This window comes from Chiloscyllium plagiosum, unplaced genomic scaffold, assembly GCF_037043375.1.
Source record: "Chiloscyllium plagiosum isolate Xiang-an unplaced genomic scaffold, Cpla_swu_hap1 HiC_scaffold_23, whole genome shotgun sequence".
Classification (NCBI taxonomy): Eukaryota; Metazoa; Chordata; class Chondrichthyes; order Orectolobiformes; family Hemiscylliidae; genus Chiloscyllium; species Chiloscyllium plagiosum.
This window is the reverse complement of record NW_028270161.1, coordinates 48,346,813-48,490,991: the sequence shown is the minus strand read 5'-3', so window position 1 is coordinate 48,490,991 and position 144,179 is coordinate 48,346,813. Positions and strand designations below refer to the sequence as shown.

Below are 144,179 nucleotides of genomic sequence, written 5' to 3'. Positions count from 1 at the left end.
CAAAGTCAATATTGAATGCTCATATCTCCAATGGTGTTTCTTGGCTGCACGTTCATTCATACTCTAAAGATTTAGTAAGCAAAAAATTAACTTCAAGTCCCTCCTTCCACATTCTTTTCTTTCTTTCCCCATAGTAATTCCCACTCTTCCCATGGAAATGTCAATAGCCCAAAAGTATTCATTCATTAACTAGGAAAATGCCATAGACTTGAATCTTTTAACATGATTTATTTTTCCTCCTACTGAGCTGAGTGCTGTAAAATGAACTGTTGGAATTTTTCTTGTAATTACTTCATGTTCTGCAACTCTGCTTTGGAAAATATTACTTTAGCTATCTCTTCCTCAGACACGCGATGTGAAATATAAAGAAGTCATTTGTTGTTCGTGTGAAACAATAAGCTAGTGAATCTTCCAATTCTCATTCCTCCAGGCAGCAGAGAAGCTCAAAATAAGACCATCCAGAATAGTACCATATTGTTTCTGATCATGACAGATACACTGTGCATTAAAGAAACAAAAAGATTTCCCTTTTGTGAAATGCCTTTCATCATCTCATGATGTCTGAGAGTAGGTTACTGCCAATTATGGACTGTTGAAGTGTAATCACTACTGTAGTGTAGCACATTTGGCAATTAATTGGTGAACAGGACCTGTAAGCAGTGTGATAATGATCAGAAAAATCTGAGGTGTTGATTGAGAGTTAAATACTGTTCAAATGATGGAGGGTAACTCTCCTGTTCCTCTTCAAAGTGCTGCTATGAGATCTTTTACATCCACCTGAGAGGATAGTCAGGACCTCAGTTTAACACTTCATCCAAAGCATGTCCAATTGAGAAGTATTTTCCTGCTTTTCCCATGGTAATTGGTTTTGATCCAAATGTTAATGGCCTAGACTTTGCATTGGTAATAATGACAAAACAATGCTTGCCGTGGTTATTCCTCCAAAACTGATAGAGGAATGTGAAGTACAGCTAAACACAGATATCAAGCTCGTGTTGAACAGTCACTCGAAACGTTAGCTTGCTCTCTCTCCATAGATGACCCACTGTGATTTCCAGGTTTTTTTTGTTTTTTAATACAGATTCCAGCATCTGCAGTAATTTGCTTCTACAGAAATCGAGAAGTTGCTATCAGAGTTTCTAATTGTTTCTCCAATAGATGTATAGTTAAAATCTCCACAGCTTGCATTTAAATTGTGATGGAGAACTCCTATTTTTATGCTGTTAGTCCCACAGTAAACACATTTGTAAGATGTTGCACCATGTGAAATTAGATTCTTAATGTTTACGTTAGAGCACACTGACTCTGAAAAACTAATTTTATATTTGGTCACACGTCAAATTTCTCCATTACAATTTCTATCTTAATAGCATCTGCACATCCCAGTTATTGTTCCACTCTGTCATGGCACATTGTCAGATTATGTTCTATTGTTGCTAATCCTGAGAATGCCCAATGGCACGGACGCAGCTTGAGAATGGGCGATAGCTGGAGAGATGGAACAACAGGTTTAAAAATGGTTGTTAAAAAAATGCATTTAAAGGAAGTGGGAGAACTTGAGATTGGATAAGAACTTATCTTAAGTCAACAGATCGCCCCAACCGTAATGGGCCCTGACTTTTTATTTAGTGCAGCGTTGTAAAATTCTGCTGAAGTGTGGTCATTATGCCAAGATTTTCTGATGCAGCACGATGAATCAGAGTGGCTGTATCATCTACAATTTTCACTTGTATTTCACTAAATACTTTTCATCAAAAAGGTTGCTTGACTTGAGCAGCACATGGATTCTTTTAATGATTTAAATTACAAAATGACTGTGATTCATAACATTGGCATACCTTGCTGTTGTGATCTAGTTTGGTTCTGGTGCACAAGAAACCCTTTCAGTGGAACCCGAGTTTGTGTATGTAAATGTTAAAGCTAATACTTAACATGCTGGTAGCAGAATTTAACAATTACTTGTTATATTTATATAAGTATTTACATTGATGAAAATTGAATAATACATTGTTCTCCATTTTCATGAGGCACATAGCCAATGAAACTGAAGGATAACTTTGTCATCTGCTGTGCCAATGGCTTTTGCATTAAATTTTTATCAACAGAAGCCATACATAACAAAAACAGTAGCATACATTGACACAAAGTTTTATCCTAAACATCTGAAATATATAAATAAACTGACATGCTTTGTTACAATTTTCACTGTTAAGGAAGGGTCACAGTTAAATTTGTTAAGCTAACAGAAATTGTGTTTAGTGAAATTGCTACACAATCTACTATAGGTTGGTGGTCAAATAACTTTGGGTTCTTGCAGTATTTTTTCTGATCAATATCCAAAAATCTCCCTAGGTGATAACCGCCTCTCCTCTGGTACCTTGTTACAGGTGAATGCAGTCTCTGAAATGTTCATAAGAGGTCCTGCTTGTTGCATGGTGAGCTACACTGAAGTGTGTTCAACACCTGAGTTATTAACAGCATATCAGCAGCACTGATGCAAGATCAATGGCTTTAAAAATCTTTTTTATTTTAGTATTTAGTATCACACTTAATTTGATAATTATTTGGAAAGGGAGATCGCATGAGGGAATTCCGGAGAAATAATATTACAGCTGTTTCAAAGAAACAGTTAACGTAGAGACAGACGGAATGGGCCAAATAGCTTTCTGCTGCAATTTCTACCATTCTCTGATGAAAGACTTTTTTTATAGAGTCATAGAGATGTACAGCATAAAAACAGACCCTTCGGTCCAACCCGTCCATGCCGACCAATATCCCAACCCAATCTAGTCCCACCTGCCAGCATCCGGCCCATATCTCTCCAAACCCTTCCTATTCATATACCCATCCAGATGCCTCTTAAATGTTGCAATTGTACCAGCCTTCAAAAACTGACTCCAAGCACCAGAAAACAACAAAGCCAAAGCTTTTTGATCTTGTATTAAGTGAGGCCAGAGCAAATAAAAGATGACCAAGGGACTGATATGTTCCTATTCCAAATGCTAAAGGAGTAACATAAACATCTTGATTAAATGCAAGGCAACTTAAGCACTGCTCCAGCTTGCCATTGCTGTCTTTGGTTGGTTACTAGTCCTGTCCTCCCTTACTCCTTGCGGCTGTTTCTGTTTCTATGCTGCTATTTTGTCTGCAGTCTGTTTGATACAGGTAGTTAGTTCAAAAGTAGGGAATTGGTTGGATAGAATAACTTCTCAAATCTGGTAAATTTGGCTTCAAACACTCTGGTATTTTTAGCAGTCCAGTACTGATCACATTAAAATGTTGTTATCAGATTCCATCATCTCAGAAGCATACTGCTAATTTATTAAATATATTTATCAATTTTTCAATGTATAATTTCGGTTACATCACACTGTAAATTTTTGCTATAAATTCTGTGTTACGATCGAGCCCTCCACAATCACCTGATGAAGGAGTGTCGCTCCGAAAGCTAGTATGCTTCCAATTAAACCTGTTGGACTATAACCTGGTGTTGTGTGATTTTTAACTTTGTACACCCCAGTCCAACACCGGCATCTCCAAATCATGACTATTAAATACACGTAATGGTTAGGGGTTAATGATTAACAAGTGAAGGAGGAATGATGATGAGTCTCCCTGAATAAATTCCAGTTAATTACGGTTTCAACAGCTTCTACACAATGGCTCTGCTGAAGGTAGAGCCTCTTTTTTTTGGGACAGTACTTCCTTTGTGATCACCAGACGGCCTGACACTCATGAACCATACCGGCTAGTTTATTTAATTAAAATAGGTTATTCAATCCTTCTAAACTGAACCATTATAATATACCATTCTGTGCTAAGTAAATGGAACAATTGTCAAGTAAACTGATAATGCCATCTTAGTTATACATTGAATTGTTTTGATTGACAAACCCATGATATTATGAGGCAATGGCAATCGTGGTAAAAGACTAACATGGGATACCTCATGACCAGTCACCATACGAGAGGATATTCAGCAGTCTTTTACTCCCAATCAGATGCTCAAAATGTTGTGTCTTGGTTTCCCACTCTCTCATCCTTCAAACATACCTCCTAGTTACAGTCCAGGATCATTGGTTTTATCCTTTGTTAAAGACTTCCTCAAGCCAGACAACAGCAACAAAAGAGTAACCTTTGTCTTCATTGTACACCCATAAATCAAAGCAAAGCTTCTTATAAACTAGTTGCACAGCTTTGAGTTAGTTAGGAGTGAAAATGTATTAAACTTAATGCTTTTTTAAGCCAGGAAAGTTACCTGATTTCTGACATCATTTTGTCACTTCCATTTCCATCATTTTGTTGAAACAGGAGTTTTAGCTCCCATAGTGTAGCTCTACAGAAGAATTGCTTTTTTTTGGTATAATGAGATTGATGTGAATTGTGGTGATGTAACTGATCACATGACTCTGATATCAGTAAGAAAGAAACCAGTTTATAATGAGTATGTGGAGAGAGGGGTCTTAGACACTACAATAGGGAGCTGTATTTGATAATTTACTGATGTGTATAAAAATGGTACTGTACATAAGGAGTTGAAGAAACTTAATGATAAAGAGCAAGCGGCCTCAGGGGTAGAGCACGTGCAGATTCCCACAATCCAGAAAAACTCCACATTGGTACCTCAATGTGTTGGTAGCAATATTGGCTTAAAGCGCAAGGAAAAGTACATTATATCTGAACATTTCAATGTTCTTCATTCAGAAAAAGAATAGTCACAAAACAAGTAAGCTATCTATTCAAAAAAGGTCAAACAGGACCAAATTTAATCTGTTTACATCTGATGGATGTGAGACTTGCTGCTAATTTCTATCATCCGTGCCGTTCGCATTCTGATAGAAAGGATAGCCTCTTAGTAAATCCTTATAGACCGCTCTAAGATGTTGCTGCCTCCATTCACAATTCCCTTGAATCTCCTGTATGCAATGCTTTCACTGTTTCTGAGCAAACTTTGCATGCAATGTAGGCTTTTACTTTCCTTCAGTGCAGTTCTGCAGGATGCCACCGCGCTCTGCTTTAATGTAACTGACAGCTCCATGCATGTGCCTATAAAACATACTGCTTGCATTCTTGGAAAATTCAGAAACCTTTTTATCATTTTTTTTCCTGTTACTGCATTACAAACAAGAATATAGCTTTCCAAAGTCACAGCATTGTGCAAGACCCCGATGAAAGATAATAGTGGCTAAAGTATTGTCTATTCATATTTCTGCCTTTATGAGACAGCAGTACAGTGGTAGTTTTCTTATTTATGGCTATCCTTCAACTGTATTAAAAATTCATTTTGTGTGCCATTGAAGATAAGGCTTCATCTTTGAAAAATGTACTGTTTTCAAAATGGAGTGATGATGCCGACAAAATAGGTCTTCCACAATCTGATGAGATGGCAAAGTCAAATTAAATTGCTGTCTTTTTAAATGGTTGGCATGCAGAAGAATAAAAGAAAAATATAGTCTGTGTGCATTAGCTACTGCCTGTACACAAAAGAATGTCAAATGGAATAAAAAATACAAAACATATATAAATATGAGATTTCTCTGGTTTGCACTATTAGAGAGATTTGATCAAATTGCTGTCCAGCATCTTGCACTGAACTCCAGGTTTGATACAATTCTATCACAATATCATTTCAAATTTACAGCTACCATTTATTATAAAAGACTCAGTGACTGGTTTAGACAGCTTTGTCATTTTCATATTTATTCAGTCAGTTGATAGAATATGGAATTCACTTCCAAAGTAGATGAGATGAACAGTATTTTTGCATTTAAGGGGAGGTGGATGAACTCATTATGGGGAAAACAATAAAAGATAATGAAAAGAGAGCTAAATGAAGTAGACGTGGGTTCTGTGGGGTAGTAAACTCACATGGAGCACAAGCCAGATAGCCTGAATGGCCCATTCTATGTAGTATATTTCGTAAATGATATGTGGAACTTGTTCAAGGGGCAACTATTGAGTGTCCTTGATAATTATGTACCTGTCAGGCAGGAAGGAAAGGGTCGTGCGAGGGAGCCGTGGTTTAATAAGGAATTGGAATCCCTTGTTAAATGGAAGAGGGCGGCCTATCTCAAGATGAGACGTGAAGGTTCAATTGGGGCGATTGAGAGTTATAGGGTAGCCAGGAAGGACCTGAAGAGAGAGCTAAAAGCAGCAAGGAGGGGACATGAAAGGTCCTTAGTAGATAGGATTAGGGAAAACCCTAAGGCTTTCTATAGGTATGTTAGGAATAAAAGAATGACTAGGGTAGGAATAGGTCCAGTCAAGGATAGTAGGGGGAAGTTGCGTGTGGAGGCGGAAGAGATTGGGGAGACACTGAATGAATACTTTTCTTCAGTATTCACTCAGGAACAGGGCATTGTTGTCGATGAGAATACTGAGGCACAAATAAGTAGAATGGATGGTTTTGAGGTATGTAGAGAAGAGGTGTTGGAAATCCTGGAAAAGGTGAAAATAGATAAGTCCCCTGGGCCTGATGGCATTTATCCTAGGATTCTCTGGGAAGCAAGGGAGGAGATTGCAGAGCCATTGGCCTTGATTTTTATGTCCTCTTTGTCTACAGGAGTAGTCCCAGAAGACTGGAGGATAGCAAATGTGGTTCCCTTGTTCAAAAAGGGGAGTAGGGATAGCCCTAGTAACTATAGGCCGGTGAGTCTCACTTCTGTTGTGGGCAAAGTCTTAGAGAGAATTGTAAGGGATAGGATTTATGCACATCTGGATAGGAATAATGTGATCAAGGATAGTCAGCATGGTTTTGTGAAGGGCAGGTCGTGCCTCACAAACCTTATTGAATTCTTTGAAAAGGTGACTAAGGAGGTTGATGAGGGGAAAGCGGTAGATGTGGTATATATGGATTTTAGTAAGGCGTTTGATAAGGTTCCCCATGGTAGGCTACTGCAGAAAATACGGAGATATGGCATTGAGGGTGAGTTGGAGGTTTGGATTAGGAATTGGCTGGATGGAAGAAGACAGAGGGTAGTAGTTGATGGCAAAGTTTCTTCATGGAGTGCCGTCACTAGCGGTGTTCCGCAAGGATCTGTTTTGGGACCATTGCTGTTTGTCATTTTTATAAATGACCTGGAAGAGGGGTTAGAAGGTTGGGTGAGCAAGTTTGCGGATGATACGAAAGTCGGAGGAGTTGTTGACAGTGAGGAAGCATGTGGCAGGTTACAGCAGGATATAGAGAAGCTGCAGAGCTGGGCAGAAAGGTGGCAGATGGAATTCAATGTAGCTAAGTGCGAGGTGATTCACTTTGGGAAGAATAACAAAAAGATGGGGTACTGGGCTAATGGTCGGATACTTGGTAGTGTGGATGAGCAGAGGGATCTTGGTGTCCATGTACACAGATCTCTGAAAGTTGCCACCCAGGTAAATAGTGTGGTGAGGAAGGCATATGGCGTACTGGCTTTTATTGGTAGAGGAATTGAGTTCCGGAGTCCTGAGGTCATGATGCAGTTGTATAAGACTCTGGTACGGCCGCATCTGGAATATTGTGTGCAGTTTTGGTCGCCATACTATAGGAAGGATGTGGAGGCATTGGAACGGGTGCAGAGGAGGTTTACCAGGATGGTGCCTGGTATGGAAGGAAAATCGTATGAGGAAAGACTGAGGCACTTGGGGCTGTTTTCACTAGAGAAAAGAAGGTTTAGGGGTGACTTGATTGAGGTGTACAAGATGATTAGGGGGTTAGATAGGGTCGACAGTATGAACCTTTTCCCGCGTATTGAGTCGGGTATTACAAGGGGGCATAGCTTTAAATTAAGGGGGGGTAGATATAGGACTGATGTTAGGGGTAGGTTCTTCACTCAGCGAGTCGTTAGTTCATGGAATGCCCTGCCAGTAACAGTGGTGGACTCTCCATCTTTATGGGCATTTAAGAGGGCATTGGATAGGTATATGGAGGATAGTGGGTTAGTGTAGTTTAGGTGGGCTTGGATCGGCGCAACATCGAGGGCCCAAGGGCCTGTACTGCGCTGTATTCTTCTATGTTCTATGTTCTAAAGCTCAACGTAATTGAATGCTGTGTTCTGCCGTAAATACAGTTTAGCTGCATAATAGCAATTCAGTTGTGAGATGTGGGCTTGGCCAGCATTTGTCGCCCCTCTCTGGTTGCCCTTGCGACGGTGGCAGTGAGGCACCTTCTTGAACCATTATGTGCTTTTGGTAAACTTACAATACCATTGAGAGGGGCAGGTGGATTTCCACAATTTTGACCCAGCGACAGTGAAAGCATGGCAATGTATTTCAGGATGGTGAGTGGCTTGGAGGTGAATTTACAGATAGTGATGTTCCCATATCTGTGCTTTCCTTGTCCTTCTAGATTCTGTGTTTCGAAAGGACCTGTCTAAAGAGGTTTTGAAAATGTTTGCCATGCATCTTATAAATAGAACACACTGCTGCAACTGAGCATTTCTAAAGGATGGTGTGGATAAAGTGTCAAGCAAATGGTTTACTTTGTCCAAGATGGAGTCAAGCTTCTCGAGTTTAGTTGGAGCTGAACTCATCCACACCAGTGCGAAGTATTCCATCACATTCCTGATTTGGGCCTTGTAGATGGTGGACAGGCTTTGGGGAGTCAGGAGAGGAGTTACTTGCTCTTGTCACCGCTGTGTTTAAATAACTAGTGCTGCTTAGTTTCTGGTCAATGGTAACCCCCAGAATGTTAACCCCAAGTGAGGGTTAAAATCAATTTGACACTGGTAAGAATAGGGTGAGGCTTCATCCAGTGTGAATTTTGTTTTATATTTTCTCTGAAGAATTAAATTGAAAATTTAATGCAGAGTACTGGAAATGGAAAGTGTAATTTTTCAATTATGCCTCGACATTTATATTTGGTGCCATCATGGGGTAATCATACGTAAACTAATTCACAAAGAAACTATCACAACTGTTATTTAATTAGAAGAAAATGGAGTTCTACACAAATTTGTACACGACCCTTAGTAAATTTGGAGCATCTTACCAACATGATAGAAGACCCAGATTTATTCAACCTCATTCAAGTATTAAAATCACAACATCTGAAATTTAAATATGAATGTAAAAATAATGGCTAGTACTCTTGAAAAGATTGACAACATAAAATATCACAGTGACTGGCTTTAACCCAAACAAAACTAGTCTTCAATTATCAAGGTTACAACATGAAACTGACAGAATTCAAAAATATTAATTCCATGTTGCATACACAAATGTTAAGAATGCATTTGCCTTCACTGACAATAGAGACTAAATGTCAAAAAGTAATCTATTGCTTGTACAGTACCTCAAAACATCCTGAGGATCTTAGAAAGTCCTGTATAAATCCAAATCTTCCAACTAGTTCTGAGATGGTACGATTTTTGTGTCTGTATTTTGTGTTTAACTAAAGATTTCCTCAACAGATTGCTTTGGACTTTGTCTTCTGCAGTCTCTGCAATTTATGTTATTTATGATTTCCAGTTATCTTGATGTATTGTGCAATCCCTGAATGCCTTTGGGAATGTTGGGCCAGTATTGTAGATCTGTATGCTCTGTCTTGTATGGGTGTCAGACTGATAATTCTGTAGCTGCATTTTTTGTAGCATATTTGGTGTCACATCTTCAACGTAATGATTTATTTTCACCTTTTTGAGCATAGTATCATTGCCTATCTTGAAAATAGTATTATTCTTTGATATCAATCAATGTACCTAATTTAGTTTTCGGGCACTCGAGGTTTATCAGTACAATTGCTATGAGCAACATTAACTTGTCTTGTATTTCTGTTATTGTACCATCAGATGGAGTTTTTTCTATGCCACTGCATAGGCTACCAATTGTATTCCATCCTTCTTCGCAACAAAGAGTAATGTGATCCCATTTCCTCTGTCAAATTCTAAAATATTGAGTATTCTGACAGATAGTCCATTTCTTGCCATTGATTCTAAGACTTGCGCCCACACCTCCCCCCTCACCTCCCTCCAAGGCCCCAAAGGAAACTTCCATATCCTCCACAGATTCACCTGCACCTCCACACACATCATCTATTGCATCCTCTGCACCCGATGTGGCCTCCTCTATATTGGGGAGACAGGCCGGCTACTTGCGGAGCGTTTCAGAGAACACCTCTGGGACACCCGGACCAACCAACCCAACCACCCTGTGGCTCAACATTTCAATTTCCCCTCCCACTCCACCAAGGATATGCAGGTCTTTGGACTCCTCCATCGCCAGACCACAACAAAACGACGGTTGGAGGAAGAGCGCCTCATCTTCCGCCTAGGAACCCTCCAACCACAAGGGATGAACTCGGATTTCACCAGTTTCCTCATTTCCCCTCCCCCCACCTTGTCTCAGTCTAATCCATCGAATTCAGCACCGCCTTCCTAACCTGCAATCTTCTTCCCGACGTCTCCGCCCCCACCCCAGTCTGACCTATCACCCTCACCTTGACCTCTTTCCACCTATCACATTTCCGACGCCCCTCCCCCAAGTCCCTCCTCCCTACCTTTTATCTTAGCCTGCTGGACAAACTTTCCTCATTCCTGAAGAAGGGCTTATGCCCGAAACGTCGATTCTCCTGTTCCCTGGATGCTGCCTGACCTGCTGCGCTTTTCCAGCAACACATTTTCAGCTCTATATCATTGCCCAAGCCAGGCTAATAAACAACTTCATTGCTACAAATTTCATACCAATTCTTTATGTGTTCAATATGAAATACTATCAAAATCTTATCTCTGCAAGAATTAGATATTTTTGAGGTTTTATGTTTGCCAAAAATGAACTTACCAATCTTGCATCAGGATAACCAAAACAAAACTGTGTTTATTAAAAGCTACTTCACAGAACTGTTCAACAAACAGATTCAGTAATTATTATTGAAAAAAAACAGCAACAACTCCCTCACCCTAAAAGCTACAAACTTGATCTCACAATAGCCACTAGTCACAGGTTCTACATTCTGGTTAGTTGTTCATTAGCATATTTTCTCTTAAAGTGATGCCACCTGAGATGCTACAATGCTGAGATTCTATAGGATGCAGCTTTGTTCACATGACACTGCATTACAAAATGGTTTCCGCTCCTGTCTATATATTGGTAAAACTATCCAACATCTGTTACAATACTCCCCTGGGCACTGAGGGCTAATTTCTATCAAGTATTGGCTGTTTAATTTCAGGGAGTTGCATGGAGCTTTAGTCAGTTTGGACACAAACAAGTTTACACAGCTCACCTTATTATGCTAGCACCAGATTTCTATGGCACCTAGCTCATACAATTGTAATCTCAACAGTGGTGGACTACTCATTGTGCCTGGGCTTGTCTGACATCGCTGGGACCCATGCCATTTCTAAAGTCCAGCTATGCACCAGATTGAATGATTCCAGCCAAGAGCCACCCTTCACAGTGCAACACAAAAGATCACCTTCTGAGGGCTCAGAGGTGACATGGGCAACACTTCATTGCAAATACAAGCTCACATTCATCGAATCAGTAGTTAGTGTCACTGCAGCTGTAAGAACCAAACTGGGCTTAACAACCCTTCCTTAGTGATCTACTATATAACATGTGCTGCTGTTTTCCGAATGCCCAGGGTGGCATTAAATCTTGCCAATGTTCAATGTGGGACTGTCACATGCTGGAAAGCCTTCATATGGCTAGAAAGGTTAATTTTAATTGAAACTGCAAAGCACAAAAAAACCCACAGTTTCTGGAAACAAACAGGGACTACTTCCCTTTTATGCAATGAGTGATGACCTCACCCAGCTCACATCTACTGGAACTGAGTGTCTAGTCAAGTCTGGTCTGGCTTGTTGCGTTCGAGGTGACACACCTCGATCATGCTGCTGTTGATCTCCCTCCTCTGCAATGTTCACGTCGTCCTCCTCAGAAGACTGCTATCACTCCCTCAGCTCTTCAGCTCCCATCACATTCCTTCTTTGCTTCCTCCAGAGTTCCTCCATTATGCAGCGCATTCTGTTTGTGCCCCCCCCCCCACCCCCTCCATCCCCACCCCCACCTCCAGACTGATCCAAGCATTGAAACCTCACTTCAGGAGGCCTATCGTCTGTTGCACCAAGAATAGACTTCATTGTACCTATGGGGTCGAGAGTGTGGTGCTGGTAAAGCACAGCAGGTCAGGCAGCATCTGAGGAGCAGGAGAATTGACGTTTCAGGCATAAGCCCTTCATCAGGAATTCCAGCACCACACTCTTGACTCTGATCTCTAGCATCTTCAGTCGTCACTTTCTCCTGCATTGTACCTATGCTCTGCTTCAATCCAGGAGCTCCATAATGGGGTCATCAAGAGTAATCCTTGTTTCCTATGAACCATCTTCATGAGCCACGGTTATCAGAGTACCTGCACAGACTTCCAAGATTTCAGTGGAGAGAAGAACAGACTTTATGTCTGGTATGACACTTCTTGGATGAATGTGGGGTAGCAGAGAGAAGATGGTGGCTCTTATCCTTGCTAAACAGAGGTCAATGTCCTTCTTCCTGCATTGCTGAATATTTGTCAGGTCTATGGAAATGGCACAGATCCAGAAAATCACCTTGCTCCATACTGACAAGGTCTGGTACTTTAGTCTCCTCTGGTGGTCCTGAGAAAAGAAGACAGTTCTTTCTTTGCCAGCCGATTGACCGGGGCCCTGGGTGTGCACTGGATATCAACTTGCCTTCAAAGTTTGTGCGAAGATTTGTAGCTCGGGTGCTCGTTGCTGTGGTTCTGTTCGCCGAGCTGGAAGTTTTTGTTGCAAACGTTTCGTCCCCTGGCTAGGTGACATCATCAGTGCTTGGGAGCCTCCTGCGAAGTGCTTCTTTGATGTTTCCTCCGGTGTTTATAGTGGTCTGTCCCTGCCGCTTCCGGTTGTCAGTTTCAGCTGTCCGCTGTAGTGGTTGGTATATTGGGGTCAGTTCATCCACAAACTCCATCAACAAACACATCGACCTGGACCCAATATACCAACCACTACAGCGGACAGCTGAAACTGACAACCGGAAGCGGCAGGGACAGACCACTATAAACACCGGAGGAAACATCAAAGAAGCACTTCGCAGGAGGCTCCCAAGCACTGATGATGTCGCCTAGCCAGGGGACGAAACGTTTGCAACAAAAACTTCCAGCTCGGCGAACAGAACCACAACATCAACTTGCCTCTTTTGGCAATATCCCCTGGAGACCCTTGCACAATGGGACTGTGAAGGATTCATCCTACCTGACAGTGTTTGAAACGGTTTGCATTTGATTTTTAAATATGGCGTCAGTGGCATGAATGCTGGAAGATCCTGATACCAGTGAGCACTTCCACTACTGCGAGTTAAAGATAGGATGAGCGTGTTATGATGAAAGTGCAGTACATGCTTAATAAAGTGGGCACTGTAAAATTCTGCATGAAAACTTATTAGAGCTCATAAAGAGAAACCCTTCATGTTTGTGATATATATATAAAGATGGCTTGGATGGAAATGTAGATAGGTAGTTTAGTAAGTTTGCAGACGATGCAAAGATTGGAGGAGTTGTGGATAGTGTAGTAGATTGTCAAGGATAAAGTCAGATATAGATCAGTTGCAGATCTGGGTGGAGAAATGGCATATGGAGTTTAATCTAGGTAAGAGTGAGGTGCTGCACTTTGGAAGATCAAATGTTAAGGGAAAGTATACAGGTAATAGCAATGCCCTGAACAGTGTTGATGTACAGTGGGCTCTTGAGGTTTAAGTCCATTGCTCCCTGAAAGTGAACACATAAAGAAGGCATATGGCATGCTTGTCTTTATTGGTCAGGGAGTTGAGTACAAGAGTCAGGATGTTATGTAACAGTTTTACAAGACTTTGTTTAGGCCATACTTAGAGTACTTCATTCAATACAGGTTGCCATTTTACAGGAAGGATGTGGAGGCTTTGGAGAGGGTTTAGAAGAGTTTTACCAGGATGCTGCCTCGATCAGAGGGTATGAGCTGTACAGAGAGGCTAGAAAAACTCATGATTTGGAGATGCCGGTGTTGGACTGGGGTGTACAAAGTTAAAAATCACACAACACCAGGTTATAATCCAACAGGTTTAATTGGAAGCACACTAGCTTTAGGAGCGACGATCCTTCATCAGGTGATTGTGGAGGGCTCGATCATAACACAGAATTTATAGCAAAAATTTACAGTGTGATGTAACTGAAATTATACATTGAAAAATTGATTGTCCGTTAAGCCTTTCATCTGTTAGAATACAGTGATAGTTTCACTTCTTTCATGTGTAAATCACAAAACCTTTTTTTTAAAGTTACATCTCAGGTTAGCTGTTAACAATGGTGATAGCTAGACAATATGTTGAAGGTGTTGGCCCCCTGTGTTCTCTGTCTATGCCATGATGTTTAGATTGATTCTAATCTAAAAAGTGAGATAATGGCGTTTTACAGAAATTCACGCAGTTTTTGAGCTCAGAGTTCTACATGAATGCATGCAGTTTTTGAGCAAAGTACAATGTAACTCTACACGTACAAATTCACCCCACAAAATATATGTGTGCATGTGGGTCTTTGTCTGTCTGTGTGTGTGTGTCTGTCTGGTGTGGGGGTTGTGAGTGTGAGAAAGTGTGTGTGTGTGTGTGTAGTGAGTGCAGAGTGTCTTAAGTCTGTGAGGGGGTGCATGTGTGAGTGTGGGAGTGAGTGTCTATAAGGGTGTGTGTGGGTGTCTGTGTGCGCATCTGTTTGTACCTGTGTCCGTGTGTATGTGAGTGTGTGTGTGTGTGTGTAGTGCAATGGTGATCACCTGTAATGTGACATGAACCCAAGGTCCCGGTTGAGGCCCTCCCTACGGGTACCGAACTTAGCTATCAGCCTCTGCTCGGCCACTTTCCTCTGCTGCCTGTCCTGAAGTTTACCTTGGAGGATGGTCACCTGAAGGTCCGAGGTTGAATGTCCTGGACCACTGATGTGTTCCCCAACTGGGAGGGAACACTCCTGTCTGTTGATTGTTTTGCAGTGCCCATTCATCCGTTGTCGTAGCCTTTGCTCGGTTTCCCCAATGTACCATGCCTTCGGGCATCCTCCGGGAGACGCATGTGTCCAAGAATGAGACAGATAGTTGAGAGTAGTCCATGGTGAGTTTGATGGTGGGATGAAACTTGTTGATGTCACTGTGTAGTTTTATCAGTGACTCCTTGCTATGGGTCCAGAGAAAGAAAATGTCATCAATGTACCTGGTGTACAATGTTGGTTGGAGATCCTGCATAGAGAAGAAGTCTTGTTCGAACCTGTGCATAAAAGTGTTGGCATATTGGGGTGCAAATTTGGTCCCCATGGCTGTTCCATGTGTCTGGATTAAGAACTGGTTGTCAAAGGTGAAGACGTTATGATCGAGGATAAAGCGGATGAGTTGTAGGATGGTGTTTGGAGACTGGCAGTTGTTGGTGTTGAGTACTGAGGCTGTTGCCGCGATGCCATCCTTGTGGGGGATGCTGGTGTAGAGTGCGGAAACGTCCATTGTGACGAGGAATGTTCTCGGTTCGACTGGTCCGTGGGGGCTGAGTTTCTGTAAGAAATCCGTAGTGTCGCGACAGAAGCTGGAGATCCCCTGCGGCTCTGGCTATGTGGAAGGCATCTTAAAACCTATTGTACAGGGGATCTCCAGCTTCTGTCACGACACTACGGATATCATGGAAATACTATCTTCAGAATCTCACTCACTATTCACCTTACCTGCGGCTCCTATTTAGTTTGCCGAAGGGACATTGTTGCAAAGTGCAGACCATTTAGTTACTTTGGCTGTTTCCATTCGATGCGGTAGGAGCTGTTCTGTGACATAACTCCGTATCCGTGTTTATCTCACATCTCTTAATACCTTAATAGAAACATCAGAATAAGCAAGAATGATTATTTGATGATTGGTATGAGTGAAGATCTCGACCCATGGGAGGGGTCTCTCAGTTTCGTGATCAGTCAATAAATTCTAGCAATTTGGTCTGGTTCCATAAGATTGCACACTTTATTCAATCTTGGCTGTGCACAGGTTGTCCAGCAACACAGAGGTTAAACACAGAGGTTTCTCCTCAGAGAAACTGCACACATGGCTTAAGACAAAGACATTATTTTATTTGAGAGAAGTACAGACCATAATCACAGAGCACATTTAAGCAATTACCAATCAATTTTAATGAAATGACTTTATTGACAGCAACGTAGCCCAATGATATTTCCTGGGAACCAACCACATTTTCCAACATTCAAGTACTCCTATCTCGCGAACCTAGTCTCTGCACCTGCACTTGCAAAGTCAGTTAGGATGGCTAGTAATGTCTTATCTAGTCTAGTTATTTTGATGCTGTAAAGGAAGCATTATCTGCTAATCTTTGTTGAGACAGACTATGGTTAGTTCAGCTTTTAGCAGGATTAAAAGCCATTTTATGTAGCTCTGAGCAGAATTGTCAATTTGCAGCTTAGAAGCCATTTTATCATGTTATTTGCGGAAAGAAACCATTTTATTGCTGCTTATGTTAGTGAGAGCACATATTAAATGGTTGTTCCTGACTACAACTAGTTATTTCAGCCTGTGTTTCAGATTTCAGATCCTCATGAGTAAGCATGAGACAGCATTGTTTAAGATTTAACAAGCTGTTAGTTATGTCATGTTTTCAGTGTTTGCTTTTACTGTACAGTAGAATTCATTATAGTAATTGTGTAATCTGATAATTTGTTTTGGTTGTGTTCTTGATGAGGAAAGGATTGCAAGGCATGAATGCAAATGATGGATTGCCTGATGGTTTCTCAGTTGTGGAGCATCGTCAGGTATTAACAGAGCTTCCAAGCCTTAAAATTGGAGAAGCTGCCTGAGAAGCACTGGAATCCCTCTCCTCCTTCCTCCTGATGGAAGAGATTATATGGGGGCATGTTGCCCATTGCAACCACCCTTCCTCCTCCCCTGATCTCTCCAGAGTGTAATATTCATACTAACCAATCTCTGATCATTCCCTCTTCATGGCTTGAGCTAACAACCAGTTGCTTTCTCAATCTGTATTCCAACCTTGCTGTAGCTTACTGTACATGGACCAATGTCTTCATAGAAGCTAGAAAGAGCAGCACACGGGCCCAGGTAAATTTTCTGGCTCTAGCCTGGTGCTCTGATTGAAGTTGAAGCCTCTCTGGGGAAGACTGGTGTGCAGCACTTTCAACATTCAAATAACCAATTCTATGAGCAACAATTAGTGATAACATTTTTCTTCAAAATGATCGATTGTTTTCCTCATTCTTAACCTAATGGTGGATCTGAGCAAAGTGGAATCTGAACAGATGTGAAAAAATTACCTGAGTGATTTTATTGCAAACTCATGACTACGTCATGGAAATTAAATTGATGGATTTTAAGTGCTCAGTATTTTGCTAGTTATTCATTCCTGACTGATGCTTTTTGCTCCTCTTTAGTTCTTTCAAATCAACTAATTTGGGCATTTGTTCAATTGAACAGATCATAGTTATTATAACAGATTACTCATTTTTGATCTGTGTTGCTGGAGATGTGATGTGCTGAAGCCTGGCACTTGTGCAGTGAGTCTCCTGTAAAAAGGTTGACACAACAGAAACATGCTAACAGGAAGATCTTTAATTATGCAGATGAGTGATGATACACTATATTAGCAATAACCAGCACAATTTGAATGCATTGGCAAGCTCTTCTCCTTTCTGAATCACTAATGTCAAAATGCATTTATATTTTCAAACGTAATGATGTTGAAATCCTTCATGTGAGATCAACATGAGCCCATTACATTCATAGCCTTGGTACAGTATTTTAATGTACTTTCTATGACACTAACTATACAAGACTAGTATTTGCTGAGCAATTAATAATCAAGTGAGTTATTTCGGTTCTGATCAGACAACAAGTGAATGTTTGCTCTTAAATAAAGGCATTAGGTCTGCTGGACTTGCATCACTATCACCACTGATTGAATCATGTCTTGGTAAGATAAGGGTGTCCTTTTCGCAGCAGAGAGCGGCGGGAGCTGGGCAGAAGTGAAGTCGGAGCGCAAAGCCGGTCGGGAAAGTAAGTGATTGTTATTTGAGTGGAGAAGGAACCCGAGACACTACATGTGTAGTGTCTTCCACCCTCCCTCCTCCTCTAACCTAAAAAAAAGGTAAGCTACTTAGTGTTCTTGTTTTGGAGACTAAGTGTAGAGTTATGGCAGCGCAGGCAGTGGAATGTTCCTCCTGCAGGATGTTTGAGGTAGGGGTAACCACTGATGCTCCTGCTGACTTCATCTGCAGGAAGTGCAGCCAGCTCCAGCTCCTCACAGACCGCGTTAGGAAACTGGAGCTGGAGTTGGATGAACTGAGAATTATTCGAGAGGCTGAGAGGGTGATAGATAGAAGCTACAGGGACATAGTTACGCCAGAGAACAGAGGTAACTGGGTAACAGTTAGAGGTGAGAAGGGGAGGAAGCAGGCAGTGCAAGGATCCCCTGTGGTCGTTCCCCTCAACAATAAGTATACCGCTTTGGATACTGTTGGGGGGGATGGCCTAGCAGGGGTAAGCTGCAATGACCGGGTCTCTGGCACGAGGTCCGGCTCTGAGGCTCAGAAGGGAAAGGGGGAGAGGAGGAGAGCGCTAGTTATAGGAGACTCTATAGTCAGAGGGACAGACAGGCGGTTCTGTGGACATGGGCAAGACTCTCGGTTGGTTTGTTGCCTCCCGGGTACCAGGGTCCGAGACGTCTCGGACCGTGTCTTCAGAATCCTTAAGGGGGAGGGTGTGCAGCCAGAAGTCGTGGTGCACATTGGCACCAATGACATAGGTAGGAAGAGGGGTGGGGCGCTCAGGGAGTTAGGCTGGAAGCTAAAAGCTAGGACGGACAGAGTCGTCATCTCTGGGTTGTTGCCGGTGCCACGTGACAGTGAGGCAAGGAATAGGGAGAGAGTGTAGTTGAACACGTGGCTGCAAGGATGGTGTAGGAGGGAGGGCTTCAGGTATTTGGACAATTGGACTGCATTCTGGGGAAGGTGGGACCTGTACAAGCAGGACGGGTTGCACCTGAACCAGAAGGGCACCAATATCTTGGGAGGTAGGTTTGCTAGCTATCTTCAGGGGGGTTTAAACTAATTTGGCAGGGGGATGGGATCCGGACTTGTAGTACAGCAAGTAGGTTAGCAGTTTTTCAGGATGTCCAAGAATGTAGGGAGGCTGTGGAGAAGGTAGCACTGACAGGGAATACTTGCGGACACAGAGATGGGTTCAAGTGTGTATCCTTCAACGCAAGGAGCATCAGAAATAAGGTGGGTGAACTTAAGGCGTGGATCGGTACTTGGGACTATGATGTTGTGGCCATCACGGAAACGTGGATAGAAGAGGGACAGGAATGGTTGTTGGAGGTTCCTGAATACAGATGTTTCAGTAAGAATAGGGAGGGTGGTAAAAAAGGAGGGGGTGTGGCGTTGCTAATTAGAAATGGTATAATGGCTGCAGAAAGGCAGTTCGAGGGGGATCTGCCTATGGAGGTAGTATGGGCTGAAGTCAGAAATAGGAAAGGAGCAGTCACCTTGTTGGGTGTTTACTATAGGCCCCCCAATAGCAACAGAGATGTGGAGAAACAGATTGGGAAACAGTTTTTGGAAAGGTGCAGAAGCCACAGGGTAGTAGTCATGGGCGACTTCAACTTCCCAAATATTGATTGGAAGCTCTTTAGATCAAGTCGATTGGATGGGGCGGTGTTTGTGCAGTGTGTCCAGGAAGCTTTTCTAACTCTGTATGTAGATTGTCCGACCAGAGGGGAGGCCATATTGGATTTGGTACTCGGTAACGAACCAGGACAAGTGATGGGCTTGTTAGTGGGTGAGCATTTTGGTGATGGTGACCACAATTCTGTGACTTTCACCTTGGTTATGGAGACAGATAGGTGCGTGCAACAGGGTAGGTTTTACAATTGGGGGAAGGGTAAATATGATGCTGCAAGACAGGATCTGAGGAGCATAAGTTGGGAGCATAGGCTGATAGGGAAGGATGTCATTGAAATGTGGAACTTTTTCAAGGAACAGATACGACGTGTCCTTGATATGTATGTACCTGTCAGGCAGGAAAGAGATGGTCGTGTGAGGGAACCTTGGTTGATGAGGGAGGTTGAATGTCTTGTAAGGAGGAAGAAGGAGGCTTACATAAGGTTGAGGAAACAAGGTTCAGACAGAGCGTTGGAGGGATACAGGATAGCCAGGAGGGAGCTGAAGAAAGGGATTAGGAGAGCTAAGAGAGGGCATGAAAAATCTTTGGTGGGTAGGATCAAGGATAACCCCAAGGCCTTTTATGCGTATGTGAGAAACATGAGAATGACGAGAACGAGGGTAGGTCCGATCAAGGACAGTAGTGGGAGACTGTGTATTGAGTCGGAAGAGATAGGAGAGGTCTTGAATGAGTACTTTTCTTCAGTATTTACAAATGAGAGGGACCGTATTGTTGAAGAGGAGAGTATGAAACGGACTGGTAAACTAGAGGAGATACTTGTTAGAAGGAAGATGTGTTGGGCATTTTGAAAAACTTGAGGATGGACAAGTCCCCCGGGCCTTACGGGATATATCCTAGGAATATGTGGGAAGCAAGAGAGGAAATTGGAGAGCCGTTGGCAATGATCTTTTCGTCTTCACTGTCAATGGGGGTGGTACCAGTGGACTGGAGAGTGGCGAATGTTGTGCCCCTGTTCAAAAAAGGGAATAGGGATAACCCCGGGAATTACAGGCCAGTTAGTCTGATTCGGTGGTAGGCAAAGTAATGGAAAAGGTACTGGGGGATAGGATTTATGAGTATCTTGAAAGACACTGCTTGATTAGGGACAGCCAGCACGGATTTGTGAGGGGTAGGTCTTGCCTTACAAGTCTGATTGAATTCTTTGAGGAGGTGACCAAGCATGTGGATGAGGGTAGAGCAGTGGATGTAGTGTACATGGATTTTAGTAAGGCATTTGATAAGGTTCCCCATGGTAGGCTTATGCGGAAAGTCAGGAAGCATGGAATAGTGGGAAGTTTGGCCAGTTGGATAGAGAACTGGCTAACCGGTCGAAGTCAGAGAGTGGTGGTAGATGGTAAATATTCAGCCTGGAGCCCAGTTACAAGTGGAGTTCCGCAGGGATCAGTTCTGGGTCCTCTGCTGTTTGTAATTTTTATTAATGACTTGGAAGAGGGAGTTGAAGGGTGGGTCAGTAAATTTGCAGACGATACGAAGATTGGTGGAGTTGTGGATAGTGAGGAGGGCTGTTGTCGGCTGCAAAGGGACTTAGATATGATGTAGAGCTGGGCTGAGGAATGGCAGATGGAGTTCAACCCTGCCAAGTATGAGGTTGCCCATTTTGGAAGGACAAATAAGAATGCGGAATATAGGGTTAACGGTAGGGTTCTTAGTAAGGTGGAGGAGCAGAGGGATCTTGGGTCTATGTTCATAGATCTTTGAAAGTTGCCACTCAGGTGGATAGAGCTTGTAAGAAGGCCTATGGTGTATTAGCATTCATTAGCAGAGGGATTGAATTCAAGAGTCGTGAGGTGATGTTGCAGCTGTACAGGACCTTGGTAAGGCCACATTTGGAGTACTTTGTGCAGTTCTGGTCGCCTCACTTTAGGAAAGATGTGGAAGCTTTGCAGAGGGTGCAGAGGAGATTTACCAGGATGTTGTCTGGAACGGAGAATAGGTCGTACAAGGATAGGTTGAGAGTGCTAGGCCTTTTCTCATTGGAACGGTGAAGGATGAGGGGTGACTTGATAGAGGTTTATAAGATGATCAGGGGAATAGATAGAGTAGACAGTCAGAGACTTTTTCCCCTGGTACAACAGAGTGTTACAAGGGGACATAAATTTAAGGTGAAGGGTGGAAGGTATAGGGGGGATGTCAGGGGTGGGTTCTTTACCCAGAGAATGGTGGGGGCATGGAATGCGCTACCTGTAGGAGTGGCAGAGTCAGAATCATTGGTGACCTTTAAGCGGCAATTGGATAGGTACATGGATAGGTGCTTAAGCTAGGACAAATGTTTGGCACAACATCGTGGGCCGAAGGGCCTGTTCTGTGCTGTATTGTTCTATGTTCTTTGTTCTATGCAATGTTACAGCAGGGGTAAGGCCTACAGAAGGTTTCCATTGTCACTGTTTCGGCCAAGATTTGCATTCATACAGCCCCTTTAACATTGTAAGAATATTCCAAGGTGCTTCACAGATTATAATGGAACACCAAAAAGGAGTAAATGTTAATAAACATCTTCATTATACGTTGTTTACTATTTTTGTCAGATTTCAGCAGTAAAAGTCTCAGTCTTGCCCTTCTTCCTGGTTAGCTTCTGAACTTTAGGCTTTGCACAGTAACAAGAACTTACCATTTGACTATAATTTGATTGTTTATTGAGAAGAATGGATATGAATTTTCTTTTTCTTAAAAAAAACGTGATTAGTTGTTCTAGAATGTTGTTTCCAGTGTAATGAAGATGTGAGTGTACTCTACCTTTAAGAGTTAAAAGCTAGCCTTGGCAGCACTATGGGGTTTTAAATAAGACACAATGTAACGTGTGCTCCAGCTACAGGGGTAGTTAGGGTAGCTGGTTGCCTGGAAAAGACAAAACAGATTTGAATTAGGCCAATCAGTTTAAATTATACTCCAAAAACTACCAAACTCCAATCCAGTTTGAATTTAGTATATTGACAATCTTAAAAGTCAATGCCATAATCTGATGCTTTGGGGTATAAGACCAGGGAAAATTGAACAGTTGAAAGGAGAACTGCCAACCCCCGGCCAGTGAAGGCCGCCCAGAAAATAGCTCTCTCAAATGTACCTTTATTGATCAGTAACCAATGAAGCAAAAATCCCCAAGAAGAAGAAAAGAAGATTCGACATCTGGTTGGTTTATGAAAAGTTGAATTTTAGTAAATCTTAATTGGGGGTTTTATTGGACTAATATTATAGAAGGGAAAGTAAAAGGTAGGTTAGATGAAGGAGTTGTAAATAGTTGTTAATTAATTATTCTCTGTTATACTTTAAGAAATAAAGTTGTTATTTGTACTTTAAGTAGTTCGTGGCCTCTCGAATTTTCACAGATTACTGCACGGGATAAATCTTTTCTATGTTGCTGGTTTAAATTAAGCAGGAGGGTTTACTCCGTGTCGTAACACCGGTAATCCCTCTGGCAAAATTCATGAAGATTTCCAGTAGGATATACATATGCAGGAGCTGTTTCCAGTTGGAATGAGCAGGTCAGCATGAGCTAGAGAGCAAATATTTGAAACAAATTACAGAATCATAGAGTCAAAGAAAAAGATAGGTGGATGTTTTATGCAGTAAATTGTTACAATCCCTGATATACTACATGAAAGAGTGGTGTGTGCTTTCAATAAGAGAATCAAATAGATGCTTGAAAGGGAAAATTGGGTTGATCCTCTGGTGGGATGATATGTGGTCCCTTCTCTCATTGGGCACTTATTAGCACCATCCTGTCTCCCTGTGAGACGTCAAGGTCTCTCATTCCCTTGTCACCTTGCCAATGGTATTGACCAGATAGCAATGGTAGACTCTTTGACCCTTCAAGCTAGATTTCCCTCTGCCTCTGATAGACTTGTCTGCTATTCCAGTGCCAGCCTATGCATTCCAATAAATTAGTGGCCAACACCACGGGGCGTTCTCCTGCCTCAGGTTGAGCAGGTGCCTGGTCCCTGGAAGTGCTCTAAGTGCCAGCTACCTATGGAGGCATGGCAGTTTTGTGTGGTCTTGGCTGTACCCTAGCGCAAGCACCCACTGAGGGGGCAGTGCCTGAGCTAGAAGAGGGTATCGGATGCAGTGCTGCTGGTGCTTCCTGAGAGATGGAGGAGGCGATGATGTCGTGAGGGGCTGCTCTCTGTATAGATGCTACTACTGGTGCCTGCAGGTGGTTAAGGAGAGAATGAGATTGTGAAATAGTGGTAGAAGTTTGATTTTGTTAATACTACGTTTACAGGATCTACAGTAACAGCATCACCATGTTAGCGATCATGGTCCTCCTGTACTGGGGAAAGGATCGTATGGGTTAAGGAGGCAGATAATAGGCACTCCACCAGAGCTGTTGGCTCTCTCTGCCTTATTGTAGGATAGTATCTCCTGGAATAAGGCAAAGGGAAGGACTGGGTGTGGCTGCCACAGCTGGTGGAAGAAGATGGTGAGGTGGCCTGAGTGAACAGGCAGAATAGAGGGCAGGTCGGGGGTCAATAGTTTGTGAGTTTATGATGTTGACAGTATAAATCATGAGGCGATGGGAGGTGGCTGCAGGGGCAAAGTCTGTGCAAATGTGAGGTATGAGAAAGCAGATGGCAGCTCTTAACTTGGTGGAGTGCAGAAGATCATGAAACTTCTTCCTGCACGGCCACACGTCCCTGTGGAGCTGTAAACACCGTATGGCAACTTCAGAGCAGGTTGGCAGGTACCGTGGTCTCCTTCAGCAGTGCTGAGGAAGGAGGACAGCCCTTCTCTCTACCACATCCCTGTCAGCAATCTCCCTCCAATGGCCATCCCTGGGGCAATTCTCCCCACGCTGCAGCTGTGAAGGGCAGCTCCTGGTGTACGGTGATTGCTCTGGTGGCTGGGATTTAAACATGGCACTGGCAGCAGGTTACCAGGAAGGTACTGGCAATAACAAGGATATCTGCCGCTTGTGAGACCACCTGTGGGGTGCCACTGGGTCATGGTGCAATGAGGCGAACAGCGTACCATTGCGTGAGAAAGCTTGCTAGGGCTCACGGAGGGAAATGCTGCGCGAGACTCCCTGAAATTGAGATATAGCCGATTTTTGGGGAAAGCCAGCATGATGAATGAATGAACTAAAAAGGCTCACAGGCACAATTTGTGCCCAGCTATGACAAAATAAAGATGTTGCATCTGTAAAACTATATGTCACTCCCAGAAGACGTGCAGAAGTAATATGTCATTTCAGAGCAGCAAAAAATTAAATGTCTGCTCATACAAAGATGTTGATATGGTAGAACCACCAGCACAGGAAAGGATACCCTTTGCATTTCTAGGGAAAACTGGCGATCCAGATTACTCAGGTTTCAGAACCTGATTATGTCAAAGGACATCTTATTTTAAGATTGATACAGAGGTGAGTATCACGTAACAGTCTACAGCCTTTCCCAAGTGGCCATAACTGTCAAGGTTAAAGGTATGCTAGCCAACTTTGCAAGCCAAGGCGTGTAAGAAAGTTGAGAATGTGTACGGGACTTATAATCAACATTTCCCACTTTTGAGCCTGCACACTTATCTGGAAGTCAGCAACCGTGAGGTAGCTGAAGACGTTCAGCTAATTCCAATCGGCAACCAAGAGAAACCATGTTGTGCCAAGTTTATTCAAAGAAAAGGCAATCAGAGAACAACTCATCCACATTGTCGTCCAACATGTCAAGTGCCAACCAGTAAAAGGGTTTTGCTTCCTAGACTCATGGCAGAACCCAAAAACAGAAAATCTGTAGGGAATACCAATGTTGGCAGAAGAGAAATGTCAACAGAAAAAAAATCTGTGTCTATACTAGAATGGTGGAAATGTTTCCATGTCTATCCTCAATGAAGAAATTTCCGACGGTAGAAATCAGCAATGTTTGTAAACAGAAGCAAATACGGAGAACAGAAATCTAATTAAGCTCACTGAGGAATTCTTAAGTGAAGTCATTCAGATAACAAAGCTGTCCATGGATCAACTTGTTGCAGAAAACTTGTGTTTGTTGTCAGATGATGAAATGACACCAGTTAATGAAGAACATTTCAAGTTGCAGTACTAGGAACAGATGTGATGCTAGATAAGAAACAGTCTTCTAGTTCCAAGACTGAGGAAGGAAAAGTTGCAGATGCACTGTTACAACAACAACAGGAGGTGAATGAAGATGTACAACCTAATCAATGAAAGGGAGTAAAGAGTTTGCGTACTCAGCACGGATCTCTCAGGAGATTGAAAATAAGGATTGAAGATTACCACGAAAGATTACCACAATCAGGACATGATCAAAAAGAAGAAGAACTTATCCAGCCCCAAAAAGCAGGATACTTCAGAAAAGAAAGTACGGTGTTCCACGAAGCAGCCATTTTGTGTGATGGAAATTCTTGAGATTAAAGGTCCTCTCGATGTTGCTGTGGTGTTGAGTAACTGTCTGATTCAGCAGGCAAGAGGTCTTCTGCAAAAGATGGGCCAACCACCTGTTTTAGAAGGAACAACGTTGCTTATGGAGGACATTCAGGTGTCAAGAGATCCTTTCTTGAAGAATAGCAAAGCCTCCAGTCTGCCTGAATTTGTGAAATCAGAGACTTCAGGGGTGGATTGACATGGGATCAAGGTTAATGTAATTTTATGCATAAGTATACAAATTGTTTCATCAAAAACATTGTGGGGTGGTATTATAGTCCAAAGAAAGGGTTAATGTTGAAGACTGCAATGAAGCACCACCTAATCTGATGATGACACGCAGATGGGGAAACGGGGTACTTAGTTCTGAATTTGAAGGGGTTAGATGTCTCATTTTGTGACCCCCAAAGTCTTAATAACAATGCCTAACCAGCTAATGTAACTTCCACCTAAGTGCTATCATGAAATTAATAAGTCAAGATCCTCTTCTTGTAGGCATGTTAGTTGTTGCTTCTTTGATATTGTAACCAAATAATCCCTTTAACTCTGCCAATCAAACAGGATTGATGGCACCATCTTTCTATCCACAGACAGGAGTCATGCATGTAAAACAGGGGTCTCTCTAGTCTTGCTTGTCTCCAACGTACTCTAAGGCAATGCCCTGCTATGTATCTGCACAGTACACTGTGAGGCCATGTTGTACCACACAGTCATGAATTACTTTATCCGCGCAGTGGGGGCACTTGCAAATGAGAAAGTTTACAGATCCCAGGGAGAACTCTGCAAAGATGCAAAGGAAACCGCAGGCACTGAAAGAGTTAAGGGGAATGATACAATAGGAGGTCAAACTGTAGCTAGGTGATAATGCATGTGAAGCTCCACCAGCGCACATCAAAGCCTTTTATGATTACTTAACAATTTCACAAACATATTTTAACTTTCACAGCTCTGAGTTTGTTGCAATGTAATTAGTTTCACTTGAAAGAAAAAGGCTTCCATAATGTTTTATAGTTTTTATGCATGCAGGGACTTACTCCAGTAATGAAGAACCATTTGATTTACTGGCTGTGGGAAAGTCACTAACATGTCTTTGATCTCCAGCAAAAAGATTGAAGTCAGAAAACTTAGAGCTGTAAACACCATTTGAAAAGATAACTAGAGAATTAATGATTCCACAAATGCAGAATAAATCAATTGTAACAAATATAAAACACAGTATCTATTGTTATCCAGTGATGTTACAATGTAGATGTAAAGCTTGACTTTATGCAATCCTGTATATAGTCCACAAGGGGGAGATAGATGTTTGTTCTTCACATGTTCACCAGGCTCTCTGGGCTTGTGTGAATACAGGAGTAACTGTTCTATTCCCAGTTAGAATACTCAATGCTGACAATCTTTGCAACCTTTGCGCTAGTTTGCATTTTTCTATGAATAATCATACCATTGTGCTTGATTAGAACTGGGCCATTCAACCACCTGATGAGGGAGCAGCGCTCCGAAAGCTAGTGCTTCCAAATAAACCTGTTGGACTATAACCTGGTGCTGTGTGATTTTTAACTAGGCCATTCAGGTTCTATGCATACAGGGTGGTGAAAATGTTTCTCACAAAAAGCTATTGAGATTTGGACCCAGGAAGTTGAATAATACTTTCACAACTGGAATTGATACCATCTTACTTGAAGAAGGTATTATAGGATATTATAGCAAGACATTTCGATAGAATCACAATAGAGATGAGCTGCTATCCCATTGAATGATGGATCATATTTGAGAGACTGAATGTGATAGGATTACTTCTGCACTCTGTATCCATTTTGTTTCTTTTGATTTGCAAATTTCAGTCTTAGTCTTGCTTTTGGACAACTGTTCATTATTCTGTCATTCCCACCTCTCGACACATCTTTTGTTTCATTTCTTGTCCCACTAGCTTCCCTTTTGACTCTGATCCACACCTCTTCTTTCATTAACTTCTTGTATTTTATGTGCCAGCAAAGATTCTCCCTCATTTGATACAAGTAAAACCTACTACATTTCATTCCTGATCCAGTTCTGAAAATAGAAGTCTCCAACCTGAACAGTTAAATCTGTTTTTCTCTCCACAGTTGTTGCCAGATCTGTAACACACTACCAGAATTTTATCTTTTTATTTCGGATTTCCCCTATATTTTGGTTTTGTTTCATTAAAGAAACCAATTTCGATGGACCAGAAGAACAGGAAGACTTTTAAAAAGTGAGTGAGAGGGTATGAAAAATGAGATGAAGGGGAACAATGAAAGGGAAACATTTGTTTGGAGTAATCCAAAGTTATTTCTTGACATCTCAATTTTTTTCTAATGCTCTTTGATTTTAGTTTTCAATGACTTTCTTTTTTACCCTTACAAAGTCTTTGAGAGTTGATGCAGGTATCCTGTTCTTTGTACTTGATTGTGACTGTTTCTCCTTTAGTTTGGATAATATTTTTTTCTTTGTCACTCATTTCAATGTGCAGCTTGTGAGAACATGTAGTCAGCTTATTGAGTTCATTGGCACATAGAACCTACAAATGTTATTTGTACGGTTTTTGACTGCTGAAAGGTCTGAGATTACAGCTCAGGATACTATTTCTGGTCAACTGTGTCAGCAGAAAGTAAAGTGGCTTTGTGCAACTTTGTATGTGTTTCCTATTACTTTTTCTCTTCTCCTACCTTAGAACATGGCTTATATGTTTTTTTTTCAAAGGGACTTTGTGAAACCTGTCTAGCAATAAGCAAAAGATGGTTTGAGTTGAAATTAAATACACAGTGGGGGATTAAGTGACACAGTGGCTTAGAATTCTGTTCCAAGACTGAACACAGACAGCCACCTCTCTGATGTGTTACACTGCACATTTAGCATCAAAACTTTGCAATTTCCACTTGGCACTCTTGCTAATTAAATGGAACAAGGTCTGTAAATAGAAGTGCTCTTTGCGGTTTCTCCCCAGAAACAAAAGCATCACTATGGATGACAGCAAGCTCCCCCTGTCTGATCCAACCTCTTGCAGGAGAAGGTCAATGAGGATGACATACACAAGGAGTACTGCATCTGGAAACTTTTTGCCAGGCACAATATACAGGGATTGAAGATTCTCCAATCTCACCACTTCATTATGGCGATAGAAAAACTGGTCTTATTTAATCTGAGAGTTACTTAATAATAATATTGAAGTCAGACTAGTCAGAGTACTGCATTCCAGATAGAGGTTAGTCTTATAGGTCTGGGAAACAGATAACAGAGAGAAATGACTACATGCATTAAATGGCATTTTATGACCTCAGGAATCTCAAAGCAATTTATTAGCCAATCGGCTAAAATTAAGTCTGATGTTAAACCTTAAGAAAGCTACTGTGATAGCATATACTAGATAGAGGCTAAAAGAACACTTTGTAAAGTACTGCCTATTAATCTTTTACATCAGGAGCTCCCAAACTGTGAGACACAACCCCTAGTCCTGTTATGAGTTGAAAATATGGAGTCATTAACAATGAGGCAGCAATGGTTGCAGTAGAGCTCCCATTGAGTGTTAACAGCTCTGTCACCCCTTTAAACTTTCAATTTTTCTGTAGTAGTAAGCATAGCCTAATTTACTGATATCTGAGGCTTGAGTTCTGCCCAGTGAAGAGGTTGATGTTATTCAATTAAAAAACCTGCAGTCCAAACAGTCTAAATCTCCCCGTCTATTCCTACAAATTCCAAGCACCTCAGTGTCATAGGTTTTCGCATTACTCTCACAGGTATTTCCCTGCTCTCCCACCAGCCCTGATGTCAATGGCAGGCACTCTCAGCCAACCTCAGCTGCTTTGTCCATGAGTAAATGATACTTAATAACACTGTTGATGACATCTTCCATCGTGTTGCTGATGATGGAGAATAGATTGATCGGAAAATAAAGGATCTAAAGACAAAGCAGAAAAACAACAAAACATGAATAGTGCAGACTGATTTCTTCTGAATAGGGAAACCAAGTTGGATTTGTCTGGTTTTTCATGGACAGGACATAACGAGGCAACATCCCATACTGTCAGGTAGATACCAGTGTTGTAGCTGTATTGGAACAACTACATGGGATCCTACCTAAATCCAAGCTTGTTTAAAATGTTTTGTATATTCTTCCTGAAAGAAGACCCCTTCAATGAATTAAAATCTGACACTATACAGCTCTTCATAGTTTGGAGAAAATCAATTACAAAAAATCATTAGACTTGCCAAGATATCTTCTATTGAAAAGAACTATGAACTTTAATTTCCCTTGGTGAATATACACACACAATCGAATGCTAAATTTCATCTGACATATTTCACTTACTGGACATAGTACAATGCCAAATCTAATGTAAAATATCAGTATAAAAGGTTTACAGTGCGTGATGTATCACATAATCGTCTTATTTGATCATTGTCAAGAGATTTTATCCTTGCACCAACAATGTTGTGTTTTGTTGCATTTAGTGAACTAGCTTATTACAATTATAATTAACATTACAGTTACATGAATTATACTCGTGGCTTGCACATGTGATTCATCCGTGCATGTATCTTCTCCACATGAAATTGAACCAAGTTAGTATTTGGTGGAATAGTACAACAACACAGCATGGAAATTTGAGCTGTATAACAACTGGTTTAAATTGTTTTTGCCAGATACATTTACAGAAAGCCAGTGGCTCAGCTACACCAGAGAAAGTTGCTTTGTTAGTCAGCTAATTCTCAGCAAAAAAAAGTTGTAAATTGAACCGAATAGTAACTGTTTGACGAATAGTTTAGACAGGTCATTGCACACATTCTAATTTTGCTTTAATTGAGTTTAACCAGTACAATGTAGATTTTATCAGATGACATTAGAAACCAACTGCACCAGAAAAATCACTAATACAGATCAACCAAATGGCTGATCAAAGTGGCCTCAGCTGACGCCAGGATTTAAAGAGAAAGCAAAACAAGCAAAACATGAAGAGTGCAGACTGATTTCTTCTGAATAGGGAAGCTGCTTTATGACTGTGCTAGGTTGCTATGGATCAATATTTTTGACACAGATTAGGGTCAATTTAATATAGAAAATTGCTAACCTGTAGTGAGGAGGATTTAGTTGCATGTAAAGTGTCAGATATAGATTTACATCAGATTTATTCTGAGATTTTGAAGCTTACGTACTGGAAATGGATCAGTGTTTTAAATCCTCCTGCTCTGTGCGTGGATCAAAAATGTAATCAATGGTAAAAGCGTGATTCTTTCATGTTATGCTCAAAGTGAATTAAATTGCTCAACCATCCCGTATAAAATCAATGTTTTGGTTGGGTATTTAATATGTGTTGTGGAATTTCAGGGAGACAGCCCTCGATGGGAGAATAACTTGTGAATCAACATCTTACCCGTAAGAGCTTGTGCTGGTTTAATTTTCATCATGTTGGGAGATGTATCTCCAACACACACACGTTCTGCAGGGAGTATGAAAATTTATTGCCCTATTGAGGTTGGTGTTGATGAAGAAATTTCTGCTACTTGTGGAGGGAGATGTTGTCTTTCAGAGTTTTATTTTGCTGATAGATGTTTAGTTTCTATTGGGCATGCTTTCGCATTTGCTGCTGGATTGCAAATTCTGTGAAGGTTAAATTAATTATTTGACCTTCATTTGTTTTAAAATTAAATCTGAGTTAAATGGCTGTTAAGGGACATTTGTTTTTACTATAGAACAGAATTCAAACAAAATAAATATTGAATAAAATTGAAAAATTTCGATGAATAGAGAATGCGCGTCAGAACTGGGGAAGGATTTGTTTGAAAATAACATAGCAGTAGCAGTGTAAAAATAACTAGGAAAGAACACAATGCAACAAAAAACTGGATATTTCTGCCTCTTAGTTTCTAAGCCAGTTTTACTTTCTAAAGCACTCTTAACATTACCAATCCTATTGATTTTATTTTGTTAAAATCTTTAATAGGTATTTTCTACTGGCCAGTAAAGTACATATTCTCAACTCTTCAGATGATAACTTATCTGTGCATATGAGAAAACATGTTTTCAGATAATCCATTAGAATCTGATTAGGTGTTGATGCTCTTTCATTTAAATTATTCCAACTTTTGTTAACAAAATATGGTTTGTGAAATATACTAATCAGTATAATTTATGAGGATTTCAGATGATTGTATGACGAATGATGAAATTATTTTTGAATGATGTGTTTTGAATCTATTTAACAATTTTAATGTGCCCAACCATTTGTGTTTATTTTGTATTAGCAATTATTTTGTTCATTATCCTATATTAACCCCAGAGCAAGATGGCAGTAGTGAAGTAGCAGCTTTCAGGCTCCTGGTCATCAACTGCTTTCTTCCGTCCATTTCTTTTATTCTTTTTTCCTTCTTTTCTTTAAACTTTTCTTTTCTCTACAGTTCTCTCTTATCTTTTGCTCCTGGGGAGCTCAGCTGTGGTCCACCGGCGAGAGGTGGCATTGGAGCACGGCAACCATGACATTGGTTGGCCCAGCTCAGGACACCAACATTGACAATGGTTCTGGTGTCAGCGCTGGCTCAAAGGGTTACACTCTTGTATTTAGTTCAGGAAGGTTGCGGACTCTGATACTCAAACTGATTCCAAGATGGCGCCGAGGTGGATCCAGCAGTGAATGATGACATTGGACAGTGGCAATTATGATATTGGTGGATTCGGCGCAGGCAGGGACTTGGCAGAAGCACAGGAGATGGCCAAGAGACGGTGGCAGTGGTGGTGGCATCGCGGCATTGAAGGGCTCACCGAAGGTGATGTTAGTGACCTTGGCTCAAGACTCATGACCATGGTGGTGGCTAGGGTGATCTCGACTTTCTGCTTTCCTTTCGTTTCTCTTTTTTAAATTTCTGCTCTTGTTTTTAATTCTAACTATTGCATTCTAAGTTGGTGCCACAGAGAGATGACTCTATATTCTTGTACTTGGGTATATGTGACAATAAATCTAATCTAATCTAACTTAATCCAATCTAATCTAATCTAATTTAAGCGATTAGTTAAACTTGTGTGTATTGCAGTCTCTCAATAATGTAACATTATAAGTGAATCCTAGAATGAACCTTTGTTTATGTTTGACCCTGGAAACTGAGCTTGCTGGAAAAGCGCAGCAGGTCAGGCAGCATCAAAGGAGCAGGAGAATCGATGTTTCGGGCATAAGCCCTTCTTCAGGAATGAGGAGGGTGTGCCAAGCAGGCTAAGATAAAAGGTAGGGAGGAGGGTCTTGGGGGAGGGGCGTTGGGAATACGATAGGTGGAAGGAGGTTAAGGTGAGGGTGATAGGCCGGATAGGAGGTGGGGGCAGAGAGGTCGGGAAGAAGATTGCAGGTCAAGAAGGCGGTGCTGAGTCTGAGGGTTGGGACTCAGAAAAGGTGGGGGGAGGGGAAATGAGAAAGCTGGAGAAATCTGCATTCATCCCTTGTGGTTGGAGGGTTCCTAGGCGGAAGATGAGGCGCTCTTCCTCCAGGCGTCATGTTGCTATGGTCTGGCGATGGAGGAGGCCAAGGACCTGCATGTCCTTGGCAGAGTGGGAGGGGGAGTTAAAGTGTTCAGCCACGGGGCGGTTGGGTTGGTTGGTGCGGGTGTCCCAGAGGTGTTCTCTGAAACATTCCACAAGTAGGTGGCCTGTCTCCCCAATGTATAGGAGGCTACATCGGGTGCAGCGGATGCAGTAAATGATGTGTGTGGAGGTGCAGGTGAATTTGTGACGGATATGGAAGGATCCCTTGGGGCCTTGGAGGGAAGTGAGGGGGGAGGTGTGGGCGCAAGTTTTGCATTTCTTGCGGTTGCAGGGGAAGGTGCCGGGAGTGGAGGTTGGGTTGGTGGGGGGTGTGGATCTGACAAGGGAGTTGCGGAGGGAGTGGTCTTTCCGGAACGCTGATAGGTGTGGGGAGGGAAATATATCCTTGGTGGTGGGGTCTGTTTGGAGGTGGCGGAAACTGACCCAGGACCAGTCATCCAATGCACCTCTGTGTTTATATATGGATGGATTATGTGAAGAAGAAGGAGAGACCAGCAATGGGGTGGAAAATAAAGGTTTAACTTCTGCGATTAGATATCATTGTAGAATGGAGCTAACTTCCATAGTTCCTCAGCTCACAGTGACTGCATAGGAAGAAAAGCATGCCTCATTCGAGGAGCAGAATGCTTGCTTTATCTCAAGGTAGCATCAATTGGTGTGTTTTGTTTTCTGTGACATCGAGTCAACTGGGAATAATTAAGGTGGTAGAACAGATGACAACACATTCAGAAAGCTTTAGTAATATTTATTTAAGAGAGATAGACCTTTCAAAAGTGAAGGAGAATTGTTATCAATTCCAATTTCAGATTGAAAGTGCTTAATTTTTCAATCCCATTGATACTCACTTTCTTACTGTAAACTGCAAAATCGGTTTCTTAAGTGACATTGTTTCCCAAGAGAAGACAGTAACGTGTGTCCTGAAGACTTTAAATTTATAATGATATTTAGTTTAGGTATAAATCATAGATTTATGCAGGCTGTGTGGTTGGTTATGTATCATTCCCCACTTCTGCAATGATTTAACTATTTTCCCACTCCAACATTGGCTATTTGATACAATTTGGTATAATTGTCTTGCTTCCAAAAGAGATCTTGTCCTTTACCATCTGAAAACTCTGGCTTTTCTGTAATTTTCCATTGCGAGAACTACATATCTCGAGGATTAACCAGATACTTTACTTTCCACAACCCGTTTTCCAGACAAAACATAATCTTCTGCTACATGACCAAGCTTACTGTGAAATGCTGGATATTAAACACTAACCAGTCTTTATACATTACAAGGTTTTTAAAAATATCAAATTAGAAATGGAAAGACCAAAGATTCAAAGTAATAAACTGAATAATATTGTGGGTTACTGACAATAATACTATTGTAGCAATCTCAACTTTGGGTCATACATTTGTTGTTGCAAGACAATTGAAACTGATTGGAAGGAGTTGGGGGGGGGGGGGGGTGGGGGTGGGGGGGAGGTGGGGCGGGGGGTAGCTTTGTCTCAAGCTTTTAATATCCCAGCCCATTGGACAATCTCTTTGGGCATCTGCTTCTGGACCTGATGAAACCAGGTTATAGTGGTCATAGTCAGGATGTATGCAAGTACTATGGAAGCTCCTTTCACTGATCATGCATGGTTTAATTTAGTTCAAATTCAGCAAATAAGATTAAAGGTTGTTGCTCTATCTCTGGAGTGATGTCAACTGTACAGCAGAAAAATTATGCCGTCTGATTAACTAATGTGGCCATTTTGTTATTCATCCATCATTTGAATTATAATAGCATTGCACATGAGAGCTTTGGAGATGGAGTTCACTCTGCTATGTTTGTTCCCTAAAATTACATAGGACAGCAGTGGAGAATAAAACAGACCCACCACTTTCATCTCTTTGTCCAAATTACAATGCACCCTCTGGGACACCCCTTGATTACTTCCTCCCAAACAATAACATGCAAATTACAGTTACCTGAAAGGACCTGTGCTCTCATTTGCCATATTAATGCTACTCCCTAGATGCACAAATGGCTTCCCATGCAGAAAGCTGAGGTTAAAGAGGGGCAACTATTTTACACAGAGTGGGTCGTGTGTACAATGAACTGCCAGAGAAAGGGATGAATCTGGGTGCAGTTATATTTGAAATACATTTGCATAAGTTGATGAATAGAAAAGGTTTGAATGCATATAGGCCAAGTGCAGGGAAGTGGATCTAGTTTAGTTTGGTTGGTATGAACTGGTTGGACCAAATGGTCTGTTTCCATGCTGTATGATTCTATGATTAGTATTTAATCTGGGCCCAATGCATACCCTCTAGTAGTCTTCAGTGAGACTGATGTTTATTAGCTAATGATATTTACTGTGTAGAGCTACACCTGTGGACAATTGCCCCTCACCACAGCAGTGAAGACCCAGTGAAAATCTATGCTAAACAAACACCCTGCCATTGCATTATTTGCTCTGTCACTGAATTAGCTATTGCTGAGTGGGTGAGCTAATTGCTGCATGGTAGTTTTAATGTCCACCAATGGAAAATGGCTGCATTTTCTGCCTAAAAGCTCATCAATTAAATATTAATGGGTCCTAACTGACAACAGCAGATTTCTGTTTGAAACTGTAACTTAAGAATTTCCCGTGCCCTATCTGTGTGATCAGACAGACAAAAGGGAGTACAGTATAAATTATAAAACATTGAACAAATTCAGATATTTTCCAATTTACTAATAGTTTAAGTGTCCACGGCTGCTGCTGCTTTTACCATTAATCAGGAGCGTGCAAGTTTCAGAATACAAATGAAACTAAAACATTAAATTGTTCCTTTGCTTGTCAGACAATTAGGAAAAGAATGAATGTTAAAAGTGTTATAAGCAGTCTATGCTTCTCTAGGATTGAGCAGATAGACTGAAACAGCCTTCGGCAAACTTATACATTTCCTTTTCCTGATAAATGATGGTATTTATTTTTTTTCATTTTGAGACCTCAGGCTTTAAGCAATCTTTTTTTTGTTAAGCCAAGTATTAGTCATTATCATAAAGTCTTTTATGGAGCAGAATAAGGCCATTCAGTCTATTGTTGGCTCCCTGCGGCAGGATCCAGTCAGTCCCACTCTCCCATTTGATGCATGCAGCTTTATTTCAAAGAACCATAGAATCCCTACAGTGTGCAAGCAGGCCATTGAATCCACACCTCCGAAAAGCATCCCACCCAAGCATACCCTATCCCTGTAAACCTGCATTTCCATGGCCAATCCACCTAACCTATACATCCTGGACACTATGAGGTGTTTTAACATGACCACCCCCATCAAATCTACACATCCTTGGACTGTGGAGGAAACCGGAGCATCCAGAGGGAAGCCACACAGACAGGGGGAGAATGTGCAAACTCCACACAGACAGGCACCCGGGGACAGAATTGAACCCATGACCCTGCTGCTGTAAGACAGCAGTGCTAACCACTGAACCACCATGCCGCCCAAAAATCCATCCAATTTCTTTTTGAAATCATTGATTGTCTTTGCTTCCACCTTCGTAGCCGGTAAGTCCCAGGTGAGTCCAACTTTCTGTAGGAAAATGATCTTACTTAAATTCTCCTTGTAAAATCTTAAATTCCGTCCCTTAATTCCTTGTACCATCAATTTGTGGGAAGAGATTTACTTTCGCTACTTGGTCTAAGCCGGTCATAATCTTGCACAATTCTATTAAATTTCCTCTCAATTTTTTTTATCCAAGCAAACTAACCTCAGCCCTTCCAATCTAATCTTGTAAGTGAACATGATCCTACTCCACCCAAAGCTTCCATCCTGTAACCATTCTGGTAAATCTCCTCTGCATCTGCTCAAGGAAGTTCCTATCTTTCTAAAGTGTGGTGACCAGAACTGAACATTCGGCATATAAACTGAATTCCTACTGATTGTGTGCGTTTCCAGTAAAGTAGAAAATCTAAGGTAACCTGTGGTGATATAAAGAATGCTAAGAAAGGAAGAGGAAAGAGATGAATTTGCTTTCACACAGAGTCTTTTGAATTCTCAGGATGTTCCTATGTACTGCATGATTAATTAAATAGTTTCTCAAGTGCCATTGCTATTGTTATTCAGGGTAACGCAGCAGTCACTTTGTGAATAAAAAGGTTCTACCAACCGCAATAAATAAACCAGTAGTAATTCTGTTTCCAAGAGATTGATTGAGGGATACAACTCCCTTGCTCGTCCAATCATGTAGTCAGGGCTTCAGTTTCACATTTCACCTAAAAGTTGCAACTCCCTAGTTACAGATCTCCCTCAGTACTAGGTGTCAGCCACTGTGCATGCTCACAAGTCTATCATCGGATTGTCAATTCTTTAAATTAGTATCAAAAGTGCTAGCTCTGTCTCATGCACTAAGCCAAAGGTTATTACTAAGGGCAACTTCAAAGTTTTCACTCTGGAGCAACATTTGCAAATGCATAGGATATAAACTACGCTCTGCCCTGCACTCTGCGTAAGTGTGGCTTCCTCACAGTACCAGGGACTGGGTTCGATTCCAGCCTCGGGTGATTGTGTGGAGTGTGCACATTCTCCTTGTGTCTGTGTGGGTTTACTCTGGGTGTTCTGGTTTCCTCCCATAGTCTAAAGATTAGGTGGATTGGCCACGTTAAATTGCCCCATAGTGTCAAGGGATGTGCAGACTAGGTGGGTTAGCCATGGAATGTGGAGGAATAGGATAGTGGCGTGGGTCCGGTTAGGATGCTCTTTGGATGGTCAGTATGGACTCATTGGGCTGAGTGGTCTGCTTCCGCACTGTAAGGATTCTATAATTCTATGCACAGGATTCAGAGAATAACTCCGGTAGTGGTTTAGCAGCACCACAGAGTCCAGACAATATCTAGCAGAAGTATCAATAAATACTCCACTTTATTTACGATGAGCCATTAACTTACTTTTTTGTTTTAACTTGTACATGCATTTGGGAAGGTCTTTCTTTTTAGCAAAGAGCAAAGATCTCACTTTTTGAAACAAGACTAAATATTGGCATTAGCAAATTACCTCTGATTCCTAGCAACCTTTTTTTTGCACAAATTGTGCATAGCAAGCTCCCAGAAGTAACAGTGTCTAAGAAAATGTAATGCTAGTTCAAATATTCATGTTGGCCAAGACACTGGGGAGCACTTTTCTGTGCTTTATAAAGATCTACTAGTATAGCGTCTTATATATTTATCAGAGAATGCAGATGACAGTCTACTGTCTCAAAGGGGGCACCTCCAACACTGTAGCATTCCCTCAATGCTTATGTGAAGTATCCCTAGATACTAGATTTCTGGAGAGAGACTTCAACACACAACTTTTTGCTGCAGAAGGCAGAAATGCATTCTTGGCCAAATTTGCAATGTAAAATAACTGTCACTGCTAGGAATTTATAGAGAAGCAATCAATAATTTAAAAAAAATCAAGCCTGTGGAAATTCACATTTCACTTTACATATGCAGTAAGTGTGTCTGATTCTGTTAAAAAAAAGGGACACATAGGATCCCTGGCTTTCTTTAATCATTGCTGTTGTGACCTAATAGGCTGGGAGATTTTTTTTCACTGGAGATTAGGAGGTTGAGAAATGACCTTATACAGGTTTATAAAATCATGAGGTCTATAGATGGAGTTAATGGTAGGTGTCTTTTCCCTACAACAGGGGATTTTAAGACGAGGAGGCAGATTTTTCAGGTAAATTGGTTACACAGAGGGTGGTTTATGTATGGAAGGAACTTCCTGAGGAAGTGGTGGATGTGGGCACAGTTACAACATCCAACAGACACTTAGATAAGTACATGAACAGGAAAGGTTTGGAGGGATAGAGGCCATGAGCAGGCAGGTAAAACTAGCTTAATTTGGGATTATGTTCAGCATGGACTAGTTGAACTGAAGGGTCTGTTTCTGTGCTGTATGACTCTACGTTCTTTCATCCCCTTCCACCCACCCAGTTTATTCCTTTGTCAATAAAAACTGTGAATGCTGTAAATCAGGGTCAAGAGTGGAAATTGCTGGAAAAGCTCAGCAGATCTGGCAGCATCTGTGGAGAGAATTAGCGTTAACCTTTCGGGTAGAGTGAGCTGTCCCAGTTCTGAGGAAGGATCACTCCACCCAAAACATTAACTCCGATTTCTGTCCACAGAGGCTGCCAGACCTGCTGAGCTTTTCCAGCGATTTCTACTTTTGCCTCTTTATTCCGCTGCCCCTGACCTGGACAATCGGAAATGTCAATCCCGTGCTGATTTTGCTGTGATCCAGTCCGCATGTTGTGGCCGATATAGTGTAGGAGGAGGCACTCTCTGTCAATGGCACATCCAGTCTCCCAGGCAAGCAGAGGTTCCTCTCCTGACTGGCGGAGTCGCTGGCAGCAATACCAGTCCCCACCTCTTCCCCCCCCCCCAAAAAAAAATCCTTATCCGTTTGCAACCCAACCAGGACAACCCATTTTCCATGTTACAGCCTCAGTCTTGTCCCGACCTGGAGTATTGCAGCGGAACCGAGAAGCAAACGGAGTTTATACAAATGGCAGCAGCAGCAGCCGCCACCGGTGTGTGTGTTTATACTTCATGCAGATTTTTATTTGTGTTTTACCAAGGATGATTATTTAAAGGGAGAGGTGGAAAGTTAATACCACTGGCACTGCGGAAACGGAGTTGAGTGCGATCGGTTCACTGAGAACTGGGGTAATGGGGACTAAGTGAGAATTGTCCCCCCCCCCCCCCCCCCAGTGCAAACACAAACCCCCAAAGTCTCTCCCCAATTCATGACATGCTGAATCGGTGAATGCAGAGTGGAATACACAACCCCCAGCCCCCCTCCCCTCCCCAGCTCTTAAAAGGATGCCTATCCTTGTCACCTTTTGGAATGGTGGGATAAAGAGGTTTGCACGTTTGAACCATTTGGTACAAACCTGATACAGATGGAAAAGCCATTGGTTGTTATCCGGCCCAGTGATGGTGATACCGTTAGTTAGTGTTCGCCCGGCTGGGGGAATGTGAAGCAATCTCACTGCTTCCTGAGGTATCATATCGGTCACACATACAAGAACTGGAGGAGCCTGGAGCCGGTGGAATGACAGCAGTTGTTTCATAGCCTTGTCGAGCTGTCATTTTCTTGTTGGTTTGTGAAAGTAACTGACCGGTTTTACCTTCCACTTTAACATTCCTCTCTTCCCCCCTCCCCCCCCTCCCCCTCCTCTTTCTTCCCCCCCAGGCAGAGAGGGTCGGTTTTCAGCTGAAAGGGAATGAAGTTTGACTCTGGGTCGGACAGGATCGCTCGGTGTTGATCTCTGCTCCTGGACTGAAGATTGAACAGGTCCCCTTCCTGTTCCCTGGACCATGGCAAAGAGTGCTGAAGTGAGACTCGCTGTCTTCGGGAGAGCTGGCGTGGGCAAGTCAGGTAAGAAAAAAAAAGACAAAATAAATCCTAAATTTCGGGAGACGACCAAGTGCTTTCTTTTTCTTTTAAAAAAAATAAACAAAAATAAATTTCTTTCCCCCTTCACTCCTCGGCTCCTTTGGTATAAGTTGTGTTGTGAATGACTAACATACCTGACTGAGACTGACTAACAATGTTAAAGTAAAAGTGTCCATTCAAACCAATGTTGAATTGACAATTTCTCTCTTTTGAAAACCCCAATTCATTCCAAGGGTCAGTGGAAGTCAGCTGCAAATGTTCATTGTTAGTGGGGACCGATTGTCTGGCGGTTTGCTGTTGTCTGTTCACTCGGACTGCCTTTGGTAAACCATACCCTTGCCCTTGAGCCGCCCGCGCCTGTTCTGGTCTCCCCCGGCTGCACGGCAGTGTGAACAGACCGCGCTCCACACTGGGAACCAGTGCCAGCTCCCGAGTGCATGCAGCCGGCTCAGAGAGTGCCATCTGTGGGCCAATGTTGCCATTCCCTCGCGAGTTGGTACGGGAGCTTACCACTCTCTGTCCCCCTCCCCAAAGTGCGGAGGTCTTGTTGGATTGTATGCACAGCTGTAGTCATGAGGAGGGGAGGAGAGATTTGGGGATGGGGTGGGCAGGGGGGTGGGTAGTTTGGTTGGACTCATACAGGGCTCTCCTACAACAGTATGGGTAATTTCCACATCAGTTCAAGCTCTCAGCTACATGGTATTTTATAGTGAGGCTTTGTGGAGGTTCTTAACCCAACAAGTTCTTAAAACCTGATTGAGATATTTTGTCAATTTAGCCATTTTTCAGTCACCACTGTTAGATTTTTTTAGATTACCTACAGTGTGGAAATAGACCCTTCGGCCCCAACAAGTTCACACCGACCCGCCGAAGCGTAACCCACCCAGACCCATTCTCCTACATTTACCCCTTACCTAACACTACGGGCAATTTAGCATGGCCAATTCACCTAACCTACACATTTTTGGATTGTGGGAGGAAACCGGAGCACCCGGAGGAAACCCACGCAGTCACGGGGAGAATGTGCAAACTCCACACAGTCAGTCGCCTGAGGCGGGAATTGAACCCGGGTCTCTGGCGCTGTGAGGCTGCAGTGCTAACCACTGTGCCACCGTGCCGCAAGTTCTGTGAGGCAAGTCTGAATTGAGATTTAATTAATCATTTCCAGTTCATGAAAGGATGGGTTCCCCATTGCCTGCCATCAAGCTGCTGTTATGATGTATCAAACCATATCAAAAATACTTTTGAATGCATCCCTTGTGATCAAATTCCTTTCACGGGTCCCCGTGCTCTAATTAAGTGTTTTAAAACACGGTGGAAAGATGGGAGATGTTCTGTTGACTAACTTTCCCATCCGTCCTTGTTTTGTGTTCTCCATCAGCCAAGGAGGCTGGGCTGTCTCAGATGATAGACCCCATCACAACTGGTCTCACAGCTGTTCTAGGCGAAAGTGTGTACTGCAGATGAAGGGCTTTTGCCCGAAACGTCGATGTTCCTGCTCCTCAGATGCTGCCTGACCTGCTGTGCTTTTCCAGCACCACACTCTTGACTCACAGTTGATCTATCTTCTCCCCTGGGCTACAGGCAAGTGAAGCTCATCCAGAGACCAGTAGCCTGGTCAAGTTGACAAGGTCGATTTGAGTCAAATCCCATCGTGGACTCATCTGCTTTTACTTCTTTTTCTTTTTTTTTAATTTAAACTTATTCACCTTCTGTGGAAAGCACCCAGCAGCTTAAGCGACAGCTGCATTGTCGAGATCAGCCCAGCGCAGTCTCATGGCGATGATGTGGCGACACGGTTCTGCGGTAAGGGGACTCACGCTGGTGATGGTCTCAGCATTGGTGTGGAAGATCCTAGATCCAGATCAATGGCTAAGCACTTAACAAGAACATGAGAACTAGGAGCAGGAGTAGGTCATCTGGTCCTTCATGGCTGATCTTTTCATGGACTCAACTCCACTTGCTCGCCCTCTCACTGTATCCCTTCATTACTTTATTGTTCAAAAAGTATCTACCTTAGCTTTAAAAGCGTTTACAGAAAGACCGTCAACTACTTCACTGGGCAAGGAATTCCATAGATTTATAACCTTCTGAGTGAAGAAGTTTCTTCTCAATTCAGTCCTAAATCTGCTCCTCCTAATCTTGATGCCTTCTTGTCCTAGTTTCACCTGCCAGTGGAAACTGTCCCCATGACTTGTCCGGACTTGTCCTACCTGCCTATCTCCTTTTCGACCTATCCACTCCACCCTCTCCTCCCTGACCTATCACCTTCATCCCCTCCCCCACTCACCCATTGTACTTCATGCTACTTTCTCCCCACCCCCACCCTCCTCTAGTTTATCTCTCCACGCTTCAGGCTCTCTGCCTTTATTCCTGATGAAGGGCTTTTGCCCAAAATGTCGATTTCGCTGCTCCTTGGATGCTGCCTGAACTGCTGTGCTCTTCCAGCGCCACTAATCCAGAATCTGGTTTCCAGCATCTGCAGTCATTGTTTTTACCTAGTGGAAACATCCTCTCTACTTCCATCTTATCTATTCTCTTCATAATTTTATATATACAGTAGAACCCCATATCCGTGGATTTGGTTTCTGCGGTTCCAGTTATCCGCAGTTTACTGCAGCCTGAAGATATTATATGGAATATTCCAGAATTAATTCCAGGGGCTGCTGGGGAGGTAAATTTCCCATTTAAGTGATAGGGTTTGCTACTATCTGTGGCTTTGGGCATTCGAGGTAGGTGTTGGAATGTATTATCCACAGAAATGGGGAGGGGGAGCACAACTGTAATACTAAACTTTTAACTTTGCTTATTTATTTTCCACTTAGGATTTTGTACCTAGGCACCTTTGTAAGTAAGATGACACCAGAAAATGGTGACCTTGTACACTTTTCACTGTACTCCGTACCCCTGCACCTGAGTACACGTGATAATAAAACCTACCTCTAATTCCAATTTGTTCCACTGTTGAGTTTAGGAATCCAACAGTGTGTATTGTTAGTCTTCAGAGATCGATGTTTTGTTAGTGAAATCACTGTTTAAACATAGAGTCAAATCTTTTGAAACTTTATAAACCCTCAATGAAACATTGTTGCCATGGTAAAAGTGAGAAGATGATTGCAACGGTTAAATGGTAGAACCCACAATCGTGACTTGACTCATCAGGTCGAATATCTTTACTTTAGCTTCAGTGTTCTTAATTAAAAGTACAAACAAAAATATTGAAGGATCCGGGCTACAACCAGAATAACATCTGTCACACAGATCCTTGGAAGAAATATCACACTGTAAAGCAACTGTAGCCTACACAGAGTAAGCCGAATGCTCCACTGAACTAACAGGAGGTGAATAAGAACTCTGCTGTTGATTTACATTAATGCCTGGGAGCAGGTCCTGAGACTTAGTTAACAGAAGTAAGTGGAATATATTTTCCAAATGGCATACTTTTAATAGGCTCCTTTTCTTTTTCATTTCTGTTTTTAAAGTTGTTCGTCACCCTTTTCCACCATTTTCTGTTGTAGGGGTTGGGTGTTGGACCTTTCCCCAGGCATCTATTGTATCCGTCTGCTGCGGTGCGCATTCATAAAGCTTCCATTTCCCCTTCCTTTGGCCCTATCAAATCCCCCATATTGCCCAACAGGCTACCTTTTTTATCGCCAGCTCCTGCTGTATCATGTAACCTCATCAATCGCCAGAGTGACTTGGCAATTCTCCCATATTCTTCACCTCATGCTGAGCGCTGGTGTGAGCCTGCTTGTGGTTTCCATGATAACTCTGCTACCAATATCACAAGTTCAGCATTGTCACCCCTTTTCCATCCTTATCCAGTGAATGAAAATAAGGTGAGATAGGGGTAATGTCACCAGATTACTATTCCGGCATCCCTCATTACTGATTTGGGAGAATAGTTTCAAATATACACCATGGCAGGTTTGAATTTAATAAAATTCTGGAATTGAAAGCTAGCCCTGGATTGTTATAAAACCTATCTGGTTCACTAATGACCTTTAGGGAAGGAAACTTGTCAACTTTACTATAAAGGTATGGCTTACATGTGACTCTAAACCTGGTTGACTCTTAACTGCCTGCTGAAATGGCTACTAACAGGTCACTCATTTGTAGGACAATAAATACTAGCTCAGCCTGTATCCAGTGAATTGAAAGAGCAACTGCTTGGGTAAGAGAGTGTTTAGTCCAGCAAAAACAAGATGCTGTGGTGTTAGAAGCTTCTTGTCACTAGTGAGATGAAAGCTGGGTAAGTCCCTTTTGCCAGTAGCATTTCTTTGTTTTCTTTTAAATAACTTTGACATTAGGAATTTCTCGCTCTTTGTGCACCTTCTCTGCAGCCGTAACATTGTATTCGTCGCTCTATTCTATTACCCTAGTGCACTTTGCATTGTATGATCTGCCTTTAATGTGTGCGAAACAAAACTTCTTACTGCACCAAGGTCTTTTCCCCAGGATCAGGGAATCCAAAACTAGAGGGTGCAGGTATAAGGCGAGAGGGGAAAGATTTAAAAGGAACGTAAGGAGCAGCTTTTTTATGCAGAGGGTGGTACATGTGTGGAATGAGCTGCCAGAGGAAGTGTTGGAAGCTGATACAATTACAACATTTAAAAGGCATCCGCATGGGTATATGAGTAGGAAGGGTTTAGAGGGACATGGGCCAATTGCTCGCAAATGGGACTAGAGAAGGTTAGGGTATCTGGTCAGCATGGACAAGTAGGACCAAAGGGTCTGTTTCCGTGCTGTACATCTCTATGACTCTATGTGACAATAATGAATCAAATCAAGTCAAAAAGTGGACAAGTTGAAGTAGTATTGATGTAGACCATATTCAAGAGGTTAAGATAAAGTATGGAGCATAGATGGAGGGAGAGGAGAAGAAAATCCGGAATTTACAAAGGACGAGATGGAACATTCAGGAGCACATTCAGAATAAGGCCTCATTCCTGATGGAGGGCTTTTGCCCGAAACGCTGATTTTCCTGTTCCTCGGATGCTGCCTCACCTGCTGTTCTTTTCCAGCACTACTCATCACTTGACAGATAGCTAGCTTTTATTTATGTTCTAGGCACAGAGAGGTGACAGACAAGTCTTTTCCAGCATGTAGGCGATATTCAAGTCTTGGGCAGAATTATCGTTCATAAAAACAAAAGAAAAAGTTGTTAGAGGAAAAAGTGAACTGTTTGCCATAAAAAGACAAAATTATGGAACCAGCTTTACATATGGAAGTGATGTGGGAGTTCCACGAGAGATCACTGGAGAAAAAGTGAAGTGGGGCCAAAGGTAGAGCCATCAAAAATAAAGATAACCTTGTGAGATAGTAAGGATCTTTAAATGAATGAAGGATAGCAGATAATTATTGCCACATTAAACTGTAAGGATAGAAATAAGTTGCATTAATTTAAACATTAGATTGTGAGCAGGGTGGTGGTTTTCAAAACTGTGATGAAAGCTTGAGAGTGTAGAACCCAATTATCAGTACACTAAATTAGTGTTGGATGATGGAGTAAATGATTTATGTGGAACAAATTAGATAAGAGGACAGAGTCCTTTGTCAGTACAAAATAAGAGTCAGAGGGTGAACTGCAGCATCCCCGATTTCAAGAGGCAACTAGTCAATCATGACTACTTTTTCGATGCGAAATCTGTGAAAGATTTAATTCTCTTCAGTCTCTGTGTTCTGTTTCGATTGATGCATTTTCAGTTTGTGTGCACATCACTGAAGGAACAAAGGACCGGACCATCGTCATTTGGCCACTTGCTCAAGATTTTTGCTTCTAAACATTTGGCAGAGTCGCAGCCTTTATGTCCTGCCTTCACCATATTTGGAGCTCCATATGGGGGGGGGGAGTATTAGCTGTGATCTCACATCATGTTCCCACTTTATCCATAAACTGGCTTTGATGACATTATTTCAAAATGTTGAGATTGGACATGTTGACCTTATTGTAGTTCGATGGTATCACTCCTTTGGAGTATAATTTGGTCAACTATTAAACGTGACCTTATTTATGAAGTGCACAGAAACTATTAAATTAAAACGTAACCATCAGTTGAAATGAAATGAAAGGAAAACATGTAAGCCCAGCTCTAATCTGATGGTGACTTTCGTAATATTGGTTTCATAATCCAATAACAGAGCATGACTGCCAACGGATATGAAATGTTAAACAGGTTCAACCTATACTCATTGGAATTTTGAAGAATGTGATGTAACCGTGTGGGACCATAAAAGATTCTGATTGGGGGTGTAGGGTGGTGGGGAAGAGATGGAGGGAATGCTATGACAGGGTAGATGCTGGGAAGGTGTTTCCCTTTGTGTGGGTATCTAGAACAAAAAGGCATACATTTGAAATAGGGCCTTTAAGGCTGAGATGAGGAGAAATTTCTTCCTTCAGGGAGTCATTAATCTTTGGAATTTTGTACTCCTGGTGCAGTGGAGGCTGAGATAAGCAGATTCTCAAACTAGGTGGGCATCGAGGATTATGGGAAGCAGGCAGGAAAGCGACTTTAAGGTCAAGATCAGACAGGCTATAATTTACTGAATGGTGGAACAGCCTTGAGGGTTTGTGTGTCCTACTCTTACTCCCATTTCTTATATTCCTGTGTTAAGTACTGAATACTCAGTGTTGCTGGGTTTAAAAAGCAAGCAATAGGCATACTGTGATAACCTTTGGATTTTAATCTCTGGTCCAACACCATCCTGATTTACAGCACATAATGAACTCAAAATCCAACCCATGGGCCAAGAGAAAGGTGATAAGTTGTATCAGGTAAGGAAGTGCAATACTGACCCAAAGGTTATCTGACAAACTGATGAAAATTAGATCATGAGATATTTATGAAGGTAGTTGGGATGTGTAAAAATATCAATACATTTGATAAATATCAAAATGTATTGATTAGTTGAATAGATTTGTAATATGGAGAAAGTGGCAGTTTAGTCTTCCACTTATTTTAATAAAACTGTCCAGACTGGTTATGACATACACCTCTGGAGCAGGTGGGACTTGAACACAGACCTTCTGGGCCAGAGATAGTGACACTACCACAGAACCACAAGAGGCCACTTGTCTAGGCTATCTTGTATCTAAAGTATGCTCCTGTTCATGAGGTATATTATTGACCACTTGTGGTAATTGATAACCTCCTTCGTTCAGAGATTGCACATTTGCTTCTGAGTCCAAAGGTCAGAGCTTCAAATCCCACTTGAGACATGAGCACATTGCCCTTGCTGACACTTCGGTGCAGCGTTGATGGAAGTTCTGACTTCTGAATGGGATATTAATTGTTGGATGAAATTAACCTTTTTCAAAGAAGAGCAATGGAGTTCTGGCCAATAGCTATTCCTCAACCAACATCACTATTATTGATGACATTACAGTTATTGGGACCTTGCTGAGTGTATACTGGCTGTCATTTTTCTTGAATTGCAACTGTGTCAGTAATTGAAAAACAATTCATTGGCTGTTCAGTACTTTGGAATAGCACTCCAGCGTGCTGTCTTCACTGTTTGCTTCATAACATGGGAATTCTGCAAGGATATGATATTTTCAGTAATCATACAAAATAACTCAATTTGTGCTATCTATAGCTAGTTACCATGCTTAGACTTCAAGCTGAGAATAATTTGTCTTTTCAAAACAATGCAGCCATGGTAACCAATACAAGAAATGTTATAGCTACTTCCCCAACCTTGAAACCAGAACCGTTTTGCATTAATCACGTGACATCCTTGCGTAATTTTGATGGAGAGTTAATATTGTAGTTTTTTGAATTGTACATTAATTTCCCCCACTAGAAATCCACCACGAATCTACATATTTTTCTGCCAATTGCTCTCAAAATAAACCTGCTAAATTTTGATAGCTGTGACAATGTATTATTGGGATGGAACAGAAAGTGACAATATTTGTATTAGTTTAATTGCTGCAAAGAAACTTCTCATATAGTTTTTTCTGTCCCCAAACCCATGTTAACTTGTTTCGCCTAGCTTTTGTATATTTCTATTTGTAAATCACAGAACTATGAAGATGTTTTGGAGCTCTTTGAGCAATCCAAAACTAACCTGACTGCTCTCATCATCTCCCTGTTATCCCATATCTTCTACTCCTTCAAGCAGTTAAACAGTTTTCCCTTAAAATGTGCAACCTCTTCTGCCTGAACCATTCCCCCACGGTCTTATATTTTATGTTCCAACAGCACTGTGTGAGGAAAACACTGCTAACCTTTCCCCTCGTAATTTTAAATTGATGACTGCTCATCATTGACTTCCAAACTAGAGGAAATAACCTTTCCCTGTTCGTTCCATAAAAATGCACCGTGATTTTAAAAACCTCCATTAATTTATGTCCGTCTTGGCACAAGAGTGCCATTCTTGCCTCTGAGTCAGAAGAATGCAATGGATTTAAGGAGAGGCCTGAGCAAATAATTTAAACTGCCATATCAGTGCACTGCTCAAGATTTGACCTTTTAAATAATCTGTTAAACCTTGCCCCTGTCAGCTGCCTCAGACACCAGAAATGACTGCCCAGGGCAGTTCTCTTAATGTCCTGGTCAATGTTTGCTCTGCAGTTAGTGTCACTCAAACAGATTGTCTCGTCATTTTATATTGCTGTTTGTGGGCACAATCTGTTTGCAAATTTGCTGTAATTTCCTTACCCTACCTTCCTCGCTCTATAATCTCCTCCAGCTCTGAGATACCAGTTCTGGATTCTTAAACATCGGCACCTTTCAGCTGCCAAGTCCCTAAACTCTGAAATTCCCCCTCTAACTCTTTCTGTCTCTCTCCATTTCATTTTGCACCTTCAGGATACACCTTTAAACTTATGCCTTGAGCAAGCTGTTGGTCAGCTGCGCTAATGACGCCTGCTATGTCTGGATGTCACACTTGGTTTAATAATAGTCCTTGGAAGCATTTTAGGACACTGTGTAAATGCAAGATATTGATGTTACATTGTAATAGTAGCTGCACTTCAAAATAATTTGCAATCTATAAAGTCCTTTGCCACATAGAATTATAGAATCCTCACAGTGTGGAAACAGGCCATTTGGCCCAACAAGTCTACACTGATCCTCTGAAGAGCATCCTACCTGGACCCATCCCTCAAGCCTATCCTTGTAACCTTGCATTTCCCGTATCTAATGCATCTAAACTACACATCACTGAACACTACGGGCAGCCTCAGGCAACTGTCAGTGTGGAGTTTGCACATTCTCCCTGGGTCTGTGTGGATTTCCTCCGGGTGCTCCAGTTTCCTCCCACAGCCCAAAAATGTGCAGGTTAGGTGAATTGGCCATGCTAAATTGCCCTGTAGTGTGAGGTGAATGGGGTAAATGTAGAGGAATGGGTCTGGGTGGGTTGCTCTTCGGAGGGTGGGTGTGGACTTGTTGGGCCGAAGGGCCCGTTTCCACACTGTAAGTAATCTAATTGAAAAAAAAATTAGCATGGCCGATCTACTTATCTTGCACATCTTTGGACTATGGGAGAAAACTGGAGCACTTGGTGGGAACCCATACTGTCATGGAGAGAATATGCAAACCCTACACAGGCAGTTGCTGGAGGGTGGAATCGGTCTTGGTCCCCTGGCACTGTGAGATAGCAGTGCTAACCACTGAGGCACCATGCAATGTCCTGTGATTAGGGAAACAGGTCTTTCAAGTGCAAATACTTTAAACCTTCTCATTGTCTTTGAGGTTCCAAAGGAAACAGTCTAGCATTTTAAGTCTCTTTCTCCTGATTATAGTTTCTCTTTTCTTGAATCTCTAAGTTTTCTGTGGGTTTATTGTCCTATACTTATACTATGTCACACTACATATAAAGTTCAATATTGTTTTGCCCTTGTGCACAGCTTTATCTACCTTTCTGAGGACCTGTGCATCAAATCATCGAGTTTTCTCTGTTCTTCTACTCTCTTCAAGTGTAGCTTTCTATTAAGTTTATATGGAGGAGAAAGTGAGGTCTGCAGATGCTGGAGATCAGAGCTGAAAATGTGTTGCTGGAAAAGCGCAGCAGGTCAGGCAGCATCCAGGGAACAGGAGAATCGACATTTCGGGCATAAGATTTCTGAAGAAGGGCGATTCTCCTGTTCCCTGGATGCTGCCTGACCTGCTGCGCTTTTCCAGCAACACATTTTCAGCTATTAAGTTTATATGTCAGTCCTATTTTCCATTACATTGCATTTATGCAAGTTAAATTGGTCCTGCTTTCTGTTTGTCCATTTTGTTAAGCTTCCTGTGCCTTCCGAAAGTGTTTTACAATTCCCTTCCAAGTTTGCCAAACCTGGTAGCTTTCTGTTGTCAGTCCATTTTGGAAATCCTGTTCTCTCCATCCTTGTTCAAGTCTTCAACATACTTAGAATAAAAGTAGACCAGAGCACCACTCAAACTTACTGCCGTTTGGTGACAGCGTTCACACTAACCTCTGATTTCGTTTGTCAGCCAATTCTTCTCCAATGTCACTAACATTTCTTCCACCCTAAGTTTGAAATTTGGAACATTGATTAAATTTACCTCAAATTTGCCTGGAATTTACACTGTTCTTACCTCCTCCATTCTCTGGTTAAAAGCTCAGGCACACTCACTGAATAGGACAATGAGGCAGGATCTGTGTATCTTAGGAACTGAAAGGCCCAACTCCGAAGCCTACTGGCCAATTTCCCCCCCCCCCCCCCCAATTATTATGGCTGCTGCCAATGTGGCATTTCACTGGGGTCAACTTGGCAGGTCCTATTTAGGGAAAGGTGGGGGAGTGGGGCAGGAGTTGAATGGCAAGGGTAGGAGAACGAAAGGCAAAATACTGTGGTGGCTGGAGATCTCAAAAAGGAACTGAAAGTGCTGGAGGACCTTTGGAAACATCTGTGGAGAAAGAAACCAAATTAATATTTCACATTCAATATGATCATGCTTAGGAACTGAAGGGAGCTGGAAGTTGTTGTTTTTATCCTATTGACAAAGGAGGAGGAAGTGGAGCAGATGGTGAGGATGTTAAGTGCTAATGGTAGGAGAGGAGTGATATAGATGCAGAATGGTTGTTGCTGGGTGTGAACAGTAGGAATTAGGTCGGTCTTGCTGGGAGCAAACTGATGCACACACAGCAGGGAAATGGGGCTGGGGCAGGGAACATAAACAAAATGGAAGACAGTGTTTCTGGCCTTACATTGTTAAACTCAATGTTGAGCCCTTAAAGGTTGTAACGTGTCGAAGCGGAAGATGAAATGCTGCTTGTGCAGCTTGTGTTGGGCTTTACTCGAACACGGCAGCAGGCTGTGGACAGGAGTGTTCGCCTGAAATGGTATATTGAAATGGCAAGCACCTGGGCAGAGTTGTTCTGCAAAGCTATGAGCCAATCTGCCTTTGGCCTCTTCGATGTAGGTGCACTGTGACCAACAAATACAGTAGATAGATTTGTCAAGCAAAATTTTGACTCACTTGGAATATGAGTTTGGGGCCTTTGACAGTGAGGAGCAAGGAGGTAGTGGGGTAGAACATAGAACATAGAACATAGAACAATACAGCACAGAACAGGCCCTTCGGCCCATGATGTTGTGCCGAACATTTGTCCTAGCTTAAGCACCCATCCATGTACCTATCCAATTGCCGCTTAAAGGTCACCAAGGATTCTGACTCTACCACTCCCACAGGCAGCGCATTCCATGCCCCCACCACTCTCTGGGTAAAGAACCCACCCCTGACATCTCCCCTATACCTTCCACCCTTCACCTTAAATTTATGTCCCCTTGTAACACTCTGTTGTACAGAGTGTAGGTTTTATATCTTATGCTGATTATAGGGGAGGGTGCCATGGATGAGAGAGAGAGTGGCTAAAGGGATGTTGGGAGTTTTGGAATATTCGTCCAAGGTGCAGTGGAAGGAATGGACTCTTGTATACCTACAAGGGAGGGTAATAGAAGGTGTTTGTGGTAATGACATCCTGTGGAATTGACTGAGGATAATCTATTGAATACAGAGGCAGATAGAAAGTGAGGACAAAAGATTTCCAGTGTTGTTCTGGGACTAAAGGTAAGGGGTGCATGCAGGAAATGGGTCAGATATGTCAATCATGTTAGGGATGGAATCCTCAATTGTGAAAAGTAAAGGATCTATTGGAACTATCCCTGTGGAAGGTGGCATCATCGGAATGGGTATGATGGAGAAACCAGGAAAATGGAATGAAATCCTTGGAGGAAGCAGAGTGTGAGGAAGTGCAAGTCAGTGGGTTTGTAGCGGGTATTGGCAGACAGCCTATCCCCAATGAAACAATGAAATCAAGAAAAGGGAAGGAAAAGTCAGAGATGGACCAAGTGAAGGTGAGAGAAGGGTGGAAATTGGAAGCAAAACTGGTGAGTTTTTCCAATTCTGAGAGCAGGAGGCAGGGTCAAGTTGCACAACAGGATTCTGTATATGGACAGGGAAGCTAATCATACTCTATGCATCACTTTTCGTTTGATTTTAGCTTCTTGATTTATCCATGAAATTCTATTCTTTGATGCAGCTTGCTTTTGGGCCCATTTGAACAACTTTATTTGCTAGTCCATGCAAGTCACACATACTGGTTTGCTAATGCTTTTGTCCAATTCGTTCAGCCAAGCCTGTCCTTATCTTTCTGAACTTTGCATTTTTTCCAGTCTAACAGCCTTATCGTGGTCTCTCTTTTGTTCTTTCATTGCTTACACTGGACCTAACCATGCTGAGGTCACTTTGAACGTTTAGTCTGTGCTGTTTTCTTGTGTCAGCCACGACAGCTCATGAACAGAGTTGATTTAGTAGTGATTTGTAATTATAGTAACCACTCATTCAATAAAGATAATGCAAGAAAATGTCATGATAGCAACAAAATAATTGGTCATTGACTGTGTGCATGAGAATGATATTGACACAGGTGGTGAGAAACCTGTTACCTTAGATTGGCCTCAGACTTCTTTACTCTATTCTCTGTGTGAGAATCACATTATAGTTCAGTGGCTAGAATGTGGGATCTTACTGCTCTCTGTACAGTGAGTTCTGAATTATTGAGCAAGCCATGAAGGAGAATGCAGAAAAGAGCATTGTAGTTTCCACACGAGTTGTGAGGGAAGATCAGAATGCAAGGCTTCAGTCATATTTCTCCAAGAAACTGTACTGCCCTGGTAATAGCATCAGAGAACTGTGAGGTGTGTGTTGAAATGGGAATCACAGTTGTGTTTGTTGTGGAAAGAGGCAATTTGCTCCATTTTGTCTGCACCAACTCTCCAAGTAAGCAACACAACTTTCCCCATATACCCGAACATCATTTTTATACAGGTAATCAATCAATGCCGTCTTGAATGAAAACTATTGGAAAGCAACACATATTGAAAATGTAAGTCAGGTCAAATTGCCCAAATCCCCAATGTTACCTGTTTATGATCTTTCACATGTTTCAGAGACGCAGGGGTGATCCCACCAACTGGGTTTTGTATCAAAACCAGGGGGTGCAGCGCTCATGCTCGATTTTGTCAGCAGTAAATGCCCTTGTTTATTTTATGAAGTGCTTTGGAAAGCCTATGATTTGAGCGTGAGCTGCGGGGACTTCCCGGAATTTGGATGCAGAAGTCTGGCGAGTTCCAAGCATTATCCTGAGGAGTGCATTGTGGAAATTAGGAGCTGGTGTGGAGGGGCAGTAAAACTGTATAATGTTAGGAATAGGAACCCAGTGAGTACACATTCCAGGCAGCAAGTACATGACTCAAGTACAGCACAAGCTGATGTAGAATAAGTAAAACTTGTTTTGAGTTATCACTTGATTCCTCATATAAATATCCAATTCTTAAAATGATTTCTGAATGATTTTTCAACAATTATTTCACTCTGCCTCAACAATGTTGGTAACTAGTGAAGTTTATAAGGATCTTGCTCATCTTGCAATCGGTGTGGTATTTAGCACTGTCAAGAAAGTTGCTACGATCCTCCAGTACTGATGTTTACCCATCAGCGTCCAGAGGGGAGATTTGCAAGTGTTTTTACCTCCAATAGGTGTTTATCCACTTTACGTTTGAATCATAGGGGATATTGTGTGGCTTTTGTGGGGAAAGTGTGCATTTATTCTAATTTATCTTTGTGTGTCTATTTGAGCACTAATGAGCAAGCCTAGTGTTGCGAACAATCTTTAATATTTGTACTTGTTTCCTCTCCGTTACACCATAGCTTTGCTACTTGGGCAGTGAGCACCTTCCTGGTGATAGCCCCTGATTTGTCCACTGCTCGTCACCTTCTCTTAGTCTCCTATCGCATTAGTCTACCTTTCTTTGGTATTTCCCATTGTAGTGTCCTGTTCAGAAGGTTTGATTCATTCCTCTTTAGCAATAAGGATATTTATTTTAAATAAGAGAAATTTAAGAAATAAACGTCCCTGTATAATTAGCTGATGGGTAATTTTAAATTCTTTATTGCTGGAACAGCACAGCAGGTCAGGCAGCATCCAGGGAACAGGAGATTCGACGTTTCGGGCACAGGCCCTTCCTCAGGAATGAGCAGAGAGTGTTCAGCAGGAGAAGACAAAAGGTAGGGAGGAGGGACTTGGAGGAGGGGAGTTGGAAATGTGATAGGTGGAAAGAGGTCAAGGTGAGGGTGATAGGTCGGAGTAGGGTGGAGGCGGAGAGGTCAAGAAGAAGACTGCAGGTCAGGAAGGCGGTGCCGGGCTGGAAGGATCCGGCTGAGACAAGGTGGGGGGAGGGGGGATGAAGAAACTGGTGAAGTCCAAGTTCATCCCCTGCGGTTGGAGGGTTCCCAGTCGGAAGATAAGACGCTCCTCCTCCGACCGTCGGGTTGTTGTGGTTTGGCGGTGGATGAGTCCAATGACCTGCATATCCTCGGTGGAGTGGGAGGGGGAGTTGAAATGCTGTGCCACAGGTTGGTTGGGTTGGTTCGTCCGGGTGGCCCAGAGGTGCTCCCTGAATCGCTCTGCAAGTAGGCGGCCTGTCTCCCCAATATAGAGGAGGCCACACCGGCTGCAGCGGATGCAGTAGATGATGTGGGTGGAGGTGCAGGTGAATCTGTGGCGGATATGGAAGTTTCCCTTGGGGCCTTGGAGAGAAGTGAGGGGGGAGGTGTGGGCGCAAGTGTTGCACCTCCTGCGGTTGCAAGGGAAGGTGCCGGGAGTGGTGGTTGGGTCGGTGGGGGGTGTGGATCTGACAAGGGAGTCGCGGAGGGAGTGGTCTCTACGGAAAGCTGATAGGGGAGGGGAGGGAAATATATCCTTGGTGCTGGGGTCTGTTTGGAGGTGGCGGAAGTGACGGCGGATGATGCGCTGTACATGGAGATTGGTGGGGTGGTAGGTGAGGACCAGTGGGGTTCTGTCCTGGTGGCGGTTGGAGGGGCGGGGCTCAAGGGCGGAGGAGCGGGAAGTGGAGGAGATGCGGTGGAGGGCACCGTCGACCACGTCGGGGGGGAAATTGCGGTCCTTGAAGAAGGAGGCCATCTGTGTTGTACGTATTTTGAACTGGTCCTCCTGGGAGCAGATGCGGCGGAGACGAAGGAATTGGGAGAATGGGATGGCGTTTTTACAGGGGGCAGGATGGGAGGAGGTGTAGTCCAGGTAGCTGTGGGAGTCGGTAGGTTTGTAGTAGATGTCCGTGTTGATTCGGTCGCCTGAGATAGAAACAGAAAGGTCTAGGAAGGGGAGGGAGGAGTCCGAGACTGTCCAGGTGAATTTGAGGTCGGGGTGGAAGGTGTTGGTGTAGTGGATGAACTGTTCAACCTCCTCGTGGGAGCACGAGGTAGCGCCGATACAGTCATCAATGTAGCGAAGAAAAAGATGGGGGGTGGGGCCAGTGTAGTTGCGGAAGATGGATTGTTCCACATACCCTACGAAGAGGCAGGCATAGCTGGGACCCATGCGGGTGCCCATGGCTACTCCTTTTGTTTGGAGAAAGTGGGAGGATTGGAAAGAAAAGTTGTTCAGGGTGAGGACCAGTTCGGTCAGTCGAAGGAGGGTCCTTCGACTGACCGAACTGGTCCTCACCCTGAACAACTTTTCTTTCCAATCCTCCCACTTTCTCCAAACAAAAGGAGTAGCCATGGGCACCCGCATGGGTCCCAGCTATGCCTGCCTCTTCGTAGGGTATGTGGAACAATCCATCTTCCGCAACTACACTGGCCCCACCCCCCATCTTTTTCTTCGCTACATTGATGACTGTATCGGCGCTACCTCGTGCTCCCACGAGGAGGTTGAACAGTTCATCCACTACACCAACACCTTCCACCCCGACCTCAAATTCACCTGGACAGTCTCGGACTCCTCCCTCCCCTTCCTAGACCTTTCTGTTTCTATCTCAGGCGACCGAATCAACACGGACATCTACTACAAACCTACCGACTCCCACAGCTACCTGGACTACACCTCCTCCCATCCTGCCCCCTGTAAAAACGCCATCCCATTCTCCCAATTCCTTCGTCTCCGCCGCATCTGCTCCCAGGAGGACCAGTTCAAAATACGTACAACACAGATGGCCTCCTTCTTCAAGGACCGCAATTTCCCCCCCGACGTGGTCGACGGTGCCCTCCACCGCATCTCCTCCACTTCCCGCTCCTCCGCCCTTGAGCCCCGCCCCTCCAACCGCCACCAGGACAGAACCCCACTGGTCCTCACCTACCACCCCACCAATCTCCATGTACAGCGCATCATCCGCCGTCACTTCCGCCACCTCCAAACAGACCCCAGCACCAAGGATATATTTCCCTCCCCTCCCCTATCAGCTTTCCGTAGAGACCACTCCCTCCGCGACTCCCTTGTCAGATCCACACCCCCCACCGACCCAACCACCACTCCCGGCACCTTCCCTTGCAACCGCAGGAGGTGCAACACTTGCGCCCACACCTCCCCCCTCACTTCTCTCCAAGGCCCCAAGGGAAACTTCCATATCCGCCACAGATTCACCTGCACCTCCACCCACATCATCTACTGCATCCGCTGCAGCCGGTGTGGCCTCCTCTATATTGGGGAGACAGGCCGCCTACTTGCAGAGCGATTCAGGGAGCACCTCTGGGCCACCCGGACGAACCAACCCAACCAACCTGTGGCACAGCATTTCAACTCCCCCTCCCACTCCACCGAGGATATGCAGGTCATTGGACTCATCCACCGCCAAACCACAACAACCCGACGGTCGGAGGAGGAGCGTCTTATCTTCCGACTGGGAACCCTCCAACCGCAGGGGATGAACTTGGACTTCACCAGTTTCTTCATCCCCCCTCCCCCCACCTTGTCTCAGCCGGATCCTTCCAGCCCGGCACCGCCTTCCTGACCTGCAGTCTTCTTCTTGACCTCTCCGCCTCCACCCTACTCCGACCTATCACCCTCACCTTGACCTCTTTCCACCTATCACATTTCCAACTCCCCTCCTCCAAGTCCCTCCTCCCTACCTTTTGTCTTCTCCTGCTGAACACTCTCTGCTCATTCCTGAGGAAGGGCCTGTGCCCGAAACGTCGAATCTCCTGTTCCCTGGATGCTGCCTGACCTGCTGTGCTGTTCCAGCAATAAAGTTTCAACTTTGATCTCCAGCATCTGCAGACCTCACTTTCTCCTCCAATTTTAAATTCTTCCCTACTCCCTGGCATTTCCTTTGAAAACTTCAAATTGGAAAAGACTCCAACATTTTGCTTGATAACGCTGTGAGTTTTGCCAAATCTGTACAGTCAGAAATGTAGCTCAGATTGAGTGTTAACAGTGCTAATGGCACAAAGATTTACATCGCTGAAACAGGATATCTGGAGGTTTATTGCAGTTTGGAGGATTACAAAGCTCACAATTTGCTAATATCAAAAAGAAACGTTTGGGGAAAGGTGCCCTTGGTGAACTATTGGGGCACCATAGAGCTCAGAAGGGCTCAGGTTTCTCTGTTTTAATGAAGATCAGCACCACATTGTTGTCAGAAACAGTTGCTGTAAAGCCAAAACTGTGAGGGAATGAAACCGGTGTGTTATCTTATTTCTCTGTATTGCATGCTAAGGGAATGCTTTAGGGAATGTTTTAACAAAAATAGTGATGACTTTCTTTCAAAGGAGAAGCCCTTGAGAGCTTGTTGGGAATCACCTTTGTGAGTCTTGGCTCAGGTGGAGCACTCACAGCTGTCAGTCAGATGTTATGAGTTCAGGCCCTACTCTAAAGAATCTCGATTAGCATATCATGATGTACCAAGGGAATACTGCACTGCCTCACATGCTATCTTGTGTATGACATGAAAGAAAATGATCTGGGTGATTGGAACGTTGATGTTTTTTGGACGTTGCAATTTATAAATTGCCTGTTGGGTTTCATTACAAACAAATTTCAGAGATGGTTGGAGCGTGTATGACGAAATGTGAACCAAGCCTGAATTGAGTAACTATTGTCTTGGAGGGTTCCCTGTCACCTGAAAGCCTGTCAAGAACAGTTCACTTGGTTTCACTGTCACCCAATTGTCACTCAATTATTCCTCTGAAGTAACCATTTATTTTGGAAATATAATGCTCCTGATTACTCTGTATCAGAAGCCACATAGAACTTCTTTAGGGCTTAATGCATGTGGTAATTGAACAGTTCCTGTCAGAATCCATAGACGTACACAATGTTTACACAAAAAGTATGTGTATTTACTTCATCCTGAATCTGGAACTCCCAATATCAGTGATGAATCAAAAATTGACTGAAGACATGGATTACTGAGGGTGCACTGCATAGTTGGAAGTTTCATTATCACAATCCAAGGCTCTGTTTGGATTTATTGGGTGAGCGTAAAGGATCTTAGATTGTTATAAAGAAGAGTAGGTGACCTCTCCCTGCTGTCTGGGCAAATATTTAGCCCTGGACCAACACCGTATGACAAGTTATCTTGGCATTATCACATCGCTGTTTGTGGAATGTTTTGCTTAAATTGGACCAGTGGATCATAAACACTATTATGAACACCAACAAAATTAATTGTTGACAGATATTTTAATTGTGAGCTTTATCAAAATTTTTGACAAGATTCCAAAATAAAAATTCTACTTTCTAATCTTGCACACATTCACAGCATGCATCAGAATTCTCGTAGCCAGTGAGAAATTCTGTACTTGTCTTCAGAGAGCTACAATAGTCTAAATGCTTTATAAGTAGTGCTGGTTGCAGTACATTCACTAATACTATGAATAAATCATATCAGCATCCTGGTAAATCAAATGCTGTGAAGCAATATTTCTTTTCAAATTAAGATTTGCAACTGATATGGCAAACCCTTATATAGATAGTGTCTATCACTGAGACTAATGTAATACTGAATCAAATTATGCTAGTTTGCCAATTAAATTACAATATTACTCAACTAGTATGGAATCTTCATTATTGTACTGTGCATATTTGATTTCTGTTTTTAGATTTTCTTATTCAGAGAATTCTGGAAACGTAACTGTTCAGTAAGTATTGATATGGAATGTACCACATGTATCATATTATTTCCACTAATTAACCATTGATTATCAATTCCAGTAATGGTCAGTTCATGGAGGTCAGCATTGTGTGTAATAACTTGATACTTGTGCTCCTGGGCATGATCAATGCAGAAGAAGGAGATGGGTCAGCTGTTCTCCATGCGTATGTTTGTGGACTTTTGATTTGTGGTCTGAGTGATTTGGTAGATTGGTTGGCTGAGCATGGAAATTAGCCATCAAAAACTTGAAAGGCAATGAATTATGCCCAGAGGTTAGTAGACTCAGGTCTATCCCGCTCTATGTTCCTGCTGTTTAAACAACTGAGAGATCCAAGTGTCTGATTACCATCCCATTGAGGAGGTGCTGTTCCAATTAAATTGCTGGCCACATTAGATATCATTTTGGTAATGGGATTAATGCAGGTGGAAAAAAATGTGCTGGGGAGGCATATAGAAACATAGTCTGGTTATATTTGTGTCTAGCAGTCCTTGGAGAGGGAGCACGTAATGTCCATCAATGCTTTCGATGCCTTTTGAGAGAGGTGGTCAACATGGAGGATACAGTGTTTTATTTCCCCATCAAGCTCCATTTTGATTTATCCCCTTCTCCCTACTTGTGATGGTTATAGAAGTTTAGAAAATCATGAGGGGCATAGATAGGGTAAATAGACAAGGCCTTTTACCTGGGGTTGGGGAGTCCAGAACTAGAGGGCATAAGTTTAGGATGAGAGGGGAAAGATTTAAAAGGGACATAAGGGGCAACTTTTTCACACTGAGGGTGGTGTGTGTATGGAATGAGCTGCCAGAGGAAGTGGTGGAGGCTGGGACAATTACAACATTTAAAAGGCATCTGGATGGCTATTTGAATAGGAAACGTTGAGAGAGATGTGAGCCAAATGCTGGCAAATGGGACTAGATTAATTTAGGCTATCGATTGGCATGGACAAGTTTCACTGAAGGGTCTGTTTCCGTGCTGTACACCTTTATGACTCTAAAGTTGCCTGTAAACAGGCTTTGCTTGTAAATATTTAATTGATTACTGGTGGTGGCTAGTGGTTAAGAAGAGAGTCACAGTGATCTTGGTGATGGGAAAGCCGCTCAGTTGTGTGAGATAGCACTGCTGAGTAAAAAGAAAAAAAAAGAACTATTGTAAGATTCAATGGTCAGTGATGGTGTCCCTTCCTCTGGTGCTGAAGACTAAGGTTCAAGCCCCTTCTGAATTCAGATGTGTGACTCTGAACAGATTGACTCAAAATATCTATAGAAATATAGTAAGAACCCAAGTGGTTGAGTGGTAGTGCCCCTACCTCTAAAGCAGTAGGTCTGAGTTCAAATTCTACCTGCCCCAGGGCTGTATCACTCCATATTTGAACAGTTTGATGTAAAAACTATTGAGAAAGGATGGTTAGTGGCATCACCCTACCTCAAACATACAGAGGCTAATTGGCATAGTTACTCATTGGGAGGGGTAACAGAATGTGTGCCCTAGGGATCCCTTCAAAGCAGCTTTAATCTGGGAATGCAGTGAATTGCAATTCTATAAGTTTTTAGGAATAAAGCGGGGTGCAGCTGTAGTATGCCTACCTTTGAGCCAAGAGACATGTGTTCAAGTCCACGTGCTGCAGAGATGTGTTATTACATCTCCGAACACCTTGATGAGAACATTTTTTTTTAAAAAAGCAGACCCAGCTGGCACAGTGGTAGTATTCTTACTTCTCAGTTGTGGAGGACTTGAACCAAGGCCCCTGTGCTCCAAAGATGTGTCACGACAAATCTGAACAAGCCGCTTAGAAAATATCTGTAGAAATATAACGGGTGGGGCTCTTGTGGTGCAGTGGGGTACCTCTGATCCAGGAGATCTAGGCATAAGCCCCACTTGCTCTAGAGGTGTCGAACAGCATGTCTGAAAAAGTTGTTTTTTTCATTCAAAATCAGTAGCAATATTGTGAACCAGAGAACCCAGGTTCAATTCCCACCTGACCAGAAGTGGATAATAACATCTTCGAACAAGCCCTATGCCAGTTGTCACAGTAACTATGGGCTTGCTGGCTGGCTTCCCAATGCATTAAGTATTTCAGTGTGTTGATGGCTGAGAGTGTGAAGGTGGTTATGCTTTATCACTGTCTTCCTGCTTTTACCCCATTGTCTGACAAACTGGAAAGGTGAAAAGCTTGGCTTGTGGTGGTGGAGGAGAGAAAACAAGAGGCTTTGGCAATTTGTGAATTTGAGAAGCTCATGGGATGAAGAGAAGGTAGAGTATAAGAAGGAGAATTTGGTACCACCCACTTCCAAAGCCTGCCCCAGTTTAAACACGAGCTTGGTCATTTTTGCTGAAGAGAAAATTGAACAATGTCTCCAACCTGATGTCGAGAGTGTATGAGCGCACCTCACCCCCAGTTTTGGAATTTTGGCTATGCACTACTTTGTTTGGCAAATGAGAGATCTCATGGAATACAGGAGGAACTAGCCATTTGGATACAGAATTGGCTCAAAGGTAGAAGAGAGACGGTGGTGGTGGAGGGTTGCTTTTCAGACTGGAGGCCTGTGACCAGTGGTGTGCCACAAGCATAAGTGCTGTTCCACTACTTTTCATCATTTATAGAAATGATTTAGGTGTGAACATAGGAGGTATAGTTAGTAGGTTTGCAGGTGACATCAAAATTGGAGGCGTACTGGATAGTGAAGAAGGTTACCTCAGAGTACAACGGGATCCTGATCAAATGGGTCAATGGGCTGAGGAGTGGTAGATGGAGTTTTGTTTAGATAAATGCGAGGTACTGCATTTATCTCAGCAGTTTGGAAAAACAAATCAGAGCAGGACTTATACACTTATTGGCTGAACAAAGAGACTTTGAAGTGCAGGTTCATAGTTCCTTAAAAGTAGAGTCACAGGTAGATAGGATAGTGAAGAAGGCGGTTGGTATGCTTTCTTTTATTGGTCAGAGTATGGAGTACAAGAGTTGGGAGGTCATGTTGCAGCTGTACAGGACATTGGTTAGGCCACTGTTGGAATATTGCGTGCAATTCTGGTCTCCTTCCTATCGGTAGGATATTGTGAAACTTGAAAGGGTTCTGAAAAGATTTACAAGGATGTTGTCAGGGTTGGAGGATTTGAGCTATAGGGAGAGACTGAACAGGCTGGGGCTGTTTTCTCTGGAGCATCGAAGACTGAAGGGTGACCTTATAAAGGTTTATAAAATCTTGAGGGGCATGAATAGGATAAATAAACAATAAATAGACAAGGTCTTTTCCCTGGGGTGGGGGAGTCCAGAACTAGAGGACATAGGTTTTGGGTGAGAGGAGAAAGATATTAAAAGGACCTACAGGGCAACTGTTTCACACAGAGGGTGGTATGTATATGAATGAGCTGCAAGAGGAAGTGATGGAAACTGGTACAATTCCAACATTTAAAAGGCGTCTAGATGGGTATGTGAATAGAAAGGGTTTAGAAGGATATGGGCCAATGGGGCTAGATTTGATTTAGATTCCCTACAGTATGGAAACAGGCCTTTTGACCCAACAAGTCTACTCTGATCCTCTGAAGAGTGACCCACCCAGATCCATTCCCCTACTCTCAATTTACCCCTGACTAATGCACCTCTTTGGACTGTGGGAAGAAACCAGAGCACTCGGAGGAAACCCGCACAGACACAGGGAGAATGTGCAAACTCCATACAGTCACCTGAGGCGGGAATTGAACCTGGGTCCCTGGCTCTGTGAGGCAGCAATGCTAACCACTGTACCACCAGATGAGGTTAGGATGGCTGGTTGGCATGGACAAGTTGAACCGAAGGGTCTGTTTCCATGTTGTACATCTCTATGACTCTACGTGTGACTGTGGTGCCATGAATTGGATCAATGTGCTGATCATGTTTGAACAGCTGGCAGTGTGTACAAACTGTGAGACATGATGGTGAAGTTTTCAGCAGTGCAACATGGTGGTTGGTGAACTGTTAGGTCAGAATGATCAAGACTGTTGCTAGGTGAGTGATAGGGTGTAGTGCATTCAACAGTATGCATTGCTTGTTGGTGGGACATGGCATTTGAAAATGCAAGTACCAACCTTAACCATTTTCTGTCACTGCATCTAGGTGAATGACCATCACAACAACTTGCTCCAACTACCTCTGAGTTTGGCTGGAGGTCTTCAACATGTAGTTGCCAACATCCCTTCTCCTCCTTTACAGTTTGGCTAAGACCTTCTGTATATTGTCAGAAAATCTTGGATCTCCCTCCCTGCTATCAATCCGTTTCATTCTAGTTTGGTGTCCCTTTAGACCCAGTTGCAGTATCTACTCCTGAAAGAGATACAGGCAGGCTTTAAGCGATGCTTGCTTCATAATTTTCCACTTTGCTCATGTGTGCAGCCACTCTGCAGCAGACTTAGTACTGGCTGCATGCTGCTATAACTCAACAGATAGGGCAAAATTTGTGCTGTCTGTTTTGGAAAATGGGGGGCATGGATTAATTGCACATTGCAATCCCCATAACCTTTTTCAAACTTTGTCTCATTTCATGGTCTTAGTGTCTGGAGTGCTAACCTATAAGACATATATGCCATAGTAATAAAGCTTAGCGTAGAATTTGTAACTAATCAACTTCAGTAGAATTGCTGTTGATCAATTGTTAAACCTTTCTTTGACTGTCATTAAGATCTTAAAATTCACCACAAAGCAAAAGGGAAATAAATCTAACTTAGTATAGTTGTGTGCAAAGCAATGTGTTAGAGTTTATTTATTCTCCAACACACAAAAATAATGAATTCAGTTCTATAAAAATACAGCCATATATCTCGACAACTCCACAACTTGTTGGCAACACATGTGGTGAATATTTCTGCATGATTAATTCCATATTCATATAAGACCAGTTCATGAGAGCATAGAGACCTGTAAAATCAATCTGAAAGCATTAGTTAGGAAAAGCAACAATCTCTCTACATATTTCCACTTGTCTTAATCCCTGCATTGCCCCTCTGTCTCTGCAAACTCCTTCAGCCCCATAGTCTACTAAAACCACTGGTGTCATGTGTCTGTCCCAATTCCAACCCCATAACCAGAAACTGTGCCTCCAGTATCTGTGACCTGAGCCATGGAGTCCAGCCCTTTAAGGCTCTCTGTTTCTCCGCTTGTCTCTTGAGGACTGTGTGAACACTCTGCCAGGCCATTGCCCTCACCATCCTGTTGTCTGGCGTAAAATCCTGGGTCTGCTACAAGCACTACATCAGAGCTCTGGCACACTTTTCACTCATGTCGCCCAGGGTTCACCATGAGAATTCAGTGGCAGAAAGAAAGTCACAAACAGTGAAGTCTTTCATCATGCTCAATTCCACAACATGAGGACCCGCCTTCAGAAAATTCGAACTGAACGAACCGAGGAAGCTGTAAATTGGAAACAAAGACCGAAGTTGCTAGAAAAGCTTAGCAACTCTGACAGCATCTGTGCAGAGAAATCAGCGTTAACGTTTCGGGTCCCGTGACCCTTACCTCAGTCCGAAACGTTAATTTTGATTTTGGTTTATTTTCACAGATGCTGCCAGATCTGCTGAGCTTTTCCAGCAACTTCTTGTTCAGAAAATTCAATTTAGATGGGCAGGCCATGTTTTGTACATGGAAATTCCAGAATCCTCAAGCTGATCTTCAGTGGCTAATTGCCTCAAGCCAAAAGATATCAAGATGGGTTAGTACCAACTATAAAAAAGTAATAGCCTTACAGGCTGCATTTCTGACCACCTCCCCTTGGGAAAACTCTGCAGTTGACTGTGTGGAGGCCAGAAATGAGATTTGGTTCCATATGTTTGGAATAGTCTATGTCAAACCTGCACCATCTAATGTACCAGAGATGGCACAATGGCATTAGATCCCTGAATCACTGACAGTGACAACATGAACTGCCACTTCTGTGGAAACCCATACTCAAAAATTGAGGCATTAGCAAATATTCAAAAATCTCTCCCTCTGACCAAGCATTCGGGCCCTAATTTTAGTACCAGCATGGTGGTAGTTTATGGGATCATTTTCCTGTGAAGCACCTTGTGAGGATTTGCTACTTTACTGGTGGTATATCAGTGTAAGTCATTGTTGATGAACTTTATTTAAAATCTATGTTGTTCCTTTTTCTTGTGATGAATATTCATAAGATCCTCGCTGTTCAGCAAGCGAAGTGTTAAACCAAATCCATGTCAGCTGTGTGGGAGACCACAGTGGCAGTTTACAGTCTGCACTCGAACCTGGAACCAATGTGTTCAAATCATTTTTTTTTCCCCTGGGCTGGCATGTTGCCAGGTGTCAAGCTGGTTTTAGTGAAGTGGAGCGTTTGTGTGTTTTCTCTTGACACTGCTTGTCACATGAAGGAATGAAAAATGATCCAGAGGTAGTCCAAAGTTCAGCTATTTTCATTGTATTTGCTCCAGACAAATACGCTATGTCTTAAAAGGAACAGTTGTGATTAAAAAAAAATGATGATTCTGATCGGTCGTCCATTCCCAAATTGTCTTCCCTGCCACTTGGGCGGCCATGCCTCTGACTGTGAAAGATCTAATTCCCTCCCCATCTTTTTCTTCTTCGCTCCTTGAATTTCGTCCTTAAAACTTACCTCGTTGACCAAGCTCTGTTCACCCGTCCTAATTTGTGGTTAAATGTCACATTTTGTTTGAAAGCACTGTTAAGAAGTACCTTAAGGCATTTGCATTCAAAGTATTATATAAGTGCAGATTCTTGATGTTGCTGCATTTTAGCTTCAAATGCATACAGCCATACAGCATGGAAACAGACCCTTTGCTCCAAACAGTTCATACCGATCATAATCCCAAACTAAACCAGTCCCACCTACCTGCTCCAGGCCCATATCCCTCCAAACTTTTCCTATTCATATAACTAGCCAAATGCCTGTTAAACACTGTAATTGTACCCACATTTACCACTTCCTCTGGAAGCTCATTCCACATGCGAACCAGCCTCTGTGTAAAAAAACTAGCCCCTCTTGTCTTTTTCAAATGTCTTTCCTCTCACCTTTATAAATATGCCCCAAGTTTTGAAATCCCCCATCCTAAGGAAAAGACAACTACCATTAATTTTATTTATACTTCTCATTATTTTATAACCTTCTTTCAGGTCGTCTCTCAGTCTCCTACACTCCAGTGAACAAAGTCTCAGCCTATCCAGCCTTTCTTAGGGCAACATCCTGGGAAATCTCATCTGAACCCTCTCCAGTTTAATAATATCCTTCTTATAACTGGGTGGCCAGAACTGGAAAAGTATTGATCACGTTTTGCTCTTAATTGACTCACCTCATCCACCTTCACCCAGAGAGGAGGAGAGGAGGAGAGGTTCTGAACCTAAAGCTGACCAGCCTTATTATTGCCTGCTTTTACTTTGTGTTTCAAGATTGATTAGATTAGATTAGATTACTTACAGTGTGGAAACAGGCCCTTCGGCCCAACAAGTCCACACCGACCCGCCGAAGCGCAACCCACCCATACCCCTACATTTACCCCATTAACCTAACACTACGGGCAATTTAGCATGGCCAATTCACCTGACCCGCACATTTTTTTTGGATTGTGGGAGGAAACCGGAGCACCCGGAGGAAACCCACGCAGACACGGGGAGAACGTGCAAACTCCACACAGTCAGTCGCCTGAGTCGGGAATTGAACCCGGGTCTCTGGCGCTGTGAGGCAGCAGTGCTAACCACTGTGCCACCGTGCCGCCCACAAGGTTAGAAGTTCCCTCCATTGAAACCTGTGACCTTCCACAATGAAGTATTCTGCTGTCCAATGTTGTTTTGAAAAGAAAATGACATTTGGGAAACTAGACTGAAAACTTTCCTTAACTCTGACGCAATGTTTAATGATGAGTTTCTAAACATGGGCCATAGAGGCAGAGGAACCCAAGTTGTGATCATAACCCTTCTCGAGAGGAAAAAAAACATTTAATTAAAGCAAACCACCAACCTCTTAATCCCAGGTTTTCCTGCTGTTCCCCACACAGTTTAAAAACCAAAATAGAAAATCCATGTGGCTAATTTAAACATAACTGTGTGGGTTTGCATGTTTGTTCCATGGATGAGGGATATTTATAAAATTGTGGCGACGTGATGCAATTTGCAATTATTTTAACACAGGATGCTAACTGCAGGTTTTTTTTAAAAGAGAAACAATAGTCCTTAAATATTTGCCTTCTGCATTTCCATTCAGACATTTGCTGCCAAATCATTAATGCAACGTGAGGATGATATTGTAAATGATTCATATTCATTTAATCCTCTTTGTAGTGTTTTACCAGATGTGATTTAAGGAATCAAGTATTTTTAGATTTATTAAAATCATCCTACTTAATTGAAGCTGACTGAAGCAATAATGGAAGGATTTTCATAAGCTAGTTCTGTCTGTTGTCCAGTACCATCTGTTGGAATGGCAACATTGAGCTGATTAAAAATCAGCAGTTGTAGGGGTGCTGGGGTTCCTGTGAGTATGTAAGGAATGTGGAGTGAATTGCTGCAGTTTGAACTCACAGCTTTACATAGCAATGTTAGGCATATAAAGTTACTTACATTTTACGCACAAGGCCAAATTCAACAATCCACATTCTCATGAAGGGGCAATATTCAACAAAAGCATACAGCAGAGAAAAGGCTACAACAGCAGACTGCCAGTCCTCCAACCTACTCTCCATTGGCAGTGCAGGATTCCTGGATAAACCAGCATGTGTTCAGACTGTTCCCTTTGTCTGTTAATTAGACATTAATAGAAAATTAAATCTCTGGAGGAATACAGTGCTCAGTCCCTGCCACGTGGTATCATCAGTCATGTGTTTAACAGATCCAACTGCCAAGAGAAAGAAGGTGTGATTGTTGAGTCATGTCTTCTTACTGATTTTGTTTTGTTTCTGGTGAACAAACTGCTTGTCGAACATTTAGTTCCCTGGTTTGATTTTCTGATTGGGGTAGACTGTACTGTCCAGTTTTACCGAAGCCTCTAACCGCATCTTCTGAGCTAACTCAAATCCTTGGATACTTTGTTGCATCAGCCTGTTCTTCAATCAGGAAGGTGACAATCTGACCAAGCTGTGAAGAAGGCTCCTCAGGATTCACAGCTATCTTAGTGAACACCACAACTGTGTAAAATGCTTCCTCAAGACATTAGCACAACTTCACTTTTATCCCACACCTAAAGTCTAAACCTATTTACATTGTATAATCTGATTCATGAGGAGTCTGTTAGACCTTTGGGATATTTCTAAATTCGACCCAACTTTAATTGAAATGTTTTGAGGAGAAATTCTGAGCTTCCCAGTCTTTAAACATGTGAATTTCTAATTGTTGGAAATAACAGTGATCCTTCCTGGGCAGGATCGACTTCTCCTCTACGTTGTTCCAAGCTGGTTAGGACAGGAGATCAAAGATTTGTAAACATGGTTTTGACGGGTTAGAATTCAGAAATGCCATCTTTAGGTAAGAATATGAATCGTGATCTTGTCTTTGTTTATTGAAACTGAAGAATTCCCTGAGCTTACTCAAAGCACAGCAGGCAAGTAGTTGCTTGGCTAACATTTACCCAATAGAATCAAAAAGGTAGACCAATTGATCACTTCTCTCACCATTGTTTGTGGGATCTGGTGTGCAAATTATCTATTATATTATGTTTTTTCATTGAGTTTATTCCATATGTTATATTGTAAACATATGTCGTGTTTTCAAAGAAAATTGCATATAATTACTTAGCACCTTTTTGGTTTTAGGTAGATAATTTGTTCACAGCAAGGTCTCACAAACAATGGCAATATAAATGACCAATTAGTGTCTGCCTTTTTGATTCTATAGATTAGATTCCCTACAGTGTGGAAACAGGCCCTTTGGCCCAACCAGTCCATACCATCCCTCCGAAGAGTAACCCACCCAGACCCATTTTCCTCTGACTAGTTGACCTAACACTTTGGGGCAATTTAGCATGGCCAATTCACTTAACCTTCATATCTTTGGACTGTGGGAGGAAACCAGAGTACCCACGCAGACACAGGGAGAATGTGCAAACTCCACACAGAGGGTCACCCGAGGCTGGAATCGAACCTGGGATCCTACTGCTGTGAGGTAGCAGTGCTAACCACTGAGCCACCGTGCTACCCCAGGTTCAGGATAAATGTTGGCCAAGCAATTACTTGCCTCCAGCCCTTTGAGTAAGGTCAGTGAATTCTTTAGTTTCAATAAACAAAGGCAAGGCCATGGGAGAGACTTAAGAAGGACCTGAGGGGCAACTTCTTCTTCACGGAGAGAGTGGTGCGAATATCGAATGGACTGCCAGAGAGAAGTGGTTGAGGCAGGTACAATAGCAACATTTGAAAAAAACCATTTGGACAGGTTCATGGATGGGAAGGGTTCGGAGGGATGCAGACAAAATGCTGGCAATTGGAACTAGCTGAGTGGGCACCATGGTTAGCATGGACCAGTATGGGCTGAATGGCCTGTTTTCATGCTGTATTACACTCGCTCTGTTGTTCAACATTGTACCTAAAATTGGCATTTCTGACACTGCAGTATGCCCATTTCTGTGCTGAGGTGCCAATCTGGATATTATGCTTCACCCCTAGAATGGGACTTAAACTTGCAAGCTTTAGGCTCTGAGGCAAGAATCACAAGCCAATTGACTGTTTCAGATGGCCAGTTCTCTGACTGGGTGCTGTTTGTGGGGTTATAATGAGAACCGCAAGCAGAGTATTCTTTGTGTGGAGAGCTCCAAGATGTCTGGATTCCTCCGTGTCTTGTTCACGTTAATGGTGTAGCCTTTGTGCACTCATGGAGGTTTGCAGTTTGGGCAGACCACAGAGGTGACAGGTTGTTCAGATAAGAGGGAATTGCTTCAAAAGACTGACTCATAACTAGCCTTGGGGTCCTTGGATGACTGAAAATAGTTGATTATTTTGGCTTGGGTCTGTCTAGAAGTTTGCAATAAAATGCTTTTAATTTAAGAATGGCTGAATCGTACCCTGAAGCGCTCTTGCAGTTTTTGAAGTTCCAATCTTTGATTTTTATTCATTTCTCCAGAATGGCAGCAGTGTGAGGAGGAAAGAGCAGGGTTGCTTGATTTGAGATGAACAGATTGTGAAGAGCTAAAGGACAGTGCTGTACCTCTCCTCAGCAGGGTGTCCCTCGCTGGACTGTAGGCTCACCTCCCATCTCTGCTGTTAAGATCCAGGGACCAACCAAGTCTCCATAGGTAAAGGGTACCCTCTGAATGGAAAAGGTTGTTAGGAGAATTTGGTCAGAAGCTGTTAACAAATTTGGAAGAATCCAGTGATTGTCTGAAAGGACTACTAAAGTTCAGCTTAAAGAATCCTTGGACATCCCTGGATAGAGTATCAGTTACAGGGTCTACTTTCTCTTTGCTCCCCCTGCCAGAGAGGATACAATGGCAGCTGCCATGCTGACTTCCTGTTTCACTATAGTTACTGAAGACATAACAAAGGAATGTGATTGAGATGGCTTTCCATGATGGAATTGGAAGTTTCACTGGAAGCAATGCCTAGGGTGCTCATCTAACATTTAGATAAGTGTAGAGAGCCACACATCACCCTGGGATCATTCAAGAGCTAGACTCCATTGGAATCTCACAGCTTCCCCCAGAAATAACTGGGGTTCTTACTTGGTAAGATTGGGAACTACCTTTTCTCCTTGTTCCATGTAGCAATTAGTCCTATCCCCCAATGTCCTGTCAGTGGCACTCCACTTAGAAGGAGCATTCGATTAGCTGGGCATAAAGCCCCAAGACAGTGGTGAAAAAAAGAGAGTAGGAAGGAAGGATGTAGTGTGAAAGTGTAGGTGTTTCCATGAAAGTTTATTGGAACTTGATTACCGTTCCTGTCTCACTTTACAATAGTGTCATGGGGGACGCAATGCAAGATATTTGGGAAAGGGCAGATGATTGATCAGTCAGAGTCTCTTTGACCTGGTTGTGTTTCTAGGCTGTTGGATCGGGAAATGGAAGGAAGATTCCCACTCTTTGCCCATGAAGTGGTTGATAGTGACCCTTGAGAGAGGCAGGCAGATACTTTCAGCAGCTGTCCAGAATGGTTGTTGCAATTAAACTTGAATAATCCTTTTGGCGAAGAGGATTTTAAAAAAAACCCTTGTACAAGGCAACCTCTGTCGCTGAGCTGCTGCAGTATTCTTCAGTGCGTTTCGAAGGTGGAAAACATTATCCTTGGCTTTTGGGGAAGGAAAAGAAAGAGATTTCTTGTTGAGAGCAGCTTGTGCCTTTTGATACAGAATGAGGCCAAAACTGCTTCGTCCTTCTGGCTTGCTGGCATCAGAACTGGTAAAAGGGCCAGAAATGAGGTTGGCCCTCGATACCTGATCCTGGTTGGAGTTTGTGTTTGGCTTTGACTGGATTTGAGTCTCTGCTGACTGCTAAAAAGGCCATTGGTGATGGAAGGTGTAGTAGCTCCCAATACCAGGATTCATGAGGATCCAGTATGAACTTAGTGGGCTGTCAGGACCAATTGGGCCAAGATATTGAATAGTCATTGTATTAGATTAGATTAGATTCCCTACATTGTGGAAACAGGCCCTTCGGCCCAACAAGTCCACACCGACCCTCCAAAGAGCAACCCACCTGCCTCTAACTAATGCACCTAACACTCGGGCAATTTAGCATGGCCAATTCACCTGGTCTGCACATCTTTGGACTGTGGGAGGAAACCAGAGCACCCAGAGCAATCCCACACAGACACGGGGAGAATGTGCAAACTCCACACAGACAGTCACCCGAGGCTGGAATTGAACCTAGGATCCTGGTGCTGTGAGGCAGCAGTGCTAACCACTGAGCCGAGCTGTATTGTGACCTTAGCACTGAAATGCAGAAAATGAATGTTGGAAATATTCAGGAGGTCTTCAAATGGTCCTGAGGAGATTGGGGTTGAAGCTTCAAGCAGCCTTTTTTTAGTACTGAGGGATCAAGCCTCTCTCATCTCCTGGAACTAGGGCCATTTCAAGCATTCACTATTAGTTTTGAGCAAACATGTGCTCTTATGTTGTAAAGTAAGGGGCCACCTCTCAAGGATATTGCAAGCAAACAAGCTTGTACATTATATAATATTTGAGTCCTCATGTTTGAATCACAAAAAGCTAGCCTCGAAGTTTAACAGCTAATAGGGAAGACAAATGGAATCTTTATTTGAAAGGAAATGGAGTATAAAAGTAGGGAAGTTTTGTTAAAGCCATACAAGGTATTTGTCAGACCATAGCTGAACTAACGTGAACAGTTTTGGGCCCTTTTTCTGAGCAAAGATGTACTGACATTGGAAGGAGACAAGAGAAGATTCACCAAGCTGATCCCAGGTATAGAGGCACGCTATTGCGTACTCATTGGCATATGGAAGAAGGGAGGTGACTTTATTGAAACATACAAGATTCTTGGGAGACTTGACAGGGTAAATGCCAAAAGCTTGATTCCCCCACTCGGCGAGTCTAGGATAAGAGGGCAGAGGCTCAGAATAAGGGGTTTTAAGATGCATTTAAGATAGAGATGAGGAGGATTTGTATTTCTTCTCATTGGGAGTGAATCTGTGGAATTCTTTAGTTCAGCAAGCTTTTGAGACTGGGTCATTAAGAATACTAAAGGCTGGGATAGCCAGATATTTAATCAGTCAGGTAATCGAAGGTGATGAGGATAAAGCAGCAATGAGGAATTAAAGATTATTCAGATCAGCCATGACTTCATTGAACAGCGGAACAGACTTGGTGGACTGAATGGCTTAAGGCTTCTCCTACATCTTATGGTCTTAAGCTCCTTAGTGCTTTTCCTCCTGGATTTTCGGCCAACAGCATTAGAATTTCCAGGGAGCAGTTGGCCCCTGAACTGTACCCAGTGCTGCTACTGCAGCAAAACTGATCCTGAAGTGGATTTGCCAGCAGGTTACATTGTTTCACCTTCCCCATGCCAATCCATCCGAAAAGCCACACAGGAAATCCAGCTGCAACACTATTTAGATACACAACAGGGCAAAAGGCCTGTCTCGATTTTTGTTCGAGTCACCTCCTCAAAAACCAAGAAAATCTGCTGTACCTCATCCTGCATCGTATTGTGTGTTATTTTCACACTAACCATCTGTGGGAAGAGGTGTGTGTGAAGGAGGATGTTTGAAGTATGAGTGGAGTTGGAGAGGCTGAGAGACCTGGAATATGGCTTTAGCCCTGAAACAGATGTAGTTAATAGAAACACTAATAATAATACTTATGACTTTCTGTTTTGAGTCATAACCAGCTAGTCTCTTTATTTTAGTCCTGCATCTGTTGTATTCATACCTCAGGCAGTAGGGTGAAACAGCCTGAAGAGCTCAAGATTCAAGACAAATGGAAGCGCTGATGATCTCTTACGTATTGCATTGTGATGATGAGCTTGCGTTTATGTTTGCGTCCATGTCTGGAGATGTCTCGAGAATAGAACAAAAGAAACAAACCAAAGGTAGTGTGAAATTCATCAGACCAGTCAACATCTGCGGGGAGGGGAGCAAAGTTAACTTCTCGGGTGTGTAACCTGTTTCAGGACACACATGCCTGAGACCACAATCCCAATTTCCTGGATGAAGCCCCTGAACTTCGCTGTTATTTTTTGAGCTATGCTATCTGAAATACTCATCCCAGAATTCAATCTGGGCTGGATTCTTTCTGGTATCACCCAGGGCAATGGGTGCTGGAGGCACGTAACATAGATCACATAGTTAGCCCACTACCTGCCTGCCCAGCCCCTAGCTGCCCCTATAACACACCTGGTGTATGGGCAGTGAAACCTCTCTGCCATATGTAAATATATCAAGATTTGTTAACAAACATATTGACTTCAATGATATGCTGTCAGTGCCAAAAAACAAATGATATGTTTTGATTTGATTTATTACTGTCTCATGTACCTAGGTACAATGAAAGGTTTTGTTTTACATGCAGTAAAGGCAGAACATCGCATACAAAGTGCATTAGGGTAATAGAACAGAGTGAGGAATACAATGTTACAGCTGCAGAGAAAGGTGCACAAAGAGTGAGGTCAACGTTAACTTAAAAGTTTCCAAGGTCCAGTCAGAAGTCAAATACCATTGGGGAAGAAGCTGGTCTTGAATCTGTTGGTATGTGGGTTTAAGCTTTTGTATCTTCTGCCAGGGAGATTATACCTGGGAGGTCTTTAATTACATCTGGTTGCCTTTCTGAGGCAGTGGGGTCAATGAATGGAAGATTGGCTTGCTTGAAGGTCTGGGCTGTGTTCACAATTTGCTTATGGCAATTGGTGTGGAGCTGGCAGAATCCTTTTGAGGCCTTCATGAGAAAAGGTGGGGTTAGAAGGATAGGGCACCTCATTATGTAATGCAGGAGGGCAGCCTCTCTTTCTTTCTGTGCTGCCTGCAGTACAAAACATGGTCATTCTCCCCACTTCTCCAGGCTGTACTCCCAAACCATTAGACATACCTTTCTGGGGTAGCCATGTTCTCCCACATGCTCCTTCCTGCAGTAGTCACTACGTGGCTCTGGTGCTGCTTGGACTGATGGGGCTGCGACCTAATCCGATTCCTCTCACTGAGGGGCAGCAGTCCCACTCTTAACCAGTTTCGCCACGATTGAGGGACAGGTTGGCACAGAGCAGTTCAACTTCCAACTTTCCTTCTGGGTTCCTTCTGTCTATTCCACTTCCCCCAGTAAAATGGAGCCCTAAGATTCTGCCATCAATGATAGTGCTCCAGTTGTCTTTTATTTCAGATTACCCCTGTCCACCTTATTTTGCTTTCATGGAAAATAATAGTATTCATTTGAAATTGAATTGAAGAGGCACATTGCACCTAGTGTCAGTACCTCTTGGCTGCAATATTCCAATATAAGTTGGCAGTGGGAAAGATTTCCTCCCAATGTCTTGTTGTTCAGAAAATAAGCATCAAAGACTCATCATTATTGGCAAAGTTATGGACCTTTCCTGCGTGTCTGACTCGATGGTGACTCATCTTGCTGTGCTTATTTTTAGCACTGAATCAACTGTAGAAAGATATTCCTTTCCCAGGTTGTCTTCCTCTTTAATAGCAAAAAGAAATTCACCAGAACAAAACCAATTAAATGAGGAGAAATTCACAGATAATCCATATCTTGGTCCAAATGCTAATGGCAACCCTAATAAGGTCTGAATGTATAGTACATGAATAAACATTTCTTTGCTGAGCCATGTTAACAATGGACAAGCTGTTTCAGAAGAAATTCTACAGCCCAGCATATGTCCATTTTTAAAGGCTGACAGAAATTTTGCCTCTGTCTAGTGGACATACTAGTGCATCCTGGTTGAACAAAGAATGTTACATTGACTGAAGGCTTTTGTGAGAGTCCTTCTTTACTGCTGTGAAATACTTTTTTCTGAATGAAGCCACCTGATAAATATAGATTTTGTGACTCACGCTTATTGATGATTGCAGCATTTTGCGCAAAGATGTGTTTCAAAAACTAAGGAGACAAACATGTTTCCATACCTTGAGACCAGTGCACCCAGTTCCTCAATGTGCAATAAGTTTATCAAAACCTCTTCCTTTGATGTATTTTGGAATGCTGTGCTTATCCCAAGATTGATTAATATCCTGCTGTACATGTTTCTGTTCCAATTGTCTTTAATTAAGCAGCTTCTTTGTGAGTTAAAACAAACAGTAATCAATGTGATTGGGTGAATGGATGAATGAGTGACCAAAAGTCAATAATTTGGGGATTCTGCATCCGAGCTATCATTAACTACAGCTTGTTGTTCTGAATCTACATGCTTCTTCAGTAATTGCATGTGGCTGTACAAGAAATCAGAATCCACAATTATGGTAATGAAACTAATTATAAAGGAAGACAAAGTCAGCAGAGAAAGTGGGTGATTAATTACATTTAAAGAAGTGATGGGGAGTCTAGCCAAGTTGCTGCCCTGGTGTTCATGATTCACAATCAATATTATTGTCATCTGTTGCATCCCTTAGGCATCTCTGTGTGCATAATATTGACGCATACAGGTATCATGTGATAGTTCTTGGCTAAAGCTTCTATCCTTTTGGAAGGGATACTGATGTCTGGATCTCAGTATTGCTCCTCTCCACCACCTCATCACTTTTTACTCAGACAACCACCTGATGAAGGAGCAGCGCTCCAAAAGCTAGTGCTTCTAAATAAACCTGTTGGACTATAACCTGGTGTTGTGTGATTTTTAACTTTGAACATCCCAGGTTGTCCCAGGCACATCACAGGCACATCCAAATCACATTTTTACTGGGCTATGCTTAAGCCTGCTGTAGGAATATGTTTGGAAGCTTTCCTTTACATATTTGAGTAAAAACAATAATTGAACAAAACATAGCAAACAGTACTGTCAGTGCAGTAGCTTTTGAGTGTTCCTTGTTCTCTACATTAATGCTCCCCCACCTTTGATACATTTAGGATAATACTTATAAATTAAAATTATTTATCTTCTACTGAACATTAGTTCTAGGTAGCATGAAGTTTCATCTCGTGGTTTGTTGAAAGATAACGACCATGCATTTTAAATGTTTTATCATGTCTTGCTGTTTTGGAGTCCAGCCCTATTTTCAGTACTTTACTCTGAGCATATTTGAACAAAGGTTTTGGAACTCATCCACTGCTTCACCAAGTGTAACAGAGCCATAACCCCAGTAGTACATTGTTCAGTTTGAAATGACCTATCCCTATTTATCCTTATTCCATCACAAAGAGATATTTTTGAACTGATTCCAGTGGTTCTTTCAAGGCTGGCCTCTTCTTGATATGATCACAAATTGTTTTCCTGCCCTCTCTTTCTACTGCTTTTGTTTCGCAAAGCATTGAATCTTCACTAGGTTGCAGTTCCATGGGAACATTCCCGGTACTTTACCCAAGTGGTAATATTCATATTTAGTCTTCAAATACGGCGACGGTGGAGTCTAACTCCTTATTTAGCACTCACCTGTATTCATGCCTGCAGAGATGTCTGGTTATTTTTTAACCATAACATTTGATACCAGTTGGAACTGTCTTCTCTCTCCTGTTTTCTTTGCAAAAGTCAAAGTAGTCTGGTGATTGGGTAACAGTGGTGTCTATGGCTCGGTCATTCATGGGATCATGAAATTGGAAGAATCCCCAGCTCAGGGCTGTAAATAATCAGTGAAACTATTTAGAATAGCACATTCTTGGTTAATTATCAGAGGCTAGTCACGAGAATTTCAAAAAGGAGCAGATATCTATATGATTCCTTTCTTGACGTTTGAAGCAGACAACTTGTGTTTTGCCTTGTCAGGGATGATTGGTCAGTTACCACTCCTGATCTTCCATCTACAGATGCTGTGGGGTGATGATGGCATAGCAGTTTTGTCACTGGGCAACTAATCCAGACACCCAGGCCATACTCTGGACACCTGGGCTTGGATCCCACCATGGTGGAAGGTAGAATTCCAATTTTACCAAGTCTGGGACTAAAAGGCTGATGAGCATTAAACCATTGTCAATTATTATAAAAACCCAACTTGTTCACAAATGTCCTTTAGTGAACTAAATATTTCCTGCCTTCTTTACCCAGTTTGACTTACCCAGACCTACAACAATGTTACTGATTTTTAACTGCTCTTTGAAGTGACCTTACAAATTATACAGTTATATCAATCGCTAGAAAAGAATGAAGCCAGATGGATTATCTGGCATTGACCTAGACACCTGAAGTGATTGTGGCAAACTCATCCTTGTTGGCATTGTAAAGTCTGCCATACTAACATCTGGAGCTAGCGCCAAAATAGGGCAAGCAGTCTTACAGGCTTACAGCTTGACTTACGGAATTGTAACTTCAAGATAATATTCCAGAGAACACCTTCACCATTCCTGAACGTGTCTTGTCCCACCAGCAAGACAAATCCAACAGACGTTGCGGTACAGTGGTATGCATTTGAGAGGGAGGTGCCCTGGGATTCCTCAGTATTGACTCCAGCCCCCATGAAGTCTCAACTCATCAGGTCAAACATGGACAAGGAAACCTCCTGCTGATTTCCATAGATGGACTTTGCTGATGATTCAGCAAACATCCGCTGGAGGAGGGGTCTGAGGGTGGCAAGAGTGTAGATGTCCTCTGAGTGAAGAAATTCAATATCCGCCATGAAATGTGACTCAGCAATGCAACTACTGACTGAATTGGTCAGGTCCTGTTGGCCATTGCTGCTAGACTGGTTTACAGCAGGTGGTGAAGGACCCAACAAGAAGTATCAATAGGAGTGACTGTTGCACAGTCCTTGTGGAGGCAAAATCCTATTTTCACATTGAAGATGCCCTCCATGATATTGTGTGGCAATATCACTGTGGTATTTGGGATAGATTTTGAACATATCTTGCAAATCAAGAGTGGGCATCCATGACGCAGTGTAGATCATCAGCACAGGAGAAGTGAACACCATCACAATCTGCCTTCCCATTTCCTGGCATAACCCCCACTCTAGTACTGTCAAGCCAGAGTTCAAAACCCTTACCACCTGATGCCTGGAGGAAGAATGCCTTATATTCTGCCTTGGGACTCTCCAATCACACGTGATCAATGTGGATTTCAACAGTTTCCTCATTTCCCCTCCCCCCCCACTTTATCCCAGTCCCAAGCCCCCAACTCCGTACCACCCTCTTGATCTGTCCATCACCTTTCCCATCTATCCGCTCCACCCTCCTTTATCACGTATCACCTTCTCCCCACCTTCATCTACCTATCACATTCACAGCTACTTCCCCTCAACCCCAACCCCCCCTCCCATTTATTTCTCAGCCCCTCGGCCCACAAGCCTCATTCCTGATGAAGGGCTTATGCCCGAAACGTCGATTCTCCTGCTCCCTGGATGCTGCCTGACCTGCTGTGCTTTTCCAGCACCGCACTCTTGAAGCCAGAGATCGACCTTGGTTCAGTGAAGAATGAAGAAGGGCATGTTGGGAGCAGCATCAGGCGCACCTAAAAATAAGGTATATCAGCTAGTGAAGCTACAATATTGGACTAGCTGCATGCCAAACACCACAAGCAGCAATTGATAGACAGACAGACCGAGCCAAGTCGTTTCACAATCAATGGATCAGATCTGAGCTCCGCAGTCCTGACATATCCAATCGTGAATGGTGATGAGCAATTAAATATCTCTCAATAAATGCTGGCCCAGCCAGCAAAGCCCACACCACCTGAATGAATTATAAAAAGTACACTCTGTGATTTTCTTAGTTTTCTCCCCATTAAATATGTGTTGAGCATCTGTACCTTTCAGAGATTCACTTGCTGCATGGTGCCAAAGACAGATCATGAAATCAATCACACTTTCTGTGAAACGGGGAAGTTGCAAATGTGTGGATTTGCTGTCAGACTTCTGAGCAAGGCTAGGATTTTTCCTGTTGTGATGATCCAGCCACATATCAAGAGCACCTGCAAAATGAATTTGGGAATGTTTGATTTCGGTTATTATTCCAGATGTTTCTCTGGCTATTTCCATCTAGCTGGCAAAGATTTGAGGCATTGCTTTGTTTTAAATTTAAAAAAAATTACTTAAATCTTTTATTTAGTAAGACAGTGTCACGAAGCATTTGGAAAGTTAAGAGTGCGTTGGGTTACTTAGCCAGAGTTGAAAAAAGCTATCGTGAGACTTAATACCACCTTGGCCAAACTGTTCTTGCTGTTCAATCAGTTTGTCTGCTTCAAAAGGAACCTTCATGGATTAGTGGGGATAGGGATAAAGTAATAGGAATGATCCCAATCTAAGGAATGGTTGGTTTAAATTAAGCTTTGAAAGAATGATATAAGGAGTGGCAGTAAGCATTGCTCTGAGGTAGATAAAGTACTAATTAAGATAGATAAGTGTAACTAAAACATCACTTAAAAAATTAATCAGGTCAGGATTAGGCAGTATAGGATAGGCAGTTAAATCAGCGATCCATGTTTGGAATATCTCCACATAGAATTATGATTGCTTGAGAAAGTACTAATCTATTTGAGACTCAGTGGTCTTTTTCAATCTGAAATGAATGGTGTACGTTTCTGTATTTATAACAACATAAAAGTAGGAACATTGTCCACTCACGATGAAGGGTACTATTGACAGCACCATTAAACAATTAGTATTGTTACGTTCTGTTCCAGTCACACTGTTCATACTGTTCCATTACATTTTCTTTCTTTCTTCTTGTTGCTTGTCTAAAATCTATGCTATGCTTTTTTTCCATCCTTGTGTTGCAAGGATTTTCGCAATTGGCAGAGACAGTTTGATTTTTTTTCCCCTTGTGCGACATTAAGTCCACATTGAAGACAGACCATTTGTAGCCCACATTATAAACCCAAGAACCAGTAAGTGAGGGACTCCTCACTCCACTTTGACGGAGTGAAGCCAAATGTATTGGAGTCAATCTTGTTTTGAACAGTGATGTCATGTAATCATAAACACTTTGTCATCGACCTTTATTAAATATATGTATCCAGTAACAATCCCTATAGACCCAGGAAATAGTTAGAACTTATTACTCCATCATAAAAAAATTGCCAGATCTCTGTTAACGTAGGAGTAGAGAAAGCTGCATGCCAAATATTTTCCTTTTCTGGCAGTGGTTCGGACAGCTATACAACAAAGCAGAGAGGTCTAATTCAACCTTTGGTTTAGTTGCATTTGGATTAGAGAGTTCTTACTGGAAGATGATAAATATGATGAAACTGTCATATTTTCCTTTGAGCTTTCCAAATACTATTTTCCTATAGTTTGTCACCTTGATACCAATAATTCTAGAGTATTTCTTAGAATTTGTAATCGTATTTTCTTCATCCATTTTATTTATTCTCTCAGGACCTCATGCAGTACACGTAACAGACAAGTTAACCTGTTGATGTGAAACTCCTTTTGTTCTATTGTAATGAAGGTGGTATTTTGTGTTCAGAATGTAATAACATGAGATAAGAACTCATTTGTAGGACTATGTTAGCTATTTTTGCTGGCCGTGGCATAGTCAAGAAAACAATCTTTATTCTCTGTGTTTATAGCATGCCAGCAGATCTTGTAGGAAGTAAAAAAGAACAAACAATACAAGAGTAGCTGTTGTCTTTATGATTCCTTGAGCCAGTTCCACCAGTCAAGAAAGTCATGGTTGGTGTACCTCAATTCTATTTTTCCATCTGATTGTCACATTACTCGAATCCCTTGCCTTCAAAAATCCATGATTTTTGTCACGAATATACTCAAGAACTAAGGGGGCCACAGATCAGTAGGGTCGAGGTTTTTTAAAGTGAATTTGGAAATGAAGCACTTTTAGCTCATCTCAGTCCAAATTGGCCAGCCCCCATCCTGAGATTGTCACCTCGAGCTCCAAAATCTTCAGGAAGGGAAATAGCCTCTCAGCATCTCTAGCTACATTACTATTGGCAAATTGCATGCACAATATAACACTAGAGACATTGGGTTGTGTTATAGCAAAGAGATTATAATGACGACACACTTTTGCTTGCAGCCAGTTAATGAGGTACATTGGGGACAGCACCAGACAATTGATTTGATTGGGTCCTCAAGGACAAAGCTGTTCAACTGGGTCTGCAGCATGTGGTCAAGGAACCAACAAGAGGGAAAAACGTACTTGATCTCATTTTTATCAATCTGCCAGCTGCAGATGCATCTGTCCATGACCATATCGGTAAGAGTGACCAGCACACAGGCCTTGTGGATACAAAGCCTTGTTTCACATTGAGAATACCCTCCATCATGTTGCGTGGCACTATCACTGTGCTAAATGGGAGAGATTTCCAGCAGACCTAGCAATTCAAGATCATGAGATGCTGTCGGTCATCAACAGCAGCAAAATTGTACTCCACAATCTGTAACCTCATGGTCTGGCATATCCCCGACTCAACCATTACCATCAAGCCAGGGGATCAATCCTGATTCAATGAAAAGTAGAGGAGGGAATGACAGGAGCATCAGGCATATCTTAAAATGTGGTGACATGGTGGCTCAGTGGATGGCACTGCTGCCTTACAGAGCCAGGAACCCAGGTTCGATTCCAGCCTTAGGCGACTGTGTGGAATTTCACATTCTCCCCGTGTCTGCATGGGTTTCCTCTGGGTGCTCCTGTTTCCTCCCAATGTCCAAAGATGTGCAGGTCAGGTGAATTGGCCATGTTTAATTGCCCATAGTGTTCGGTGCATTAGTCAGAGGGGAATGGTTGGTTACTCTTTGGAAGGTCAGTGTGAACTTCTTGGGCCGAAGGGCCTGTTTCCACACTATAGGGAATCTAATCTAATCTAAAATGAAATGTCAACCTGTTGAAACTATCAAACAGAACTACTTCCATGTCAAACAGCATAAGTAGCAAGTGATAGACAGACAGAAATAAGCGATTCAACAAACAATAGATCAGATCTAGCCTCTATAGTCCTGCCTCATCCAGTTACAAATGATGGTGAACAATTAAACAATTCACTGGAAGGGGAGGGTCTACAAATATCCCCATCCTCAGTGATGGAAGAGCCTATCACATCAGCAAAAGACAAGGCTGAAGTATTTGTAGCAATCTTAAGGCAGAAGTACCGAGTGAATGATCTATCTCAGCTTCCTCCAGTGGTCCCCAGCATCACAGATACCAGTCTTCACTCAATTCAATTCACTCCTCACGATATCAAGAAATGATTGGAAGAACTGGATACCGCAAAAGTTATGGGCCCTGACAACATTGCAGCAATTGTACTGAAGACTAGCCCCAGAACATGCTGCTCCCCTAGCCAAGCTCTCCCAGAACAGTTACAACACAAGCACTCACCCGACAATGTGGAAAATTGTCCAGGTGTGTCTTGTACACAAACAGCAGGACAAATCCAACATGGCCAGTTACCGCCCTGTCAGTCTACTCTCGATCACCAGTAAAGTGTTGGAAGGGGTCATCAAGAGTGCTATCAAGCAGCTCCTGGGAAAAAGTGAGGACTACAGGTGCTGGAGATCAGAGTTGAGAGTGTGGTGCTGGAAAAGCACAGCAGGTCAAGCAGCATCCGAGGAGCAGGAGAGTTGATGTTTCGGGCATAATCCCTTCATCAGGAATGACCTTATTCCTGATGAAGGACTGCTGAGCAAAATGTAGATTCTCCTGCTTCTCGAATGCTACCTGCCCTGCTGTGCTTTTCCAGCATCAGACTCTTGGCTATCAAACAGCACCTGCTCAGCACTAACCTGCACAGTGACGTCCAGTTTGGGTTCCACCAGAACCACTCAGCTCCTTTGTTCAACCATGGACAAAAGAGCTGAATTCCAGAGTGAGGTGTAAGTAAAAGCCCTTGACATCAAAGCTGCATTCAACCGATTGTGGCATCAAAATTGGAGTCAATGTGTATCGGGGGGCAAACTCTCCACTGGTTGGAGTCAAACCTGGAACATGGGAAGATGGTTATGTTTGTTGGAAACCAGTCATCCCAGCTCCAGGACATCTCTGCAGGAGTTCCTCTGGGTAATGTTGTAGGCCCAGCCATCTTCAACTGCTTCACCAATGACTTTCCCTTATTCATAAGGTCAGAAGTGGGAATGTTCGCCAATGATTGTACAATGTTTAGTATCATTTGTGACTCCTCAAATACTGAAGCAGTCCATGTTCAATGCAACAAGATCGGGACAATATCCAGGCGAGGGCTGACAAGTGGCGAGTAGCATTCGCAACACACAAATGCCAGGCAATGACCATCTCCAATAAGAGGCAATCTAATCACCACCCCTTGGCATTCAATCATAGAATAATAGAATCCCTACAGCGTAGAAACAGGCCATTTTGCCCAACAAGTCCACACCGAACCTCTGAAGAGTAACCCAACCAGACCCATTCCCCCTAACACTATATTTACCCCTGACTAATGCACCTAACTGACACATCCCTGAACACTATGGGGATTTTAGTCTGGCCAGTTCACCTAACCTGCACATCTTTGGACTGTGGGTGGAAAACCACGCAGACACGGGGAGAATGTGCAAACTCCACACAGACAGTCACCCGAGGCTGGAATTGAACTCGAGTCCTTGGTGCTGTGAGGGAGCAGTGCTAACCACTGAGTCACCGTGCCACCCTTAATGGTGTTACCATCACTGAATCCTCCACTATCAACACCCTAGGGGTTATCATTGACCAGAAACTCAACTGGAATCACCACATAAACACAATGGTTACAAGAGGAAGTCAGAGGCTAGGAATATCATGGTGAGTAACTCATCTCCTGGCCCATTAAAGCCTATCCACCATCTACAACACACAACTCAGGAGTGTGATGGAATACCCTCCAGTTGCCCGGATGAGTGCAGCCCCAACAACATTCAAGTTTGACGCCATCCAGGACAAATTAGCCTGTTTGGCACCACATCAACAAGCATTCAATTACTCTACCACCAATGCTCAGTAGCATCAATGTGTACTATCTACAGGATGCATTCACTCCAGATATTCACCCAAGATCCTTAGACAGCATCTTCCAAAGCCATGTTTACTTACATCTAGAAGGACAAGGACAGCCAGTACATAGGAACACCACCACCCACAAGTTCCCCTCCAAGCTAATCACCATCCTGACTTGGAAATAGTTCACCATTCTTTCACTGTTGCTGGGTCAAAATCCTGGAATTTCCTCCCTAATGGCATTGTGTGTTAACCCACAGCACATGGACTGCAATGGTTTAAGGCAGTTCACCACTACCTTCTTAACGGAAACTGGCGATTGACAATAAATACTGGCCTGGGGATTAGAGTGGTGCTGGAAAAGCACAGCAGTTCAGGCAGCATTCGAGGAGCAGGAAAATCCCTTTGGATGCTGCTTGAATTGTTGTGCTTTTCCAGCACCACTCTAATCTAGAATCTGGTTTCCAGCATCTGCAGTCATTGTTTTTACCTAATAAATACTGGCCCAACCAGCAATGCCCATATCCCATGGGTGAATAAAAAACGTAGACAATGTACAATTTAGGAAGATTGTGTGCTTTTACCCAATTCTTTTATGATGTTGGACATAAGTATAATTCCAAAGTTGTGAATTTTCAGTAATTGTTTGGCATAAATTCATATTACTGCTAATTCTAAATTCTGACTTATTCCTCCAAGGAGGCAGATCAAATCTAAGTTCTTGAGAAAGATTCAAGAACCTGGAAACTTTAATTTTCTGAGCAGATTTTCTTGCCCCTTTGCTGATTAGAAGACTGAAGGAGGTCAGGATGTCAACCATGTCCATGCTGTCTCAATGTTGGGGTAATGAACATTAATTCCACTGCCTTGCTTTTTTCTACTAGTCTTGCATCTTCCTCTGCTTTAAGCACTTCTCAAATTTTCAATTAAAATAAAACTTGCCCTGCATCAACAACCCTTGGTTATAAAACATTCCCTGCTTGGACAGCCCTGTGTTCAAATACATTTCTTTGCTAAGTTCCAAGATTGCTAAGGTACCTTGTATTCTCAATCGTTAGCCATCATTTTAAAATTATAATTTCTTAATGCTGACACCCCAAACAGAAACTTTATATTTCATAATCAAATCTGCTATTGACCTTCATTACTCCATTAGATTTAGTTATGCCATCTCAAGCCTTCCCTTGCAAGTGCCAGTTATCTTGATGAATCTGTTGTGCATTCTTTGTGGCTTTGATTTCCTTTCTCTAATAGGTTACACAAAACTATGTATCATATCTCTGACAGTGCTCTCGCTGGTGTTCAATATTAGTTCATCATTACCTTTTCACTGTTGTATTTATCTCACCTATTCACAACCTTTGTGAATAGTTTATGTCACTTTTGAGGAATCATGTCCACTTGGTATATCAACAGAAGGAACTAACTCCTGGAAAATGTTTACGTGAAGTTAAATATGAGCCAGTCTTTGTGTAATTGAGATTGACCAGTGAAAGTCATATGGACCTGCAGTGCCCTCAAAGAAGGAAAGTCACTGATTGAAGTTTAAATAAATAAAGAATTGAGCAATCAAGAAATCTTTGTCTTTTTTATTCATTCATTCACCTTCTCAATGGCTTGGGTTTTGTGCAAAGCCAGTAATAATTGTTTCGTTACTGCTTAGGTAAATCTAATTCTGAATTAGAAAGATTGAATCTCAGTTGAGACTGTTTACATGCAGGCTTTCTTTCACAAAACTTTCTTACGATTGGCTTACACTACAACACATGCAATTTATCAACTAATGTCTGCTTTAAGGAACATTAGCGCGGTAATTTGCTGGTTGCCATAACTTGTTGACTCCAAGCAGATTGATGCAATCATTTATGTTTCAAACCTTTTCTAAACCTGTTGGCAAATTCTAACCTTATTGACAACATAATGGTTAAACCACTCCAGGAAATCTCAACAGTTCTCTGAACGAGTTGTTAAAACACCAAAAGTGGAAGACAGATGACATCGTGCAGAAAATACCAGTGTTAAAGAAAGTTTCAAACTTAAAGCTTTGGTTAAGAACCTGGTGCATCTAACTACTGTCCTGTCCAACTGCCTCTGGAACACTGCGTTCAGTTTGGTCTCATTGCAACAAAGGTTAATTAAGAATATATTGTTTATCCTGGGACTTTGTTATCATCGAGAAGAAAAATGTGGAGCAATTAGCCCTGGGAAATTTCTTCTCTCATGCACTTGGAGATAGGCAATAGATTTTAAAGTTAAGTATTCAAAAGAAACAAAAGCAATGCATTCTTTTTTTGTAAGAAGTGTATAGAATTATAGAATGGATTATTGGCAGAAAAGGAAGATCAGAAAAGAATTTCAAAGTTTCGAGCAAAACTAATTGTTTCTACCCGAGGATATGATTAAAATAAAAGATGGTGCAATAGCTGATGTATTAGTCATAATTTTCAAAGCTCCCTAAATTTAGGAATTGTGCCTCTGGCTTGGAAAATTGTAACTGTCACTCATGTTATTCATGAAGGAGCTGAGAAAGAAATCAAGTTTCTACAGACCTATCAGTTTAACGTGAATTTATGGCGATTACTGGAATCTATTGTCAGAGAGCCAAAGTGATTGAGGGTATAGGCTGAACAAAATGAGTTAAAATGAATTTGTGAAGGGTGAATATCTGCCTCATCCAACTGAAATTTTCGAAGCATTCTCCAGTGTACCCTTTGGTGTATAATGGAATGTTAATTTATATCGTCTATATGAACTTCCAGAAGACATTTGAGAAGATTCTACACATGAGATTACTGTAAAAACATGAATAAGAGCCATGCTAAATTGGAAGCAAACTTGTGGTAATTTTTGCAATGGTTGGACATGACTTGTAAATGTTCTTAAGGGTCTTTGCTGGGGCCACAGTAGCTTGGATGAAGGGCTGCTATAACTACAATTACTTCTATTACTGCAAGTAAATTCCCATATACAGAGCAACTTCAATTATCCAAGCAAGACGGGCAGAGAGTATTTTATTTGGATAACTGATTGTTTGGACAGCAGATAACATTTTTATGGGATCTTGAGATCTTGTTCGGATAATCTGAAATTGATATTTGGGTAACCGAGGTTATTATGTAAGAGTTCAGCAGCAGTGATAGAGCTGAATGAATTCACTTCAATCTTGTCATTTATCTTTCTTGCTATCCAGCAATTCCTTGGTGTTCTCTAGCTCCTGTTCTGGGTACCTCTGAGTGTAGGGCGACAAGGTATTTTAGCTGCTTCCATTCTTCAAGTATGCCCAAGCCTTCGGTGTGGTCTGGAGCCTTGACTCAGTCTGATTGAAGGACTGTAATGCTGAGCAGTTTGTTTCTTTTCCAATTTGTTCCTAAGATTTTATGCCTAGATTTTGTACCTCATTGAATTCTTTGAGGATGTGACAAAATATGTTGATGAAGATAGAGGAGGGAAAGTCTCAGATACAGTCACATAGGTTGGTTAACTCCAGGAAAGGTAAGAGAGGTAGGTACCTAGGGCAGGAGTCTTTTGTGGATATACCCATTTCAAACAGGTATGCTGTTTTGGAAAATGTTGGGCGTGATGGATTGTCAGGGGAACGTAGCAAGAACAGCTACGTTTCTGGTATTGAGACTGGCTCTAATGCAACGAGGGGTAAGGCGGCTTCCAAGAGGTCAATTATGTTAGGAGATTCTGTAGTCCAAGGTACAGACAGACATTTCTGTGGCCAGCAGTTAAAAAGCAGAATGGTGTGTTGCTTCCCTGGTGCCAAGATCAAGGATATCTCAGAGAGGATGCAGAATGCTCTCATGGGAGAGAGGGGCCAGCAAAAGTTCATTGTCCACATTGGAACCAATGATATAGAAAGGGAAAAGATTGAGATTCTGAAAGGACATTACAGAGAGTTAGGCAGAAATTTAAAAAGGAGGTCCTCAAGGGTGGTAATATCTGAATTACTCCCAGTGCTACGAGCTAGTGAGGGCAGGAATAGGAGGATAGAGCAGATGAATGAATGGCTGAGGAGCTGGTGTATGGGAGAAGGATTCACATTTTTGGATCATTGGAATCATTTTTGGGGTAGAAGTGACCTGTACAAGAAGGACGGATTGCACCTAAATTGGAAGGGGACTAATAGACTGGCAGGGAAATTTGCTCAAGCTGCTCGGGAGGATTTAAAGTAATAAGGTGGGGAGGTGGGACCCAGGGAGATAGTGAGGAAAGAGATCAATCTGAGACTGGTACAGTTGAGAACAGAAGCGAGTCAAACAGTCAGGGCAGGCAGGGACAAGGTAGGACTAATAAATTAAATTAATTTAGTGGGTGGCACGGTAGCACAGTGGTTAGCACTGCTGCCTCACAGCGCCAGAGACCTGGGTTCAATTCCCACCTCAGGCGACTGACTGTGTGGAGTTTGCACATTCTCCCCGTGTCTGCGTGGGTTTCCTCCCACAATCCAAAAATGTGCAGGTTAGGTGAATTGGCCATGCTAAATTGCCTGTAGTGTTAGGTGAAGGGGTAAATGTAGGGGAATGGGTCTGGGTGGGTTGCGCTTCGGTGGGTCGGTGTGGACTTGTTGGGCCGAAGGGCTGTTTCCACACTGCAAGTAATCTAATCTAAAAATAAAACTGAATTTATTTCAATGCAAGGGGTCGAACAGGGAAGGCAGATGAACTCAGGGCATGGTTAGGAACATGGTTCTGGGATATCATAGCAATTACAGAAACATGGCTCAGGGATGGGCAGGACTGGCAGCTTAATGTTCCAGGATACAAATGCTACAGGAAGGATAGATAGGGAGGCAAGAGAGGAGGTGGAGTGGCATTTTTGATAAGGGATAGCATTCCAGCTGTGCTGAGGGAGGATATTCCCAGAAATACATCCAGGGAAGTTATTTGGGTGGAACTGAGAAATAAGAAAGGGATGATCACCTTATTGTGATTGTATTATAGACCCCCTAATAGTCAGAGGGAAATTGAGAAACAAACTTGTAAGGAGATCTCAGCTATCTGTAAGAATAATATGGTAGTTATGGTAGGGGATTTTAACTTTCCAAACATAGACTGGACTGCCATAGTGTTAAAGGTGTAGATGGAGAGGAATTTGTTAAGTGCGTACAAGACAATTTTCTGATTCAGTATGTGGATGTACCTACTAGAGAAGGTGCAAGACTTGACCTACTCATGGAAAATAAGGCAGAGCAGGTGACTGAGGTGTCAGTGGGGGAGCACATTGGGGCCAGTGACCATAATTCTATTTGTTTTAAAATAGTGATGGAAAAGGATAGACCAGATCTAAAAGTTGAAGTTCTAAATTGGAGAAAGGCCAATTTTGACGGTATTAGGCAAGAACTTTCAAAAGCTGATTGGAGGCAGATGTTTGCAGGTAAAGGGACAGCTGGAAAATGGGAAACCTTCAGAAATGAGATAACGAGAATCCAGAAAAAGTATATTCCTGTCAGGGTGAAAGGAAAGACTGGTAGGTATAGGGAATGCTCAAAAGAAATTGAGGGTTTGGTTAAGAAAAAGAAGGAAGCGTATGTCAGGTATAGACAGGATAGATTGAGTGAATCCTTAGAAGAGTATAAGGGAAGTAGGAGTATACTTAAGTGGGAAATCAGGAGGGCAAAGAGGGAACATGAGATAGCTTTGGCAAATAGAATTAAGGAGAATCCAAAGTGTTTTTACAAATACATTAAGGACAAAAGGGTAACTAGGGAGAGATAGGGACCCTCAAAGATCAACAAGGCGGCCTTTGTGTGAAGCCGCAGAAAACGGGGGAGATACTAAATGAGTACTTTGCATCAGTATGTGCTGTGGAAAAGGATATGGAAGTTATAGACTGTAGGGAAATAGATAGCGACATCTTGCAAAATGTCCAGATTACAGAGGAGGAAGTTCTGGATGTCTTGAAATGGGTAAAGGTGGATAAATCGCCAGGACCTGATCAGGTGTACTCGAGAACTCTGTGGGAAGCTAGGGAAGTGATTGCTGGGCCTCTTGCTGAGATATTTGTATCATTGACAGTCACAGGTGAGGTGCCGGAAGACAGGAGGTTGGCAAACGTGGTGCCACTGTTTAAGAAGGGTGGTAAGGACAAGCCAGGGAGCTATAGACCAGTGAGCCTGACCTCAGTAGTGGGTAAGTTGTTGGAGGGAATCCTGAGGTGAAAAATGTGGTGCTGGAAAAGCGCAGCAGGTCAGGCAGCATCCAAGGAGCAGGAGAATCGACATTTCGAGCATAAGCCCTCCTTGAGGGACAGGATGTACATGTATTTGGAAAGCCAAGGACTGATTCGGGATAGTTAACATGACTTTGTGCGTGGGAAATCATGTCTCACAATCTTGATTGAGTTTTTTGAAGTAACAAAGAGGATTGATGAGGGCAGAGCAGTAGATGTGATCTATATGGACTTCAATAAGGTGTTCAAAAAGGTTCCCCATGGGAGACTGATTAGCAAGTTTAGATCTCATGGAATACAGGGAGAACTAGCCATTTGGATACAGAACTGGCTCAAAGGTAGAAGACAGAGGGTGGTGGTGGAGGGTTGTTTTTCAGACTGGAGGCCTGTGACCAATGGAGTGCCACAAGGATCAGTGCTGGGTCCTCCACTTTTTGTCATTTAGATAAATGATTTGGATGCGAGCATAAGAGGTACAGTTAGTAAGTTTGCAGATGACACCAAAATTGGAGGTGTGGTGGACAGCGAAGAGGGTTACCTCAGATTACAACAGGATCTGGACCAGATGGGCCAATGGGCTGAGAAGTGGCAGATGGAGTTTAAATCAGATAAATCCGAGATGCTGCATTTTGGGAAAGCAAATCTTAGCAGAACGTATGGTAAGGTCCTAGAGAGTGTTGCTGAACAAAAAGACCTAGGAGTGCAGGTTCATAGCTCCTTGAAAGTGGAGTCGCAGGTGGATAGGATAGTGAAGGAGGCATTTGGTATGCTTTCCTTTATCGGTCAGAATATTGAGTACAGGAGTGGGGAAGACATGTTGTGGCTGTACAGGACATTGGTTTGGCCACTGTTGGAATATTGCATGCAGTTCTGGTCTCCTTCCTATTGGAAAGATGTTGTGAAACTTGAAAGGGTTCAGAAAAGATTTACAAGGATGTTGCCAGGGTTGGAGGATTTGAGCTACAGGGAGAGGCTGGGGCTGTTTTCCCTGGAGCGTCGGAGGCTGAAGGGTGACCTTATAGAGGTTTACAAAATTATGAGGGGCATGGATAGGGTAAATAGGCAAAGTCTTTTCCCTGGGGTCAGGGAGTCCAGAACTAGAGGGCATAGGTTTAGGTTGAGAGGGGAAAGATATAAAAGAGACCTAAGGGGCAATGTTTTCACACAGAGGGTGGTATGTGTATGGAATGAGCTGCCAGAGGAAGTGGTGGAGGCTGGTACAATTTCAACATTTAAAAGGCATATGGAAGGGTATATGAATAGGAAGGGTTTGGAGGGATATGGGCTGGGTGCTGGCAGGTGGGACTAGATTGGTTGGGATAACTGGTCGACATGGATGGGTTGGACTGAAGGGTTTGTTTCCATGCTGTACATCTCTATGACTCTCTGACTCTAAGTGGATGTGATGTATGTGGATTTCAGCAAGGTGTTTGCTAAGATTCCCCATGGTAGGCTAATTCAGAAAATAAGGAGGCATGGGATACAGGGAAAGTTGTCTGCTGAACACAGAATTATCTAGCATATAGAAGACAGAAGGTGGTTGTAGATGGGAAGTATTCAGCCTGGAGCTCGGTGACCAGTGGTGTTCCGCAGGGATCAGTGGTGGGATCTGTGCCCTTTGTGATTTTTATAAATGACTTGGATGAGGAAGTGAAAGGGTAGATTAGTAGTTTGCCGATGACACCAAGGTTGGTGGGATTGTGAATAGTGTGGAAGGCTGTTGTCAGTTGCAACAGGACATAGACAGGATGCAGAACTGGGCTGATAAGTGGCAGATGGAGTTCAACTTGGAAAAGTGTGAAGTCATTCACTTTACAAAGTTGAATTTGAATGCAGATTACAGGGTTAAAGGCAGGATTCTTGGCACTGAGGAGGAACAGAGGGATCTTGGGGTCCGTGTCCATTGATCCCTCAAAGTTGCCACCCAGGTCGATAGGGTTGTTAAGAAGGCTTGTGGTGTGTTGGCTTTCATATGTAGGTGCATTTGGTTTAAGAACTGTGAGGTTATACTGCAGCTCTATAGAGACCTAGTTGGACCACACTTGGACTATTGTGTTCAAGTCTGGCCGCTTCATTGTAGGGAGGATGTGGAAGCTTTAGAGAGGGTGCAGAGGAGATTTCCCAGGATGCTGCCTGGACTGGAGGGCATGTCTCATGAAGAAAGTTTGAGGGAGCTAGGACTTTTCTCATTGGAGCGAAGAAGGATGAGAGGTGACTTGATAGAGGTATACAAGATGTTGAGAGGCATAGGTAGAGTGGATAGCCAGAGATCTTTTCCCATGGCGGAAATGTCTATCATGAGGGAGCTAATTGGAGGAAGGTTTAGAGGAGATGTCAGAGGTAGGTTCTTTACTACCTTTTATCTTATCCTGCTTGGCACTCTTTCCTCATTCCTGAAGAAGGGCTCATGCCCGAAACGTCGATTCTCCTGCTCCTTGGATGCTGCCTGACCTGCTGCGCTTTTCCAGCAACACATTTTCAGCTCTTTACTACCACCTCTGGCATTGCATTCAATGCACCCACCACTCTCTGAATAGAGTCAGATACATTAGGGACATTTAAGTGACTCTTGGATAGGCACATAGATAATAGTACAATGAAGGGTATGTAGGTTAGTCTGATCTTAGAGGAGGATAGAAAACTGGCACAACATTGAGGCCGAAGGACCTGTACTGTGCTGTACTGTTATATGTTCTACACCTTTGTACCTAAAATGGCGCAAAGGACTGTAATGCTGAACATTTCATTTCTTTATTTTTTTAATTCATTCCTAAGATCCTGTACCTGGTACCTTTGTACCTAAGATGGCGCCATAAGTGGTGACTTTGTAAACTTTTCACTGCACTCATTGAGTACATGTGATAATAAACCAAATTCTAATTCTAATTTTTCTTGGATCTTCTGCCAAACCATTGATACAAGCCATTTTATTCTGTCATTCTTGGCTTTTTTGCATGCTGAGTGCTCCTAGTGTATCATAAATCTAAATATGTCTTGCTGTATGGCGGTCCTGTTGCTCTAAAGTCACTTGAGTTATAAAGGATGAAGAACTTTGTGTAGTTAAATTTGCAGGTGACATGAAGTGTGATGTGTGAATAAGAGACATAAATTAACTAAATGAGTCACCAAAACTAAGATGAGGTTCAACGTGATAGAAGTTTGACATTATCCACTGCTGGATAAGTAAAAAATGGCATATGGGAGTATTTTAATAATGTTGAGAGCTTTGGAACCCAAGAATTTACAGTAGGAATAAGCCACTCAGTATTTTGAGCCTTTCAAGACAGTCATAGCTGATATTATTGTGACCTCAAACCACACTGTCTACCTTACACCACCTCCCCCCCACAAAACCTTAGGCTGCCTGGTTGAGCAAATATCTGTTTAACTCAGCTTTGACTCACTGCTCTCTGTGAATGACAATTTCACCGAGCAGAAAAGGTACAAAATATTATTGAGGAAACTAATGGTATGTTGGAGATCTTGTGGCACGATGGGTAATATCTCAATCTCTGAGTCAGCAGCTCGCTTTTGGATGGCACAGTGGCTCAGTGGTTAGCACTGCTGTCCCGCCAGGGACCCAGATTTGAATCCAGCCTTGTCTGTGTGAAGCTTGCACACTCTCCCCGTGTTTGCGTGGGTTTTCTCCAGGTGCTCCGGTTTCCTCCCACAGCCCGAAGGTGTGCAGGTCAGGTGAATTGGCCATGGGAAATTGCCCATAGTGTTTAGGGATGTAAAGGTTAGATGCATTAGTCAGGGGTAAATATGGGGAAGGGAATGGGTCTGAGTGGGTTACTTTTCAGAGGGTCTGTGTGGACTTGTTGGGCTGAAGGGCCTGTTTCTGTCGGGATTCTATTAAAAGCTGTAGGCTATTTCCCACTGTAGGACTTGATGGCCAAGAAAGGGGTGTTTGTACTGCAACATTGGGTTTGTTCCCATTTTAGTTATAATTAGGGCAGCAAGGTGGCTCAGTGGTTAGCACTGCTGCCTCACAGCACCAGGGACCTGGGTTTGATATCAGCCTCAGGCGACTGTGTGGAGTTTGGACGTTCTTCCTGTGTTTGCGTGGGTTTCCTCCAGGTGCTCTGGTTTCCTCCCACAATCCAAAGATGTGCAGGTCAGGTGAATTGGCCATGCTAAATTGCCCATAGTATTCAGGGATGTGTAGATTAGGCATATTAGTAAGGGTAAGTGTAGAGTAATAGGGTAGGGGAATGGGTCCATGTGGATTACTGTTTGGAGGGTTGGTGTGAACTTGTTGGGCCAAATGGCCTGTTTCCACACTATAAGGATTCTGTGAATGTCACTTTGCCCTAACTGTGGTGAAGATCAAAATGCAGTGGGTCAGAACTGTGCTCAGACAGAACTGAAGACTAAGGAGAAAGATGCATCAGATTTAATCTCAAAGAGATCACAATTCACGAATGAAAAGGTGGTGCTTTTAGTTGTATAATGCCTTGGTCGAGAAGAACCAGGAGTAATTTTTTCAGGTTTGGACACATGACCTCAGGAAATGTATACACAGAAGGGATATGCCACAGATTCACCAAAGCAATGCCAGGGTTTAAAGGGTTACAGTTTGAGGATTTGGTTTGAATTTTGTCAAGAAATGTCAAAAGTTGGTGCAACTGTGATGTTTCAGACAATAAAGGGGTTCACCAGGTTTGATTCAGAGGGCTTTGCCATCTGCGAAGTGAATCCAGAACAAGAAGGGATAATATTACAACTAGAATTAACTCATTTAAATCTTTTCACACAAAATGTAATGAAATTTTGGAACTCATTCCCCAAAAAAAAGAAATACCTGGAGATTCTGGGTTAATGTAAATTTACCCAACTTTAGGCGACAGATTTTTCCTGGGAAAGGGTATCGCTGGATACAGAGCGAGAATGTGTAAATGGAATTGTGGCACAAATTACCCATGAGATAAGCAAATGATAGAACAGCTTTGAGAAGCTCAGTAACCTACTGGTTTCTGGTAAAACATTCAGTAAAACCCCAATAGCACTTAGGGGACAATTGATTTTGTCTAACAGTTTGAAAAACAAACTCATGACAGCTTTGGAAGGTCAAGATGGATAACTAGCATTGTCCGGCTTACGTATTACCATGTTTCTGTCAAAGCAATAATAAACTGTTATTGAAGTACATTAAGAGCATATTCTTCTTTGTGGTGCTGGTAATTTCTGTTGTATTTTACTAACAAATTGTTTCCTTATAACTGTAAACTGTAACTCAGAATTATCATCAAAGTGCACTTAGATAATAAACCATTGAATTCATTGTTGTAACAAATGTCCTAATTTAAGCTATAGATAAACAGTCACTAGATCAGAAATATGCCCCCTATAGGAAAGGTGGACTGGAAGATGCCTAGCTTTCTCAGTAAAAAATGAGTTGCTAATGAACAGCAGTTTTCAATCTCCACATCCCTGCAAATTTGGAGAGGATTATTGATAAGCAAATAAGTAGACCACTTGCCCATTATTCTTTGAAAGGATGAGTTCTATTTCCGGTGATCTATAATCAGTATGTCGATTGGCATTCTGTCCCCAGGAACATGGAAATTGAAATAAGATCCAACAGATTGGTGCTTTCTGCTGAAGCGAATAATCTCTCATATTACATGGTTTGAAAAGACTGCTTTTGATAAAGTCCCACATAGGAGGTTAGTGAGCAAAATTAGGGTGCATGGTATTGGGGGCAAAGTACTAACTTGGATTGAAAGTTGGTTGGCTGATAGGAAACAAAGAATAGTGATAAACGGCTCCATTTCGGAATGGCAGGCAGTGACCAGTGGGGTACCGCAGGGATCAGTGCTGGGACCGCAGCTTTTTACAATATATGTTAATGATACAGAAGATGGTATTAGTAATAACATTAGCAAATTTGCTGATGATACTAAGCTGGGTGGCAGGGTGAAATGTGAGGAGGATGTTAGGAGATTACAGGGTGACCTAGACAGCTTAGGTGAGTGGTCAGATGCATGGCAGATGCAGTTTAATGTGGATAAATGTATGGTTATCCACTTTGGTGGCAAGAACAGGAAGGCAGATTACTACCTAAATGGAATCAATTTAGGTAAAGGGGCAGTACAAAGAGATCTGGGTGTTCTTGTACACCAGTCAATGAAGGTAAGCATGCAGGTACAGCAGGTAGTGAAGAAGGCCAATAGTATGCTGGCCTTCATAACAAGAGGGATTGAGTATAGAAGCAAAGAGGTTCTTCTGCAGCTGTACAGATGAGACCACACCTGGAGTACTGTGTGCAGTTCTGGTCTCCAAATTTGAGGAGAGACATTCTGGCTATTGATGGAGTGCAGCATAGGTTCACGAGGTCAATTCCTGGAATGGCGGGACTACCTTACGCTTAAAGACTGAAGCGACTGGGCTTGTATACCCTTGAGTTTAGAAGACTGAGAGGGAATCTAATTGAGACATATAAGATTATTAATGGATTGGACACTCTGGAGGCAGGAAACATGTTTCAGCTGATGGGTGAGTGCCGAACCAGAGGACACAGCTTAAAAATACGGGGTAGACCATTTAGGACAGAGATGAGGAGAAACTTCTTCACCCAGAGAGTGGTGGCTGTGTGGAATGCTCTGCCCCAGAGGGCAGTGGAGGCCCAGTCTCTGGATTCATTTAAGAAAGAGTTGAATAGAGCTCTCAAGGATAGTGGAATCAAGGGTTATGGAGATAAGGCAGGAACAGGATACTGATTAAGGATGATCAGCCATAATCATATTGAATGGTGGTGCAGGCTTGAAGGGCAGAATGGCCTACTCCTGCACCTATTTTCTATTGTAATGTGTTTCTTCTTCCAAGCCTGTTGAGAGACCATGCTAGATTTACTAGTGGTGGGTAAGATCTGAAATGGCCTCATTGGAGAGGTGCCTAACCATAAATATCAAAGAAATATGAATAGAAAAGAGCAACTAATGCATCAATTTAACTTTCATATCGGATAGTGGAGCACAAACCTTGCCATTAATTCAAAAGGCCTTTGGATTCTGTTTCATGAGTACCGTGGGTCACACGGTCCTTTTAAAGCATGTAATTGTGTGGAAGGATGCACTATTTCTGATTTGTAACAATGTCATGTTTAATAGGCACTAATTCTTTCCTTATTATTTACAGCTATCGTAGTCAGGTTTCTGACCAAGAGGTTCATCTGGGAATATGACCCCACACTGGGTGAGTGATGTTGATATTAATATTAACAGATAGTGACAAAAGAACTCCAGAGGTATTTCACATAGACAAAGTGTCCTGCAGGACAGGGTGCACCTGATATTTGTGGAAGGCTTGGGGGATTGAAACAACAGGGAGAGGAAGAGATGCCAGAGACCCCTCACCTTAGTAAGAAATGGCTGGAGCATGTTTGAATTGTTCGTTCTCCATTTCCCAGACAAGCAGCTTGCTGAGTAACGGCAGGGAGTGGAGGTAGAGAGAAAGCAGTGATAGGGGGTTTTGAGGGAATGGGGGGAGGGGGGAGGTGGAGGTGTACATGCAGATAGAAGCACAGGTCACGGGAGAAACTAGAGCACAGATCAGGGGAAAGTTATCTTGGGAGAGCCAAATGGATCTAATTTTGTTCTTCCTGACTCTCAAACAGTGTCAGAGAGGCTCAATCCGGCCTTTACCACCACTCATTAGCATCTAGCTGTCCTGAACTTGGGGAATTCTGGTCTGCAATTGTTCAGTAGGAAAGGCTGTTAAAATGTTGAGGTACGCATGCCATTAATGAATCCGAATTACAGGCTTGCCTCAAGAGGGCTGGTTGGTCACCCAACCTCTATTAAAACCTGGGGATTGGTCGGGGATGTGGGTTCTGGTTGAGCTTCAAACTTTTTCACTTATAATTTCCCAGACCCATCTCATAAATCCCCTATCACACCCAATGGACAGACTTTACTATCACCCTGGTGACAATTTTGTTGGGGAGATCATTTAATCGACTGGAAGCCGGACTATTTACAGATGTATCCCATCACCACTGGCTGAAGACTAGCAGCAAATGGGGACGTCACAACGCAGGAGCACAATAATCAAGCGGTGTCAGGTTTGCTTTGGGCTTTCAGGAGACGTCTCGAATGCAGTGTCTGGTCAAGAAACAAACATTGAGGGGGGGCCATCATCAGTTCTCGTATTTCAGACACCCTTCACTCACCTTGTCCAAGCCAGCCACCACTTCCCTGCATCCCACCATGCCTAATCCTGGCTTCACTCACTTGTAACCTGAGTGCATTGCTGGTCTTAAGCCTTTGGCGGGTGCATTACCAGGAGCAACCACCACTTCTGGCAGCATTGAAGGATGCTGGATTGATGTTGGGTCAGGAGGTTTGGCTGTTTAATCCTATCCCTAGTAAAGCCCAGTTAAGTGTCTGATGGGCCCGTACTTTTGGCAGCTTTTGGCTTTAGGGTGTAGCTTTGCTCGCTGAGCTGTAGGTTTGATATCCAGACGTTTCATTACCTGGCGAGGTAACATCATCAGTGGTGACTTCCAAGTGAAGCGAAGCTGTTGTCTCCTGCTTTCTATTTATATATTTGTCCTGGATGGGGTTCCTGGGATTTGTGGTGATGTCATTTCCTGTTTGTTTTCTGAGGGGTTGATAGATGGTATCTAGATCTATGTGTTATAGATACACATAGATCTAGATACCATCTATCAACCCCTCAGAAAACGAACAGGAAATTACATCACCACAAACCACAGGAACCCCATCCAGGACAAACATAAATAGAAAGCAGGAGACAACAGCTTTGCTTCACTTGGAGGTCTCCACAGATGATGTTACCTAGCCAGGTAATGAAACATCTGGATATCAAACCTACAGCTCAGCGAGCAAAGCTATACCCTAAACCTCAACCTAAGCTACAAACCTTCACAAAGCTTTTGGCTCTCTTGACATGAAATTCTCCCAGTGTCATTGTTTGGTGAATTGTACTGACAGCTTTGAGGAGTATACGACTTGATGCATTCGCCTTTTGTCTTCGGAATTTGGATGCCTAACTTTATAACATGGATAGACTGTGACTGAATCTCTCCCTATGAGCTTTAACAATTCTACATGAATTGATTTGAGCAGTATTTATTCAATCCTAAAATGGTTCCAGACAGAATTAGCTATCTTTTGTCACAGGTTGTCAACATTGTTTCTTTCATTTCGAGGTTTGCAGGAGTCATTTCTTTGTTAGTATGAATGATACACCAGCGTAGAGGGATGTGCTGTCCAGAATTTCCAGTGGGAACTGGTTGTTGTCTTTCTGCTTAGTATCTGAGATGTTTGATATATACACCTGCCCATTTCCAGGAATTAAAGAGTGTTTATTTTTGCAGGAAAATGTAAGCGTAGAACAGAATAACCTAAGGGAAGAAATAAATGGCCAGGAAATAAAAAAAACATGCAAAGTGAGAGGAGCTGTTATTAAAAATGAATTGGCCTCTGCCTGTGTAATAATGAACACAATGTTCACGATACCAGGGGAACTGGAGGCAATAATCTATTGTGAGGAATTGGATATAATAGGGACGACTGAGACACGACTGCTGGAGGAAAACAAATAAGATTGGGAATTAAACATTGCAGGGTGTAACATATTTAGGAAGAACAGGAAGAGAGAACGTGGAGGCGGAGTAGCCGAATACAGCTCAGTACTTATTAAAGGTAACATATTTGCAGCAGGAGCATTGTGCATATAAAAGACAATAAAGGATCAATCACACTGGCAGGGATGGTTTAGAGAATGGTGAAGGAAGAAATGTCCAATTGAATTAAGGAAAGTATTAAAAAATAGTAAAAGATTAATCATGGGAGTTTTCAATTACAATAGAGTTGATTGGCCAGCCAAAGTAAATAAGGGGCTGAGGAAATAGGTTTCTAACAATCTGTAGAAGATTACTTATAACCCAGCATTTAAGGAGCCTGGCAAAGGAGGATTAAGAATGCAGAATGAATTAGGATGGATGAGGGAAGAAAACATGGGGAATATTTAGGCAATAGTAATCATAATATAACAAACTTTAGATTATCAGTTGAAAAGGACATGAGCAAGATGTAAGATAATAGATTATATGAAAATATGATTTTGAGGATTTGGGATTGTAACTTTTAAGAATAAAATAGACCAAGATTTTAGCAAACAATGACATAAAACAACTATGAAAGACATTATCAAATACGTACAGTTTAGGAAAATAAAGAAATCAGATTTTCCTAAACAACAGCTCCCATAGATGTACATAAAGACATAACAGATACTGAAGGAAAGGAAATGAATGTAGTGCTTGTCGCACTGACAGGAAAGAGGATGCCAGAGGAGAATGTGAAATAACTAGGAGAAAAGTAAAGAAAAGCAATAAAGAAGACAACAATGAACTATGAAAGTAAATTATTGTGAAACATAAAACAATATTGTAAAAATATTTTTCAGGCACATAAATAAAAGACAGAAGTTGGGGTGGGAGTAGGGCACTAAGAGATGAAGAAAATAACATTATAGACTTCATTATTTAGTGGAGGACAGATGAGATGTGCATGAATTCAGAAGATGGGACTGGAAACAATGAAAGGGAGTTGATGGACTCGTGGTATTATCACTTGGCTGTTAATCCAGAGACTTGTGTTGTGTTCTGGGGACCTGTGTTCAAATCTTGGGCATGACAGGTGGTGGAATTTGAATTCAGTTTTAAAAATCAAAGTCTCCTGATCATGAAACCAATGCGTGATTGTCAGGGAAAACCCATTCATTTTGCTTTCACAAAGGAAGCTTCTGTCCTTACCTGGTCTGGCCTACGTGTGACTCCAGCACCGTAACAGTGTGGTAACCCTTAAGTGTCCTCTGAGCAATAAATGCTGGCCGAGCCAGTGATACCGTCATCCTGTGAGTGAACACGAAAAATGTGATATAATCACACTTACATCAAATAATCAATCAGGAAGGCAGCTATGAAGTAAAATATTTGGCTGAAACCTGTGGTCTGGATGGATTGTATTTGAATATTCTTGAGGAATCTAGAAAAGACAAAGCAGAGCCATTGCTACGCATATTTAATAATTTGTTGGGAAAAGGTGTTGTGCCAGATGATTGGTGGATAGCCAACATAATATCTATACTAAGAGTGACAGAACTTGGCCAGTCAACTTAAGATAATTTGGATGAAAAATAGCTGGAATCCATCTAAAGGAGATGGTTTTAAGAAAAAAAGAAACTTTTGAACGAAAAAAGTAGTCAGCATGGATTCTAGAGGGAATTCTTGCATGACCGACAATAATTGGATTATTTGGAGTGGCTGCAGAGAGTATAGGCAAAGTTTAATGCATTAGATACTATTTATCTAGATTTGAAGCCATTCAGAAAAGGTTCACTCGACTCATTCCTGGGATGAAGGTCTGTCCTGATGAAGTAAATTGAACAGATTGGTACTTTACTCATTGGAGTTGAGAAGAATAGTTGATGACCTTACTGAAGCATATAAGATCCTGACCATATAGTTGGAGCATTCTGCTTGGAGGAAAGACTAGAACTAGGGGATAGTGTGAAAATAAGAGAGGAGCTCAGGGATGAAGATCGTTGGCCTGTAAAGTTCTCCTGATAAAAAGGTGGGTTCATAAAATTTAGTCAAAGACTCATTTAGATAGATTTTTCATAGACAGGCAAATCAAGTGTTATTGGGAGTTGAGACCACAACCAAATCTGACTAAATGACAGAAAAGATTTGAAGGGCTGAATGGCCTATTCCTGCTGCCATGTCTGAAATCCTTTTCCCAAACAGCCTTCTGCAAGGTGCCGCACAGATTAGATGAAAGTTTATGGAATTTGGGACCAAGTGGAAGAATGGATGGATAGTTGGTAACAGAACAGAAAGGATACAACTGATGGTGGAGCAACGTTTTAGCAGTTTATGTGAATGACTTCGACTTCAAAATCAAAATTTCTCATCAGAAATCACAAATACCACTCAGGCATTTGGGCATGGTGGGGTTTGGGAGATGGGAGGAGATCTGAAATACAAAGGATGCCAGTGATGAATTATAAGGCAGCCAAAATAAACTTGCAGAATTGGTGTGTAATTTGAAGATCCTGTCAATGCAGTCAAGTTTGAGGCATTGCATTTTGGTAAGAAAAATAAGGAGGTCTGATATTACTTGGAAGATATGAATCTAAATGGGATAGAGGAACTGAAGAATCATAAAGTACAAGTACACAAATCATTACAAGTAGCGATGCATGTCAATGAGGCCAAACAGAAAGCAAACCAATATTGCAGAATTTATTTCTAGAGGAATCAATTTGAAAAATGAAAATGTTATGTTGATCTGATATTGCACCTTGATTAGTCTGCACTTTGAATACTGTGTACGGTAATCTGTTTGCCATATTATGAAAAGATGTAGAGGCAGTAATAATAAATAACCAAGTGAAGGAGAAGGGAACAGAGGTAACACTGATCAAATTAGATAAAGAAGAATGAGGAATGCGGACTGGTTAAATGTTGGCCTGTTTCTTTGTAATTCTGTGTAATGTAGTGCATTGTCAGATCTGTCAGATTACCATATATTTGCAGTTGTGTTAGAGGTTAATCTAAAGCCATTTTGCCCTTTGGTTGATTGAGGGGGAGTGTTGACTGGAACAATGGGGAAATTCTTGGTTTTTCATTGCCTAATAGCATTCATGTTCAACCTGGAATAGAAGGATAGAACAAGTTAGCTTACTTCACCTGAAGGACGGAACCTCTGTAACACCTTAATGCTGCACTGAGTGTCAGTGTAGGTTCTGTTGACTTCTCCACCTCCTGATGCTGCCTGGCTTGCTGTGTTCTTCCAGTGTCCTGCCCGTCTACTTTGAATTCCAGCATCTTCAACTTTTTTTGTCTCTAATCAAGCATAGATTCTAAGACATATTATTTTCACCTGTTGGCTGAATCTTATTACTTTCTTTTCTTGCCAAAGTGCAAATTGCATTGGGCTTTTTGGGGGACTTTTCGCCCCAACTTGCCTCATTAACTACCTACTTCTCGCCATGGAAACTTTGGTCTGATTCCAGCCACATCTTACTGCATGCTGTTCCAGAAACCACTCAGTAGGTATCTCCTGACAGATGGGCGTTCTCTGTGCCTACACCATCTTTAGAAGACCTAAGCAAATGGAGGCAGTCTGGCATTGCCCCTAATTAGCAAGGAAATGGTACAGCAGCCTCAAAAACTACACTGCTCGTGGTACCCAGCAGGCAAGGCAGCCGCACACATTACCGCAGAAGGTGAGTAATACTGCACCACAACATCATGAGCCAGGCCGCCTCCATTCATTCAGCTTCAGCCTCAACATGTGCATCAACTTTGTGAAGGTGCTGAAATAAAAGCAAAATACCGAGGAAGCTGGAACTCGGAAATAAATACAGAAAGTGCTGGTGAAACTCAGCCAGTTGTTAGACTATGGGTGACAGGGTGGCTCAGTGGTTAGCACTGTTGCCTGACAGTACCAGGGACTTGGGTTTGATTCCAGCGCTGGTTGACTGTGTGGCGTTTGTACATTGTCCCCATGTCTGCGTGGGTTCCCTCTGGGTGCTCTGGTTTCCGCCCATAGTCCAAAGATGTGTAGGTAAGTTGGATTGGCTATGGTAAATTGCCCAAAGTGTGTAGGGATGTGCAGACGAGCTAGATTAACTTTGGTAATTAGGGGGATAGGATGGGAGCTGGGAGGTCCTTCAGAGGGTCTGTTCAGGATTCGGGTTGAATGGCCTCTTTCTGCGCTGCAGAGATTCTATGGTCTGACAGCATCTGTGGGGAGAAAAACAGTGTTAATAATTTCAGTCTGATTTTATTGTGATGGTGGAGTAGTGGTGACAGAGTAGTGTTGATAGTGGAGTGATGGCAATGACAGCAGAGTGGCGTCGTTGATGGCGGAGTGTTATTGATGGAGATTGTTGGTGATGGTGCTATTGTTATGATGTTGGAGTGATAATAATGTCACAAGATGATTAATCAAGAGCTGCAGGCAGTCCTCTTTGGACCTGTATTCAATGTACACAATGAAAACTGGTGGAGTTTAATTACAATTAAATAATAAATCAGGAATTGAATGCCAATCTCAATAATGAATGAAACTAACATCAACTTTCAGAAAACCTCCTCTAGTGTTCACTAATCCCCTCCTGCTCACTAATTTCCTCCTGTATCAAGGAAACTTGCAACCTTTTCTTCATTTGGCATACATGTAACTCCATCCTCTCAGCAATTTGGTTGACTCTTGACTACCCTCAGGGAATGTCCGATCAAGCTCCTTAGTTGCATCAAATCACTAGCTCTTTGGGTTTACCCGCACCAGATGTGCTGCAGGGGTTCATAAGGCAGGTTAACCCCCCCCACCCCTGCCATGTTCTCAGGGGCAAATAGGAATGGGCAATGAATGTTTGCCTTGCTAGATCTCTGGCCAAATCTATTTTTAAAAGTTAACATGTTCCCTTGTCGGTTGAAAAGTGAAGAGACTTTCAACCAATTAAAACCCCTTTACGAGTGGTGAATGGAAAAGGCTTTGGTCCAGTATTTGTATAAATACAGTGCAGTTTTTATCAACTCAAAAATATCATCATTGTCTGTCAGTCGGGAACATTTTTGTGAATTGTATGATACTTGAAGCCAATTTTATATTGAAATGTTGTGTAATTGAGGCAAGAGATGAAGCACTTCCTTTATTAAGTCTGTTTACACTTAGATTTGCCTTGCTGATACATAAATCACTTTTCTGATGGGTTAATGGTTTCTGATAGATGTGGATGTGTATTATGTAGTGGTATTATTAAAGTATGTAGGAGTGGGAGAGGTTTGACTCTGGACTTAATTGTAATAAATTATGAACTGTTAAATGTGAAAAAAGTATAAATACATTTAAAAGAGCTATCTTGATTAATTTTATAGATGTAAATTCACATTGTCAACACACAGACTTCTGAATTTCTTATATGTGTTTAACTATTAAATGGATGAACAATCTTGCATGTATCTTGCCTAACTGACAATGGAGGAATAAGATATTGTTTCAAGTCAGAATGGAGTGACCTGCAAGTAATAGTGTTCCCAAATGCCTGCTGTCCTTATTCTTTTAGCTGGTAAAGTTTGTGGATTTGGAAGTTGCTAATGAAGTTTGCTGCCATGAATCTTGCAAAAGGTATACACTGAATTACATTAATGGAAGAGAAAGTTAATCCTTAATGTGGGTAAGAGAGTGCCTATCAAATAGCCTGCTTGTTCCAGGCAGTGTTAAGCTTCTTGAATGTTGCTGGAGCTGAATTCATCCAGGCAATTGGGATGTATTCCATCACTTTCTAGACTTGTGCCTTGTGGATCGTGGAAAGATCTCTGCTGTTAGAAGTGGAGTTTTACTAGCCATAGTATTTAAATGGGTAGTCTAGAGATGTTTCTGAAAAATGGTAATCTTCCCAAAAGTAACAAAGCAACACATAGCCCTTTTAACATATAGAACATTCTAAGGTGCTTCACATTAAATTTATAAAGATTGACACCAGGCCATGAAAGGAAATAAAGGTTAGATGATCAAAAGCTTCCTCAAAGACAGAGTTTTAAAGGCTATCTTAAAAGAGGAAAGCGTGGTTCAGAGGAGTTTACAAGGTATGGCCACCAATGGAGACTGGTTGGAATCAGAATATCAAAGGGACTAGAATCAAGACAGCATAATCATCTCAGTGGGTCCTGGGGTGTTAATGGAAGTTGTTTACATTGTGGGATTTAGGATAGGACAGGGAAAGAAAACATTAAGCAATTAAACAGGGTGGCACAGTGGCTCAGTGGTTAGCACTGCTGCCTCACAGCGCCAGGAATCCAAGTTTGACTCCAGCCTCTGGCGATGTCTGTGTGAAGTTTGCACATTCTCCCTGTGCCTGCATGGGTTTCCTTACACAATCCAAAGATGTGCAGGTTAGATGAATTGGCCCTGCCAAATTGCCCATAGTGTTCAGGGATGTGTAGATTGGGGTAAATGTGGATTAGTAGGGTAGGAGATGTGTCGATTAGGTGCATTAGTCAGGGGAAGTGTAGAGTAATAGGGTTGGGAATGGGTCTGGATGGGTTAGTCTTCAAAGGGTCAGGGTGGACTTGTTGGGCCAAAGGGCCTGTTTCCACACTGATTCTATATATTAGCTTAGCAGACGTTAGGATGAGAAATTTAAAAGCTTTTGAAAGAGACCTGACTGAAGTTTGATGTAAGAACAGCTTCACAAAAAATGGGTTTGTTCAGATCAGTTAAGGGAATAATTTACTTCTGGTGTAAGGATTTCAATTTGTGAAAGCTTCCAGAGTAGGAACATTTGATTTGAAATCTCCATTATTTATTCAGAGCTGAGGTAAGTTCACAGTTGTGTGAATCAAAGCGAAAAGGCTTTGCAGTTCAAAGGGATTAAACTTGAAAGGGTGCAGAGAAGATTTACAAGGATGTTGCCAGGTTTGGAGGGTTTGAGCTATAGGGAGAGGCTGAATAGGCTGAGGCTGTGTTCCTTGGAGCGTCGGAGGCTGAGGGATGACTTTATAGAGGTTTATAAAATCATGAGAGGCATGGACGGAGTGAATAGCTAAGGTGTTTTTCCCAGGATAGGGAGTCCAAAACTAGAGGCCATAGGTTTATTGTGAGGGGGGAAAGATATAAAAGAGTCCTAAGAGGCAACCTCCTCACTGAGATGGTAGTGCATGTATGGAATGAGCTGCCGGAGGAAGTGGTGGAGGCTGGTACAATTGCAACATTTAAAAGGCATCTGGATGGGTATGAGTAGGAAGGTTTATAGGGATATGGGCCAACTGCTGGCAAAAGGGACCAGATTAATTTAGGAGATCCGGTTAACATGGACAAGTTAGACCAAAGGGTCCGTTTCTGTGCTGTACATCTCTATGGCTCTATGAATGAAAATGTAAACAAGCAGTTAAGATTTGAAAAAGGGAAGGAAAATTTCTGTGGATTTTGGTTAGCTGTAGTAATAGTTTCAGGGAGTCAATGGAATTTTTTTAATGTTCTTTTAAATTGTTGTACTTGGCTTGGCTTGGTTTGTTTTATTTTACTTTTCTTTCTTTCGTGTAATAAACTTCTGTTTTTTGTTAAAACCCAATCTGTGGTCTTGGGTGCTCACATTTCAGTGGAAGACAACCATCTAAAATTGAGAAAAAGCATGATCTATCAAATCACATTCCATTCTGGGCTCTGACTTCTCAGTAGTAAGATAAAAACAAAGATCGGAGGGCTAGGCAATGGATTAATTTGAAAACAAGATGAAAATTTTAAAATTGAGGCATTGCATTTTTGGGATGGGTAGAAGGGGTTTGGCATGAGTGATTAGACAGGAAGCTGAGTTTTGAATGACATCACTCTTATGGAGGGTAGAACAAGGAAGTTGGACAAGCATGCATTAAATAGCCAAGTCTGTAGGTGACAGAAATGTGAACTTCAGCTGCAGACAAGTAGATGCGCAATAGAGTCGAGTGATGTTAAGGAAGCGGCAAAAGGAGGTCTTAGTGCAGAAATATGATTGGAAGCTAATCCTGGATTTAACTATGACACCAAAGTTGCAGTTTGGATCAGCCTCAAATAGTTACATGGAGAGGGATGGAATTGGTGGCTAGGGAACAGAAGTTTATAGTGGGCAGAAATGGCTCTTGTCTTCCCTATTTTAGTTGAGAAAATTTGTGCTTATCTCTTACAGGACTTTGGTGGGTTGGTGGGGCATTTAGTAATTTAATGTCATTGTTTGCCAAGGAGAGGTCATCAGGTTCTCTCTTGTTGGATTCTGACATTGCCTGGCACTTGGGTGACCTGAATGTTGCTTGCCAGTTACCAGCCCAAGCCTAAATGTGATCCAGGTCTTGCTGTGTGTGGGCACTAAGCGCTTCGTTTTAAGAGGGGTTATAAATGTTGCTGCCATTACCAATGAGCATCCCCACTTCCAATATTATGTTGGTGAAATAGTCATTGATGAAGGAGCTGTACAGTGGCTCAGTGGTTAACACTGCTGCCTCACAGCATCAGGGAGCCGGGTTTGATTCCCACCTCAGGCAACTGTCTGTGTGGAGTTTGCATGTTCTCCTCGTGTCTGTGTGGGTTTCCTCCGGGTGCTCCGGTTTCCTCCCACAGTCCAAAGATGTGCAGGTCAGGTGAATTGGCCATGCTAAATTGCACATAGTGTTCAGGGTTGTGTAGGTTAGGTGCATTAGTTAGAGGTAAATGTAGAATAGTAGGAGAATGGGTCTGGGTGGGATACTCTTTGGAGGGTCACTGTGGATTTGTTAGGCCAAATGGCCTGTTTCCACACTGTAGTGATTCTACTCCATTAATAGGCCTCTAATAATCATGACGATCTTTCTTGTGAGAGGTTTGACTCTACCCAGTGGTGAGTTCCCCCCCCCCCCCCCTCCCCGGTTTTCAATTACTTCAGTTTTAGTAGGGATTCTTGGTAGCACACTCAGTCAAATACTGCTTCTATATCCAAGGCAGTAACTGTCCCCTTTCACTGAAATTCAGCTCTTTTGTCCACATTTGAATTGAGATGATAATGAATTTTGGAGCGTTAGTGGCCCTGACAAAACACTAGTTGATTGTTGGTGAACAGCCTAATGGTGATTAGGTGCTGCTTATTAATACAGTCAGTGATATCCTCCATTACTATTGAGAGAAACCCGATGTCACATTAATTGGTCATTTAGCATGCGTGTAGTCTCATGTTGTAGTTTTACCAGACTAGCCACCACATCTTTTAGGTGTGCCAGGTGCTATTCCTGTTCCTGGCATGCTGTTCAACTCTACTGATTCAACCTGGGTTGATGCTGTGGTTTAATGGAAATAGCGGAGTGGGTATGGTGTATGTATGGTAGGCCATGAAAGTAAAGATTGTTGTGAAATGTTGTTCTACTGTTGCCGATGGCTCGAATTGTGTCGTGTGTGCCCAGCTTTGAGCTGTTTTGAGTCTGTTCCATTTGACTAGTAAAGTACTTTTAGAATGTAACCACCAGAAACATGGGAATTAATTTGCACATTGCAAATTCTCACACACAAATAAAATTACAGTACAATAATCTGGTTCTAAATATTGGCCAGGATGGACACATGCAACACTTCTTTGTTATAGTTAACTTTGCAGTTTTCCAAGTCAAAACCATGGCAGGGCTGACATTGTGTCATCTTCTGGACTATATTCTGCCAGTGAAATCGAGTTAGATAATTTGTTCTTGAGATTTGAGGACACATGATTTTCAGAGTAGTATTGGAGGGACAGGAGAGGAATGCTGTGTGGAAGTACACGTGCTGCTTATTCTTTCTTCCACCTTTTTCAGTGCTGTCAGCAGGGAGAGATGTCAGTTTTGGGGAAAGGAACATTTGCAGTTTTTAGCATCCTCGCAGGTCAGGAATAATGCAATAAGATGAAGTATAAGGCTCTGTCTATTCTGTCCTAATGATGTGCTTCATCCCTCAACTGTAGAAAATCATCTTTTCCTTAACCCACCAGTATGTCATTATCCCTCCATTTTTAAAGTTTCTTAGAGCATAGATTCTGTGCAATTGAAATGAGCAGGACTTGAGGACTGTTCTGAAACCTAGGTAGAGATCCATCAAGAAGTGAATTGTCGTGGTGCAAACTCACCTCTCACATGATGTTAACAGCGACAAATAAAGAAGGCTTTTATACCATCAGCATGGTTATATTTGAACCCAAATCCCAGGAATTGAATGCTGATGTCTAATCACCTTGTTTCCCCATTTCTTTTTCTTTTTGATGCAAGATGACTACTTTTGTGACTGGGACCTATATATGATGAATGAATAATATGGCCATAGGCTGCTGAAAATTACAAGTTCAATGGTAACATTCTTTGTGTCTAATTCTGAGAGTTATGGGTTCAAGTCCCATGTGCCCTCTCAGTGTAAAGGGCATTGGAGCACTACAGGAAGAGCAGGGGCGATCTCTCAAAGTCCAGGCAAGGGTTGTCCATCGCTGGAGCAGATTATCAGGATACTTAATACGTTAACCCTGAATTTTCACTTCCGCACGAAACTTATTCTGCCACAAATTGCTGTCGGTAGTAGTGAGGGCAGTGGTTAGCTGGAGCTTCACTGAATGACAGGAACAACTTCATCAAGGTAGACAACTAAAATGAGAGAGAAAGGAATAGGGTAAAGTCAAATCCGATGCAGGAAGGGAAAAGATAGAAAGGAAGGGAAAGATTGAATGAGAGGGAGAGTGAAAAGAGACAGAAAAAAAAATCTGGTACTTTAACTTTTATAAACCTCAACGCAGAATTTCCAATTAGCAGGGGTGAAAGTTCAGAGTGTAAATGTTTCCCTTTCGGAGTTGAAGAGGCATTGCAAGAACATTTCAATGGTCCTCGTGTCAGGAAGTGTCAGCCCCGTCTATCTGCAGCCAGCTCAATGTGACAAAGCAGCACAAATGCAGCAGTTTCTCCAAACTGCCGGGGTTGGGGTGGGGTGTTGTGGGGGGGGGGGGGGGGGGTGTGGGGGGAGAGTTTAGCACCAGTGGAGTAGTACAAATCAAACTGTAATTTGTAGCCAATCTCAACGTGCAGTGTATTTTTTTCTTCACCACAGATTGCTGACTCTTTTTTAAACACACTACTGTAATTATGGTGTCTGCATTAAGCTCACTGTTTGTTTCCCAGCAACTCCTTTCTTGAGAGCTGTTGTTGAAATTAAATTTCTTTCTTTATATGATTTAACATTCCTACCACTTTCACCAGCAATCCTATGCAAAGGGATAGAATGAAAATTGGGTATTAAAATGTACCCCGATTGAGATAGATATCTCTTATTGACTTACTTCATTATACCATCCTAAAGGAACATAGAGATAGCTGGAGATGAAAAGCTGTCAATGGCACATTCTTGATGAGCTCTCCAGCTGTTATTCTCTGATTTTATAGTGTAAGGATAAATGTAGATGTTCCAGGTCTTTGCAAAAGTTCTGTGCACTGGGCATCAAGGTCAGTGACCACTGAAATGTTTTCTGTCAATTAAAATGAACAGACAAGAATCCCTGTGGAGCCTGCTGACTTCTGTTCCATACTTGCTGATATGTGTGCCCAGCACCAAGTTTCATGCTAGCTTTGTGAATTCATTAAATCTACACTTGACTCTGTATGAAAGTGTTCCTGGCACGTCATCATGTTGCCTTTATACCTACCTCAGCATGTCTCAATTTGGGAATGAAGGCAGATTGAACTCAGCCTGGCCTTTCACGTTACTTTATAACTGTTTTATGAACCCGCCTGTATACCAAAGCACAAATTCAGAGCTCACCCAATAATTAGCAGAATTAACAGACGCTGGTGGTGGTTTCCGTTAAGGTTTTGACTTGTTATTCATGGACAGACAAGTCTTAATAGTTGTACAATTATGTTTGGAGCCTGCTCTCTGGAACGTCATCTATAAATTTGCCACCACCCTTCCCTTTAAAAACGTCCTTGACACATCTCTTTGACGAACCTTTTTAATCAGCCTGAATTGTGACCCTTTAGCATTTGCTTTTCATTGTCCAGAAAATTAATTCTGATTTGAAAGGGGATTTTATTTCATACGTTGAAAGTATTGTACAAATGTAAGTTCCAAATATTGTTGAAAGAAAAAAAGCAGAATTGCTGTAAATGTTATTACTTTTTCGAAAATCATGTTTATAGGAGACATAAACTTTTGCTGAGGGCGGCACGGTGGCACAGTGGTTAGCACTGTTGCCTCCCAGCACCAGAAACCCGGGTTCAATTCCCGCCTCAGGCAACTGACTGTGTGGAGTTTGCACGCTCTCCCCGTGTCTGCGTGGGTTTTCTCCGGGTGCTCCGGTTTCCTTCCACCATCCAAAGATGTGCAGGTCAGGTGAATTGGCCATACTAAATTGCCTGTAGTGTTAGGTAAGGGGTAAATATAGGGGTATGGGTGGGTTTCACTTCAGCGGGTCGGTGTGGACTTGTTGGGCCAAAGGGCCTGTTTCCACACTGTAATCTAATCTAATCTAATATAATTGAGACTTTCCCTTGAGTTAGCTTTGAACCTCGCATTTTACCAACTTCGAGTTAATTAAAGTTGTGCCATAAATTTCCTTCAAGTAATAAAAGGATAATAAAAGTATCTTTTATATTGTGCAGTGTTTATCGTACAGATTATGGAGATGCAGTCTCATTCATTGTGTTATAGTATCTGTTGGCACTCGCCAATCTTCTGCTAACAAAATTAACTTTGCAGAGAAAGGAGATGAAGTAAAATTCGAAGTAAAGAAAATTCAAATTTCTTAATCAATAATCAGTAAGACAGCCATTAAAAGAAGGACACTATTACTGGAAATGGTTAAACAGATTTTGTGTGGAAATGGAATCAGCTTAGATAAGAATTGACACAGATCTCTGACAAAACAAGGGCAACATTAAAATTTGTGGAAATGCTCTGAGAGAATCTAAACTTTCACATTTATGCACAGGATAGATTCTGAAACTGTGTAATGTATACTTGGGAACTTTTGAAAGTCATTGTTTATCATTGGTGTAATTATAGCTTAACTTATTAAGATCACAAGTGTAACATCAGTGAGACAGTTCAAACCCAATGTCGATGGGAATGCAGATTGAAGAGAAGGCAAAAGAAGTCAGTGTCGCTGATTTGTTCAAGATTTTCCAGTAATCGAAATCTGAAGGAACACATGGACCTCCATGGCTAATGCTGTTGAGTTTGCAGGCTGGAACACCGTTGTTTTGAATTTACCATCCCAAGATAGAAAATCGAACCAAATGAAGCTAGTTGTGCCAACAGGCAGAAAGGACAAATATTAATCAGGACAATCAGCATGAAAAAGGGAAAGTGTTATTAGAAGATGGAGTTCTGCCATCTTTAGATCTAGCTGTGAGGAGAGGTAAGCTGGGGCTACTGTCTTTCAGTCAAACGCTATAGACAGATTGCTGAGAAAGCTGTGCATGTGAAGTGAGGTGTGAGAGACACAAAGAGGATTTTAAAGTTGACGAAACACAGTGAAATGATCCTGGATTTTTAAAATATCAGGAAGCAAATATCTCTAGTAATGACATCTTCATATCATTCTGTCTAATAACTGGCATGAGTTCAGGAAGAATGCCAAGCCCAGACACTTTTGCTTTCAAGGAGTACATCAGCATTGATTTAGTGTTGGGGCAATTTTAACTTAAACCACTCATCAGTAAAACTAGCTGGAATCAGTGAACACAATTTTTATACTCTATCCAGATTTACTATGCAATGAAGTCTCTGGTGTTCTACCTGTTTGTTTCCCACAAGGTAAGTTAGACTATAATTACATCAAGTCTATGTGTAGCTTAATATATTAACTCTATCGGAGTGCTCAGTGCAGTGTTTAAAAACAGAGCAAACAAGATTGCTCTTTATGAGACACTACGACTCCAGTAACCAATTAAATTATATGATTTAATAAAAAGATTTTGTTTTCATAAGTAGCAGTTTGGGTGCCAAACTAAATAATGTTTTCTGCATCTTAATTCCTTTTGCATTTACATTTTTTTCTGTGTCCCAAACACAACCTTAGAAACAAAGATCTTCCAAATTGTTTGTTGAGTGAACTAGGTCAGTCTTGACATTCCATAATCCCATGTCAGTGCATCATTAAGAGCTCCAGGTTTCTATTGCATTCGAGGAGAAATATTGTGTGTATTTGAGATTAGAGGGTTTGTGATCAGCTTATAAGTACTGTTATTAAACTCAATGCTTAACCAAACCAATGTAATGTGGATTCCAACATTAATGAAAGATTTCATTTTAATATAAATTTTCAGAGTCAACCTATCGCCACCAAGCCACCATTGACGATGAAACAGTTTCTATGGAAATCTTAGATACAGCTGGCCAGGTGAGTTAGTGGTGCAGACCACTCTCCTAGATCATTGTTATATTCATCATTGTACACGGTTTATTTATTTCTTTGTTGATTTTCTCTTTTACTTTATTCTCTCTGCATGCACACTTGAAAATGCACCTAAAAAAGATATAGGAACTGTGTAACTATCATGGTGTGCCAATTCGAAACGTTTATCATAAAAATATTTGTTCAGGATTGGCATATCCTTCTAATCCTAAAGTTCATTTGCTAAAGTAGCCCCACATGTTGAAATTTTCTTTTGCAGAACTGGTAGTTGTACTCACAGAGGTTTACGCATGTGTATACGTACATGTTAGCACACCCTTCATTAAGACAGAATTTCTGTGCAGTTATAAATGCTTGAAGTATATACCCAGCTTCACAGATCTGACCATTTTAAGATTTTCCATGTATGAGTCGAAAAGTGTGTGTGTGTGTGGCCAAATTACTCATCTGCACTCTATTGCAACAACAGTGTTTTTATGCAGCGCCTATATTGTAGAAGAACATTCCAGGATACTTCAAGAGAATATTATCAATCAGTTCTGAGGAAGGGTCACTCAGGGCAGGACTTTATACACTTAATGGTAAGGTCCTAGGGAGTGTTGCTGAACAAAGAGACCTTGGAGTGCAGGTTCATAGCTCCTTGAAAGTGGAGTCACAGGTAGATAGGATAGTGAAGAAGGTGTTTGGTATTCTTTCCTTTATTGGTCAGAGTATTGAGTACAGGGGTTGGCAGCTCATGTTGCAGCTGTACAGGACATTGGTTAGGCCTCTTTTGCATGCAACTCTGGTCTCCTTCCTATCGGAAAGATGTTGTGAAACTTGAAAGAGTTCAGAAAAGGCTGGGGCTGTTTTCCCTGCAGCGTCAGAAGCTGAGGAGTGACCTTATAGAGGTTTTTAAAATCATAAGGGGCATGGATAGGATAATTGGACAAAGTCTTTTCCCTGGGATCGGGGAGTCAAGAACCAGAGGGCATAGGTTTAGGGTGAGAGGGTAAAAATATAAAAGACACCTAAGGCAGAACTCTCTCACGCAGAGGGTGGTCTGTGTATGGAATGAGCTACCAGAGGAAGTGGTGGAGGCTGGTACAATTGCAACATTTAAAAGGCATCTCGGGTATATGAATAGGAAGGGTTTGGAGGGATATGGGCTGGGTCCTGGCAGGTGGGACTAGATTGGGTTGGGATATCTGGATGGTACAGAGGAGCTGGACCGAAGGGTCTGTTTCTGTGCTGTACATCTCTATGACTATGACTTTATGACCCAAAACGTTAACTCTGATTTCTCTCCATAGATGCTGCCAGACCTGAGCTTTTCCAGCAATATCTGTTTTTTTTTTGTTTCTAATTTACAGCATCCACAATTCTTTTGTTTTTTATTATCAATCAACAACTTGTCAACAATAAAGGACATATTAGGAATTTGGTGTAAAAGCTTAATCTAAGAGGGAGAGGTCTAGGGAGGGAATTTCTGAGCTCGATTTGGAAAGTACCAATGCTGGGATAGAGAGAGAGTGGAGAATGAGTAAGAGGTCACATTTGGAGGATATTTATTTATGCTTTCACTTGATGTGGGCATCACTGGTTACACCAGTATTTATTGCTCAACCTTGGATGCCCTTAAGTGGTTGTGAGCTGCCTGCTTGAATCACAGTATTCCATGTCATATTGGTAGATTCACAGTGCTGTTAGGGTTTTGTTCAGCAATAATGAAGGAATGATGGTATGGTTCCAAGGCAGGATAGTTTGTAGCTTGGACAGAAACTTACAAGTTGGAAGTATTCCCTTTGCATCTGCTGCTCTTATCCTTCTATGTGGCCGAGGTCACTGGGTCAGAAGGTGCTGTTGGAGGAATGCAGAATTCTCAGAGGGGTGTAGGACAGAAATGGGAAGAGCAGAGGCTGTGGAGGGATTTGAATACAGGGATTAAGATATAACATGTAAGCATTAATTAATGAAATATAAATATTACATGAAAACTATTGACCAGGAATCAAAATAAGTATCAAGTGCGGGAATGATGCGTGAGCAGGACTTAGACAAATGTTGGAAACAGAGCATTGGATTAGCTCAAATCTGTGGAATGCAAAGATGGGAGATTGACCAGGTGAGTACCACATGCTGAAAATGACTGAAGCATATCCTGCACGGTAAGTGTGTATGGTTATCATGACTTTAAAGAGTTCAGCATGACTCAGTTTGTGCTCATTTCCCTCCTTGGCTTGAAAGGCACTCGCACCAACCCATTGAGTATGGAGGTCACAAAAACATGAATGAGAGCTTCAGCACATAATGGTGTTAAGGCAGGAGAGGGATGGGTAATCCAGTGGAAATGGAAGTTAATCTGGCACAGAGATTAATTCATGTGTGCCTGTAGAGAAATGATTCCTTTTTGGGAAGTACATGGACTCTCAGGAAAATTGGCAGAATCTTTTGTAGTTTTTTTTATTCAGTATTAAGAGAACACATCAACATTTTGTTCATAGGAAATGCACAACTCTAAATTAATTATCTAATCTTTCTATCTTGTCACATAAATTACTAACATTCATTACTGCCCTGTATGAAGAGTGATGACTTTCCTATACAGAATGGGAAGGTCACATTATTTATTTATTGTCCTTTACTGTAATCCTGATGCACAGAGTAGTCACACATAAGCAAGAGTGGATTTGTGCATTCAATAACTTCAAGGCCGTATTAAATCATGAAGCGATGGTTCCGTCAGCTAAGAGTTTATAATTATCTTTTTTAACATGTCCTCGAAAGAGTGTCACTTTGTGTGGGGGGAAAGCTAGAAATTGGAGCAAGTGCTTTCAGTGGCTGAAAAGCTGAGAATTTCAGAGCCAGGTTAGACATTCACTTCAATGTTCTCTCTCTCTCATGCTGTTGTATGACTGCACATTATTACCATTTCTCAAGTGGTTTATTGGATGTAAAAATAACCAATGTCATAAGTTTTAAATTCTTGTGCGTGCGACTTCAATTAAATCCGGAACCTCATCTTAAACCAGTTAAGTTATTTATATTAGCATGTGAGAAATGTATGCAGGTCTGCCAACTGACAGTAACTACAATGGAACTTAATTTTCTAAGTATTCTTGGACTTAAATGTTTAGGTTTGGATACATGGAATATTAACATTCTTTTCGATTAACATGTTGAAATGATTTATTTTCTTCCACTTTTCCTCACTTCTACAAATCCTAAATATCATTGGACTAAAGTACAGTCACCATCAGCTGGCTCTGCTACATTGCCCAAGAAATCAATTTTCACTCCCAAACTCAACATAATGCAGCTCAAATTGAGCAAGTTTTTCTGGCACCGTGGAACATTGTCTTCCACCATAATAAGGTGGTAGGCATGTTGCTTGCTGTTCTTTGAAATCGATATTCTGCTATTTGCTGAGGAGAGGAACATTGAAGACAAGAAAGTTAAGCAATGTTCCTCGCCTTGAGGATATTACCCTCAGTGCAAGTAGAATGTTTGATTGTCAGATCATCACAGCCAAACGTGTTCCTGTGCTTACCCAGTGTCAGTTGGTGTGTAGATAAATGCAGCAGCCAGTTTACGCAGATCAAGCAAAGATAAGTGTTGATTCAAAGCTACCTGTCTTTGGTGATGTTGTTTAAGGAAGGATTGTTGGCCGGGGGGGATGAACTGATGAATTCCCTGTTCTTCTTTCAGTAGTATTGTAGGATCTTTGGCGTCCACCTGAACTGCTGGTGGGTAGGCAGAGTCCCCTCTGACAACTTATCACAGCCTGAATACTATGTTGTAGAGTCAGTCTACGTTCAAATCCTGGGGCTGATGAGAGTGCCTTTTAAACCAAGGAGGAAAATGAATACGAAATGAGTCATGTTGAAATCTTTGAAGTTATGTTAACCATACTTACTTGCCACGCTTCAATCATTCTCAGCATTGCATAATCTAATGTTAGTTTTTGGGATTATGAGACAGTTGTGCAGTAAATAAATAATCTCAGTACTGGCTGTGGGCAGCATGGCGGCTTAGTAGTTAGTACTGCTGCCTCATAGCACCAGGGAGCTGGGTTCAATTCCACCTGCTGGCAATTGCCTGTGTGGAATCTGGACATTCTCTCCATGTCTGCATGGGTTTCCTCTGTGTGCTCCAGAGGTTTCCTTCCACAGTCCAAAGATATGCAGGTTAGGTGGATTGGCCATTCTAAATTTCCCATAGTGTCCAGGGATGTGCAGTCTAGGTGGATTAACCATGGGAAATGCAGAGTTCCATGGAAGGGGAAGGGGGTGGGGGGTGGAATGGGGTGGGGTGGGTTGGATTGGGATGCTCTTCAGATGGTTGGTGTGGACTCGATGGACCAAATAGCCTGCTTCCACAGTGTATCGATTTTACGACTTGTATCATTACATTTTACTGTAATGTTCAGAACCATGACTGTATGTACTTGTCATGTGTGTAGTACTGAGTACATTAATAAAATATGTCTGCAGAAGTATGAAACAAATCTATCAGTTACTGAATTTCCTTGGCAGCTTTTAAAATTTTGCTGTACAAAAAAAGCAGACGTATTGCAGAACAGAAAATTCATAGCTTCCAAATAGAACAAAATACCTCAAGCCTCTTATAATTTGGGTTTGATTGAAAAAGAGTAATTGCACATCCTTCAGACTCTGGTGTACTGTAAGGCTTTCAGTTTGGACAGTGCTCAAATTCTGTCTTACTGTGTCATAAATATCATTTTAATGGTTGTTAAAAAAAAGCATAAACAATGAACTGGACAGGGTAAAGAACATTCTTCACCATTTCAGGAATGCCTCATTCACCACAGGAACGCATCCAGTCTTTATTGCCTCTTTGTTATTTTGTTCTGCTGCCTTTTGGCCTCCTCCCAATGGGACCTGTGTAATAGATTCCCCCAAGTATTGAGAAGGTTTCCAAGCTCCCCTAGTCACTTTCAGTTGGGATCCAGAGTTGGACACTACAGTTGCTTAATGAGTTTTAGGAGAGATAAATCCTCTTCCTAAGTGCTGAGTTATTTTATTTTCCTTTCTTTAGTGTATTGCTTTGCTGTGAGCTCAGTGGGGAATCATTCCCCATTGGAAGAGGAAAGAAAGGTGTGTGTTTATATTGCTTTGATTTAGAATAGGACTCTCCAAACCTAGGTTCGGGACGTCAAGTGGGATGATGACTAGTCTCCAGCTTCATGACCCTTGTGGAGCTAACATGGCCCGCTCTCTCAGATCTCCCTTCCACATTCTCTCTTTCCAAGGTCCTCCCTTCTCCTCTTCCCTCCAACTCTAAAAGTTGATCCTCCCCTCCACCACTGTTCTGACTGAGGGATTGTGACAATCTTCAGGGAGGGGATCACAGTGGGAAATTGTTTGGGAAGCATTGCTTGAGGATGTTTGAAATGGTTTAACAGTTAACTGATTAACTTTGGAATATAGTCACTGTCATAAACAATGGTTGCTGATTTTCACACAGCAATGCCCCACAAATAGCAATGTGATAATGACCAGACAGCACAGAACAGTACAGCACAGGCCCTTGGTGCTGTGCAAAACATGACTCCATATTAAACTAATGTCTTCTGCCTACCCACAGTTCATGTCCCTCCATTCCTTGCTTATTCATGTGCTTATTTAAAACCGTCTGTCAATAACTTGGGCGAGATCCTGTCAGGCCCTGAGAACTTATCCACCTTAATGTTGTTCAAGACATCCAACACCGTTTCTTCCTTGACCTCAAAATGCCCTAGAGACTTGTTCATTCATGTGGTTGAAGGTTAATATTTGCCAGGACGCTAAGACAGTGTACTCTTTTTATTGTAATAGTGGGACATTAGGTTTTGGGAATAATCCGATGAGATTTCCTGTTTTGAGTATGATGTCTCCTCCTCTCCAAATCTCTGTTATGCTAACATTCCTTTGTTCCGCAAAGGCCAGAAAACAACAAAAATACCAGGGATTCTCAGTTGGGCCTGTGGGTGGTTTTCTTTATAGCACTCATGAGATATCCACAAACTAGTGTTTGTTTTATGTTGAAAAGCAATGTTTGTTATAATTGGAAACATTTGTCCTTTCCCTTCCCAATTAATGCATACCCAGTTTGGAGTTGGGCAATAACCTGGCTCTCGTTGAGTAATTGGGGTCATCAAAAATAAAGGGAGCATAGATTTTCAAATCAGGACTAGGTCATTTACAATTGAAGTCATAGAATGAAGTCCAGTGGAAGTCTTAAAACGCACTGCTTTGAAACACCTTGTATGCTGGACCAGTGAAATAACTGCACAGAGGCTGATATCCTGTCACCAAGTTACTCTTTATTCACTTGTGCACGCACTACACTGGCTATGTACGGTCAGCCAGCTTGGAGTCAGTCTCCTCAACTGAGGAGATTCTAAATCCCCATTTATATATTTTTTTCTTAATCCCCATTTATATTGGTTGGCCAGAGCTTCCTGCTTGGCCTCGGTAACAATCCTAATCAAGGGCTTTGTAGTCAACAAGATTCACCTGGTAGGAGAAAGTGAGGACTGCATATCCTGGAGATCAGAGCTGAAAATGTATTGCTGGAAAAGCGCAGCAGGTCAGGCAGCATTCAAGGAACAGGAGAATCGACGTTTCGGGCATGAGCTCGAAGATGGGCTGAAGAAGGGCTTTCCTGAAGAAGGACTCATGCCCGATACATCAATTCTCCTGCTCCTTTGATGCTGCCTGACCTGCTGCGAAGATCCCCTGGTTCCAATCACTACAGCCAGACTGCCCATTACTTCAGAATTTGGAGATGTTTCTGACCACAGGTCTTCACCGTTGCTGGGGCTGCAAATTTCCATTTCTGTGCCATTGTCCAACTTCACCTCTATCCCCATTCATATTTTACTGCTATCCTTATTCATGTCTTCATTATCTCAGACTTGATCAATGTGTCCCACATATGCTAATCTTCATAAATGTGAGGGCATTCAAAACTCTGCTATCCTAATTCTTACTCACACAAGTCCCTCCTGTTCATCTGTCACAACTGTGAACAACAAAGGAGCCAATGTTTATTGGGGTTAGGTAGAAATTTAGAGTCAGGCCACGATCAGATTGACTATGCTCTTGTTGCATTAGTTGCTGGAGCAAATGGCCTATTCGTGCTCTGAAGTCACATGTTTTTATTCCATTTTGGGGTGGGGAGAGAAGGAGGTTTGTTGGCCCCTGTTACGATCGCTACTCCCAGTCTGCATCCATCTCCTTTATAATTGGCCGAACCTGATAGTTTTTGTCATTCATTAAACTTGGGTGTTTCAGGGAAATCCTAGCTATTACATATGTTACATGTAGAAGTGAGGTATCTGATAACATGATAAAGTAGTATCTCGCAAATTAACTGCAGAGTAAATTCTGTTATTATCAATGCATACTTGAGAGACTGGGTTAATCATCATTCTCATGTTTCACCGTTTCTTACACAGCCTTGTTAGGGTTCCATCTGCAGTTTAAATTGGTTATAAGGCCTGTTTTAAATTGGTTACATGGGAAGATATTAAGGCTTCCCTCCTCTATTGTGGTACCGTTGTAGCCTGAGTAATGAAAAGAAAGCTAAGATTATATCACTGTCTGCCACAAGCATTCACCAGGGTCATACGGTCATCATGTTGTCTTAGGGTCAAATGCATTTGAAGAAAAACCATGGAGCTATGTAGATCAACAACTCATCTTACAGTTTCTGAGCTTCTATACAATATTTTCTGTTCTCATGCTTTTCTTACAGCATTTGTTGCCCATCCCTAATTGACTTTAAATGTCATGTCATGCTAGGCCATTTCAGCAGATAGTTAAGAGTCAGCCATATTGTTCTGGGTCTGGAGTCATATGTAGGCCAGACCAGGCATGGATGGCACACCTCCTTCCCTGATGGTCGTTAGTGAACCAGATGGATTTTTACCTCCATTGATGGCAGTTTCATGGCGCCATTACTGAGATTAGCTTTATATTCCAGATTTATAAATTAAACTGAAATTCTGCCAGCTCCCATGGTGGAATTTGAACCCAAGTCCTTGAGGATTAGCCTGGGCTTCTGGATGTCTAGCCCAGTTACATTACCATTATGCCACCCCCTCCACATTGCAGTGATAACCATTGCATTGAAGGGAATTCTTGATGAAATCCCAGTGCTAGCACAAAATCATATTTCATATATAACTAACTGACTACAGTCACTGCTTATTGCTACAGTTGCCATTTTCTCAGTGGACGGTTCATTCAATTTTGGGAACTTAAAGAAGCGAATAGGACAATGTGCAAGTGTACAACTAAAGGAACATTAAAGACAGAGTAACTCTTGCTTAGCAAGTTTTGAGAAGATTTGTAGCTCAGGTTGAGGTTCTGGATGTAGGTTTGCTCGTTGAGCTGGAAGGTTCATTTCCAGATGTTTTGTCACCCTACTAGGCAACATCTTCAGTGGGCCTCAGACGAAGCACTGCTGATATGTCTTGCTTTCTATTTATATGTTTGGGTTTCTTTGAGTTGGTGATGTCATTTCCTGTGATGAGGTCACTTCCTGCTCCTTTTATCAAGGGGTGGTAGATGGGGTCTAACTCGATGTGTTTGTTAACAGAGTTCCGGTTGGAATGCCTTGCTTCTAGGAATTCTCGTGCATGTCTTTGTTTGGCTTGTCCTAGGATGGATGTGTTGTCCCAGTCGAAGTGGTGTCCTTCCTTATCCATATGTGAGGATATTGGTGAGACAGGGTCTTGTCTTTTTGTGGCTAGTTGGTGTTCATGAGTCTGTGCTCACCAATTTCTCAGCAACAAACCCAAACATGCGGACAAAACACGTCCAGAAACCCTAGCCACTCTTCCCTGCATCAAAGACATCTCAGAAATGACTGCCAGACTACTCAGACCCCTTGGTGTCATGGTAGCTCACAAACCCATGAACACACTAAAACAGCAGCTAATGAACTTGAAAGACCCTATACAGGCAATAAGCAAAACTAATCTCATTTATAAAATACCATGCAAGGACTGTAACAAACACTACATTGGACAAACAGGCAGAAAACTAGCCACCAGGATACATGAACACCAACTAGCCACAAAAAGACACGACCCTCTCTCACTAACATCCTCACATACAGATGAGGAAGGACACCACTTCTACTATGACAACACATCCATCCTAGAACAAGCCAAAGACACGCGCAAGAATTCCTAGAAGCATGGCATCCCAACTGGAACTCTATCAACAAACACATCGAGTTAGACCCCATCTACCACCCACTGAGAAAAAGAACAGGAAGTGACCTCACCACAGGAAATGACATCACCAACCCCAAGAAACCCAAACATATAAATAGAAAGCAGGACTTATCAGCAGTGCTTCGCCTGAGGCCCACTGAAGATGTTGCCTAGTAGATGACAAAGCGTCTGGAAATGAACCTTCCAGCTCAGCGCACAAACCTACATGCATAACTCTTGCTTTGATGCTACTTGTGCAGGTTAACTAGATATCATAAAAGGCAGAAGTGTCACTTTATGTAGGTTTGGGTCTGATTATGAATTAGTTTGTGTTTCTCTAAGTAATCTCATAGATGTCCTCAATCAGTATGTAATGCGATGTTGTTTTTCAGGAGGATGCCATTCAGAGAGAAAGTCACATGCGTTGGGCAGAGGGTTTTGTCTTGGTTTATGACATCACTGACAGAGTTAGCTTTGAGGAAGTGATTTCACTGAAGAACTTCCTGGATGAAATCAAAAAGCCAAAAAACGTGACGCTGATCCTTGTGGGTAACAAAGCTGATCTGGACCACTCCAGGCAGGTCAGCACTGAGGAAGGGGAGAAAATGGCTACTGAAATGGCCTGTGCTTTTTACGAGTGTTCAGCCTGTACTGGAGAGGGCAACATCAACGAAGCTTTCTATGAACTGTGCAGAGAGGTGAGGCGGCGTAAAATGATCCAAGGCAAGACCAGACGGAGAAGCTCCACCACCCATGTCAAGCAAGCCATCAACAAAATGCTGACCAAAATCAGTAGCTAAATATTTGTGAAGGAGGAGGGGTGGAGAAATAATTAGAAACTGAAAACAACAACAAAAAAGTTGAATTATATCATACAAAATAGGAAATAAACAGTTAAGGATGTTAGCTTTCCAACTCCATGTAGCTTCAGATCTGTTTTTTGGACAAACCTCAGTCTCTCAGAAACTATTGATGTCCTATAGCATTAGGTACCACAATTAAGAGTGTGAATCAGGCTGATAACTCTCACTGTGCAAACGTATATGAGACTAATTTTTAAATCCTTCCATGCCCAAATACTTAATTAATTTTAGGTTGAAATGGGTCAAAGTGTGTAAGAATAAGGGCTTCAGGGTTTTAACTCTTCAAGTGGTGTTCTAATTTTTAAGTTTCAGAAAAGAATCCATTCCATTTGAAGTCAATGTTTGAGCAGGTAAAATAAATAGGATATTGGACTGCAGCTAATAACCTGAATTGTCAGGGAAGTAAGATCTTCAGAGCCCTAACTGGTTAAGGTAATGAACAGTCCCAGAATCACTTGGGCTAAGTTAGCTGATCTCACTTTGGTACAAAGTAGACCCTCTGTAGTTGACCTCAGCACCCCCTGTGTTAAGGTGGAGAAAGGATAAGCTTTGGCTCCCAATGGCCATCTTGCAGTTGATGCTGCAAGTACTCATATTTGCACATGCAAAACACAGACTTGGATTTGCCTGTGAAAACCCCCTTCATTACAAACCGACTGCCACCAACTAGAGAGGTGGGTAACATTATGGAGAGGCACTACCTCCCATGGAACAGTACCTTCATTCTCCTTGCAAGGAGTTTAAACCATCAGAGCGGGGTATGACTCAACAACAAAAAAAGTAAGCGTGCATTGTTACCACTATTTGTTTGAAAATATGATAGATGTCTAAATTGTATATATATATATAAATACATATATCTAAATAAATATGCTGTTTTAAAATATCCAAGTTAAATTGGATCTATTTGAAAACTATGCAGTTGGAACCCATTGTACCGCTGACCATTTATCATTGAGATTGTTCATAGATACAATCAATGCTGTGCTTGGAAAAGCTGTCGGTCCCTTTCATTTAGGTTGTGTTTTTAATATTAAACCCAAGGTTGGCTATCTCCTGTTGGTTGTTTCCACAGCACTTTGTACAATCTATAGTAGGTTGTCATTTTTGGGGACTGTAAATGGTTAATTAATGTTGTGATTTGTTAAGCTATTAATTAAATTCATTAGATCTGTAAATCAGTTACTAAAATATCAAACAGCCTTTTGAAGTTTGGAGAGGTTTGTGTGTTCTGTATAAGTTTGCAATTGTAGATTTTCTCCCATGAAAAGTAAATAAGTGCTTTTTCTTTTTTAAATTAATGATCTCATGATTTATCTTGTAATTCATTTTTTAAAAGGACCAACTTAGTTCTATATATAAAATGCAAGAATAATTCTCTTGTTAAATGCCAGAAAATACAAAATGAATGCATTCAAATTTGAGAGATATTTTTGTTAAACCCTGAAATATTTAAGATGTTTTGTTAAGGGACTGATTTATTTGCCTGTAGGTAACTCCTTCATCTATACAATTAACCAATGATTTTCAGAGTATGCTGAATGTTGGAAAAACCGAGCAAATGTACTGAAGAGGTCTCCTCATATAATTGCTGTCACTTTGCTGTTGTAACTTGCTTTTCCATGTAAAATAAATCCTGAAATATTTGTTATTCTTTGAAATGTTTGATTAACTGCATCAGTGTACATCAGTGCACTCACATTTCTGCATCCTGATTTGTCTCAACTTGACAGGTATGTACTGGCATTGATAGGAGAGGAGGCGATTACACTGCAGGGTTGTGATACAGCAAGATGAGGGCATTTATTCATGGTCTTTCACATCTCTATCAGTGACACTTCACAGCTGTGCTTTTTTTTTTTAAAAATGCTGTGGATGTGCACAAAAGTCCTTTTTCATTATGCTAGAGATAGTGGTAGCTGAGTTTCCCTTCTGCTGCCAGTGATAGTAATTTCCGTCCATGGCACAGCCGATAATATAATCAAATTCAGGCAATATAGATCTTTGATTTGAACCTTATCATTTCTGTGGCAAACTACATGGACTCTATTAACTCTGATTCAATCCCAAGATCACTTATTAGTCATGATGTGGAGGAGCTGGTGTTGGACTGGGGTAGACAAAGTTAAAAATCACGCAATACCAAAGTCCAGGTTTATTTGGAAGCACTGGCTTTTGGAGTGCTGCTCCTTCATCAGGTAATTGTGGAGCAGGACCATAAGACACAGAATTTATAGCGAAGGATTACAGTGTCATACACGGTACATTGGTGAGATCAAGCAGACACTACGGCAATGGATGAATGGATACCACGCAACAATCGCCAGACAGGAGTGTTCCCACCCACTGGGGGAACGCTTCAGCGGTCAGGGATATTCGGCCTCAGATCTTCGGGTGACCATCCTCCAAGGCAGATTTTGGGATGCGCAACAATGCAGAGTGGCCGAGCAGACGACGATAGCCAAGTTCAGCGCACCCGCCCCCACATTCTCACCCATATGTACACCCTCTGAGGCTTAAACTCCATCACATTCAGATACACACTTTACCAAACATGTACACATGCAAACACTCTCACATACTCTCACTCTCTCATGCACGTGCACACACCTAAGTCTATTGGGTGAATTTGCATTTGCAGAATAATATTTGCAGATACATTCTGTTTTGCTTAAAAAGTGCACACAATCTGCAGGCAGTCAATCCATGTAATATTTTATAAATTCCACTTTAGAAGTAGAACCTGTCTAACTCTAGACAGGGATACAGACAGACTCTAACCTAACACATATAATGCATTGTCTGAGCTGAGATGTCACCTTTATTTTAAATAAAACCTTAAGTTATCTCGAGAATGCAACTTTAAAATAAGTTCTGGGATTTACATTTTATGAATCAAAACCTGCAACCCATTCTAAAAGATGAAAAGACAACAATCTCAGTTTGTTCAATATATCATTTCAGTTGCATTAGTCCCAGTGTAGTGCACTTTCCCCATAATCCTGCAATGTCTTTTCTTTCAGGGATTTATAGAATTTTTAAAAACTTCTTAAAAGTATTAGCAAATCCACACTTATCTTTTCAGGCAATACATTCCAGATTGTAATAACTCTCTGCTAAAAAAAGTTCTCATCTCACCTCTTTTTTTTCCTCAACCTCATCAATAACCTCATTTGAAGACAGTATTAAAACAGTTTTATTTGTAGGGAGTGGTAATTATCAAGTCAATTCTGTATAATAAAGGCTAAAAGCTTTACAGGGCTCTCGACCTTACACAGAACTTTCAGTGGGAAAGTTTTTGATAGGATACCTTGGCCTGAATTTCTGCTCCTTGGTTGAGTGTTTGAGCCGGGCCAACTTATGTTCCGGTATTGAATGTTCTCATTGCAGGGATGGTGGGGAGTGGTGCTGGTTAAAAAATCTAACAACAGATGGCATGGATAAAGCAGTTATCAGAGTAGGCATGAGGACTCAGAGGGAAGAGAGAACATCTGTACGGTCGAAGAGTAGATTAGAGTCGAAGCTAATGAGCAGGAAGATTTGAAGGTACAGTAACAATGGAGGGACAAATGTTCGTTATACTGCATATATCAAGAGTGAAGGGGATGTTGGTGGATCACTGGGGGAGTGTGGAAGATCACGTCAACTATAATTCCTCCAGCTGCTTCGAAGTCCATGTTTGTAGCAGCTGGAGAAACTGGAGGTGAATGTGTCAGCGTGTTGTCATCTCACCAATCAGTATGTGTGTTGAAACTTTATTGCTGGAACAGCACAGCAGGTCAGGCAGCATCCAGGGAACAGGAGATTCGACGTTTCGGGCACAGGCAGAAGGGCCTGTGCCCGAAACGTCGAATCTCCTGTTCCCTGGATGCTGCCTGACCTGCTGTGCTGTTCCAGCAATAAAGTTTCAACTTTGATCTCCAGCATCTGCAGACCTCACTTTCTCCTCCAATCAGTATGTGTGGACTTACACAACTTAGAGGAAACATTGGTGCACAGTGGTAGAGTGGGTTTCGAAATATAATGTATACCATTACTAAAATATCATCTTTGAAAAGCTGTCTGTCTTTACATGCATTGCTTTGAAGTAGGAAAATGGTAATTTTGGATGGGTGGAGTAAGTGGTCAACACCATCGATCTACTAAAGGTGTGTGCTGATAATCAAGAGTTAAATGGATGGGAGCCATGGTCAAGTCTCCTCACATCGCTTTGATCACTGTCTGAACTCAATAACATGGCTGCCTGACCCACAAGTCCCATTTAACTGAGATCCAGATTCAACGGAGATGCAACCAAGGATGGAGAAAGGAAGGATTTACCAAGGGACAGCCCCTGCTAATTGAAGGAAGAAGAGAGGGAGGTGACTGTGGTCCAACCTCTCATGATGGTCAGAGAGACAATACTAGGTCATTTAGGGAAGAGCATACGTTCAGAATGATTGCAAGGTGAGCAAAGGTCATACTGGAAAGATTAGTCCAAAAATCCCAAGACTTGAGGATAACGGTGGGACTCTTGGTGACGATAGATGATGCATGGTAGGTTGAGGGACAGAGGAAACTAAAAGGTCCTCAAGGACTGGTCATGGCTGACAAAGGGGTAGGTGGAAATTACCTAAGGGGAAGACAAGGATGTTGGACTGAGGTGGGAGGTACAATAATAACTAAGGAAAGGTGCACAATCATGGCTTCTGTGTTGGGGATTACAACTCAGTATCCAGATACGTGGCTGCACCAACACAAAGTGATATCAGTCAGTGATCCTCCAAGTTGGTAGTGATTGTGGATGGAAGAGGGATTGTGCCCAGTGCTACATAAAGGACTTCCCAATGGGCATACATGCTATGGAATGGAGCGAGGGCCCAAGAATTAGTTGACCCTATTGTTCCCTGCAATTTGTTCGCAGATCACCCCATGCAGACAAGATGACAGGTCAAATCAACCCTGTACTTCTGATAACTGTGGTGTAGCTGCAAAGGAGCTAGCATATAATGGCCAGGACCAGACAGACCAATGGCCAGAACAGCACCGGTGAGCAATGGTAGAAGGTTAAGGAGTGCTGGATGCTACCCAGTGCCAACATCCAGTGCAATATTGACCGATATATCACAATCATTGCAGCTCTCTGCAATTGTCAGAAAGGCAATGTTGGAGGAGGCTGAGCAAACTATGGCCTGGAGTCACTCATTTATGCCAACTCTTCCAGGAGGACCTGTTCCACATGGACTTAGAGACAATTCAATTTCAGTGGTGTTGAAAATCACAGCATTGAATTTCTATGCCTTTCCAGCAGTTCCATGGATGACGTATCACAGTCTGCCACTTGCAAATGTATTGGGGATGTTCGCAAATGCCCTGTTTAGCAGAGTGTATGCATTTGAGAGAGTTAGAGTAGACCCTAAGGGAGGGGTCTACAATGGGTCTACTGCCCATTGTAGCATTTGTCAGATGGGAGGGGCAATTAATGAGAGAGTCAACATTCCCTGGAATCAGTAAGGGATATGATGGCTGGAAATAGGCCTTCAGTTCCCTGTGCTAGCCAGGGAACTCTTGACTCCTCATTCCCCCTCACCCACCAGCCAGCTCTCCCCCACTAACTGAACAGAGGCATATTGGCGACAACGGGCTATACCTAGAAGGCTCATGACACCAGTGCAGAACCTGTAAGAGAGAGAGAATATCAAGGATTATAATATCTGCTGGTACCCTACACAACCTCATTCAGTGGGACTAGAGGAATTTAATGGAGGGGGAAAAGGAGGAGTCATCACCTCCTTGGTTGAGAAGGAAGGTAAGATTCTGTTGTGAATGGTGTGTCTGAAGTTGTGCCGGGATAATAGAAAAATGCAATGCCAGGCCTGAGACCACCTCATTGCCACCTACCTCCGTTGCAGGTTATCAATCTGTGGTGGCTTGTCTCCTGGGATTTTCTCATGGACATGGATATCTTTGTTTCATTCCATTGTGCTTTCCTTCTGATGGCTTCATCAATGTTGATATCTTCACCTTAACACTGCTGGTATTGTGATCCATTGTAGGTGCCAGTTTTGAAACTAACCCCACCCTGATGGGGCTACATGTGCTGCTAAGACAAAATTCCAGCATCAGAGCCCAGAGGGCCAAATCATTACCTAGATAGGAGACAGTGGCATAATGGGGATGTCCATAGGTTGGCAATTCGATACACCAGGCTAATGTTTTGGACCCATGGATTCATTTCCTACCATAGCAAATGGTGAAATTTGAATTCAATAAAATTTGGAATTAAAAGCTAGCCAAACGGCAACCATATAGCCATTGCTTCCCACGAATGTCCCTTTGGAAAGGAAATCTGTCATCCTTACCTCGTTTGAGCTACAAGTGACTCCAGGCCCACAGCAGTGTGGTTGAGTTAACTGGCCTCTGAACTAGCCAGTCACTTAACTCAAGGGCTACTCGGTATAGGAAACACCTAATGCCAGAGATGCCAACATACCACAAAAATAAAGCAAAACATAACACTTGTACATTCCTGCAATCTCAGGCACCTGGAAGGAAAAATGCTGCAGGCGTCTGGCATTGTAAGCAAGCTAGATTAGAATCACATACAGTGGAATTTGGCAGGGAATCACAGAGAGCTCACTGACACATTCTCCTAATGGAGGCAATGTCTTGCAAAGTACTCTGTCATATGGACATCAGCAATACATGCATTGGCATGGCTGCAAGCACTGCTCAGACAGCATCCTCAGGGGAGATGAGAATCAAGTGAACACCAGCCACTGGGTTGTCAGCTGCATTTTAAGTTCCTGACTTTACAAAATGCATGTTTCAAACCGACAGCTGTCGGTATTCTCAGAGATCCCAGTACTGATGATGATATTAATGACACAATAAGTGGAGTATCCATAAGTCCACATTGCCCAAAACTAACCTGGAATAAAATGCAAAACCCTTAAATCCATGCAATCATTGCAGAACTAGAAACACAATGAAAACACAGCATATAGGAACAAAGTGAAATTAAACATACATTTACAAGTTGCTCCAGAACTTGCCTCACCCTAGACAAGCTGTTACAACACTGGCATCTATCTGACAATGTGGAAAATTGCCCAAATGTGTCATATACACGGAAATCAAGACAAGTCCAAACCTGGTGATTCTTGATCATCAGTAAAATGATGGAAGGCGCCATCAACAGTGCTATCAAGCAGCATTGCTTCGAGGTTTGCTCAGTAATGCCCGGTTTAAAATCCACATGCAGGGATTCTTGTCCAACATTATCCAAATATATGACACAGTTCCTGACCTTATTACAGCTTTGGGCAAAGGAGCTGAATTCCAGGGTGAGGTAAGGTGAAAGCTCTTGACATTACACAACTAGAGTCAATAAGCATTAAGTGCAAAACTGTCCATTAGTTGGAGTCATGCCTGACACATAGGAAGATGGCTATGGTCAGTCATCTCAGTTTCAGGACATCTTTGCAGAAGTTCCTCAGGGCAGTGTCCTAGGCCCAACCATCTTCAGTTGCTTCATCAATGACCTTTCCTCCATCATATGTTCACAAGTGAAGATACTCGCCGATGATTGGACAATGTTCAGCACCATTTGTGATTCACCACATACTGAAGCAGTGCATGTGTAAATATAACAAGACCTGGAGAATATCCAGGTTTGGACTGACAAGTGACAAATGACATTCACGCCACACAAATGCCAGGCAAAGATCCCCTCCAACAATTGATAATCTAACCATTGGCCCTTGACATTCAAAGGCATTACGTCTCTGAAATGGTATGCTAGCTCACCAATGAGCCCCAGGTCCAAAATGTACAAGTCGTGCTTTGAATGGAAGATTTGATGAGGCAGCTGCACTCTAACATGCGTATCACAATTAAGTTAATTACAACATTCTCCTGGTACCACGTTTGGAGGTGGGGCTTTCAGTTTCCAGTGCCACTTTTGCGAGAATGGAGAGCCTAGCTATTTGTCAGACCTTTAATCACAAATTGTTGAAACACTCAGTGTGGTTGCCATCTATCTTGTAGAAGATGTAAATTTTTCATGTAATAACTGCATGTTATAAATGATAAATCTGAATCATTCCACATCGTTGCAGTTTAGCTGAGGAGGTTAGGTGCTGAGTGTGCCTTACATATTGTCTAATGGAATTTCCAAAAAGCCTTTTATAAAGTACTGACCAGCAGGTTGTTTAGCAAGATAGAACATTGTGGAATTAATAGGGAGTTACCGAAAAGCATAGAGTTGACTACATGGGGCAGAAGTTTATTATTGATGCCTGTGAGTTTGCTTCAAGCTTGTAACCTTGAAGGCGATATATAAAAAAAACACCATGCTTTTTGTATTGGGCTTGTCCCAACTACGAGATGTTTCAAAGCACTTTACAGCAAATGAGGCAATTTTAAAGGGCAGTCCCTGATAACATGCAAGAAATTTTGAAAGTGGAGTTGCAGCTAGATAGGATAGTGAAGGCGGCTTTTGGTATGTTTTCCTTTATTGGTCAGAGTATTGAGTACAGGAGTCAGGAGGTCATGTTGTGGCTGTGCAGGACATTGGTTAGGCCACTGTTGGAATATTGCATGCAATTCTGGTCTCCTTCCTATCGGAAAGATGTTGTGAAACTTGAAAGGATTCAGAAAAGATTTACAAGGATGTTGCCAGGGTTGGAGGATTTGAGCTATGGGGAGAGGCTGAACAGGTTGGGGCTGTTTTCCCTGGAGCGTTGGAGGCTGAGGGGTGACCTTATTGAGGTTTACAAAATTATGAGGGGCATGGATAGGGTAAATAGGCAAAGTCTTTTCCCTGGGGTCGGGGAGTCCAGAACCAGAGGACATAGGTTTAGGGTGAGAGGGGAAAGATATAAAAGAGACCTATGGGGCAACTTTTTCACACAGAGTGATGGAGGCTGGTACAATTGCAACATTTCAGAGGCATTTGGATGGGTATATGAATAGGAAGGGTTTGAAGGGATATGGGCCGGGTGCTGGCAGGTGGGACTAGATTGGATTGGGCTATCTGGTTGGCGTGGACGGGTTGTACCGAAGGGTTTGTTTCCGTGCTGTACATCTCTATGACTTTATGACTCTAAATGCAGCAGCCAATTTGCACATAGCATATTTCCACAGCTGGCAATGTAAGAATGACCAGATTATCTGTTTTTCTGATACTTGTTGGAGAATAAATAGAAATATTGACAATAATGCCCCCTTTTACAAATTGATATTTGACTAGTAGCTCTTTAGTATCTTGATGAATAATCTAGAGATCAATGCTGAGGGACCAGATTTCAACTTCACGGGTGATACAAAAAGTGTGCGCACATATTTGGATAATGTTGGACAAGAATCCCTCTAGGTGGATTTTAATGCATTAGAGAAATGGGTCAAACTCTGCCAAATGTTACCTCACCTAAATAGGGGCCGTGTTACACATTTGGGCAGAATCATTGCTCAGTTCATTCCACATGGAGGAGAAATGAAATCTGGCAGGAGAGAGAAGATATTGCTTCATTATTCACCAAGATTTCACGCCTAACACTGAAGTCATAGCCAAACTAGGAGTGCAAGCTGTTATAAAAGATGCAAAGAAGTTGTTAGAAGATATAGCCATATTAGGTGAATGGGAAACAAGTTTGTCTCTGGAATAGAATGTGGGGATCTTTGGTCCAAGGAGCTGAAATACAGATTATTTAAAAAGGCACAAAACCTGTTGATGCTATGTTCAGACAAACTTGTGTATACCTGTCGAAGCAGTAAACAAAATGTTAACATGTAGGTGTACCAAGCAATTAAGAAGGCATGTTGGCCTTTATGAGAAAGGGACTGAAGTACAACAATAAAAAGTCTTGCTCGGCTATTTTAGGCCTTTAGTGAGTCTATACCTGGAATACTATGTGCAGTTTTTATTACCATGGGCAAGGACAATTGCATTGCTCACTGCATTAAGAATCCTGTGTTATGATAAGAGGTTAAGCAAATTGGGCCTGTATTCTCTGGAGTTAAGAATAAAAGGTGATTTCATGAAATTATATACATTTATGAATAAGCTTGACAGAGTAAATACTGAGAATTCACCTGAATAGGGAATCTAGAACACAAGAAACATTCTCAGGACAAGGAGCCAATCATTTAGCAAGAAGATGAAGAGGAACTTCTTCACCCAAAGGATTGTTAGTCTTTGGAATTCTCTACTTCAGAGGGAGTTATGCTTGCTCCCTGCTCCTTCATATTTAAGGGATGAATGTTTGGGGCATCAAGGGATAGGGAGAGTGGGTGGGATAATGTAGTTGAAGCTGAGGATCAGCCATGATCATATTGAACAGCAGAGCAGGTCCAGAGGGAGCTGCAGAGCCTTCTCCAATTTTTTCTGGCCCCACATGTTTCAGGGAATTAATTCTCCTTGTTCAGCTTTCCCTTTGTTCTCTTTCTAGTCCGCTTTTGTTGTGTTTTAAAACTTGCATTTTGTTTCACCATTAAATTTTTCAACATGTTTCCTGTGAAAATCAGAAACCCTTTGTAGTTCCCAGTGTTGGTGAAACAGCTTTAACAAACACTGGGCTGCCATTGGATGAAACCTGACTGCTCTAGTTTCTTTTTCAGCCAATCAAAAGCCCAAGCACAAAAACAACATGTCTGCTCTTAGACTGCTCCTGTAAGTTTCATGAAGTCAGCATTCAGAAGATTACAGATAGTCGTAAATCTGAGGAGGTAGGAAACAAAGATCTGGGAATGGATATAATATGGGACTCAACAACAGACCTTCATTTTGGAAATTGTCTGAATTGTAATAATGCACCTTCCTTGTGCTCAGACAACCCCCCCCTGGCTTTTTGTACATGAGCAACTTGTGGTCTGTTATTCTGATTTTGACTCATGTTTGAGTGAAAAGCGAAATTGTACACTTACTCTTGATATTGATCTATCTGGCATATCTTGAGAGGAGAGATCAAATGATTAGATTACTGTGCAGAACGCCATTATCTGCTTTGAAATCTTTTCTTGGAATAGTCCATTAACCTGCAAAGACCATTTCATTATGTTGTGATTGTAACATGCAGCTGTTTTTTTATGACTGAAAATAGGGACAAAATAAAAATGTTGCCAACCTGTGACAGAAATGCTATTTTCAAGGAGCAAAGGGAGCTACAGGGAGTGGTCTGAGTAGGCTGGGGCTGTTTTCCCTCCGTGACTACCTGGTCAGGTCCACGCCCCCCTACGACCCACCCTCCCATCCTGGCACTTTCCCCTGCCACCGCAGGAACTGTAAAACCTGTGCCCACACCTCCTCCCTCACCTCCATCCAAGGCCCTAAAGGAGCCTTCCACATCCATCAAAGTTTTACCTGCACATCCACCAATATCATTTATTGTATCCGTTGCTCCCGATGCGGTCTCCTCTACATTGGGGAGACTGGGCGCCTCCTAGCAGAGCGCTTTAGGGAACATCTCCGAGACACCTGCACCAATCAACCAAACCGCCCCGTGGCTCAACATTTCAACTCCCCCTCCCACTCTGCCGAGGATATGGAGGTGCTGGGCCTCCTCCACCGCCGCTCCCTCACCACCAGACGCCTGGAGGAAGAACGCCTCATCTTCCACCTTGGAACACTTCAACCCCAGGGCATCAATGTGGATTTCAACAGCTTCCTCATTTCCCCTTCCCCCACCTCATCCTAGTTTCTAACCTCCAGCAACACGATCCCCTTGACATGTCCGGACTTGTCCGACCTGCCCAGCTCCTTTTCCACCTATCCACTCCACCCTCTCCTCCCTGACCTATCACCTTCATCTCCTCCCCCACTGACCTATTGTACTCTATGCTACTCTATCCCCACCCCCACCCTCCTCTAGCTTATCTCTCCACACTTCAGGCTCTCTGCCTTTATTCCTGATGAAGGGCTTTTGCCCGAAACGTCGATTTTGCCTGTCCGCGGATGCTGCCTGAATTTCTGTGCTCTTCCAGCACCACTGATCCAGAATCTGGTTTCCAGCATCTGCAGTCATTGTTTTTACCCTGGGGCTGTTTTCCCTGGAGCGTCAGAGGCTGAGGGGTGACTTAGAGGTTTACAAAATCATGAGGGGCTTGGATAGGGTAAATAGACAAGGTATTTTCCCTCAGGTGGGGAGTCCAGAACTAGATGGCATAGGTTTAGGGTGGGAGGAGAAAAATATAAAAGGGACCTAAGTGGCAACTTTTTCACGCAGAGGGTGGTGCGTATATGGAATGAGCTGCCAGAGGAAGTGGTGGAAGCTTGTACAATTACAGCATTTATAAAGCATTTGAATAGGAAGGGTTTAGAGGGATATGGGCCAAGTGCTGGCAAATGGGACTAGATTTGGTTGGGATATCTGGTCGGCATGGACGAGTTGGACTGAAGGCTGTCTCCATGCTGTACCTCTGACTCTAGCTGTAGTGTTCCTCATAAGAAAAATCTTCTGGGGACATGCTGTTTCTTGCATGTTCCTGAAATCCACTAGAAATAGATATTGTTGCATTTGCAACAACAATTGAGTCTTGGTACTTCCATTTTTATTTGTAGATCTTTTATGGCTGATTCCTTAAATGTTTAAATATTTTAAGGTGCTGTAAACTGTGGTAATAACTTCCATTGCAATCAAGTCGTGATCTAATTGATGTGAGCCGAATGGGAATCAAGGCTGATGACTCAGCTGGCAGTAAACCGGTTTTAAATATATCAATTTAATCTAGGTTTTTATTCCGAAAAGTAAGTAATCAAGACCATGGAATTGTAATAGTCTTGACTAATGTGTTCTGACTAGCAGATAGAACTATAGTAACAAAGCTTGCAGCAAATGTAATGATGTAAACAGACTGTGTTTTATTAGCTATTCAAAAGCTGAATAAAACTGAAATACTAGTCACTACACATTTTGTTAAAATTATTTCTATCAACATAACATTGTTTATGTTGCTAGTATTGATTTTATTGGCACATTTGTCTAATGAGAAATAAAAATTCTATCAATGTTATAAGAGAGTGAGAGCTTGAAATCAAGAAATGAGGATGTCAAAAAATATGTAAATTGGAGTCAGGATTGTACAGCATAGAAACAGACCCTTTGGTCCATCTTGTCCATGGCAACCAGATATCCTAAACTAATCCAGTCCCGATTACCAGCATTTGGCCCTTATCCCTCAAAATCCTTCCTATTCATTCTGCCATCCAGAAGCCTTTTTTTTTAGTTGACTTGATTACAGAGAAGATTTGGCAATGAACGGCACCCATGCTGATTTTATAAATGTGCCGGAGAAGGACCTTGCTCCCATGAGGATGAGTGAGTTAGAAGTGGGTTGCAGCGAACAATGTTAAATTTCTCAAAGCTGGACCTAAAGAACCTACTTCTGGTTTTAAATAGGTGACTCTGTGAGTGAAGGCTGTTAAGGAAGCAGCATGTCTCCACTTTACTTACAACTTCATGTCAAAGTATTAGAAGTCAGAAATTCCTTCAGGTAAAAATATGCAAGAAATCTATCTATTAGGCGGAGTAACTATGCAGCACTGGATGTGGGCGAGGAGCAGTCAGAATGCTTGTCCTATGATACACGAATGATTCACTTTACTCACCCAGTGATTCAATCTTTTGATATTCTGCCTTTTCCAACTACCATCCAACTTCTGTTCCCTGCTTCCCCATGTTCTCGGGTTCCTCACTCCCTCCCTTAATCTGAATGCTCTCTCATTCCTTCTCCCCAGAGACCAGCAGCTGTTTACAAATTACTTTCCTGCTCAGTAGGCAGCTAGGCAGCCAATATTATCTTTCAAAAATGTAAACAGGACCTGAAATAATCTGGATTTTCAGGTTCCTTGCCCGTAAAGCCCCCACCCCGACAAAATTCCCAACCCCACCTACTCATCCCTTCCAAGCTTCAACAAAAATATTTAGAATTGCTGAATAAGATAGAAATATGGGCCATTTAGAGAGTCATAGAGATATACAGCATGGAAACAGACCCTTCAGTCCAACTCGTGCATGCCGACCAGATATCCCAACCCAATCTAGTCCCACCTGTCAGCACACTGCCCATATCCTTCCTATTCATATGTCCTTTATTGTTAACAAGTTGTTGATTGATAATAAAAAACAAAAGATTTGTGGATGCTGTAAATTAGAAAAAAAAACAGATATTGCTGGAAAAGTTCAGGTCTGGCAGCATCTATGGAGAGAAATCAGAGTTAACGTTTTGGGTCATAAAGTCATAGTCAGAGATGTACAGCACAGAAACAGACCCTTCGGTCCAGCTCCTCTGTACCATCCAGATATCCCAACCCAATCTAGTCCCACCTGCCAGGACCCAGCCCATATCCCTCCAAACCCTTCCTATACATATACCCGAGATGCCTTTTAAATGTTGCAATTGTACCAGCCTCCACCACTTCCTCTGGCAGCTCATTCCATACACAGACCATCCTCTGCGTGAGAGAGTTCTGCCTTAGGTGTCTTTTATATCTTTCTCCTCTCACCCTCAACCTATGCCCTCTAGTTCTGAACTCCCCCACCCCAGGGAAAAGACTTTGTCTATTTATCCTATCCAAGCCCCTCATGATTTTATAAACCTCTGAGGTCACCCCTTAGCCTCTGATGCTCCAGGAAAAACAACTAGCCTATTCAACCTCTCTCTACAGCTCAAACCCTCCAATCCTGGCAACATCCTTGAAAGGGCTTAAAAAGATTTACAAGTTTCACAACATCCTTCCAATAAGGAGGAGACCTGAATTGCACATAATATTCCAAAAGTGGCCTAACCAATGTCCTGTACAGCCGCTACATGACCTCCTAACTCCTGTACTCAATACTCTGACCAATAAAGGCTTTCTTCACTATCCTATCTACTTGTAACTCCGCCTTCAAGGATCTATGAACGTGCACTCCTAGATCTCTTTGTTCAGCAACACTCCCTAGGACCTTACTATTAAGTGTATAAGTCCTGATAAGATTTGCTTTCCCAAAATGCAGCACTTTGCATATATCGAAATTAAACTCAGTCTGCCTCTTCTCAGCCCATGGGACCTTGATCAGATGGGCCAATTGTAATCTGAGGTAACTTTCTTCGCTGTCCACTACAGCTCCAATTTTGTGTCATCTGCAAACTTATTAACTATACCTCTTATGCTCAAAGATCATTTATATAAATGAGGAAAAGTAGTGAACCCAGCACCAATCCTTGTGGCACTCCACTGGTCACAGATCTCCAATCTGAAAAACAGCACTTGACCATGCTGTGTTCCATGAGATCTAACCTTGCTCACCATTCCCCCATGGGGAACCTTGTCGAATGCCTTACTGAAGTCCATATAGATCACATCTACCGCTCTGTCCTCATCAATCCTCTTTGTTACTTCTTCAAAAAACTCAGTCAAGTTTGAGAGATATGATTTCCCACGCACAAAGCCATGTTGACTATTGCTAATCCGACCTTGCCTTTCCAATTACATATTCATCCTGTCCCTCAGGATTCCCTCCAACAATTTGCCCACCACTGACATCAGGCTCACTGGTCTATTGTTCCCTGGCTTGTCCTTACCACCCTTCTTAAATATAGTGGTACCACATTAGCTAACCTCCAGTCTTCTGGCACCTCAAATATCTCAGCAAGAGGCCCAGCAATCACTTCCCTAGCTTCCCACAGAGTTCCAGGGTACACTTGATCAGGTCCTGGGGATTTATCCACTTGTGTTTCAAGAATCCACCACTTCCTCCTCTGTAATATGGACATTTGTCAAGATGTCACAATCTATTTCCCTACAGACTATATCTTCCATGTTCTTTTCCACAGTAAACACTGATGCAAAACACTCATTTGTTTGACTGTTGTCAAAAGATAATTTCTTCAAGTCCAGCTTCAGGATTGGATAACATGATCGAGTGTCACTTCTTTGACCCTGGAAATGAGCTGCATTGTCAAAGGTGCAGCCTTTTTAGTATAATGTTAATCTGAACCCCTGTTAACTCTGTGGTGGATGTTCAAGACGCCATGGTGCTATTCAAAAAGGGATATCCCCCCACGATCCATTTATTCATCGTCAAAGATGTAAAGAGCTTACTTGGGCAATTATTTCATTGTTATTTATGGAAGCTTCCTACACTGCTAAAGTGCTGCCTTGCCTCCTATACTACAAAAGGGGAAACACTTCAGAGGTACATGACAGATACAAAATGCTTAAAGTTTGTTCTGGTGTTATAGAAAGGAAGGTGCATTTTCTTTCTTATTTGAACAGATGAGAATAAATTTCTTTCTCAGAAGTCATAGCGATAGAAAAAGTAAACTAAGAATATCAGTTCTAAAGAGTTTTGTTCTTTGCTCATTTCAAATCGCTACCACAGAATTTAATTGTGAACAGATGAATGTGATATTATTAGGAGATAAAACCTCTCATGAAGTAGCAAGAAGAGCAAAAAGAAACATAAACCGCAACCAAAAACATTTACCCCTGTATAGAGCATCACCGATAACGTTTACTTTGTGTACACTTTCTGATAAGAGCTGTATTGGATTGTTTATTATGCTGGAGAAATAAAGTTAATCATGAGATAAGTAAATAAAAGAGGAAAAGTGATGAATGCATTCCAAAGCTTGAACCAGAGAAAATTAATTGGCGTAAAGTTACCCCAAATTATCTGAAGGCTAATTCACTGTGAAGAGCAAATTTACAATATTTGGTTAATTTTCTGAGACGCGAATTGTGAAAGTGATTAAAAGCATTTAAAGCTGGGAAGAACATCCAAGAGGTTATTTGAGATTGAAGCCATGGGTTTAAACTCAGTGTAGACATCAATGTGGTTTATTATGTTATGAGCTTAATTTTTCATATGTTGTCAACTGTGTCAATACTGTTCCAGTCATTGTGTAAAATAAACTCAAAACCAATTACCCTATTTAATTTAATAAATTCTGAGGGCTTTTATTTTCATCTAATTGAATAAAACTAGTATAATTTGTGGCATGTCACATGTGATTGTGAATCCACATTGCTAAAGCAAATGAAGACACCAGTGTACAAGCTATTTACTTGGAAAATAACTATTTGCAAATAAAATGGGCTGAATCTTTTTCTGGCTGTCAGTTTTGTTGAGTTACACACAAGCTTTCTCTCCATGAAGGGCATGTGAGATCTATTGCCCCATCTTAGCAAACTCATTAACCATCTACTCTGTCCCTTCCACTGGCACAAGCCCCATTCTACCAGATCGAATCACCACTAATTGGACACCTGCTGAAAGACCAATGTCTCAAGTTCCGGCAGCAGCTTGGAAAAAACACTATGCATCTTTGATTTGGAGATGCCAGTGCTGCATTGGGATGTACAAAGTTAAAAATCACACAACACCAGGTTATAGTCCAACAGGTTTAATTGGAAGCACTAGTTTTTAGAGCGCTGCTCCTTCATCATCCACACCCACCTGATGAAGGTGCAATGCTGTGAAAACTAGTGCTTCCAATTAAACCCATTGGACTATAACTTGGTGTTGTGAGATTTTTAACAATGCATCCAGACATTCCATGGCTTTCTGAAGCTGCCCTGCTTGTTGATAGATGATCACCTCGAAGATGCCTGAGAAAGGGGTAATGGGCACTGTAATAGTATATTAGGGACCTGTGAGATCACTCAGTCATAGAGATGTACAGCACAGTCCAACCCTTCCATGCCAACCAGATATCCTAAATTAATCTAGTCCCATTTACTAGCATTTGGCCCATATCCTTCTAAATACTTCCAATTCACGTACCCATCCAGATGCCTTTTAAATGTTGTAATTGTAACAGTCCCGACCACCTCCTCTGACAGCTTATTCCATACACGCACCACCCTGTGTATAAAAAATGGCACCCCTTAAGTCCCTTTTAAATCTTGCCCCTCTCACCCTAAACCTATGCCCTCTAGGTTTGAACTGCCCTGCCCTGGGAAAAAAACCTTGTCTATTTATGCCCCTCATGGTTTTATAAACCACTAAGGTCACCTCTCAGCCTCCAACACTCCAGGGAAACCAGCCCAGCACCATTCATCCTCTTCCTATATCTCAAATCCGCCAACCTTGGCAGCATCCTTGTAAATTTTTACTGAACCCTTTTCCAGTGGATGAGGTGATCCAAAGGGAAGCCATCCTCCCAGATCCTGGCAGCATGGTCAGATGTTGCCACCTATGTCAGTGCTCTGTTTTCTGGTGGAATGGCCAGCAGTGCAACAGGAAGGTCAACAAGCTTCTCCACTCCATCAGGGTTAGCAGCT

General features: G+C 42.2%; 1 protein-coding gene across 2 annotated transcripts; it reads left to right on the top strand.

Moving 5' to 3' along the window:
* The first annotated feature begins 39,964 nt into the window (after window positions 1-39,964).
* Window positions 39,965-127,578, top strand: rerg (RAS-like, estrogen-regulated, growth inhibitor). 2 transcript variants are annotated; one of them, XM_043713541.2, is made up of 5 exons: window positions 39,965-40,121; window positions 40,787-40,972; window positions 99,098-99,154; window positions 115,773-115,846; window positions 125,462-127,578. In XM_043713541.2, the coding sequence occupies exons 2-5, from the start codon at window positions 40,912-40,914 to the stop codon at window positions 125,867-125,869; spliced, it is 600 nt and encodes a 199-aa protein (XP_043569476.1). In that variant the 5' UTR covers window positions 39,965-40,121; window positions 40,787-40,911; the 3' UTR covers window positions 125,870-127,578. The 2 variants fall into 2 exon arrangements, with proteins under 2 accessions (XP_043569476.1, XP_043569478.1); XM_043713543.2 differs by having other exon boundaries at window positions 39,967-40,121; window positions 40,791-40,972.
* The last annotated feature ends 16,601 nt before the right edge of the window (window positions 127,579-144,179 follow it).

What these genes read in the sequence shown, in the direction of transcription:
- rerg (XM_043713541.2), top strand. Translation starts at nt 40,912, where the DNA reads ATGGCAAAGAGTGCTGAAGTGAGACTCGCTGTCTTCGGGAGAGCTGGC. An exon ending in AGCTGGCGTGGGCAAGTCAG is followed by an intron (nt 40,973 to 99,097) that starts GTAAGAAAAAAA and finishes TATTATTTACAG; the next exon opens with CTATCGTAGTCAGGTTTCTG. An exon ending in TCTTAGATACAGCTGGCCAG is followed by an intron (nt 115,847 to 125,461) that starts GTGAGTTAGTGG and finishes GTTGTTTTTCAG; the next exon opens with GAGGATGCCATTCAGAGAGA.